This window comes from Moschus berezovskii, chromosome 17, assembly GCF_049115385.1.
Source record: "Moschus berezovskii isolate FMDL1 chromosome 17, NW_MosBer_1.0, whole genome shotgun sequence".
Lineage (NCBI taxonomy): Eukaryota > Metazoa > Chordata > Mammalia > Artiodactyla > Moschidae > Moschus > Moschus berezovskii.
This window is the reverse complement of record NC_142476.1, coordinates 5,033,525-5,176,542: the sequence shown is the minus strand read 5'-3', so window position 1 is coordinate 5,176,542 and position 143,018 is coordinate 5,033,525. Positions and strand designations below refer to the sequence as shown.

General features: G+C 51.0%; 1 protein-coding gene across 3 annotated transcripts; it reads left to right on the top strand.

Annotated features, from left to right (window-relative positions):
- The first annotated feature begins 62,103 nt into the window (after nucleotides 1-62,103).
- Nucleotides 62,104-125,191, top strand: LRRN2 (leucine rich repeat neuronal 2). Of its 3 annotated transcripts, XM_055420056.2 has the most exons (3): nucleotides 62,104-62,396; nucleotides 118,730-119,091; nucleotides 122,061-125,191. In XM_055420056.2, exon 3 carries the CDS (start codon nucleotides 122,297-122,299, stop codon nucleotides 124,433-124,435), a length of 2,139 nt encoding a protein of 712 aa, XP_055276031.2. In that variant the 5' UTR covers nucleotides 62,104-62,396; nucleotides 118,730-119,091; nucleotides 122,061-122,296; the 3' UTR covers nucleotides 124,436-125,191. The 3 variants fall into 3 exon arrangements, with proteins under 3 accessions (XP_055276031.2, XP_088701257.1, XP_088701256.1); XM_088845131.1 differs by lacking the exon at nucleotides 118,730-119,091; XM_088845130.1 differs by lacking the exon at nucleotides 62,104-62,396 and having other exon boundaries at nucleotides 94,208-119,091.
- Nucleotides 125,192-143,018: the final 17,827 nt, after the last annotated feature.

The following is a 143,018-nucleotide window of genomic DNA, read 5'->3' as shown; positions in this document are numbered from 1 at the left end:
CCAATATATTACTTTGACTTCACTGGAAAAGACTCTGAGGCTGGGAGGGATTGGGGGCAGGAGGAGACGGGGATGACAGAGAATGAAATGGCTGGATGGCATCACTGACTCAATGGACATGAGTTTGAGTGAATTCCGGGAGTTGGTGATGGACAGGGAGGCCTGGCGTGCTGTGATTCATGGGGTCGCGGAGAGTCGGACATGACTGAGTGACTGAACTGAACTGAACTGAAGCTTTGTGCTATTTAATCTTTATCCAAGCCACTGATTAAAATATTGAAGAATTCAAAACCTGTGAAAAAGCCCTGTTGTTTTTATCTATAACAATAACAATCAACACTTTTTGGCTATTAAACCAAAAAGATCTCTATCTAATATACTATCATCCAACTTATTCTTCTAGTTTGTTCACAAAGAATAGTTTGAGGAACTTTTGTCCAACTCGCTAAAATCAAGAAACTCCATGTTCGTCAGGCTCTGTCCACAGCCAGGACGTGGACAGTAAGGACTGGCCTCAGAAACAGGAGGTGTGGAAGGGTACAGGAAGCCTTATCTGGCTCTACGGAGATGCAACTTTTAATTGCCCCAGTGATTGCAGCAAGGGAGAGAATAAAGCATAGCTGTGAGGAGACCCCGGATCGTAAGCCTATTAAAGTAAGAGTAGTAATTAATGTGTTTATCAAATCTTTCCCCCTAATGGCAAGCCACTCCAGTACTCTTGCCTAGAAAATCCCATGGATGGAGGAGCCTGGTGGGCTGCAGTCCATGGGGTCACTCAGTCAGACACGACTGAGCGACTTCACTTTCACTTTTCACTTTCCTGCATTGGAGAAGGAAATGGCAACCCACTCCAGTGTTCTTGCCTGGAGAATCCCAGGGACGGAGGAGCCTGGTGGGCTGCCGTCTATGGGGTCGCACAGAGTCGGACACGACTGAAGCAACTTAGCGGCAGCAGCAGCAGGATTAGAAAAGAAAAACCCAGACAGCCTGAAAGACTTGGCATCTAACAAGAGAGACCACTGAAAGTGGCAAGGGGACAGAGAGCTGGGAGAGGGGCGCCCCTTACCCCTCCTCTCTCTGCATCGACCCGCTCGCCGGGCGCCTGGTGTCCTCACGTGTCATGTATTAGTTACTCTCAGGATTATTAATTACGTCCCGTCCAACAGCGGAGCACAATACTCAACCCACACAAGTAAATTCCTTTTTCGGGGCTCAGCCGGAAAAGGATTGGGGGGTTGCTTTCAAGCCAGATCACAAGGTGACACAACACTCCCGTGCAGTCTGTTCTCTGTATGCGCAGTCACTATGCTGATTGCTATGAGAGAGTTGCTGGCACGTCTGTCACATCTGCTAGACTGTCAGCAGCTTGGTTGTGTAGACACTGTGCTGCTCATCTCTGCATTCCCAGGGCCTGGCATGCGCCGGGCATGCTCCACCTACCTGCACAGTGAAGGCTGCCCCAGGCGTCCTGCTAAGGGCTAGGGTGGCACCATTCCACTTGCTCCTCTCTTTTCCCCCCAACCAGTCCGGAAGCTCTGTGTTTGGGTAGAGTAGCTGCCCAACAAATATTTGGTGAATAAATGAAAGCCAAATATTTGCCTGCCTACAAGGAAGGTCTCAGGACAATATTCACAGGGGATCTGCCTGCCCTGCTCTTACGTGTCCTCACCCGACCAAGGCCAGTGAAAGAGCCCCGTGGCCCACTGCTGTGGACTTCCCCTCGGGATGATGAGAGTCAACACGGGTCAGAAAGTTCCCTGCCGTCCAGGGAATGGAGAACTGCCTTCACAAGGCTCTTCGGCAGCCTGTAGGGTAGAAGGGCTCCTGTCTTCCTCACACTCAGGAGCAATTCTGACATTTAGCACATGCCGATTAAGCCCCTACTGGGAATCAAACCCTGGGAACAGAGCAGAACACACAGGTGCAGTTTCTGCCTTCATGAAATGCATATCCTCTCTCAGGGAGGCTGGCAGTGCAAAGAAATGCGTAAGGTGTCCCAATGGTGGGGGTAATAAAGACCACAAAGCAGGGGAAAGGGACAGCGCTGAGCCTGGGTGCTGCTTTGCACAGAGGTCAAGGAGGACCCGGAGGAAGGTATATTCGATCTGGGGCTTGAGTTCGTGGTCCTTCCGAGTAGAAGTCCGCGTGTCTCCCCCGCATCTCCCGCTTCCTGCAGCGGCCAGGCCCTCCCACCTCAGGGCCTTTGCCCCACCTCTTCCCACTGCCTGTGGTTCTCCTTCACCTTTTCAAGTCTTCGCCTCAGTGTCCTTCCCGGTGAGCTCTGGCTTGACTACCCCGTTTGAAAGGTCGGTACCTTCCCTCTCCCCAACCCCTCAAACTGGGCTCTGTGCTCCCCGTAACGCTCATCGCCTTCTAACGTAGGTTTTCTGCTGTCGCCCTTCTCCCCTCCCTAGCATGGAAGACTGACTGTCGTGGGGATTCTCTCCCTTCCACTCACGCACCCAACCCAAGTGCCTGGAGAAAGGCACAGAGCAAGTGCCTGTAAGTGTTTCAAATACCCGCTGTCCATTTGACGTGCCTGATCCGCACCAGGCGCTACCCTGGGGTGGCAAGAAGCCCCTTCGTGTTGGGAGAGGGAGCGTGGAATGCCACCCCTACCTCCCTGTGAGCTGTTCTGGGCCGACGCTGGGGGAAGGTGGTATACTTGGCTTGAGAGTCCCTGGGCTCCCCTTCCAGGCCCCCTCAGCTCCGAAGAGCACAGGGCCAGGACCTTTCTCAGATCAGGAAGCTGGAGGGGGCCCGCAGAGAGTGGGCATGGCCAGAGCCGCGGGGCAGAGTTGAGGAGGGCTGGGAGCTGGGGTGTGCCCGGTCTGCCAGTGTGGGTCGGGTTTGAGGCGAGAGGCACAGGGCCTCCTGGAGAAGCCGAGGGAGGGGGAACCCCTATCCTCCTGGACTCCCACAGGGACTCGGTAACGAGCCTCTAGACACCATCCCACTTCCACTGTGCAAGGCTTCTGGCTCTCTCAGCAGGGTATCTGGGAGAATTAAGTGCCTGAATGCCTGATGACAGACATGGGAGCAGAGCACAGGAGTGTGCATATGTGTGTGTGCGTGCATGATGAGTGATGGTGGGGCAGAAGCAGTGCCTTCTCTTTTCACAATTATTTGTGACTGAATTTCAGATTTCCATCTTCAGAGCCGATGTCTGCCATGAACTCAGCCACCCCTCCTCATCCCAGCCCTGCTACCACTGTTCCTGAGTTACTGGCCAGGGCACTGACCCCTCTGCCTTCCCAAGCAGGGATGTTCAGGTGCCTTTTCCTCAAATTTAGCACTGATGCCCACTGTGCCAGATGCCCTCCCTGCTGTGACCAATCCAGGCTGACAGGTTCCCCAGCCTCTCAGTCTCTTAATGGCCAACAAGCGTTCCCTGGGGCTGCTCAGAGTTCAGTCTAGAGCAGTGAATTTCTCCCTTGCTTCCTCTGCTTCTGAGCTATGAAATTATCTGTTGAGCAAATCAATAATTCATCAGATTATCCATATTTAGTCTAAATTAGATCTCATCGCCTCTGGCTAGACTTTGAAGTACCGCTTCACCTGACTCCACTACCCAGCCAGCCACCCCACAGAGTCCAGCCAGCTTGTGGTGCTGGATCCCTTCTCCCCACCACGTGGTCCCCACACCACAGTCCCCTGCTGTCCAAGAATAGCCCAGTCTGGTCCCCTGGCCAGAAGCCCACCCTTCCTCTTCATCGTAATCCAGCCTGCTCGTCAAGGTCTCGTCTTAAATTCTAGCCTTCACCGTGAGCCTTCCAGGGTTTCTGCTGCAGACTGAAATATTTTACGATCAGAAGCACACAACTTTGCATGGACTTGCACTCCATTTGTTCCACAGTTGCAAACTTAACACAAGGGCCGGACTCTAACAGCCCCCTGACATCCCTGCATCACGCCCAGCACAGAACACACAACGCATGCTGTTGAATAGCACCTCTTTGCTTCCACCCTGCTCTCCAGTGAGCCCCCCCTTTCTCCACTGAAACCACCCTTAACCCCGAGGCCTCAGTCCCCCTTTCCCTTCAGTCCTCGGGGACTAGGCAGCCCCAGCTATGCGGTCAGACTTTGAATTGTAGTGAATCAAGCGGCTGCAAGCCTACTGAAGAGACCAGAAATGGAGCTAGAACGCATTACAGGCCAGTCGGTAGGGCAACCACATAAGTCAGAGGAGAGATGGTGGGAGTCGGTCCAAGGAGCCACTGTCAGCCAGAGGATTCAAGAGATCATCTGAGGCACTTCTGCACCTACTCATCCTTTCAGATGCATCTCCCCCAACAAGCTATGACAGAGACCGCATAGTAGGCGGAATTTGGTTCTCAGTCTAGGTGATGAAACCGAGGTGAGGAGGGGTGGAGTGGGTTGTCCAGGTTCACAGAGCTGGCCAGGAAGGGCTTGGGACTCACATCCAGACCCTCAGACATCCAGTCCTTTTTGTGGTCTCATGTCCTGGAACTCACACTGGAGCTGCCACGGGAGAACCGGGTGTTAAGCTCAAGAACCCTGACTCGGCTACCTGCCTGTGGCTATTTACACAGTTCCAACTGATGTGTGGTAACCGGTGATTATTTTTGCTGAAGTTTTTCAAGCTCTATTCATTTTTTACTCTCCAGCAGACGAGGCACAGCAAAGAGCAGCTTCAGAGATAAGTGGGCGGGGAGAGCCTGTCTGGCCCTGGGATAGAAGGTTCAGGGAGCCCAGAGGCCAGTCTCCCCTGGCTCCCCTCGGCTCCCCTGGCTCCCTGCCCCTCCTCAAGCTCTCTCCCTACAGACAGGGGGTGGGCCTCCCAAACCAGCTCTCCCTCCTCAGTGTCTCTCAGGACAGTCTCTGCCAGGGGGCAAGAAAAGTCGCCAGTGTTCCTAACCCACTTTGTGCCATGCAGCCCTTTCCTGTTGGCACATCTCTCAAGGTACAGACTGTTGGGGAAAGAAAGAAGGAAGGAACACTGCAAGGGTGGACTGTTCATTCTCTGAATGAAGTATGACTCTGAGATGCTGCCTAGCTAGTTGGCGGGTCATTTCACTCTGCTTGGGGTAACCCCTCCCTCTTTCTAAGGCTGTCTGAGTGCTCAGCGTATTTGCTCAACCTGGAGACTAGGGTCTGGTCCTTCCGTGCCTGCCTGGCCGTAGTGCCCCAGGCTGTGTGTCCTGGGTTGCCGTGTGGGTGTGGAGGGCAGGCCTCCTCCACTCACTGAACCTGCTCCTGCCCCACTCCTCATTCTCCCCTGGGGCTCAGACCACTCCCCCCGCTCCACTGCAAGCAACAGCTGCCCTCTCCTCCCACGGAGCCAACTCTTTCCAGCCAAGCCTTTGGTAAGGTGGATTTTCTTTTGTTCTATCTTTTAGAGTGGAGACACAGGAAGCTGTCAGCTCCACCCAAAGTGATCAAAAGAGCCTAAATCTTAGTATTCAAAGCATGGATGATCTTCCTGGAGTAGAATTTGGGTGAAGTTGGAAATTACTCTCACTCTTTTGTGACATACCTATAGACAGGAAAATAAACACAATAATTTCTCAATCTGGCTGTCTTACCACACTACCGTTTACCAGGTAATTCATAAGCACAATTTATGGGCCTCACTATTATTACCTCAAGGTAGTTATTATTAACTACATTTTACACGTGAAGAGATTTGGAGAGATTAAAAAAAATTTTTTTTTTTCCGTACAAGAACACTCACCTATTGAGTGATGGAGTGGGGATTCAAACCCCAGGCTGGCCAAAGGCTGTTTCCAGTACCCCAGCCATGTTTGGGTAGAGCTGAGTTCTCTTCACCAAAGGCATTTGCATTATCAAAGCCCTGGAAAAGCCAAAACAAGAAATGCCCAAGTAAAGTCTTCAGGAGTAAATGTAGTGGGGAGCTAGTTTCTGGAGACTGTTTCCAGAGCCTGTCCAATGTATACCGGACCAAACACAAATAGATACATGAATAAATAAGCATTTAATAAGATGCTAAAATGTTTAGAATTTAAATGTGCTGATGTCTGCCGCTTACACTGAAACGTGTCAAGCATGAGAATGGACTGATGGACAGATAGATGGACAGATGTACGGTAAAACAAATACACCAAAATGCTAGCTATCCAGTCTAAGTGGTGGGCGTTCACTATGCAATTCTTTAAATTCTTATGGGTGTTTAAATGTTTATAATAATATATTTGAGGGAAAATAAATCATACAGGCGAGTCACACCCACCTTTTGTCACACACCTTGGCTTGAGGGAGCTTGGTCATTAGTCACCGAACTCTTCCTACAAGAAGAGTCCTAGACTATACACTTGAGACTACAGAATCATGAACGGATAGGTAGTCCCTGCTTTGTGAAAATTTAAGATACCTGGGAGAAAATAGGACAGTCATAAAGTCAGCAGCTGTAACAATAGTAGCTCTTTATTTTCCGCAAAGTTACAAATTGCTTGGAACTCCCCATTGTCCTAAAGCCCCTCTGATCGACTGTGATGCATAGGGCAGCCCACTACAGTTGAATGGGCAGCAAGGGAAGATGACTCACGTTCTCCAGGGGGTTACAGAGAGCTCCACAGTGGAAAATTCACCTGCAGTTCCTGAAGATGTATTCAAGAACACGAGTGGCTTCTTTGGGTAGCAGATTGGTTTAGTGGAAAGTTCAGCCAGTCCCAGCTCTGACCGTTTATATCAACTTGAATGAGTCATGTTCTCTTCATAGTTTAATTTCCTCTTCAGTTCAGTTCAGTTCAGTCGCTCAGTCATGTCCGACTCTTTGTGATCCCATGAATCACAGCTCACCAGGCCTCCCTGTGCATCACCAACTCCCGGAGTTCACTCAAACTCATGTCCATCAAGTCGGTGATGCCATCCAGCCATCTCATTCTCTGTCGTCCCCTTCTCCTCCCATCCCCAATCTTTCCCAGCATCAGAGTCTTTTCCAGTGAGTCAGCTCATCGCATGAGGAGGCCAAAGTATTGCAGTTTCAGTTTTAGCATCAGTCCTTCCAATGAACACCCAGGACTGATCTCCCTTAGAATGGACTGGTTGGATCTCCTTGCAGTCCAAGGGACTCTCAAGAGTCTTCTCCAACACCACAGTTCAAAAGCATCAATTCTTCGGTGCTCAGCTTTCTTCACAGTCCAACTCTCACATCCATACATGACCACGGGAAAAACCATAGCCTTGACTAGACGGACCTTTTTTGGCAAAGTAATGTCTCTGCTTTTTAATATGCTATCTAGGTTGGTCATAACTTTCCTTCCAAGGAGTAATCGTCTTTTAATTTCATGGCTGCAATCAGCATCCACAGTGATTTTGGAGCCCCAAAAAATAAAGTCTGACACTGTTTCCACTGTTTTTCCATCTATTTCCCATGAAGTGATGGGACCAGATGCCATGATCTTTGTTTTCTGAATGTTGAACTTCAAGTCAACCTTTTCACTCTCCTCTTTCTCTTTCATCAAGAGGCTTTTGAGTTCCTCTTCACTTTCTGCCATAAGGGTGGTGTCATCTGCATATCTGAGGTTATTGATATTTCTCCTGGCAATCTTGATTCCAGCTTGTGCTTCGGCTTACATTGCCTAAACTATTTACTCTCTAGCTCTCTGCAGAAAAGGTTTGCTGATCTAGTGTGAAATGGTCCATCCACTAACTTCACTTCTCCATCTGCCTTGCTTCACAGAATTGGTACTAGAACTAGCACAAGCTTTGGGTAAACCATAAGGTTCCATAAGATACAAGGTGTTACAACTGTTGGAACTCATTTTTCTCAATACCATCCTAACAGAGGAAGGAGAATCTGAGAGGAAGATTATTTATTTATTTAGTTTAATTGGAGGATAATTACTTTACAATATTGTGATGGTTTTTGCCATATATCAATCTGAATCGGTCATAAGCATCCATGTGTCACCTCCATCCTGCACCCCCGTCCCACCTCCCTACCCACCCTGTCCTTCCAGGTTGTTACAGAGCATTGGCTTTGGGTTCCCTGTGTCATACATCAAGCTCGCACTGCTCATCTATTTCACACATGGTAATGTATATGTTTCAATGCTATTCTCTCAAATCATCCCACCCTCTCCTTCTCCCACTGAGTCCAAAAGTCTGTTCTTTATGTCTGTGTCTCCTTTGCTGCCCTACACATAGGATCATCGCTACCATATTTCTAGATTCCATATATATGCATTAATATGATGCTGGGAAATGTTGGGGGCGGGAGGAGAAGGGGACGACAGAGAATGAGATGGCTGGATGGCATCACCGACTCTGTGGACATGAGTTTGAGTGAACTCCGGGAGTTGGTGATGGACAGGGAGGCCTGGCGTTCTGTGATTCATGGGGTCGCGGAGAGTCAGACACGACTGAGCGACTGAACTGAACTGAACTGAACTGATATGGTATTTGTCTGTCTCTTTCTGACTTACTTCACTCTGTATAATAGACTCTAGAGTCATATACCTCACTAGAACTGACTCAAATGTTTTCCTTTTTATAGCGGAGTAAAATTCCATTATGTATATATACCACAACTTCTTTTTATTTTAATTTTAATCGGAAGCTAATTACTTTACAATACTGTAGTGGTTTTTGCCAAACATCGACATGAATCACCCATGGGTGTACATGTGTCCCCATCCTGAACCCCCTCCCACCTCCCTCCCCATCCTATCCTTCTGGGTCACCCCAGTGCACCAGCCCTGAGCACCCTGTCTCATGCAACAAACCTGGACTGGCAATCCGCTTCACATATGACAATATACACATTTCAATGCTACCCTCTCAAATCATCCCGCCCTTGCCCTCTCCCACAGAATCCAAAAGACTGTTCTTTACATCTGTGTCTCTTTTGCTGTCTCGTATACAGGGTCATCGTTACCATCTTTCTAGATTCCATATATATGCATTAGTATACTGTATTGGTGTTTTTCTTTCTGACTTACTTCACTCAGTATAATAGGCTCCAGCTTCATCCACCTCATTAGAACTGACTCAAATGCATTCTTTTTAATGGCTGATTAATATTCCATTGTATATATGTACCACAGCTTTCTTATTATACCACAACTTCTTATCCATTCATCTGCCGACGGACATCTAGGTTGCTCCCATGTCCTAGCTCCTGTAAATAGTGCTGCAATAAACATTGGGGTACATGTGTCTTTTTCAATTTTTATTTCCTCAGGGTATATGCCCACTAGTAGGACTGCTGGGTCATATGATAATTTTATTGCTACTTGTTAAAGGAATCTCCATACTATTCTCCATAGTGGTTGTATCAGTTTACATTCCCACCAACAGTATAAGAGGGTTCCCTTTTCTCCACATTTTTTGTCTGTAGACTTTTTGATGGCCATTCTGACTCGTGTGAATGATGATACCTCACTGTGGTTTTGATTTGCATTTCTCTAATAATGAGCAATGTTGAGCATCTTTTCATATGTTTGTTAGCCTTCTGCATGTCTTCTTTGGAGAAATGTCTGTTTAGGTCTTTTGCACACTTTTTGATTGGGTTGTTTGTTTTTCTGGTATTGAGCTTCATGAGTTGCATGTATATTTTGGAGATTAATTCTTTGTCAGTTGTTTCATTTGCTATTATTTTCTCCCATTCTGAGCGCTGTCTTTTCACCTTGCTTACAGTTTCTTTCATTCTGCAAAAGCCTTTAAGTTTAATTAGGTTCCATTTGTTTTTGTTTCCATTTCCATTACTCTGGGAGGTGGGTCATAGAGGATCCTGCTGTGATTTATGTCAGATAGTGTTCTGCCTATGTTTTCCTCTAATAGTTTTATAGTTTCTGGTCTTACATTTAAATCTTTAATTCATTTTGAGTTTATTTTGTGTATGGTGTTAGAAAGTGTTCTAACTTCATTCCTTTACATGTAGCTGACCAGTTTTTCCAGCACCGTTTGTTGAAGAGACTGTCTTTTTTCCATTGTATATTTTTGCTTCCTTGGTCAAAAATAAGGTGTCCATAAGTGCGTGGATTTACCTCCAAGCTTTCTATTTTGTTCCATTGATCTATACTTCTGTTTTGACAGTACCATACTATCTTGATGCCTGTAGATTTGTAGTATAGTCTGAGGTTGGGAAGGTTGATTCGTCCAGCTCCATTCTTTTTTCTCAAGAATGCCTTGTTTAGCTGGGGTCTTTTGTATTTCCATATAAATGTGAAATTATTTGTTCTAGTTCTGTGAAAAATACTGTTGGTACTTTGATAGGAATTGCATTCAATCTATAGATTGCTTTGGGTAGTATAGTCATTTTTACTATATTGATTCTTCCAATTCAAGAATATGGTATAACTCTCCATCTATTTTTGTCATCTTTGATTTCTTTCATCAATGTTTTATAGTTTTCTGTACACAGGTGTTTTGTCTCTTTAGGCAAATTTGTTCCTAAAAGTATTTTTTTGTTGTTGTTGCAACCGTGAATGGATTGTTTCTTTAATGTCTCTTTTTGAATTTTCATCGTTAGTGTATAGGAATGCAAGGGATTCTGTGTATTAATTATATATCCTGCAACTTTACTACATTCATTGATTAGCTCTAGCAATTTTCTGGTGGAGTCTTTAGGGTTTTCTATGTGGAGAATCATGTCATCTGCAAACATGAGAGTTTTACTTCTTTTCCAATCTGGATTCCTTTTATTTCTGTTTCTTCTCTGATTGCTGTGGCTAGGACTTCCAAAACTATGTTGAATAGTAGTGGTGAGAGTGGGCACTCTTGTCTTTTTCCTGATTTTAGAGGAAATGCTTTCAGTTTTCTGCCATTGAGGATAATGTTTGCTGTGGGTTTGTCGTTGATGGCTTTTATTATGTTGTGGTACATTCCTTCTATGCCTACTTTCTGGAGAATTTTTATCATAAATGGGTATTGATTTTGTCAAAGGCTTTCTCTGTCTCTATTGAAATAATCATGCGGCTTTTGGTCTTTCAATTTGTTAATGTGGTGTATCACGTGGGAGAAAGATTTTACGGGGCAGATGGGGAAACTGAAGTTGAAGAAGGGAGACAAAATGGACATGCAGAAATCAATGCCCCTATTTCACTCACAAGCTTCCCACAGCAAGGACCTCAACTCTGAACTTCTGCAAATCTCTAAGTACTTCTGAGAAGGATAGAATGCAGAGGACTATGCATTTTTCAGAAATTTTATGAGAAAGTTGTTAAAGCACACCCATTAAAAGCAAATCACATAAAGTTACAATTAAATAAATTATGGGCCCACAGCAAGGACCTCAACTCTGAACATCTGCAAATCTCTAAGTACTTCTGAGAAGGATAGAATGCAGAGGACTATGCATTTTTCAGAAATTTTATGAGAAAGTTGTTAAAGCACACCCATTAAAAGCAAATCACATAAAGTTACAATTAAATAAATTATAAAAGAAAAGGTAATAAATACTCAAAATTCATCACTTCCCAATTATTTTCCTACATTTTATTACCATCTCTGCTTTTGAGGTTATTTTTGCCTATGAAAATACTCAATGTGTACTTCTGCACAGCTCTTCCTGATTTTGCATTCAACGATGTCACTTTTGATATCTTGAAACTAGATTTGGTGGGCGTGTTTACACCACGATAATTGGTAAACCCTATAAATTAGTCGTTCCCCTCACCCCAGAGCTGAGCTGAAACCTGCACAATGCTGGGACCAGAGCTTCCGGTTACAGGAGGTTTAAGAGAGAGAGTGGGTAAGAGAATGAAGAATGACAGAGGACAGAGGATGGATGTCATGGAAACAGAAGAAGAAGAGGGTCACAGCCACCTTTTTCTGGCCCAAGATGTCTTCAAACTAGAAGAGGAATATTTGGGGACTTTCCCCAGGGAACCCTAGAGCCTTATTGCCTTCAGCCATTACTGTGATTCGCATTCTTTGGCTACACCTCCAGAGTGGTGAGGTCTGAGAGAATCAGATTCCTTAATCTGATTATTACGTGTGCCAACAGGTGTCTGGGGCCTTTCCACACAGGAGAGTCTGACCAACCGCGTCTTCAGCTCATCTGTCCCTCTGCTGCTCTCTCTTTCACAGCCCTTCAAGTCATCTCTCTGGATCATTCTCCTAACACAGGCTCGTAAAGAGCACTGCGGGTGTTCAGCAAATGCAGTGCTGGGCTCACGGGCAAAGTGACTGACTGTGGCTTTGGAAAGCTCCTGGAAGCTGTCATGTAGGCAGACTGTCAAAGGGCATGTTTGATCTGGACTCCAGCAGGAGCCGACCAACCGAGAGGGTACACCAGACGGGTCAGGAGATGGTGTTCAGGAGGGATCTCTCTCCAAGCACATGAAATGAGCTTGATTGTCACTTGCACTCTGCATCGTGTGACACAAAAGGCCCTTGGAAAGTCATATTTGGAAAGAACCCAGGAGATCACCATATCTAGTACTTCATTTTACAAAGGAGGAACCTGAGGTCAGAGAGAGGAAATGATAAGAGCAAAGACATTCCTAGGAAGGGACGGAGTGTTGGAGTCAAAACCTAGGTCTCTCTGAAGTTTGTTCTTTTCTAAAATCAGCTAGAATTTGATCTCTTCACTCCAGAAACAATTTGAAATTCACAGATCATAACTTTTTAAAAAAGTAATCTAATATATATGTCTGGAAGTATGCTGAGCACTGTGAAATGAATTCAATAAACACCATTTCTGCCATTTTCGATTAGGCTTATAGTTTAAGACTGAGAAATGAACATAGACAGAAAGGGAGGCTTAGAGTTAGACAATGGAGGTATGAGCAGAATTTACATTCTACAGCTGGTGATTATAGATGTAAGCTTGGTGCAGATGGGAAGGCATGGGTTAGGGAAACAACCGAGTTCAAATCCTCTCTCTGCCATTTATTAGCTATGTGATCTTGGACAAGCTCCTCAGCTTCTCAAAACCTGATTCCTGACTATAAAATAGGGATAGTGATATTTATTTAACAAGGATGTTGTGAGGCTTAAATGAGATGTTTATAAGATAGTATAGTACCTGGAGCTTAGATGTTCAAATAACGGTGACAGATAGTGGCATCCTAAAGGAGATCAGTCCTGGGTGTTCATTAGAAGGTCTGATGTTGAAGCTGAAACTCCAATACTTTGGCCACCTCATGCGAAGAGCTGACTCATTGGAAAAGACCCCGATGCTGGGAAAGATTGAGGGCAGAAGGAGAAGGGGACGACAGAGGCTGAGATGGTTTGATGGCATCACCGACTCAATGGAAATGGGCTTGGGTGGACTCTGGGAGTTGGTGATGGACAGGGAGGCCTGGTGTGCTGCGGTTCACGGGGTCGCAGAGTCAGACAAGACTGAGCGACTGAACTGAATTGATAGTGGCAGGTGCAGGGAGTGGGTTGGAGCAGAAACAGGTGAAGTGGAGAAGAAAATGACTTACCTACCTGGTGCTGGTCAAGATAATGACAAAAATTTCCCATATTTGCATGTCTCTTTTTGACTTACAGACTGCCCTGAGAGACAAAGCAGTGTTGGTCCTATTTCCCAGGGTGACATACGTTCACATGTTTTTCAGTTGAAATGCATTGTCACGGGCATGTTCTGGGTTATGGGGCTTTTTGATGCAGAAGCAAAGGCTGATGGACAAGGCAGCATCCCAGACTCCCTTGCGTTCTCTAAGCTGCTATCTCTTTTAGCCCCACTCGTTCTTCTAGTTTGGGAAAGTCCTAGAATCCCCCAAACGTCCAGGATTCTGAGGAGGAGAAAAGGGGGCTGGGAAGAGCGGTGTGCTGACTCACACCGTGGCACTCCCGAGCACCGTGAGGGCGGGGTCACCTCGGGGGCTGCTTTCCTGATGGCACGCACCCCTCCCAGGCTCAGGGAGCCTCACTCTCACTGGACAGCTGCTTCTGGACTGCAGCTCTGGGCTCCGTGCCAGGCAGACTCTGGCATTCAACCCAGCCGAAGCCGGAGCAAGAGGACAGGAGCTGCATGTCAATGACAGGAGGGAGGTAGAGACCACCCCTGCTCTGCCGGTCTGTGTGAACGCCGGCCCGACTGCAAGAGTCTGCAGGGGCGAGGGGAGACATGCGTGTTCACACGTGGAGGCGTCGGAGTGGCTGGGTGTGGCGGGAGCTTTCCCGCACAGAGAAGATGGGAGAGGCGCACGTGTTTATAGGTATGTGAGTATGTTTGTGGCTTGGGTGTTCGAGTGCATGCTGTGTGTCGTGAGAATGGTGGGTGGGTGTTAACATGCTTGTGAGCGGTATGCTGCTGCTGCTGCTGCTGCTGCTAAGTCACTTCAGTCGTGTCCGACTCTGTGTGACCCCATAGACGGAAGCCCACTAGGCTCCCCTGTCCCTGGGATTCTCCAGGCAAGAACACTGGAGTGGGTTGCCATTTCCTTCTCCAATGTGTGAAAGTGAAAAGTGAAAGTGAAGTCGCTCAGTCGTCTCCGACCCTTAGCGACCCCATGGACTGCAGCCTGCCAGGCTCCTCCATCCATGGGATTCTCCAGGCAAGAGTACTGGAGTGGCTTGCCATTGCCTTCTCCGTGTGAGCGGTATACAAGGTGTAAATAGATGGCAAAAAGCCTGATGCCATAAGCCACAGACAAAAACTTTGCAGACGAATGTTTCAGGCATAAACCTGTATGTGTCGTGTGGCTTGGGCATGAATATCTGGTCTAGTGTGTTCAAAATTGAGTACAAGTAGATGAGCAAGTGTTGTGTGCATTTGTACAAGAGGCTCAATATGTGTGTGCTGGGTGTGTTATGTGTGTATCTAAGTCGGTGTGTGCTTCTGGCTGGGAGAAGGTGGGGATAGGATACTAGTGTGGGACAATGACAGATTCCTGTTTTCCTATAGTTCCAGGACTCTCTCTCCCATAGCCTGTCACAGTTTATCCACCCGGAGTGAAATCCTAAAGGTCTGGATAAATCAGTTGAGGTTTGGACCTCCAAAACTCTACCTACCTGCTACTCACACCTAGGCACCCAGAGGCATATCCCAGATAGGTTCTACCACCAGAAGGAGCCTCGGACCCAACGGCTGGACAACACAGCCTCTCTTAGCCTCCCCTCTTTGCATCCCACAGTGAGCAGGGCCTGCGGCGAAACCCAGAACAGTCCACCCTGGCACCCAGCAGCAGTGCCTCATCGAAAATGTCCCAGTGCCCTACCCAGGACCTGGAGGGGCCATTTGGAAGGCCCAGATAATTTCTTTACTACCTGTCACCTCTGAAAGCTGCTCACTCTAACAGGCCCCCTCTGCTCTGGGACTGACATTCCTTCTTTGCTCATTTCTCTCTTCTTTTGTCTAACGAGGTACAGGAGGCTGCTGAAACTGACATAGAATTACCTGGAACGCTAGATCCCGTCAATCTCCATTAGGAGCCCAGGGAGAGAGCAGTCAAAGCACCGAGACACACTGATGCTTTTATTGCAACAGGCTCGCTATGAGAACAAGCAAAACAACCTTTGCCCTAGGCCCAGGAGTCAGCCTGGCTCCAGCCAGGCTGCAGCATCCCCTCACCAGCCGTGCCAAGAGCCACCGCCTGGCAGAGAAACGTACCTCACTGCTGAAGGTACTAAGATGTCAGCTAGGTTTATTCTCCCCAGAAGATCTGCCTGAGGTTGACTCAGCAACCTTTCCCACTAATGACTTATGCAAAATATGAAGCCTTGGTATAATTTCCTGGGTGACTTATTTTCTTTTAATCACCTCTGGTTTTGAGCTGGTGATGGATTGTTTGATACAAGAACCATCTCTCTGATCCCTCCGCCATCCTCTCCTAGTCCTCATGTGTGATATTGTGACTTATAATAATAAATATATATATATAGATATACATGTGTATATCTGTATATATATTTGATCTTTATTTCTGGCACGGAGCTCCTAAAACCCTTGGAATTTTCTAAGCAATAAGAGCAATAATGTCTTGATAGTTACAACAAGTTCCTTTCGGTCACACCTGAGTTGATGTTAATGAGGTGACTTTTGGAAAGCTACTAAGGATGGAGGCTGGTTGCAGGGGAAACTAACCATGTGATTGGAGGGCTGGAACTTTCAGTCCTGCGCTCCTGACCTAGGGGGGAGTGAGACTGGAAACTGAATCAGCTGTCAATAGCAATGATCTAATCAATCATGCTTAAGTAATAAAGCCTCAATCGGAAACCCAAGAGAATGGGGTTCAGAGAACTTTGAGGTTGGTAAACACATGTAGGTACTGGGACAGTGTGAGCCATGGAGACTCCATGTCCATCCCACACGCTTGCCCTCTCATCTCTTCCCTCTGGATGCTCAGCTGTATCCTTTATCACATCCTTTTATGATAAACTGAATAACAGTGTGTAAACTGTTTCTCAGAGTTCTGTGAGCCTCTTTAGCAAAATTATTTGAACTGAGGAGCGGGTGGTGGTGATTTATAGTCAGTCTATCAGAAGCCTCTTGATGAAGGTGAAAGAGGAGAGTGAAAATGCTGGTTTAAAACTCAACATTCAAAAAGCTAAGATCATGGCATCCGGTTCCATCACTTCATGGCAAATAGATGGTGAAACAATGGAAACAGTGACAGACTTCATTTTCTTGGGCTCAAAAATCACTGCAGATGGTGACTGCAGCCATGAAATTAAAAGACGCTTATTCCTTGGAAGAAAACTATGACAAACCTAGACAGCATATTAAAAAGCAGAGACATCACTTTGCTGACAAAGGTCCCTCTAGTCAAAGCTACGGTTTTTCCAGCAGTCATGTTCAGATGTAAGAGTTGGACTCTAAAGAAGGCTCAGCACCAAAGAACTGATGTTTTTGAACTGTGGCATTGGAGAAAACTGTTGAGAGTCCCTTGGACAGCAGGGAGATCAAACCAGTCCATCCTAAAGGAAATCAACCCTGAATATTCATCAGAGGGACTGATGTGAAAGCTGAAGCTCCAATACTTTAGCCCCCTGATTAGAAAAGATCTTGATGCTGGGAAAGATTGAGGGCAGGAGGAGAAGGGGACAACAGAGGATGGGATGACTGGATGGCATCGACACTATGGACGTGAGTTTGAGCATGCTCCAGGAGATGGCGAAGGACAGGGAAGCCTGGTGTGCTGCAGTCCATGGGGTTGCAAAGAGTTGGACACAACCAAGCCACTGAACACAACAAATCAGAAACACAGGCAACTGGACTTCTGATTGGCATCTGGGGTGGTGAGGTGCACTCTTATGAGATTGAGCCCTGAAATTGTGGCACATGATACTGGTCCTAGGTAGATACGGTCAGAATTGAGTTAATTTCTTGGTAGCATTGGAAGATACCTCTCGTCCAAGGTAAGGTGCAGCGGCTGCGCTTTGCTAGAGCAGCTGTGAAGAGATATCCCACGACCAAGGTAAGAGAAATCCAAATAAGATGGTAGGTATTGCGAGGGGGCATCAGGGTTCAGACACACTGAAATCATAATCACAGAAAACTAGTCGATCTGATCACATGGACCACAGCCGAATGTGGTCCACTGGAGAAGGGAATGGCAAACCACTTCAGTATACTTGCCTTGAGAACCCCATGAACAGTATCAAAAGGCAAAATGATAGGGTACTGAATGAGGAATTCCCCAGGTCGGTAGGTGCCCAGGATGCTACTGGAGATCAGTGGAGAATTAACTCTAGAAGGAATGAAGGGATGGAGCCAAAGCAAAACCAATACCCAGTTGTGGATGTGACTGGTGATAGAAACAAGGTCCGATGCTGTAACGAGCAATATTGCATAGCAACCTGGAATGTTAGGTCCATGAATCAAGGCAAATTGGAAGTGGTCAAACAGGAGATGGCAAGAGTGAACATAGACATTCTAGGAATCAGTGAACTAAAATGGACTGGAATGGGTAAATTTAACTCAGATGACCATTATATCTACTACTGTGGGCAGGAATCCCTTAGAAGAAATGGAGTAGCCATCATGGTCAACAAAAGAGTCCTAAATACAGTACTTGGATGCAATCTTAAAAATGACAGAATGATTTCTGTTCGTTTCCAAGGCAAACCATTCAATATTACAGTAATCCAGGCTTATGCCCCAACCAGTAACGCTGAAGAAGCCAAAGTTGAACGGTTCTATGAAGACCTACAAGACTTTTAGAACTAACACCCAAAAAAGATGTCATTTTCATTAGGGGGACTGGAATGCAAAAGTAGGAAGTCAAGAAACACCAGGAGTAACAGGCAAATTTGTCCTTGGAGCACAGAATGAAGCAGGGCAAAGGCTAACAGAGTTTTGCCAAGAGTATGCACTGGTCATAGCCAACAACACAAGAGAAGACTCTACACATGGACATCACCAGATGGTCAACACCGAAATCAGATTGATTATATTCTTTGCAGCCAAAGATGGAGAAGCTCTATACAGTTAGCAGAAACAAGACCAGGAGCTGACTGTGACTCAGATCATGAACTCCTTATTGCCAAATTCAGACTTAAATTGAAGAAAGTAGGGAAAACCACTAGACCATTCAGATAAGACCTAAATCAAATCCCTTATGATTATACAGTGGAAGTGAGAAATAGATTTAAGGGACTAGATCTGATAGATAGAGTGCCTGATGAACTCTGGACAGAGGTTCATGACATTGTACAGGAGACAGGGACCAAGACCATCCCCATGGAAAAGAAATGCAAAAAAGCAAAATGGCTGTCTGAGGAGGCCTTACAAATAGCTGTGAAAAGAAGAGAAGTGAAAAGCAAAGGAGAAAAGGAAAGATATAAGCATCTGAATGCAGAGTTCCAAAGAATAGCAACGAGAGATAAGAAAGCCTTCCTCAGCGATCAATGCAAAGAAATAGAGGAAAACAACAGAATAGGAAAGACAAGAGATCTCTTCAAGAAAATTAGAGATACCAAGGGAAAATTTCATGCAAAGATGGGCTCGATAAAAGACAGAAATGGTATGGACCTAACAGAGGCAGAAGATATTAAGAAGAGGTGGCAAGAATACACAGAAGAACTGTACAAAAAAGATCTTCATGACCAAGATAATCACGATGGAGTGATCACTCACCTAGAGCCAGACATCCTGGAATGTGAAGTCAAGTGGGCCTAAGAAAGCATCACTACAAACAAAGCTAGTGGAGGTGATGGAATTCCAGTTGACCTATTTCAAATCTTGAAAGATGATGCTGTGAAAGTGCTGCACTCAATATGCCAGCAAATTTGGAAAACTCAGCAGTGGCCACAGGACTGGAAAAGGTCAGTCTTCATTCCAATCCCAAAGATAGGTAATGCCAAAGAATGCTCAAACTACTGCACAATTGCACTCATCTCACATGCTAGTAAGGTCATGCTCAAAATTCTCCAAGCCAGGCTTTAGCAATATGTGAACCATGAACTCCCAGATGTTCAAGCAGGTTTTAGAAAAGGCAGAGGCACCAGAGATCAAATTGCCAACATCCATTGGATCATGGAGAAAGCAAGAGAGTTCCAGAAAACCATCTATTTTTGCTTCACTGACTATGCCAAAGCCTTTGACTGTGTGGATCACAATAAACTGTGGAACATTCTGAAAGAGATGGGAATACCAGACCACCTGACCTGCCTCTTGAGAAACCTGTATGCAGGTCAGGAAGCAACAGTCAGAACTGGACATGGAACGACAGACTGGTTCCAAATAGGAAAAGGTGTACGTCAAGGTTGTATCTTGTCACCCTGCTTATTTAACTTCTATGCAGAGTACATCATGAGGAACGCTGGGCTGGAAGAAGCACAAGCTGGTATCAAGTTTGCTGGGAGAAATATCAATAACCTCAGATATGCAGATGACACCACCCTTATGGCAGAAAGTGAAGAGGAACTCAAAAGCCTCTTGATGAAAGTGAAAGAGGAGAGTGAAAAGATTGGCTTGAAGCTCAACATTCAGAAAACAAAGATCATGGTATGTGGTCCCATCACTTCATGGGAAATAGATGGGGAAACAGTGGAAACAGTGTCAGACTTTATTTTTTGGGGCTCCAAAATCACTGTGGATGCTGATTGCAGCCATGAAATTAAAAGACGATCACTCCTTGGAAGGAAAGTTATGAACAACCTAGATAGTATATTAAAAAACAGAGACATTACTTTGCCAACAAAGGTCCGTCTAGTCAAGGCTATGGTTTTTCCTGTGGTCATGTATGGATGTGAGAGTTGGACTGTGAAGAAAGCTGATCGCCGAAGAATTGATGCTTTTGAACTGTGGTGCTGGAGAAGACTCTTGAGAGTCCCTTGGACTGCAAGGAGATCCAACCAGTCCATTCTAAAGGAGATCAATCCTGGGTGTTCATTGGAAGAACTGATGCTAAAGCTGAAGCTCCAATACTTTGGCCACCTCATGTGATGAGTTGACTCACTGGAAAAGACTCTGATGCTGGGAAGGACTGGGGTGGGAGGAGAAGGGGACGACAGAGAATGAGATGGCTGGATGGCATCACCGACTCTGTGGACATGAGTTTGAGTGAAGTCCGGTTGTTGGTGATGGACAGGGAGGCCTGGCCTGGTGTGATTCATGGGGTCGCAAAGAGTTGGACACGACTGAGCGACTGAACTGAACTGAAGTGAGCGTTGGAAGAAAAAAAAAATTGAAATCAGTGTCAGAATTGGACTACCATCTCAATCCATTGTGAAACTCAGTTTTCCTCAATTGACTTAAAAAGACTACTCAAGTCTGAGTCTTTTTAACAATGCTGTTGAAACAACTGGATACACATATGCACAAAAATGAGTCTCAATCTATATCTCACACTTTATATAACTAACTCAAAATTAGTTAAAAATGGATCATATAGACCACTTTACGTACGGATCATATGTAGCACATAAAATGATAAAACTTCTAAAAGAAAGCATAAGAAAAAACTCTGTGACCTTAATTAGGCAAGGAGTTTTTCAGATATAATACCATAGCATGATTCATAAAAGAAAAAATGATAAATTAGATCTTACCAAAATTTAAAACTCTCTTCTGCAAATTACACTGTTAGTAGAAAAGAAGCCAGAGATTGGGGGAATATATTTGCAAATCACATTTTTTACAAAGGAATATATATCCAGAATATATAGAGAATCCTTAAAACAACAATAAGGCAACAAACACCAACTAAAAAATGGACATAAGATTACATTAGACATTTCTCCAAAGGAGATATAGGGATGGCAAATAAGCATAGGAAAATGTGTTCACTATCATCGCTCTTTAGGGAAATGTTAAAACCACAATGGAATACCACTACAAACTTGTTAGAATGGCTAGAAAAGTATTTTTATATATGACAATTTTATCAAGTGCTGATGAGCTTGTAGAACAACAGAAATATTGCCAGCGATAGAGCCACTTTGGAAAACAGTTGGGCAGTTGCATATAAAGTTAAACATATACCTACCATACAACCCAACAATTCCACTTTCCTTGGCTTAAGAGAAATGGAAACATATTCACGCTAAAATCTGTACACGAATGTTTACAGCAACTTTATTCAAAATCACCAAAAACTGGAACAACCCAAATGTTCTTTAACCGGTAAATGAATAAACAAACTCTGGTACCTCCATGAGGGACTCCCAGGTGGCTCAGTGGTAAAGAATCCACTTCCCAATACAGGAGATGCAGGAAACTCAGGTTCAGTCCCTCTGTTGGGAAGGTCCCCTGGAGGAGGAAATGGCAACTCACTCCAGTATTCTTACTGGGAAAAGTCCCTTGGAAAGAGAAGCCTGGATAGCTATAGTCTGTGGGGTCGCAGAGTCAGACACAACTGAGCATGCATGCACGCCTGGTACCTCTGTGGAGTGGAATACTAATTGACAATAAAAAGGAACAAATTACTAGTTGACATGCAATCTGAATCAGTCTTAACTGAATTTTGCTAAGTGCAAGGAGTCAGATTCAAAAGGTTACATACTATATGATTCCATTAAATGACATTCTGGAAAATGTTTATAACTTTAGGGACAAACTACAGGTCAGTTATTGCCAGGGATTGGTGCTGGGGAGGGGGACTGACTATGAAGGGGCAGGACAAAGGAGATTTTGGAGTAATGTAGTTATTCTATATTATGTCTGCAGTGGTAGATACACAACTCTGTGCATTTGTTGAGACCTATTGCAAGGAGATCCAACCAGTCCATTCTAAAGGAGATCGATCCTGGGTGTTCATTGGAAGGACTGATGCTAAAGCTGAAACTCCAATACTTTGGCCACCTCATGCGAAGAGTTGACTCACTGGAAAAGACTCTGATGCTGGGAGGGATTGGGCGTGGGAGGAGAAGGGGACGACCGAAAATGAGATGACTGGATGGCATCACCGACTCTGTGGACATGAGTTTGAGTGAACTCCGGCAGTTGGTGATGGACAGGGAGGCCTGGCGTGCTGTGATTCATGGGGTCGCAGAGTCGGACACGACTGAGTGACTGAACTGAACTGAACTGAATTGCAGTGCACACCAAGAAAAGTGAATGTTACTGTATGCAAATTAAAAAAAATAGCCAGAGTATTGGAGGAACTCAAACTGGAATACTCTAATATATAAAACTGTACGTAAATGTACCATACACCTATGCTGAAGGGGACGGGAAAGAAAAGAACCAAACCTAAGTAAGTTAGAAAGCAATTTTGACTGGATACAAAAAGAGAACGGACAAAATAGACCACGCAGGTGTTGTAGTCTAGTCAGGAGATCCGCTTCTCACAGGGCTCTGTCTTAGCGCTTCTGCAGCTGCCTCAGGGGCGGCTTGCACTGGAGTCTAGCACTCGTTATCCACGGCAGTTAGGATCTACAAACGACCGAGGACACTGACTTAGCAAACCCCGAGCCGCTGCTCCTCCAGAAATACAGCGCGAGCTTCCTGTGAGGACCTCGTCACCACATCTTCGTCAACCAGTCAACACATAACGTTGTTTGATTAGAGAAACCTTATTAAATTATATCATTGATTCATTGCCAATGAGCTCATGATCAACAACGCCACGACTCGTGCCTGAGGGAAGCTCATCTAACACCATGTTTTCCCCATAAGGTGCATCACAGCTTCCCCTGCTCATCAGCACCAGAAGGCACCTGAGCACTGTGCCTGGGGACCAAGGTAAACAGCAACATCACCAACGAAGAGCATAAAGACAAGGAAAATGTGGCACCAAATAGACCGTGAAAAGGGCACTTGTTTACAGAGGAGCAGACGTAACCAGGCGGAGGGCGCCTCATTTCACCTCAGAACACATGCCTCTGGCAACTCCACTTGTTCCCCACTCTGCGCACGACTGACAAACACCCTGAGCACTGATTTGTGGGTGATGAATAAACTCTAGTGAGAAAGAGAATTTGCAGTACAGAGTTCACAGTTGTTGCTGCTGTTGTTCAGTTGCTCTGTTGTGTCTGACTCTGTGACTCCATGGACTGCAGCACACCAGGATTCCCTGTCCTTCACCATATCCTGGAGTTTGTTCAAACTCATGTCCAAAAAAAAAAAAAAAACTCATGTCCACTGAGTCAATGAGGTCATCCAACCATCTCATCCACTGTTGTCCCCTTCTCCTCCCGCTTTCCCAGCATCAGGGTCTTTTCCAATGAGTCTGCTCGCCGCATGAGGTGGCCAAAGTAATGGAATTTCAGCTTTAGCATCAATCCTTCCAATGAACACCCAGGACTGATTTCCTTTAGGATGGACTGGTTGGATCTCCTTGCAGTCCAAGGGACTCTCAAGAGTCTTCTCCAACACCACAGTTCAAAAGTACCAATTCTTCGGGGCTCAGCTTTCTTTATGGTCCAACTCTCATATCCATACATGACCACTGGAAAAACCATAGCTTTAACTGGATAGACCTTTGTCCACCAAGTAATGTCTCTACTTTTTAATATGCTGTCTATGTTGGTCATGGCTTTTCTTCCAAGAAGCAAGTGTCTTTTAATTTCATGGCTACAGTCTGCAGTGACTTTGAAGCCCGAGAAAATAAAGTCTATCACTGTTTCCATTGTTTCCCCATCTATTTGCCATGAAGTGATGGGACCAGATGCCATGATATTCATTTTTCAAATGTTGAGTTTTAAGCCAGGTTTTTCACTCTCCTCTTTCACTTTCATCAAGAGACTCTTCAGTTCTTTATAACTGTCTGCCATAAGGGAGGTGTCAGCTGTGTACCTGAGGTTATTGATATTTTCCCCAGCAATCTTGATTCCAGCTTGAGCTTCATCCAGCCCAGCATTTCTCATGATGTACTCTGCATAGAAGTTAAATAAGCAAGGTGACAATATACAGCCTTGATGTACTCCTTTCTCAATTGGGAACGAGTCCATTGTTCCATGTCCAGTTCCAACTGTTGCCTCCTGACCTGCATACAGATTTCTCAGGAGACTGGTAAGGTGATCTGGTATTCCTATCTCTTGAAGAATTTTCCACGGTGTGTTGTGATCCACACAGTCCAAGGCTTTGGCATAGTCAGTGAAGTAGATGTTTTTCTGGAATTCTCTTGCTTTTTCGATGATCCAACAGATGTTGGCAATTTGATCTCTGGTTCCTCTGCCTTTTCCAAACCTAACTTGAACATCTGCCAGTTCTCGGTTCATGTACTGCTGAAGCCTGACTTGGAGAATTTTGAGAATTACTTTGCTAACATGTGAGATGAGTGCAATTGTGTGGTAGCTTGAACATTCTTTGGCATTGCCTTTCTTTGGGGATTGGAATGAAAACTGACCTTTTTCAGTCCTGTCGCCACTGCTGAGTTTCCCAAATTTGCTGGCATATTGAGTACAGCACTTTCACAGCATTATCTTTTAGGACTTGAAACAGCTCGACTGGACTTCCATCACCTCCATTAGCTTTGTTCGCAGTGATGCTTTCTAAGGCCCACTTGACTTCACATTCCAGGATGTCTGGCTCTAGGTGAGTGACACACCATCATGGTTATCTGGGTCGTGAAGATGTTCTTTGTATAGTTCTTCTGTGTATTCTTGCCACCTTTTCTTAATATCTTCTGCTTCTGTTAGGTTCACACCATTTCTGTCCTTTATTGAGCTCATCTTTGCATGAAATGTTCCCTTGGAATCTCTAATTTTCTTGAAGAGATCTCTAGTCTTTCCCATCCTATTGTTTTCCTCTATTTCTTTGCACTGATTGCTGAGGAAGGCTTTCTTATCTCTCCTTGCTATTCTTTGGAACTCTGCCTTCAGGTGGGTATATCTTTCCTTTTCTCCTTTGCCTTTTGCTTCTCTTCTTTTCTCAGCTATTTGCAAGGCCTCCTCAGACAGCCATTTTGCCTTATTCCATTTTTTTTCATGGGGATGGTTTCCATCACAGCCTTGTACAATGACACGAACCTCTGTCCATAGTTCTTCGGACACTCTGTCTATCAGATCTAATCTCTTGAGTCCATTTGTCACTTCCACTGTATAATTGTAGGGGATTTGATTTAGGTCATACCTGAATGGCCTAGTGGTTTTCCTTATCTTTAAGAAAATTTAAGTCTGAATTTGGCAATAAGGAGTTCATGATCTAAGCCACAGTCAGCTCCTGGTCTTGTTTTTGCTGCCTGTATAGAGCTTCTCCATCTTTGGCTGCAAAGAATATAATCAATTTGATTTTGGTATTAATCATCTGGTGATATGGTCCATATGTAGAATCGTCTCTTGTGTTGTTGAAAGAGGGTGCTTTTGCTGTGACTAGTGTGTTCTCTTGGCAAAACTCTGTTAGCCTTTGCCCTGCTTCATTTTGTACTCTAAGGCCAAACTTGCCTGTTATCTCTTGACTTCTTGCTTTTACATTCCAGTCCCCTATGATGAAAAGGACATCTCTTTTTGGTGTTAGTTCTAGAAAGTCTTGTAGGACTTCATAGAATTGTTCAACTTCAGCTTCTTTGGCATTTGTGTTTGGGGCATAGCCTTGGATTACTGTGGTATTGAATGGTTTGCCTTGGAAACGAACAGAGATCATTCTGTCATTTTAAAGATTGCACCCAGGTACTGCATTTCAGACTCTTTTGTTGACTATGAGGGCTACTCCATTTCTTCTAAGGGATTCTTGTCTACAGTAGTAGACATAATGGTCATCTGAATTAAATTCGCCCATTCCAGTCCAGTTTAGTTCGCTGATTCCTAGAATGTTGATGTTCACTTTTGCCATCTCCTGTTGCTTGAGAAAGTCGCTCAGTCATGTCCGACTCTTTGCAATCCCACGGACTATATAGTCAATGGAATCTCTAGGCCAGAATACTGGAGTGGGTAGCCATTCCCTTCTCCAGGGGATCATCCCAACCCAGGGATCAAACCCAGGTCTCCTGCGTTGCAGGCAGATTCTTTACCAGCTGAGATATCAGTTCAGTTCAGTTCAGTCGGTCAGTCATGTCTGACTCTCCACGACCCCATGAATCACAGCACGCCAGGCCTCCCTATCCATCACCAACTCCCAGAGTTCACTCAAACTCATGTCCACAGAGTCGGTGATACCATCCAGCCATCTCATTCTCGGTCGTCCCCTTCTCCTCCCGTCCCCAACCTTTCCCAGCATCAGAGTCTTTTCCAGTGAGTCAACTCGTCGCATGAGGTGGCCAAAGTATTGCAGTTTCAGCTTTAGCATCAGTCCTTCCAATGAACACCCAGGATCCATCTCCCTTAGAATGGACTGGTTGGATCTCCTTGCGGTACAAAGGACTCTGAAGAGTCTTCTCCAACACCACAGTTCAAAAGCATCAATTCTTCGGCGATCAGCTTTCTTCACAGTCCAACTCTCACATCCATACATGACCACGAGAAAGACCATAGCCTTGACTAGACGGACCTTTGTTGGCAAAGTAATGTCTCTGCTTTTTAATATATTATCAAGGAAGCCATTAAATAGATTTAAGGGATTAGATCTGATAGAGTACCTGATGAACTATGGATGGAGGTTCATGACATTGTACAGGAGACAGGGATCAAGACCATTCCCATGGAAAAGAAATGCAAAAAAGCAAAATGGCTGTCAGGGGAGGCCTTATAATAGCTGTGAAAAGAAGAGAAGTGAAAAGCAAAGGAGAAAAGGAAAGATATTCCCATTTGAATGCAGAGTTCCAAAGAATAGCAAGGAGAGATAAGAAAGCCTTCCTCAGAGATCAATGCAAAGAAATAGAGGAAAACAACAGAATGGGAAAGACTAGAGATCTCTTCAAGAAAATTAGAGACACCAAGGGAACATTTCATACAAAGATGAGCTCGATAAAGCACAGAAATTGTATGATCTTGCCTGGAGAATCCCAGGGACAGGGGAGCCTGGTGGGCTGCTGTCTATGGGGTCGCACAGAGTCGGACACAACTGAAGCAACTTAGCAGCAGCAGCAGCAGCAACAGAAACAGAAGATATTAAGAAGAGATGGAAAGAATACACAGAAGAACTGTACAAAAAAGATATTCACGACCCAGATAATCATGATGGAGTGATCACTCACCTAGAGCCAGACATCCTGGAATGTGAAGTCAAGTGGGCCTTAGAAAGCATCACTACAAACAAAACTAATGGAGGTGACAGAATTCCAGTTGAGCTATTTCAAATCTTGAAAGATGATGCTGTGAAAGTGCTGCACTCAATATGCCAGCAAATTTGGGAAACTCAGCAGTGGCGACAGGACTGGAAAAGGTCAGTTTTCATTCCAATCCCAAAAAAAGGCAATGCCAAAGAATGCTCAAACTACCGCACAATTGCACTCATCTCACATGCTAGTAAAGTCATGCTCAAAATCCTCCAAGCCAGGCTTCAGCAATACATGAACCTTGAACTTCCAGATGTTCAAGTTGGGTTTAGAAAAGGCAGAGGAACCAGAGATCAAATTGCCAACATCCGCTGGATCATGGAAAAAGCAAGAGAGTTCCAGAAAACCATCTATTTCTGCTTCATTGACTATGCCAAAGCCTTTGACTGTGTGGATCACAATAAACTGTGGAAAATTCTGAAAGAGATGGGAATACCAGACCATCTGAACTGCCTCTTGAGAAACCTGTATGCGGGTCAGGAAGCAACAGTTAGAACTGGACATGGAACAACAGACTGGTTCCAAATAGGAAAGGGAGTATGTAAATGTTGTATATTGTCACCCTGCTTATTTAACTTATATGCAGAGTACATCATGAGAAACACTGGGCTGGAAGAAGGACAAGCTGGTATCAAGATTGCCGGAAGAAATGTCAATAACCTTAGATGTGCAGATGACATCACCCTTATGGCTGAAAGTGAAGAGGAACTGAAAAGCCTCTTGATGAAAGTGAAAGAGGAGAGTGAAAAGGTCGGCTTAAAGCTCAAATTCAGAAAATGAAGATCATGGCATGTGGTCCCATCACTTCTTGGGAAATAGATGGGGAACCAGTGGAAACCGTGTCAGACTTTATTTTGGGGGGCTCTAAAATCACTGCGGATGCTGATTGCAGTCATGAAATTAAAAGACGCTTACTCCTTGGAAGGAAAGTTATAACCAACCTAGACAGCATATTAAAAAGCAGAGACATTACCTTGCCAACAAACGTCTATCTAGTCAAGGCTATGGTTTTTCCAGTGGTCGTGTATGGATGTGAGAATTGGACTGTGAAGAAAGCTGAGCGCCAAAAAATTGATGCTTTTGAACTGTGGTGTTGGAGAAGACTGTTGAGAGTCCTTTGGACTGCAAGGCGATCCAACCAGTCCATCCTCAAGGAGACCTGTCCTGGGTGTTCATTTGGCCACCTCATGTGAAGAGTTGACTCACTGGATAAGACCCTGATGCTGGGAGGGATTGGGGGCAGGAGGAGAAGGGGACGACAGAGGATGAGATGGCTGGATGGCATCACCGACTCGATGCATGTGAGTTTAGGTGAACTCCAGTGGTTGGTGACGGACAGGGAGGCCTGGCGTGCTGTGATTCATGGGGTCGCGGAGAGTCGGACACGACTGAGCGACTGAACTGAACTGAACTGTTGCTTGAGATCCTCAGTTTACTCAGACTGATATGACCAAAATGCCAGAAAGAACTCAACAGCTAGAGCCTTGGGTTCAGCATTGGACGTCCCTCCCTTCCTTCCTTACTCCCTAGGTGATCTCATCCACTCTTATTACCATCTATATGGTACCATCTCTCATCATCTATATGGTACCATCTATGTGCAAATTTATACCTCCAGCCCGGACCTCTTTTCCTGAACTCCAGACTCCAATTTCCAACTGCCTTCACCACATCTCCACCTGGATATTTAACAGGCATATCAAAAGTAATGTCTATGAAGCAGAACTTTTCAGTTCAGTTCAGTTCAGTCACTCAGTCGTGTCCGACTCTCCGCGACCCCATGAATCACAGCACGCCAGGCCTCCCTGTCCATCACCAACTCCCGGAGTACACCCAAACTCATGTCCACAGAGTCGGTGATGCCATCCAGCCATCTCATTCTCGGTCGTCCCCGTCTCCTCCCGCCCCCAATCCCTCCCAGCATCAGAGTCTTTTCCAGTGAGTCAACTCGTCGCATGAGGTCCCTCCAGTGAACACCCAGGATTGATCTCCTCTAGAATGGACTGGTCGGATCTCAAAGCAGAGCTTTTATTCCCTCCCTAATCTTTCCCAACCCAATAAACAGTAGCTGCAGTTGCTCAGGCTAAGATCTTGGGCATCATCCTTTCTCTCATATTCCACATTCCATCCAGGAGCCGATTCTGTGGGCTCCTAGCACTTCCTAGCCATGGACACGGCCCTCAGACCGCCACATTCACTTCCTGACCTGGTTCCCTTCTTCTAGCTTGGCGTATACAGTTTGTCAAACAGCAACTGGAATGGTCTTTATGGAAAATTTTGTCACGTCATTACTGTTCCCCTAGGCCCTCCAGTGGCCTCTCCTTTGCTCAGAGTAAAAGCCAGGGCCCACGGTGGGTGTCCAGGGTCTACTCAAGCTCCACTTCCTCTCTACCCTCTATGGGGCTCACCCTGGCTCCTGCCACTAGACCCCTGCTGTTCATGAATGCCCAGGCGTGTTTCAGCGGGCCTGTGCCCTTCATCAGGAAATTGCCCCAGGGCGCAGGTTTGCAGACCTTCAACACTGTCCTATTGGTTCTGAGTTGAAAACCTGTTTGCTGGCATGTCACCCTCCTTCTCTCCCACCACCCAGTAGCGATTCTCCGTTCCTTACAGCTTTTTCCACTTCAAGGCTGGGTTTTCATCTCCGCTTCCCAGGTTTGGAATGTGTCCCTAATCACTGGAGAATCTAATTACCACTCCTTCTAAGTGAGTTCTCTGTCTCTGTTATGCAAATGTGGTTGTAATTGTGTCAGGCAGGTTTTGTTGCCATTTTATCTTTCCTCCACTGTGTCTCCCCACTCCCAACCCCTACCCCTTTCAAAGTGGAGTTGCGGTTCCTTTTATTTTTTACTGTGAAGACCCCTGAGGTCCCCAGCTCCCCAACCACAGAAATCATCTTGATTACCCACTCTGGATCCCAGGAGCCGTAACAAGTCTGCCTCAGGGCAAACAGAAGGAAAAATAAACAGCGTTTAGTGGAATTTATTTTATTTCTTTGGAGATGCAAATCAGAAGGTTCCAGAGGAGCTCTGGAAGCCTCAGTGAGGGGTGGGAGGAAGTTGGCTGTGCAATGGGGAGCAGAGACTGGGAAAACCGGCCTCTCTGCAGCCGCTGGGGCTGTGCTGGTGCTAATGATGCTAAGCAGTGCGGGGAGGGTGGGTGTGTGTGTGGTGGGGTGTGTGTGTGTGTGTGTGTGCAGTGCGGGGAGGGTGTGTGTGTGTGTGTGTGCAGTGCGGGGAGGGTGTGTGTGTGTGCAGTGCGGGGAGGGTGTGTGTGTGTGTGGTGGGGTGTGTGTGTGTGTGTATGTGTGTGTGTGTGTGTGTGTGTGTGTAGGAGGGGGAAACAGCGCCAAAGTCCAAACTGCTACATTTGCTATTTTGTCTTATTAAAAGTTTCTGAGCCCTCTCTGAGCAGAGGCTCGTGGGAAGCTCTGGCCCATTTCAGCCTTGACTGTCCATTGGCAGCCCCGGCTGGGCTTCCGGGGCCCCTAGGAGGGGTGCGTTCTGTCCCCGGGCTGGTCTGGGGCCACTTCCTCAGCTGCCACGTTCTGTTGATCTTTGGCCCCCAAAGTGGGCAGAGCAGAAGGCAGGGAGATGGTCTGGGGTTCCGTTTATTCGTTCATTCACTCGTCCACGAACACAGTGAGTGCCCACTTCGTGCCAGGCAACATCCCGGGTGCAGGGAATATAGCAGTGAGCAGTTATACACAAGTTTCCAACCTAATGAAGGGAGACAGACAATACACAAATGGGTGAATATATATTATAGCAAAGAGCAGTGAGTATGAAGAAGAAAACCCAGGCTGGAGAGATGGACGGTAGCCCACCAGACTCCTTTGTCCATGGGATTCTCCAGGCAAGAATACTGGAGTGGATGCCATTTCCTTTTCCAGGGGATCTTCCTGACCCGGTGGTCTAACCCAGGTCTCCTACATTGCAGGCAGATTCTTTACCACTGTGCCACCTGGGAAGCCCCATATGAAGAACAACACAATTTGGAAAAGGTAGTCAGGGAAGAACTCTGACAAAGAGATATTTGAACAGAGCATTTTGCAAACCGTGAGGCTGGAAATCCAGGCCTGACTCCACTGGCCACTCAACTCTCTTGTCTGGACTCGGATGTGTTCAAGATCAGCAGACCTGCCTGGGGGAGCCTGACCTGGATCCCAACAGTTGTGCGACCTCGTACTTGACTGGCTCCCAGTAACCCACCTGTTAAATGGTACCTAAACGGCTGTCTGGTGATTAAATGATATACTGTGTAAGCGTGTGTAGACTTTAAACCTGTTGGCAGTGTGCTAATTTAAAAGCACCATCTCAGTGTGAGTCTTGCAGAAACTGTGTGGCTTCCAGTATGGCATAAGGTTGACCCCTTTCAGGAGGAGGTAGCTTTTGAGTTGAGAAGGCAGCTAACCCGGGGAGGGAGGGGGTTGGAGCCATGCAGCTGGGGCAGGTGACTGCAGAAGCAGAGCTGGAAGGGCTGAGGGTGTTAGCGAATGCGATCTCGCCCTTTCTCTCCCAAGTCCCAGCTCTCTTTCTCTCATCAAGGAAGCATAAGGACAGCAGGGTCACCTTGAATGCAGTATTCGTGCATATATGAAAATCATTAGCAAATGTGATCCTCTATTATTAGCAACAGATAATTTGTGTTATACCACATGCTGCCTGGACTGTGACGCTCCTGAGGACGGGGACCAGGTTTTATTTACTAATTGTATTATCACTTTTAATTTCTGGCATGTTGGTGCATTGTAAGTTATCAGGAAATGTTTAATAAATGACTAACCAGTCTGGACACTCCCTCCTTCTCCACTACTGAGGCGTCGGCCAAGGGAAGAGGACTCCTTGAAACCAGATGGCTTAGGTCTATAACCAGCATGACTCAGCAAAGGATTTAGGGACTTTGAGGATGCAATCTCCCATACGTGACTTCTGGGCAATGTTAGGATGTTGAAACCAGTGTCCCAAGTTCCCAAGAAGAGAGTAGATGGCAAGGGGCTTATCTAAGAGAGAATGGGCTCATCTCATCCTCACCTCTTATCTGGACTTGCACATTAGAGCCTAATTCCCGAGGTTAGAGAAGAATGAGTCAACTGCTGTTCTTTTACAGGTGTGTGAGTGTGTGTGTGCACACACGTGTGTGTGTGTGTTCATTTAAGTGGTCGTTGTGGAAGTATTTCTGCAAGTCATCTATTAGCTGAAGCTGAGTTTGTGCCGAGCTGGTTTCCGTGGTAACCCATCAGCTTCCTTTGCTTCCCTCTCTTCTCCTCCTCTATTATGAGGATATTCCTTTTCTAAACAGGAGGGCCAAATGAGTGAAAGAGAGAAGGGATCCTCATCCAGCGCCTCAACTGCCCACTGACACCGCAGCTAAGGAGGCGTTGCTGGAAATCTGAGGGGTCTGCCCCTACAGGGCTCAGAGCTGGTGGAGGGACAGACAGACTCCCTGCTCCAAGGTCGCCACCCCCCAGATTCCTGCTCAGGCCTCACCTCACCCTGACAGCTAGGCTGGGAGTGTAGGCACAGCTGTGCCCAGGGACTTAATTACATTCTTGGGATTCTGTTCTCTCCCAGGTGAGGTGTTAGTTTATAACATAGAAGGACAGCAAAGGGTTTGGAGGGAGACAGGCACTGAGACAGGAAAAATGACAGACAGACAGGGTCTGAAAAAAGAGCACAGTAACCTTTTGACCTTTTGCTATTCTGAATAAAAAGAGTCCCCAGAGATTACTGGTGAAGGAATAGTTAGCAGACGAGGTCCCAGGCTCAGAACAAACACAGCCTGAGCCCACACATTTTCCAACTTGCAGGCTACTTAGTTTATAATAGAAGGTGCGTGAACCCATGAAAACTTCCCCTCCCCCTGCCAAATGTATATAAAGAGGGGACCACCTTTTTTGATATTTTCTAATACAGTTAACTTCTTAGAGCAAGGAGACACATTCAAAGAATCTAGACTTGAGGTTTTAATTAGACTAGATGCCCATGTGTCAGGCACCACTCTCATGCCATCATAATATATTAATTAGCTCATTTCATCCCTGCAAAAAGCCTTTGATATGATGCTATTAAGAGCCCTCATTCTACAGAGAGGGCAGAGCGGCACAGAGATGTTAAGCAAATTGTCCAAGGTCGCACAGCCAAGTGACAGAGCCAAGTGACAGAATTCAGAACCCAGAATCTGTGTTTATGATCTCTCTGCTAAGTGGCTAGAAAAGAATGGAGAGAACACCCATCGTGTTTACCCTCTCACTTTACCTGGAGTAAGGAAGTGACTTAACCAAGGTCATACAGCCCCTGAGCAGCGGACACCAAGGGCACGTGCTCGGATGATTGAGCCATAACTGCTCTCTCCCCTCAGAAAAAGCTCAGCTGGGGTAAAGATCTCCCCCGGCCCCACCCCAGTCACCTGCCTTCCTGAGGTTCGTAGTCCTGGCTCCCTCCCCTCTGAAGTGCCTGCGTCTCATCCCCTGGGTGAAGGGCACCAGGCTCTGCCCGGCAGTGCTGCTGAGTGACAGCACCGCCCACCACCCTGTCATCCCTGCCTCATCCCCGTCAGCCGCCTCCCAGCTCCCAGCTGTCTGTCAGCAGCTGCTGGGATATAAATAGCCACTCGTTGGCAGAGGCACCCTGGCAGAGAGGGGCGGGAGGGGGAGGAGATGGAGTTGGGGTGGTGACAGGCAGGAAAGAAACCCGAGGGTCTTCTTTGGGCTCTCGCTTGATAGTGGGGCTGGTAGAGGCCTGGCAGAGGAGCAGGAACCGGGGTTTAGCAGGAAGCAACCAAGCAGATGCCTGGAGCAGGCCAGCTCGGTCACATATACCTGGGTGCCGAAGCAACCTGCATGTCCCCAACTCTTCCATCTACCACCTGATTCTTGAGGACGTGCAAGGGGAGCTCCTCTCCCCACCAAATCTGTGGGGTGTGAGGATGCTGGTTCTATAAAGATAAGACACTTCTAGAGAGGAGAGGGCTCCTGAGGCCTGATGAACGCCCAGAGTAAGGGCAGAAATAAGAAGTAAAGGGAGATTGTGGCAAACTTAGGAGAAGGAAGTAATTTAAAATTCAGCTAACATCTATCAAGCCTCTACCATATGCTGGGTGCTTCCGCACACATCACCTCATTTCATCCTCTCTGTAATCCCGGGGGTGGGCATTATCTCAATTTTACAGATAAGGACACTTGGGGGAGGTGATAAGGAGAAGCAAGAAAACTCGGGGCTGGGAGATCAGGGGTGCAGTCCTCACCTCTGCCAAGGAGACACGAGGAAGCTGGTGACGAGCCCAGAGTCACAGAGCCAGGCTCACTGGAAAGAGCCCCTCAGCCCCTCATCCTGCGCCGCCTCCCAGCCGCACAGGGCAGCTGCAGGGGCGTGGGAGCTCAGGGAAGGCGCGCCCCAAGAGGAGACGGTGGCCAGGCCTGCTTAATGACTTGACAAGGGCGGGCCCTCTCGGATCCCACGGTGTAGGACGGTCTCACACTTCAGCGTGCATCAACCTCACCTGCAGGGGTTGAAGCGGAGGGCTGAGCCCCGCCCCCTGAGTTTCTAGATCAGTCAGGGTATGTTTATACTTTTTATTGTTTGTATTGTAAGCACTTTGTAATCTTGAAAACCTTTCTGGTTGGGAAGAGGGACTGCCTCAAGGGCTAATCAGGTAGCAAAGGGTCCAGCGGGGAGCACATCTTCCTTTGATATGCAAACTAACCAATCCGGAGCCAAACCTCTTCTAATATTTGGCCGGGGCACCCCAGGAGGCAATGCTTCCGCCTTAATCATCCCAAGGCTGGGTACCTGGCAACTAGTGGCACCTTATCACTCAGAGCCCTCCAGAACTGTGCAAACCTGCCAGCCTTGTCTTGCTTGCTTTTCCCACACCTCAGTTCAGTTCAGGGACTCAGTCGTGTCCGACTCTTTGTGACCCCATGGACTGCAGCACACCAGGCCTCCCTGTCCGTCACCAACTCCCGGAGTCTACCCAAACTCATGGCCATTGCGTCAGTGATGCCATCCAGCCATCTCATCCTCTGTCATCCCTTTCTCTCGACTTCAATCTTTCCCAGCATCAGGGTCTTTTCCAAGGAGTCAGTTCTTCGCATCACGTGGCCACAGTATTGGAGCTTCAGCTTCAGCATCAGTCCTTCCAAAGAATGTTCAGGACTGATCTCCTTTAGAATGGACTGGTTGGGTCTCCTTCCAAGGGACTCTCAAGAGTCTTCTCCAACACCATAGTTCAAAAGCATCACTCCTTCGTCGCTCAGCCTTCTTTGTGGTCCAGCTCTCACACCCATACGTGAGCAGTGGAAGCACCATAGTTCAGCTTTTCCCACAGAAGCCCCCAGAAGGCTGTGCGGCTCCGTCCCTCCCGCACCTTCTACCTCCTAGTTGCGCTTCCTCGTGTGGCCCTCCCTATGTGGCAAGTTTCCGGTCTCTAGAAGCTGTGCGTGTAATAAACATGGTTCCCTGAGTGTCTCCGGGGTCTCTTCTATGGCTGCACCTGACTGACAACCACATAAAAGAACATAATACAATAGCTCTAGGGTGAGCCCTGAGAGTTTGAATTTCTAACAAGTTCCCAGCTGAGGCTGCTGATCCAGGGACCCCAAAGATAACTGAAGAAGGACTAGACAAACTTGCACAGGGCTCAAGGCGCTTCGTGAAAAGAACATGACCAAGTCACTGATCTTAAGTTCAGTAAGCAGTGGTGACCGTAGACACCAATGGGGAGAATGGATGCCAAGGTCTCCTAGGGAGAACTCATCCTGAGGGAAGAAGACTCTAGACCAGGCTCTGCAGAGGGCCTGGTACTGGCATCAGCATCGTGTAGGATGAGATGAAACGGTTACGCCCCACCCAGTCAGAATCTCTGAGGACTGTGTTTGAACAGGCTCTGCAGGAATTCTAATACAATACACAGTACTGGGTATTGGGGAATACCCAATTGGGGAAGCACTAGTCTAGACTGACTGTCTGGCCGTAGCACTGGAGCCCAGGTTATCTTGGTAGAAGAGTGGCTGGTTCTGGCACAGAGTATGGCCGGAGCCAGCAACGCTCCCCAGTCCAGCTGCGAAGGCGGCCTTTGGGGACCGCGGCTGAGCACCTAAGCACACATTCGTCCCCAGTGAGTCTGAGGCCCAGGAGTGGAGCATCCCTGTGCTGGTCTGTGTGCGAACCTAAGCAGCAAGGACATCAAGGCAGTCGTGGAAAAGCGCCGCTGGACCTGGGAGACTGCTGTCAGAGCCTCGTTTCAGGAGGAGTGATGCAGCGTGGACTGGTCAGGCCTTCCAATTGTCTGCTCACCCCGACTTCACAAGGCCTAGGACTTTCCTTACAATTACAAGGGCCAGGAGTTCTGGCAGAAGAGAGGGGCATCAAGAAAGAGGTATGGGACTTCCTGCTAAACTGGGCAGGTGGATGCTCAGAGGACTTAATGTCAATACTGAAAAACATCTGTGACCTGACTTGTCTCCTAAGCCAATGAAGCAGACCACACTGGTTATCTTTTGATACATCTCAGAATTTATCTGTGTCTCTAACAGAGGCAGGTTACTGGTACTTGCCACTGAGGGTTCTGCCTAATGGTAACCTGAAGGTGAGGTAAGGTGTGGCCCAGCGTCTTCACCCTGCCCTCAAAGACTGCAGAGTCCACACGACTGAAGATGATTCCATGAAGGTTTGCTGCAAGAGAGGGTCCCGGCCAGAAGAAGGAACGATGCCCCTGAGCACTAGGGTGCCCTGGTCTCACCCTCATTTCTCACGGTCACCTATGCCTTCTAAGCCCCGGGTGACTTTCCAACTCTGCTAAGGATGCTCCCTCCCACTGGAAGGTCATGCTCCACCCTACCCAGATGACAAGTGTCTGTGCCTCCTTCAGGACTTGGTTTGGGGAACTTCTCTCAGATTTTCCAGACCCGCTCTCTGATGGTATGGCCATTGCTTTGCCCTCACTGGACATTATCTGTCAGGGCACACACAAGGCTTTTTGCCGGACTGTAAATCCCCAAAGGGCAAAGATTACCTGCTTTTCTCTTTAGGCTCAACTTCTTGCAGGGCAAGCAAAACAGTCACTACCCAGGAGGAGTTTATAATCAGGTATGATTATTATAAAGTGATCCAGATAAAGAATTAAACCTTGGATGATGAGCCTTAAATGCCTGATATTTTACCAATTAAAGTACCAAGACCTAATCTGCTTAAGAAACAGGCCTACCTGGGGAGCTCCCATTTGATGGGGGAACCCAGCCCCTGACCCAGGAACACCAGTCTGGTAGGGGTGATACATCTTTGGTCCTCAAGAAGGTTCCAGCATGATGGGTAAATATATTCATCAAGACACTGTTACCTGCCATTGATGGGGAAGGTGGCCCCTAGAAGCCCAAAGCTAAATTGCCCTACAGCTCAGCATCCAGAGGAAGAGACCCAGGTCCTAATATCATGTCCTGATGTCAGAGAAGGCCCTGTGGGGCCTGGCAGGGGAGGCAGGGTGAAGCGGGTAGCGGGCTGCCCAGGCACACAGATGGGTCTGCCGTAGGAGAGGGTTCCGGTGCAGGGCTGAGAGACTGGACAGAAGAAAGGCTGCTCCGGCTGCAGGAGGCAGACCCCCCACACCCAGCCTGAGATGCAGACGTGCTCTCAGAGAGCAGACGCAAGTGCCAGGTTACTCCGAGGGCACTTAAGCGCTGAGGGGAGCCTGGTGGTCCGGGTCAGCGGGGTTAAACAGCAGATGCTGACGGGGAGGCAAATCTTGACTGAGAACTGGAAGAGAGAGGCCCACAGGTGTTTGGGTCAGAGGGGGCGCAGGGGGTCCTGTCAGATGCCGGGATGCTGGGAACGGGTCGGGGGTACTCTGAGGAAGGAGAAGACAGTTTATCAGAGGATGCTGGAGGCGTGAGGCCCAGCATTCCCACAAACGTCATTCGGGTCCTCTGCCCCCTGCTCCCGGCTCTAGCACAGGACACGTCCCCCTCAGGGCTTGGCACCGGCTCCTGGAAATCTACAGTTCTTAGGGGGACTGGAGAGGAAAGCGTGTAGCTCTGCTCCTTCCCGAGGGAGAGACGGGGCGGGCAGGGATTTAAGTCCCACGGAAGTTAGGAATGACGGTGGAGGAAGGAACGAGAGGGAGGGAGGTTTTTAGCTTGCGCGAGGAGCCGAGTGTGGGGTGGGAGCGAACGAGGCAAGCCTTGCTGTTGTCATAGCAACACAGGCAAACCCAACTGTGCCGTGAACACCGCCGTCTTCGAGCCTCTTCCTAAACCCGGAGCCCCGAAGCCCTCCAAGGACAGAGAGGAGTGAGGACAGCAGAGCCCGGCGTGTGCGAATCCCCACGAAGAGCCTGCCCCGCACGTCTGGACACTCCCCGGGGCCAGCCTCCTTTCGGAGGAGGTCGCCTCTCCTCTCCTCTTGGAGCAGTCAGAGGGCTACAGAGAGGAACTGAGGGGTGCAGCTTGGGCACCGGGAGTGGTGGAGCTGTGGGAGCAGAAGAGATGCCTCCCGCCAGTTGGGCACGGAGCGGGGCATGGCCTTGCCCACGCATAGTCCCAGGGAACCCAGGACTCATCACCAGCACCGGTGGTCTGGCGAGGCACGGCCCTGCTCCATCTCCCTGGGAGCGGGCAGGGGTTGGCAGGAGACAGATGCCTTGGCTGGCTGGAGTGGGGTGGCCGCAGGAATCCCTGCCTCCTCCTCTGCCTCCTCCTTTATTCTCCGCTCCCGTCCCCTGCCCCTCCCAGCTCTCATCCTTCCTGCTCCCCGCCCGCCGCCCCGCGGTGCTCCCCTTCCGCTTCCCCTGTCTGCTTTCCTCCGCCTCTTGTTCCCCTGGTCGCACTCTTCGCCCGCCCCACCTGCCTTCTCTCTATTTAAATCGATACTAAGCCAGAGGAGTGGGTGGAAAAATACGGCGCTGGGGACAGCAGGGAGGAAGACTTTATGTCAGGCCTTTTTCTTCCTGCCACAGCGGAAGCAGCAGAGAGCCCAGGGGGCACTATCCCGGGCACACGGGTCACCCACGCACCCCACCCCAACACCGCCCTTCGTGGGCTGGGCGGCGGGAGACCAAAACTCAGGGGAGGAGAGGGGGTCGCACCCAGCCCCCTCTTCCGTGTCTCAGGAAAACTGCGGTCTCAGACTCAGGAAAACTGGACCGATCTTGAGTGTTGCTCCCCTTGGGACCAGCCCCAGAGAAATCCTAGCTGTTCTGCACTGTGGCTGGCAGAAGCTGACAGAGAGCCCTATGCATAGAGTCGTGTGTGATGAACAAGGGAGCAGGGCTGGGGCTCTGCAGGAACCCCCGGCCAGTCCTCTGTGCTGGAAAACCCCCCAGCTGAGGCTGAGAGAGAGGGCTGGTCGGCCTGAACGTCTGATGTGGACAGGTTGGTGGGGAGGACTTTCTCCAGAACTGAAACTAAAAGTTCATTAATGAGAAAGGCCCTTTGATTCCCATTCTGCTAAAACAGTAATATTTCTTAAGTTGTAAACACACCAGTTGAGACTGCGGCTATTCCTAATGGCCTGTAAACACATTTCCTGAATCTTACAGATCCCTATTTTTTGGGGGTGAAACTACCCACCTCGGAGCCCACCCTCAACTCTGGAAGGCTACACTAGATATCGGATAGCCAAAGGGTGTCTCAGGATGTCACCCTGCCCCCCATAGAAACTGTTGACCCTAGAGCCGTCCCCCCGCCCCCACCCCCAGATGAATCCAGACTTATAGCACAGTCACCTTTAAGTTTCCAAGGTCCTAGAGTACAGCTAAGGGTGGGGAGGAGCAAGGTTGCACTCAAAGCGCCTTCACCCCTGGTCCACGGCCCCACCCTGTGCAGACATTTGGGATCCTGGGTACTGTGGGCAGCACAGTTGGTCAAGCATCAACCAACAGCATCTGGGGCGTGTGTGTGTGTGTGTGTGTGTGTAAAATGACTAGATCACAGGCAGCACATGGGAAAGAGAGAAGATCAGGTTAGCCAGCCCAAGAGGTAAGGTCTCACGGAGCACTCAGCGTCTTTCTGGTATTCCCCACAGGCTACGCCTGCTGATCATAACACTTGTGACTGCTCTAGAATCTAGACTTTCTAGAGCACTCTGACTTTTCAGAACTCTTTCTCATCCATTATCTCATTTGATCCTCAAAGCAGTTTCATGGGGATCACTTTCCCAAATTCCGAGACAAATGTTGAATTCAGAGAGGTTATCTTAATTGCCTAAGGTCACACAGCTTATTGGATTTGATAAAGTACTTCACAGATGTTTCCACTGGGTTAGAAATGTGTTATTTCTCAAAAAGATATGGCATATTATTTGGTAGCTCACTGGTCTAAAATGTGTCAAGTCTAACACTGATCTAATACAGCCCAGGAATTTGCCCCTCAGACCTCCTGGGCTTGGACTAGGGTGGAATGTGTGGGCAACTGCCCTAAAAGACCAGGAATAAGTAAAAAACCTAAAATGCCTGGGGAAAAGCAGCCCCCGTAAGACTGGTGAATGCCCATCAGTGCTAGTTGCTTTTTGTGTGAATGCACGCATGCACGCATGTCACCTGGGCGCCCCCTCCCTGGGTCTCCTGCGTGTCCTCTCCTTGCTATTGTCAGCCTGTGGCCAGGCCTGTTTGAGAGCAGAATCCTTGATCTAGGAAAGGGAGCGGCACTGTTCCTGCGCCCGAGGTTCTCCCCACGTGGGCTGCCTGTACACACAGCGATGCGACACTGGCAGAGAAAACAAACAAATGCGGAGGAACAGCCCGGCTGCAGCAGCTCTGCACAGCATGCCGCGGCGCGGGGCAGGGGCGGAGTGCGGACCCTGGGCTGCTGAGTCCAGGCGGCCGTGTCTGCGCTTCAGAAACTAACTTTGAGGGTGAGCTCTAATCGTGACCTCTGCAGACAGTCTGCCTTGAGCACAACTGGGCAGAAGCTTAGACAGCCCCTTGGGCTCTGACCCAGGCCTGAGGCTCCCGTTGGGGCTTGGGCAGGAAGATAAAGATGCAAGAGATAGATATTGTCTCTGCCAAGGGGTAGAGAGAAGGCATTTCCCTAGAAGGCTGGGCTAGTGACTTTCTGTGGCTAGAGAAACAGTCTGCTGTCTGAGGGCAGAAAGCCTGTCCTCAGTTCCATTGGGGGGCAGAAGGGGGTCCCTACCACTACAGTAACTGGCCTTGTGAACAGGCTGGGAGAGGGACCAGCTTGTGAAGGAGGACATGTCAGGGCGCGGCAGGGCACTCTGAACTCCTGGATGCCAGGCCTCCTGCCTTTTTCTTGCAGCTCTTCTTCACCATGGGCCTCATCCAAGATCTTCTGGAGGCTGATCTAAAGCAAGCTTGACCAAAAACTTCCTACCTTGTATCCCTTGGTTTACATTCCCTAAGCTCCAGTTTCCTGCTTGTAATTTGGACCTCAAGGAAAAGACATAAACATTTTTATGTTTGAAGGGCCTCTGAGGAGCCACAGCAGCTCCTGGGCCTCAGTGATCAGGGGATGATGGCCCCAGCCCTCCCCCAGAGCCTGGCCCGGGGCTGGGAGATGCAGAGTCCTGCCCTGCTGGGAAGCCAGGAGACAAGGGAAGGAGAGCTCCTCGCACCGTGGCTGTTCTGCAGTTTACAGCTGGGCACCTAATTTATAAGCTGTTTTTACTGCTGTTGTCAAACAGCCACAAACCAGAGAAATAAGCAGCCAGAGGAACAATGTCTGCCCTGGGCCTGGGCCCTCCCAGCCTGTCTGCTGTCTCAGGGCGTCTATCTGAAGGGCCGGGGAGTTGAGGTGCTCTGTGACAGCCCCTCCAAAGTGACTCCCCCAGGTGCCCGTGAGGAGGGAGAGACATTCAGGGGGCTGGTGGGAAACATTCAAGGCTGGTCCCTGCGCTAGACGCCCAAGGAGAAAGCTCCCAGCCCTCCAGACAAACGAGGACATGCCCAGACCTTCCCGCCTCCTGGCTGAGCATCCCTGGTCCGCCCTGTGGCCCTTTCTCCCCGGAGCTGCCAGGAAGGACGTGCAGCAGAAGGAAGGGGTGATGATATCGCCCCCTGGGGCGCACCCTGCCTGGGACGGGCCAGCTGTGGCTCTGCTCACCCACAGACCGCAGGGCCATGAGCAACGGCACTTGATGATGGGCACTGTGCCCTGGGGAAGGATGTCTTCTACAAAATGACACCTTACACAGCTTTGGGCCCCCTTCTCATCACAGGTGGGCCCACAGAGGGCAGCTGACCAGCACCTACAGGGATTAAATGTGATTCTGGGAGGGCAGGGCTGAGAGCATGTGAAGGAGGCAGCAGGCAGACAGGAGGGGCCAAGTGTGAGGGCCCGTCTGGGGAGGGGTGCGTGCCATCTGGGCACGCCTGCTGGACCTGGGGAGGAGGGCCAGGGCGCCGGCCACGGCTCACAGCTACTCTCCTGTGGGGGCAGACACAGGATGTGTTTGGTCAGATGCTGAGGCCCCGACCAGTCTCCCGTGCAGAGAGAAATGTCAAGGCCTGGCTCCCCTCCTTAATCACGCTGGAAGAGCAGAGAAGGACGGTGTCTCCCGGGACCCCCAGGAGGGTGTCACCCAGATAAGTATTGAAAACTGAGGTTCCCGGCTAAAGCAGGGGAGACAGCTATTTGAGCCACAGAAAGCTGGACAGGTCGTGGCTACTCCGTTGCTGAAGCCTCTTTGCCGTGGCTCAGAACAGACACCCAGGCCCAACCACAGCTCTGAGCTCTGCAGAGCTCAGACCACAAGCTCACCTCCACCACTCAGAAATCCCTGTCCTTAGAACTGCGAGCCTAGGTGACTCCCCTGTGCATCCTTTAATCCAGACCCTGGCTAACATCCGATGGGAGCCCCTCCGCTTCTGCCTCCTGCCCAGGCAGGCTCCCTCTGCTGATGGCGACTGGCCATCCTTTCCAATCCTTCACCCTACCAGCACCACTCACCTGTCCTCCCACCCACCCACCACAGCTCCAGTCAGTCTCATTTCCATTCAGCAGCCGGCGTGGGCCTCCCCTCAAAGAGGAGATGCGAGATGCTGGGGAAGGAACCTTGAAGGATACCTCGTCCTCGCCCTTGAGGGGCCCACAGTGGAGCAGAAAACCCTGGCATGATGGTGGTGGAATAACTGACAGTCCAAGTCATTTCCAAATAATTTCCAGGAGGGATCATAGTGGGTGATCCTCCTAATAATCATGGAAGGCTTCACAGAGGAGGCGGGGACTCCAGAAGGAGGGGAATCTTCAAGAAAAATGGAAAGGTAGGAACAGACATTTCAGAAGGTGGAAATGGAATGAGCAAAGGCCCAGAAGCAGGATTTGACTCAGTATGGAGAGGGGATATTGAGTCCTGAGTTTACATATTATCTTTTCATTCACTCATCCATCCCTTTACTCATTTATTTGTTCAATAAATATTTTTTATTGAAGTATAATTTATTTCCAAAGTTGTGTTAATTTCTTCTCTACAGCAAAGTGATTCAGTACATACACATACATTCTTTTTTATATTCTTTTCATTATGACTTATCACAGGATATTGAATATAGTTCAATATATACAGTGTGTGTGTGCTCACTCAGTTGTGTCCAACTCTTTGTGACCCTTTGGACTGTAGCCCGCTAGGCTCCCCTGTGCGTGGGATTTTCCAGGCAAGAATAATGGAGTGGGGTCGAACCCACATCTCCTCCTGTGTCTCCTGCATTGGCAGGAGGCTTCTTTACCACTGAGCCACCTGGGAAGCCTGTGCCATATACAGTAGGACCTTGTTTATCCATTCTATATATACCAGTTTGCATCTGCTAATCCCAGACTCCCAATTCTTCCCTCCCTCCCTTCTGCCTTCTCCACTGGTAACAAGTCTGTTTTCGATGTCTGTGAGTCTTTTTCTGTTTCACAGATAAGTTTACTCATGTGTTCATGTGTGAGATTCTGCATATGAGTGATACACGTGGCATTTGTCTTTCTCTCTCTGACTTGCTGTTTCTAGTTCCATCCATGTTGCTGCAAATGGCATTGTTTAATTTCTGTTTTTGGTTGCACTGTGAGGCATGCAGGATCTTGATTCCCTGACCAGGGATCAAACCAGTGAATGAGCTCCCCTGCAGTGACAGCACAGACTTCTTACCTCTGGGCAGCCAGGGCAGTCTCTGCTTCATTGTTTCAATGGCTGAGTAACATTCTGTTGAAACTCAACTTTCAAAAAACCAAGATCATGGCATCTTCACTTCATGGCAAACAGAAGGGGAAAAGTGGAAGTAGTGACAAATTTTCTTTTCTTGGGTTCCAAAATCACTGTGGATGGTGACTGCATCCATGAAATTAAAAGATGTTTGATCCTTGGAAGCAAAGTTATGACAAACCTAGATAGCATATTAAAAGCAGAGACGTCACATTGCAGATATAGGGCTGTATAACCAAAGCTATGGTTTCTCCAGTAGCCATGTCTGGATGTGAGAGTTGGACCATAAAGTTGAGCACCAAAGAATTCATGCTTTTGAACTGTGCTGCTGGAGAAGACTATTGAGAGTTCCTTGGACTGCAAGGAGATCCAACCAAAGTCCTAAAGGAAATCAACCCTGAATATTCACTAGAAGGACTGATACATTGGCCACCTGATGCAAAGAGCCAACTCATTGGAATAGACCCGGATACTGGGAAAGATTGAAGGCAAAAGCAGAAAGGAGACGCAAGGGATGAGGTGGTTAGATAGTATCACCAGCTCAATGGACATGAATTTGAGCCAATTCTGGGAGACAGTGGAGGACAGAGGAGCGTGGAGTGCTGCAGTCTCTGAGGTTGAAAGAGTCGGACACGACTTTGCGACTGAACAACAATATACGAACCGCGTCTTCCTCCGCCATTCATCTGTTGATGGACATCTCGGTGGTTTCCATGTCTTGGCTACTGTAAATAGTGCCGTTATGACATGTATGTTTTGAATTACAGTTTTGTCCAGATATATGCCCAGGGGTGGGATTGCTGGATCATATGGCAACTCTATTTCTAGTTTTTTGAGGACATTCCATACTGTTTTGCATAGTGACTGCACCAGCTTCCATTCCCACTAACAGCATAGAAGTGTTCCCTTTTCTCCACACCATCTCCACCACAACAAATATTTCTTAAGCACCTATATTTCTTTGTCAGGCATTGTGCTAAACCTTGGGGACAGAGAAATGAACTATAGATGCTGTTCTCAAATAACTCAATCTAGTTGGCAAGACCAACGATACATGTGAAGATAGTGAGGCACACAAGTTTCCGTGCTAGGGGACCCAGAGGAGGGCCCCTCCATCCCTGCTTGTAGACTTGGGCAAGATTTCTCCAGGAAGTAGTTTCTAAGCTGAAACATGAGGGACACAAATATAGAACGATTTTAAAAACATTCATAGTCACTATTATCATAATCAGCGTTGTCAAAACAACTGACATTTATTGAGCCTTCACTGAGTGCCAGAGACTAATCTGAGCACTTTACATATCTCCTCTTCCCATACTCATGATATCCCTGTAAGACAGACGCTATTCATTACCCCTATCTAGGGATGAAGAAACACAGGCTAACAGTGTTCACAAGACTTGTGCAGAGTGACATGGCCAGGAAGGGACAGAGTCAAGATTCAAAATAGGTCAGATGGAGCTTAACCTTTATGTCCCTATGTACCGTACTAGAGGTAAGGAAGAAGTATGCTTAAATCCCATGACATGCATGTTTGCATACATGTGCGTGTGTGTGTGGGTTCGGGAGGACATTTGTTTAGCCCACTGGAGGATGTTTTCCAGTCTTCCCACAGTACTCCCCAGCATCACTGCAACTGCCCACACCCTCAAGCTCGGCCCTCCTGGCCCTGGACTGGGCTGATCCTTCAGTGTAAACCTGGTCTTCCAAAGAGCCAGAGCACCAAAAAGCAAAGGAACCTCCAGAAGAACCAGAGGCATTGTCTCCCTTTTCCTGAGCTTTCCCCGTCCCTCCAGCCCCTTCTGAGATACCTGCCCCAGAAAAAGTAGGGGGTGGGGCACAGAACCACACAGCTGACTCTGAGTTGTTTGCCAGGGTAGTTCAGGTGAAGTCCCACATCTGTCATCACCAAGTCTCCCAGTTACCAAACCAGAACAGTTAGCCAGAAATAAATGTACGTAACTCATCCTCCAAAAGAGGCAGCATGGAGTCCCATGGTGGGCTGTAGACCAGCTCTGCCATTAACTGCTGCAAGGTCTCAGGGTCTTCATCCACAAAATGAGGCGTCTTGTCCAGGCGAGCCTAGACACAAGACAAGGAAAGGGGGTCACGCCCTCCTGGATGATTGCCTCCCTTCCAGGGAGCCCCACGAGATCAGGATGGAAAAGATGAGGGTGGGCCTAGAGGAGCAGTAAGGAGGTGGCACGTGATTGAAGCAGGGCAGGCCCGGGTCTTTCCCTCCCAGGGACTTAAGGCAGGGAGAGAGAGCAGAGCTCCTGGGGCTGTTCACAAGGGGAGGGGGTGAGTGTGGTTAAAGCAAGTCTTAGGATGACTCTTTCAGGCCCCTACCCTGGACTCCCCTAGGGCAAGCTGCTCTCTGTAACCCATGCCAATAGCAGGGTGGGGCCTTGGATCTCCAGGTACACACCACGGGTTTAGAGAATGCAGACGTGGCCCCAAAATAAAGCAGCAACAGAAGCAAGCCTTCTGGTAATTGAATTCAGGCTCTTCCTTAAACTTGAAGGTGAAGCTAATTAGACTTAGAATAATCAAATAAACAAAACATGTTTATACTCCTACTTCACAGGGTAGATAATCCACTTAGAAAACAATACCCCAAGAGGAGGCACAGGATGGAAATGTGCAGAGCTCCCAAACCAGATTACAATGATTCTGGGGGAAATGGATTCATGGTAGGTTAGAAGAACTAAAGTATTTTGGCTATTGTCCTAATATTTAAGAATGCCAGCAGAATCTGGTCCTTCCAAACCTATCTTGAACATCAACCCAGAGATCAAAGGCAGCCCAGGGACTGACAAACAGCAGTAACAAAGGTTAGAGAGGTCTTCTTTTAAAAACAAAATAGGGTATGGCAGAGCCAACCAATGTGATATTGTGAAATAATTAGCCTCCAAGAAAAAAAATAAAAAAACAAATAGGAATTGAATACTGGTGCAGGATACGAGCCTTACTGAGAGTTCACCAATTTTCCATGCACTCACGTGTGTGCTGTGCAAACTGCTGTGCAGTTTTATCACATGCGTGTGTGCAGGCTAAGTCGCTTCAGTCGTGTCTGACTCTTTGCGACCCTATGGACTGTAGCCCACCAGGCTCCTCTGTCCATGGGATTCTCCAGACAAGAACACTGGAGTGGGTTGCCATGTCCTCCCCCAGGGGATCTTCCCGACCAGGGATCGAACCCGCGTCTCTTATGCCTCCTGCGTTGGCAGGCAGGTTCTTTATCACTAGCCACCTGGGAAGCCCAGTATCACATGTGTAGATTCAGGCATCTTGTGCCACAGTCAAGATGAAGAATTGCTCCCATCACACCTCATACTACCTTTTTATGATCACATCACGTCCCTCTTCTCCTCTTAAACCACCCCTCCTCCTCATACGCTGGTAACCTCTAACCAGTTCTCTGTACAATCTGTACAATTTTGTCACTTTGAGAATGTCGTATAAACAAAATTGTGCAGAAGTGACTTTTGAAATTGGCTTTTTTCACTCAACACAATGCTCTGAGAGCCATCCAAGTTGTTGCCTGTATCACTAGTTCATTCCTTTTTGTTGCTGAATTGTGTTCTGTGGTGTGGGGGGATCAGGTTATCTAACCATCCACCCTCTGAATGACGTTTTGGTTGTTTCCACTCTGGGGTTATTACAAAGAAAATTGGTCATTCATGTACAGGATTTTATGTGAACCTAAGTTCTCATTTCTTCGGGGTACATGTCTAGAAAGATGACTGCGGATCATATGGTAAGTATACATTCATTTTTTAAGAAACAGCAACTGGGACAAATAAAGAGGCACATCTGGGAAGTGCAGGCACCTCCAGCACATGATCAGAGGCGGCCACTAAGTCTGGCTGGGTCCAACTGGGAAAGCAACTGATACTTATCACCCTACAGAGACTGAGATGTCAGCTGACACAGCAGGAAATGGGCAAAAACAACTGGACGGAAGAACTATCTGAACTGCAGAGCTATTTCAAGTCATCTAGAGAGAACTTAGAAACAAATTTTAAACAGCAAAGTAATACTGGCCTCCAATAAACCCCTAAACATGTTAGGAAGATGGGTTGCCCAGATGATTTTCAAGACTTAACCATGTTCTGGTAAATCAGAGCCCTGCACATAAAGAATGTAATCAGATAGAACCGGTTGACTAAGGAGCTGCATCATGATCCAGCCCCAACCTGTCCTGGCTCTGCCTCCCTGGACCGGAGGGGCAGCCGAGTGGAAGGCACCAGACCACTCAGCCACTCTCTCAGCAGGCATCAGTGGAGGCTCACGTGCACAGCAATGTGCTAGGCATCTGATTCAACCAAAAGGAACCAGTAGATGGTCAACATCCAGAGGGGGAAACAAGAGAATGTTGAGGGCTGTCCAAGGTACCTTAAGAAAGCTAGCATCTTCACCAGACACCATTTCTTAAGAGAGGGCAGACAACAGGATGTTTGCAAAGGCAAGGTGTTGGGGGCCTTGGGGACAGTGGCTACCTCTTATTGAGCACTTTGTCACCACGGACACCAGCAGCATGCCGAGCATTTGATGAGACAAATGGTCCCTGACTTCATGATGGCTTAACAATGATTTTTGACTTTATGATGGTACAAAAGACACCCTTCAGTAGAAACCCTTCTTCAGGTTTAGATTTTGATCTTTTCCCTGGCTGGTGACATGCAGCCTGATGCCCTCTCACTTCTTAACATGCAAACATTTTATGTTTTGCTTTCAGTACAGTTACAATCAACTACGTGAGATATTCAACACTTTATTATAAAACGGGCTCTGTGTTATATGATTTTTCCCAACAAAGGCAAATGTTAAGTGTTCTGAGCACATTTAAGATAGGCTAGGCTAAGAGATGTTATTCAGTAGGTTATGTTAAATGCGTTTTTGACTTCAGATATTTTCAGCTTATGATGGGTTTATTGGGATGTGACCCCATTGTAAATTGAGGAAGACTTAAAATTTAATAATGTAAGTTTCATGCAGTATATACTTAATGAGTTTCCTACTATGTGCCTGGATGACTGAAAAAGACACTGATTTCTCAAGATGAGGGGAGCGACTTGGACAAGACACTCTAGTGTCCTTGGATAGTCCCAACCTGGCATGGCTGGTGCTTTTCTGCTTATCCTGTACTGGATATTATGGCAGTGATTCAGTGATTCTCCACGGAGAAGGGTGGGGAAATTTGATCTCCAATGTGGGACTTACATAGAGACTGAAAGAGCAAATTCTATGTTTGGAAAATTTAAATTATTTTATTTTTATAATAAAAATTACATTAAGTTGGGCTTGATGAAATGTTCTCAGCTAGTGCAGATACACAGAACAACAATCATTCTTAAAGAGGGCAAAGTTCTGGGGTGAGATGTTGCAGAATCTCTGAAGGGGTGTGTAATATTTTTATGGTCATCACAAAGAAAATTTGAGGGAAAAGAAAATAAACAAAACATTGTATTATTGGATTACTATATTCACCCTGCCCCTGCCCACTTTCTCAAATAGACTCTTTCAACCACAGTTAGAAAGCACAAGCTCCGGACCACCAGTCAGGGGCCCTTCGAGGCCGCCCATCCCATCTTTCTCTCTGACACTGTCCCCTCCTCCAATAAGCCGTTTGTGGATGTCCACGTATTTCCCTTTCCTCTGAAGGTTCTGCAAGAAAAATGCACCACGTATTGGGGAAACTGACTGGAGACGAATGGATAAGAAAGCTTTGGTACATATACACAATGGAGTATTTCTCAGCCATCAAAAAGAATGCATTTGAATCAGTTTTAATGAGGTGGATGAAATTGGAGCCAATTATACAGAGTGAAGTAAGCCAGAAAGAAGAACATCAATACCGTATATTAACGCATATATATGGAATTTAGAAAAATGGTAACCTGAACCCTGTATAAGAGACTGCAAAAGAGACATAGGCATTTAGAACAGTCTTTGGGACTCTGTGGGAGAGGGTGAAGGTGGAATGATTGGAGAGAATGGAATTGTAGCATGTATATTATCATAAGTGACCAGTCCAGGTTCGACGCATAAATTTTCCTCTGTTCAAAAAAAAAAAAAAAAAAGAAAAATGCACCACGTACTGGGGAAACTGACTGGAGCTGGCCCTGGCTGAAAACTCCCTTCTTTCGGTGAACTTGTCAGAAGGTCTGTCTGGTAGTGAGCGTCCTGCCACATCAAGCAATTCCTTGGGCAAATCTGGCAGTAGTAGGACAGGAAGGCTGGGCAGTGGAAGACCGTAGGGCCTCCATCCTGTCGCACCCACTAAACGCATCTGGCAGCCCCTAGAATGTTCTAAATCTCAATCAGAGGAAAAGGAGCGAGATCAGCTTCTCTTTGTCCTTAAGAAAAAAAGATACATTCCAGATAATTTCACTGTGATGAAAGAGGAAGAACTGCTGAAATAGCAAAGGAAATAAATTAACGCCATCTCAGCTAAAATCACACACAATTAAAACCTGGATCTGAGTGTACTTTGCTTTGCGGAGAGAGCATCTTGAAAATGACATGCATTAGTCATCTCCTCCAGCCACCCTCCTAAGTGTGGGGAGGTCATCTCTGACACTGTTGGGGGGGGGCATGGGGGCAGGGAAGGAGAGGGGCTGAGTGCTGGACCTGGGGCCTCCCATCTGGAGTTTGAAAGCCCCACTCCTCTGGGATGGGAGTGTCTTAGTGAGCAATGGGCAACTTGTTCCAGAGGCTGTTTCACCCATCTTCCCTTCCAGGGTGAGACCCATCTAGCAGAAACAGGGGCCTGGGGTCTGTGAATGGATGTGCACCACTAGCCATTCGTGAAGAAGCAGACAGAAGTAACCCAAGATGCCAGGCTCTCTGCCGGGGTCCTGGTCTACAAGGAGCACAGCACTCATAGGGGGATCACCCGCTCGCAGACCAGCCTCCCTCAGCTCGGAAAGAGAGGGACTAATTTACAGCTGCAGCTCTCTTCTTTCTCCTGCTTTTTTCCTCCCTCCTCTCAAAATTTTTCTTCTTCCAGAAAAGAAAAGGAAGCCCCCCCCACTCCGACCCCCAGCAAAGGAGATGAGTTTACAGTGCCTGGAGATAAGACAGAAAAGACTTCACAAAGCCAAAGGCTAAGGGGTTCCCACATACAGAAGCTGGTGACTGGTGACAGGCTGTTCTTCATCTTTCCCGAGGTTAAAACAGGAAGAAATGTGGTTTGTGGCAGGAGAAGCAATGAGGATAAAACATAAGGATGTGCTTTCTGACAGTGAAGATTTTAATCCCTTTAAGTGGCTCTCAGGAATGGTGGGATGCGGAGGCAGGGGAACTGCAGTGGGGGAAGCAAAGAACAACAAAAAGACACCGCGGACTTTGACCAGAGGACACGAGCCCGAGTTGGTGGAACCCATAAGGACCAAGGGAGACCACACGCTGACCACTCCCTGCACAGAACCAGGAGCTTAGAGTCAATTTTATCCAAGTTGCTTATCATGCAAGACAATGCCTTGGGACAGGAGAATGGACCAAACTGACCTCTGCCTGAAGAAGCATTTAATCCAGGAACAGGACAGTGTCCATGCCTTCCTCTGTCTCTCCATTTTAAGACTTTAAGTGTCAAAATTTAGGGCCCAGGATGCTTGCTTTAGGCTGCTCAGCAGCTGGGAGTAGGGTGAGGAAAGCTGCCTAGAGTCAGAAGTTAAGGAGGTGCCCACTCTCAAGCACCTGCAAGTGCAAGGTCAGCATCTGAAAGTGGCGGTGGTGGTGGTTTAGTCACTAAGCCGTGTCTACCTCCCACGACCCCGCGGACTGTAGCCCATAGGATTCTCCAGGCAAGAATACTGCAGTGAGTCGCCGTTTCCTTCTCCAGGGGATCTTCCCAGCCCAGGGATCAAACCCAGGCCTCCTGCTGCACTGAAGGCAGATTCTTTGCCGACTGAGCCACCAGGGAAGGCATGTAAGAGTGGGCACTAAACTTTGCTTCGTAGGCAGCTAGCTTGCCGCACTCGAGAACTAGCCCTGCTGCTCAGACCACTGCCTTTGCTCTTCAACGCGTTTCTGGATGGGGAGCACATAATAGCCTCTGATGAAGTGACAGTCCCAGCAGAGTCATCCAGACTCATCAGTTTTTACTGATTCACTACTCCTAATGCTATGGAGCTGAGACGGAAAGGACAAAGTCAGACACAGCTGAAATCACCCAATCAATGAGGATGCTTGATCCAGGGAACAACTCAAACACTCACCCCTGCCCTGAGCACTCAGGGTGCAGACTACCACCCAAGCAGACAGGGGCTTCAAGGGGCAGGGGGGTATACGGGAGGATTCTGTATTATGCACAGACAGCATGTGAGAAGTCTGCCATGAGCAAGGTCCTCTGCTGGGCACTCTGGGGAAACAGTGATGACTGATACACTTCCTTGAGGGAGCTAATAATTTAAGTAGGAAGGCGGGATACCCAGATAAAATAAGTTTTCAAAGTGCAAATGATTGCAAATAAACATACAGTGGCAAAAATAAGACTATTCCTGCAGAAGAGAAACAGAGCAGTGATCAGAATCAGAAGTGAATCAGAAAGCTTCCTGGAAGGAGGTGAATTTTCTCCACGGTTTATAAATACATAGTGTTTCTCAAAGTGTGGTCCTCAGAATCACTTAAAGAACTGGTCAGAATTGCAGTTCAGGAGCCCCACTTCACATATGTGGGATCCAGGAAAGTGCATTTTAATCAGTTGCCCAGGGGGTTCTTTTGTATGCACAGTTTCAGAAGCATGAGTTTAGAAAGCAAAATTAGACCCAGGCACTGACTGCTGGGACAGACCTTAGGAGTGATCGCTGGAGAGCCCTGTGAGCTCTAAGATCTATGTTGGAATTAATTCAAATATTGGAAGTAAGACCATAAAGACTTCCTTCTCTGAGAGAAAATAAGAAAGAAAATATAGGTGGTATGAATAGCCAAAGCAGTCTTGAGAAAGAAGAATGGAGCTGGAGGAATCAACCTTCCTGACTTCAGCTTATACTACAAAGCTACAGTCATCAAGACAGTATGGTACTGGCACAAAAACAGAAATATAGACCAATGGGACAAGATAGAAAGCCCAGAAATAAACCCATGCACCTATGGGCATCTTATTTTTGACAAAGGAGGCAAGAATATACAATGGAGCAAAGACAGCCTCTTCAATAAATGGTGCTGGGAAAACTGGACAGCTACATGTAAAAGGTTGAAATTAGGACACTTCCTAACAGCATACACAAAGATAGACTCAGAATGGACTGGAGACCTAAATGTAAGACCAGAAACTATAAAACTCTTAGAGGAAAACATTGGCAGAACACTCGATGACATAAATCAAAGCAAGATCCTCTATGACACACCTCCTAGAGTAAGGGAAATAAAAACAAAAGGAAACAAGTGGGACCTGATTAAACTTAAAAGCTTTCACACGGCAAAGGAAACTATAAGCAAGGTGAAAAGACAGCCCTCAGAATGGGAGAAGATAATAGCAACTGAAACAACTGACAAAGGATTAATTTCCAAAATATACAAGCAGCTCATACAGCTCAATACCAGAAAAACAAACAACCCAATCAAAAAGTGGGAAAAAGACCTAAACAGACATTTCTCCAAAGAAGACATACAGGTGGCTAGCAAACACATGAAAAGATGCTAAACATCGCTCATTATTCAGTTCAGTTCAGTTCAGTTCAGTTCAGTCGCTCAGTCGTGCCTGACTCTCTGCGACCCCATGAATCACAGCACGCCAGGCCTCCCTGTCCATCACCAACTCCCGGAGTTCACTCAAACTCATGTCCACAGAGTCGGTGATGCCATCCAGCCATCTCATTCTCTGTCGTCCCCTTCTCCTCCCACCCCCAACCTTTCCCAGCATCAGTCTTTTCCAGTGAGTCAACTCGTCACATGAGGTGGCCAAAGTATTGCAGTTTCAGCTTTAGCATCAGTCCTTCCGATGAACACCCAGGATTGATCTCCTTTAGAATAGACTGGTTGGATCTCCTTGCAGTACAAGGGACTCTCAAGAGTCTTCTCCAACACCACAGTTCAAAAGCATCAATTCTTTGGCGATTAGCTTTCTTCACAGTCCAACTCTCACATCCATACATGACCACGGGAAAAACCATAGCCTTGACTAGACGGACCTTTGTTGGCAAAGTAATGTCTCTGCTTTTTAATATACTATGTAGGTTGGTCATAACTTTCCTTCCAAGGAGTAAGCGTCTTTTAATTTCCTGGCTGCAATCAGCATCCGCAGTGATTTTGGAGCCCAAAAAAATAAAGTCTGACACTGTTTCCACTGTTTTTCCATCGCTCATTATTAGAGAAATGCAAATCAAAACTACAAGGAGATATCACCTCACACCAGTCAGAATGGCCATCATAAAAAAGTCTACAAACAATAAATGCTGGAGAGGGTGTGGAGAAAAGGGAACACTCTCGCACTGTTGGTGGGAATGTAAATTGATACAGTCACTATAGAAGATTCCTTAAAAAATTAGGAATAAAACCACCATATGACCCAGCAAACTCACTCCTAGGCATATACCCTGAGGAAACCAAAATTGAAAAAGACACATGTATCCCATTGTTCATTGCAGCACTATTTACAATAGCTAGAACATGGAAGCAACCTAGATGTCCATGAATGGAGTAGATGAATGGATAAAGAAGTTGTGGTACATATACACAATGAAAAATTGCTGCTAAGTCACTTCAGTCGTGTCCGACCCTGTGTGACCCCATAGATGGAAGCCCACCAGGCTCCCCCGTCCCTGGTGGAGCGCATATGAGTCAGTTCTGATGAAGTGGATGTACCTAGAGCCTATTATACAGAGTGAAGTGAGTCAGAAAGGGAAAGATAAATATCGTATTCTAACACATATGTATGGAGTCTAGAAAAATGGTTCTGAAGAATTCATTTTCAGGGCAGCAGTGCAGAAACAGACACGGAGAACAGACTCATGGACGTGGGGAGGGGGGAGGAGAGGGTGCGATGTGCAGAGAGTAACACGGAGACTTACGTCACCGCGTGTGAAACAGACAGCCAGCGGGGATTTGCTGCATGGCCCAGGAAACACAAACAGGGGCTCAGTATCAACGCAGAGGGGAGGGGTGGGGAGGGAGATGGGAGGGAGGTACAAGAGGGAGGGGATATATGTATACCTACGGCTGATTCATGTTGAGGTTTGACAGAAAACAGCAAAATTCTATAAAGCAAGTATCCTTCAGTAAAAAAATTTAATTAATTTTAAAAAAAAGAAAATACAGGGGTTAGAGACAGTGCCAAGAGAAAAGGATAGGATTAGGGTACAGAGAGTCCTGGTTTCTTTGCCCGGCCAACCACTTCTGAAATAAAATGTTCAGAAATTAAGAGTCTGATTGGAAAACAACAACAAAAAAAATCAGAGAAGTCATGCCATGGAAAAAAGCTGGATTGGAGTAAACACTTTATTTTTAACATGTGAGATTGAGTCAACTCCTAGGCAGGCTGATAAGAAGTTCGGGGTCGCCAAGGAGGAGATAGGGGTCTGGAATTCTCAAGGAGGAGGAAAGGACAAACGTCTTTTTTTCTCTACATTCCTTAGTCTTAGTTACATAAAACTAATTAATTTTTCTTAATAATTTTTTTATTAATACTTTTGCTCCAGTTTCATGAAATCTTATGTGTGTACTATCTCATGGTGTTAAATGTATATCTTACCATGGGTCTCTATCAAACCATGGCTATTTATTCCAAACAGTCTGCAAACAAGATACTTATGAGGACCTTGATAGCTTAAGATGAAAGGTGTTAAGCCCAGAACTGATGATTACACAGCAAACAACTCAGTTTAAACTCTGTACTAAGGATTATATATGAGTTTGAGTGAACTCCGGGAGATTGTGATGGACAGGGAGGCCTGGCGTGCTGTGATTCATGGGGTCGCAAAGAGTCGGACACGACTGAGCAACTGAACTGAGCTGAACTGAAGGATTATGTAACAACAATGTACCCTGCTTGAGGACAGTTTTGCCTTCCTGAAAACCTTCCGACTAATCCTGATATCTTAGACTGTATATTATGGGAATGGGTCTGGTAAAATCTTTCTATTGTTAAGTTCTAATCTTGTTAGAACTTATTTGCTTATTTAACTTATATGCAGAGCATATCATGAGAAACATCCAGCTGGGCTGGAGGAAGCACTAGCTGGAATCAAGATTGCCGGGAGAAATATCAATAACCTCAGATATGCACATGACACCACCCTATGGCAGAAAGCAAAGAAGAACTAAAAAGCCTCTTGATGAAGGTGAAAGAGGAGAGTGAAAAAGCTGGCTTAAAACTCAACATTCAAAAAATGAAGATGGCATCTGGCCCCATCACTTCACGGCAAATAGATGGGGAAACAGTGGAAACAGTGACAGACTTTATTTTGGAGGGCTCCAAAATCACTGCAGATGGTGACTGTAGCCATGAAATTAAAAGATGCTTGCTCCTTGGAAGAAAAGTTACGACCAACCTAAACAGCATATTAAAAAGCAGAGACATTGTGTTGCCAACAAAGGTCCGTCTAGTCAAAGCTATGGTTTTTCCAGTAGTCACGTATGAATGTGAGAGTTGGACCATAAAGAGAGCTGAGCCACGAAGAATTGATGCTTTTGAACTGTGGTGTTGGAGAAGACTCTTGAGAGTCCCTTGGACTGCAAGGAGATCCAACCAGTCCATCCTAAAGGAGATCAGTCCTGGGTGTTCATTGGAAGGACTGATGCTGAAGCTGAAACTCCAATACTTTGGCCGACTCATTGGAAAAGACCCTGATGCTGGGAAAGATGGAAGGCAGGAGGAGAAGGGGACGACAGAGAATGAGACGGCTGGATGGCATCACCGACTCGATGGACATGAGTCTGAGTGAACCCCGGGAGTTGGTGACAGACGGGGAGGCTGGTGGCTGCGGTTCACGGGGTCGCAGATGGTCGGACACGGGTAAGCGGCTGAACAACAACGATGGAGGGAAGGGGGGGCTCTGCAGCCTCCTCTGTGCTCCCTCCTCTCCCCCAAACGAGCACTTCTCCCAGGAAACTTCTGAATACGTTAAATTAAACTGAATGGGCTTTGGCTATCACACTGCCCAGTTTAGCTGTTTTATGTTATATTATATACTCAAGGTCAGTTTAACGAACACAGAGTGCGGGTGTATCACTCAGAGTTCATGAAATATGCTGCTTATGCGTTTATACTTATTTCTTTAAAAAAGCCGGCACCAGGACTTTGGTGAGGACGGTAATATCCATCATCAAATTGTTTCTGGGCAAAAACAGATTCAACCTACATCATTTTACCTGCAATATCTTTTCCAGGAATATAACCCAAGGTAAATTTGCGGACTCCCTGCAGCTCCACTCAGGTCCGCCATCTGCAGTGTCCTCTTGCCTTTCTCGTGCTCTGTGCTCCAAGGGTGTCTATGGATCCTGGGAGCTCCCTGAAGGCAAGGGCCAGGGGAAGATCCAGTTTTTGTGGGGCCCTCTTAAGAAAAAGAACAAATACAAAATTAGGCCCAGTGGTTTTATTTCTTTAGAACTAGAAAGATCGCAACAATCCATATGAACCTTGGAAATTCAGCTCCCTTTCTTCTGATACCTCTTCATTCGTTTCACCAGAGATGCTTGCATAAAAACGCTTGCTGTCTGTAAACCGACCTCCGCTCCCCTCACCCCCTCAAGGGAACAACCATAAAGCTTAAACTTCATCAGATTCATTGTGAATCTGCTTCTGCAAGGGACCCTGTGTTCTCCTTTCACTGTTGTTCCCCAACAGCCAGAATATAGGGCTCTGTACTTGCTGTATACAGGCAGAGAGAGATCAGAGAGTGATGGACACCCTAGGCCAGTGTCTCAAAGGAGAGTTCATCCAGCCATTTGAATCAGAACCACCTAGAGAGTTTGCCAAACCGTGGATTCCAAGAACTAGAGGATCTAACTCTGGGGTAGGACCTGTGAGTCTGCATTTGTACACATGCTGTAGCTGATGCTTAAGCCTGAGGACCACCACTCTGGGGCCACAGTCTCTACCGAGTTGAGTCATTGGTAGGACAACAGTCCTCAACGACTCCAAGGGCCTCATTCAGGGCTTCCTGAGGTGGGGGCTGAGCAGAGGCTACAGCCAACAGTGGGGGTTCCATTGAAAGAGGTGGCACTACCCCCCAGCCTCCCTTCTCTAACTTGGCTCACCGCCAGGCCCCAGGAGGACCCCTCCTCTCCTCACTGACCCCCACCACACAAATGGCATGCTTCCAGCTCAGTCTCTGACCCCTACATTAAAGAGCCAAGTGGAGCTGAGCTGAGGGTCATTTGCAGTGGTGTGTAATCCCGGCATCCTTCTCCCAAGACACTCTGGGGTCACAGAGTCCTAGGCTTCTGGAAGTAGTGGTGCACAGCTAAGCCTAGAGATTAAATTTGGAGGGCAAAATGTCACTAACCGGGCCATTAAATCTCCTGCGTAATTACCTAAGAGCTTCCAAAGGCAGGAGTTGAGTGCCCATCTTTCCCCAGGAAAGCGTCTGGTTCGGAACGGAAGCCATGGAAGACGAGTTGAGGGAGAGAGACAACCGTTTACTGAGATGTGCTATACGCCAGAAAACACGCTCACTGCCAGACACACGTGTCCCCGTGACATCTCACAGCAATCCTGAGTCCGAGTGAATGCCCTTATCGCTACCTTCATCTTGAAGAGGTGGTGCAGGCTAGTGGTTCAGTGTTGGGACTCTATCATCAGACACCCTGAGTTCAGATCTCAGCTCTATTATGTACTGGTTACATAACTTTAAACCTCTTTTGTCTTCGTATCTCCAGAGTCCTAGGGTTGATGGAATTTTCAATGAGCTGAGGCATAAACATGCCTTACCTGTAGTAGGTGTTCAAGAAGTGTTAACTGCTATTACTTGAATTTTTTTACATAGAAAAGAACTGGAACTCAGAGAAGTTAAAGCACTTTTCCCGAAGAAAGAGTAAGTGATGAGGAGAGTTTCAAACCTCAGGCTCTGAAACCAATGCTCAATTCCATTGGATTGCAAGAAATCTGGAGTCAGCTCAAGAGGTTTCCCCCATTCTCTGCCCAGAGACAATACAATTCCCTTATCCCTTACCCAGCACATGTCTTACAGGGTCTGCCACTTAGAAACAGCCAATTGGCAATGTTACTTGCTTTCACCCCACTTATTCTTTAATTTATCAGTTATTGAGCATCTACTATAAGGCACTGCTTCCCTGGTAGCTCAGAGCTAAAGAATCTGCCTGCTAATGCAGGCGACTCAGGTTCAAACCCCAATGAAACAGCAACCCACTCTACTACTCTTGCCTAGGAAATCCCATGGACAGAGGAGCCTGGCAGGCAGATAGTCCATGGGGTCGCAAAAGAGTCGGATGTGGCTAACCAACTATAAGGCGCTAGTCTTGACTCAGTGCTGCGTGGGAAGTCTTAGCCCTCCGGAAGTCTCCCACCTGGGTTGGGAGCTAAGACACACTAGGCAGCATGGATAGGTGTTGAGGGGCTGGGGCACCAGAGTGTTGCCGAGCTGGTAAAGGACTGGTGACATTTCCTCCTTTTCAAGATTAGCCTGAATACACTGACACTGTCCCTCAGGATGGTGAACCGACAAGGGACTCCAACACTCCTGCTCAAAAGCTTAGAGTCACGTTTTGACCCCTTTCACTCAATCAGTCAGTGTCAAATTTCTTCCATATGTTCTTACAGAGGCCTGTTGTATTTACGCTCCAGTCTCACTGCTCCCCTCCCTTTTGTTCCACTAACAGCCTTCTCTCCATCCTCCCATCTTCCAGCTTCTTTTATCCCAAATCACTTGTGTACTGGGCCAAGGTTAAACTGCTCAGCCTGGAAATTCATGCTCTTTGCTCTGCAGACCCAGCAAGGGCACTGTGGTTCCAAGAAGAGGTTCAAATTCTGCCTATAGAACTTAAACTCTCTGAGCCTCTATTCTACTGCCTGTTAAAGGGAGGTGTAAGAGTCAACTCAGAGGGTAAAATGAGAGGGGTGTGTGAAGATGCCTGGTATCCAATAGTAGCTACATAAACTCCCTCCCTTGCCCCCTGCCCTCCAAGCAACCCACTCTGCTCTGAGGTCTCCACTTGTCTGCATGTGCTGGTCCCTGTTTTCTGTCAGTTCCTCCATCTGGGCTCAACCTGAAGCTCACCTTCTCCATAAAAGCTGTCCTGAATAAACTTAACCTATAACAGCCTTTTCTTTCTGTATTTCTATGGCACTTCCTTTGCCTTGAAATGTTTAAAATTGTTTCTTGTAGTTCCAACTTGTCCTGCTAAGCTCCGAGAGGCCATCACGCCCCACAGCAGGGGTGGAGAGCGAGGCCTGGGAGTGGTTTAGGAGGTACAATGGGAACTTAATACGCCCTTACTGAATACAAGAAGGTGAGAACCCCCTGTATGCAAACAGGACACACAGACCTTCAGGCTGATTTGATAAAAGCCTCCAGGCATGGAGTTAGCACTGGCTGTGCCCTTGGAGAAGATAGAGTCGAAAAAGCTCTCCGAAACTCACAGGAGGCACTGAGCTCAAGCCCTGGAAGGAGGAAGAAGACCGGATGCCACTCCTGGCAGGCCTCCCCATCCCTTGGGCTCCAGCCCACCTGCTTCTCTACGGTTGATTCTGCAGGCTCTGGTCATGGGCCTGAGCTTGTTTTGAGTGGTCCAGGTCGAAGGCCCCACTGAGGCATGGGACTCAAGCAGTTGGCCCCAGCAGGAGACACGCTCCTAAGCTCTGACAGGGTAGTGACTGTAAGTAGACTCTGTAAGCCACCACGTAGCAGCCGAGCGCCACCTTCAGCGCCCTGCTCTCCTTTCCTAGTGTTCACAACGCTCGGCCCGCTGGGGTGGGGGGGCATCCGCCCAAACCATGCCCCTGAGTGGGCTTGCCAGTTCCTGTCCAACACTTATGGACATGGACACCTTTGCTAAAGGCCCGGATGGAACCTTCCAGAAGGTCAGAGCTACCGAGCTCAGGGGGCCATGCTAGAAGGGTATGGAACTGGCGGGGGTGGGGTGTATATTCCACACTATTCTTCAGGATAAGAGACGCCTGTGCCCGTGGACAAATTCTAACCCACTCTTTGCGTTCCTTAGTCTGCTGTTAACTTGGGGGGAAAGGGGGGAACAGCACCGCGCAAGGCAAACATGCTGTGCCTGTGAGTTGCACCAGTCCTCTAAAAGCTGCTGAATTTCCCCTCCGTCTTCCTTGGCAAGGGAGCAAGAGGCGATATGAGAACGGCCCCTTTCCCCTCTCGGATCTCCCTTCTTCTTTCGGACCAGCGTTGCGTCTGAAGGCGCAAGGGCGCCGCGGCCCCGGGGGCCCAGCCGAAGCAGCCGGCCCCGGCCCCGCCTCCCGCGGGCTGTGTCGGGAGCGGGCCGCCGGCCACTCAGGAGTTAAAACGGCAGCGGGCCGGGAGGGAGGGGGCGGCGCGGCAGGCAGGCGGCGGGGAGGCGCCCGGCGCGGGCTGGGGAGGCCGGGGCGCGGCGCGGCGCGGCGGCGAGGCGCGGCCGGGCGGAGGGCGCGCGGAGGGGCGCTGGCGCCGCGGGGGCCTGCCGGCCGCACCCGCGAACGCGCGGCGGGCGGAGCAAGCGCCGCTCTCGGCCGCCGCCCTCCAGCCCGGCGCGCGGGCCCGGCGCGGGCGGGGAGCGGGTGCTTCTGCCGGCGCCGTCACCCCGCTCTGCCCCGGGACCACTCCCAGGAAAACTCCGCGGCGGGGAGGCGCCCGCGACCGCGCCCCGGCTGGCGCGCGGCCTCCCCGAGCCCGGCCCGGGCGGGAGCCGAGCGGTGCGCGGGCAGCAGACGGCGCCCGGGGTGAGTGTGCGGCTCGCGGGCGGACCCGGGGGCCGGGGGCCGGCAGGGCCGGGGGGAGCCGGGAAGGAGGGCCGGAGCCCGGAAAGGTTGCCGGCCGCGCGGGCTGGACCCGAGGAGGGGCGTCCGGGCCTGAATGCACCCGGAGGGGTCCGGGCCGCCCCAAACTGTGGCCGGGCAGAGCGGGGGCCCCGAGATGTCGGGGGGGCGTGACGGGGGCGGACTCGCCAGGGAGGGCTCCGGAGCCTGCGGGCTTGCCCTGCCCTGGAGCTTGGGCGTCCAAGGTGGCTTTCGTGTCGGTCCGAAGTCTCTGGAGCCCGGAGCCCGGCTCCTCCCGGGCGGCCGGAGTCTGAGCGCGGCCTCCGCGGGGACCTGCGGCGTGGAGGAGGGGCCGCGGCCGCCCGAGGGTGGGCCAGCCACAGGTGGTGCGGCCGTCCTGCGGGCGGAGGGCGGCGCGGGCTCCGGCTGCCCCGCCGGCGGGGAGCCGCCGGGGGTGGGGGGGGCTGAGCCCCGAGAAGCCCCGGAGGTGCGGGAGACTGGGACCTGGAGGGGGGCCGGGGGTGTTTCTGTGCTCCCCTTCTGGCCCTGCCCTTCCTCCCACACCAAAGGAGCAGGAAGGAAAATGTCAGCTGGGCTTTGTGCTCTGTTCTTCAGCCTGCCGCAGCTCCCATCTGTTGGAGCCAACGCAGCCTCTAATTGGGCATCCGGCAGGGTCGGGAGGGGGTGGGCTGGGCGCAGCGTTCGGTTGCTAGAGATGGGCCGATTGGGCCCTCTTCTTGAAGACCCCAGAAGGTGGGTGGTAGAGAAAACAGACCGCCCTCCCCCAGGTCAGGGGGGTAGACGTGGCTCCCTGCCAGCTTGGCCATCGTCATGGGGAGATCTGGGTCTTTCCATGCGCCCTGGTAGCCGCAGACTCCCCCTTCCCTCACAGCTTGGGATGGGCTCTGGCCCATGTCCTCATCCTGAATGAGAAGGCACAGATCCCCTCCCACTGCCCACTGCTACTTAAAAGTTCCCTCCAACAAGAGCACTGGGCATGGGGTGGGCAGGGCCGTGTACAGGGCACCAAAGCCCCCTTGCCTGTTGTTGTTAGAAGAAAGTCACATGTGAGCGGCCTGACCCACTTTCCTGGCTGGCCAGGTGCCCTTGTGGGGAGAAGATGGAAAGAGAGACCAGCGAGGGGTCTGAGCCTTCTGGATACCTTTCCTTCTCCTGGGCTGGCTCACACTGAGTCTCCTTTCCTTGGTGGCTGGGGAGGGGCCACCCTCTAGACCTAGGGTGAAACCTCATTGTTTGGAAAGGATGGAGTGAAACGCCTCAGGCTTCAGGATTGAGACCTGCCCAGGGTCTGGCAGACACCTGGCATCTAGGGGCACCCCCAAATCTACAGCCTCCCCCTGCACAGCCCAACCCAGAGGAGGTGCTGAGTGGCAGGGGACTCAGAAGTCTGGCCGAGACAATTCCCCCCGGGCTGAGACGGCAGATTCCTCTGCAACTCAACACGGTTCCTACCCACTCCCCATCCTTATTCCCGGCGCCTCTCCCCCTCCGTGCTCCTCCTGTCTCCTTCAGGAGTCTCTTCCTCCCCCCCAACAATGTTCCCCTTCCTCTCTCACCCTCCTCCTCTCCCCAGACTGCTCCCTCCCTCCCTCACTCCTAGGCCTGTCTGCACCTCTTCCCCTTCTCTTCTGTAACCTGCAGCTTCAGCCACAAGCTGGGCCGTGCGTGGACTCCTGGCTTCTGAGCCTCCTCATAGTGGGAACACCTGCACTGGTAGCTTTGTTGCGTCCCCTTTGCAGGGGCGGAGCCTGGGTGGCCGGCCTGGCAGCTGCATTCCCCTGGCATCACTCCTGTACCAGGGCATTTGCCCCTCCTACCCTCTCTCTCTCTTTTTAATTTGAAATGGGAAAGAAAATCCATTGTTTAAAAGAAAAGCATTCATTCAGCAATTCATTGAGCACCTGCTCTGCTCAGCGCTATCGTAGGAGCTGAGGACACAGCCATTAAACCTTTGTATCTCAGGGCTGAGTTTGTATCTGGGCCTCCCGGATGATCAGGTCTCTGCCCACCAGGCTCTTGACCCATTACTGTGGTGTTGCTGGGGAAGGGGTGTGAACAGTCCTAGTAAACTGTCATCTTTGTCATACTGAGTAACCTCTAATGTGACAGGTGCATCTCCTTACAATACACCAGGTACTGCAAAGCTTACAAACCTGAGGTCATCCCATCCTTAAGACATTTTTGGCCTCCAAGGATGTATCAGTTGATGTCTCATTGTTTATCTGGTGCAGCTGAGTAGAAGGCTGGTGCCTTAGATGGAGAAGGGAGAAAGAAGCATTTATTATTGAGTACCTACTAAGCATCAATCTGTCAGGAACTTTACAAAAATTATCTGATTCGATCCTCCTAATAACCTTCTAAATTTTGGATTATCATCTGCTTTATAACTGAGGACATTGAGGACCGTAGAGGATAAGCCACTTGTCCCAGGTCACAGAGGTCTCCGTTTCGAAATCGCTGCTTCTTTGCAGTTCATTTGGCACCTGTGTCTGTGACATCTGGTAACTTACGCACTTCTCTGAAGGTCACATTTTAACCGAACTTTTCAGAAGCACACCTTGTCTCCTCAGGATACTAAGATATATAAAGATTTGCTGAATGGTTGCATGAATAAGCTTTCTCAAGGGATCAGGGAAGGCTTCCTAGGGGAGCTGGGACCCTGGGAGAAGAGACAGGGAGGGCAGTGGATCTTCCTGATCCAACACAGGTTTGTGACAAGCTACAAGCAGGCACACACACACACACAGCACGCACGCAGAGATCACTGTTTTCATTCAGGGTCTGTGTGTAGGAGCTTGGTCTGTGGCCAGTCTAATGAATCAGTGTCACTGGTGTTCTCAGCTTCCTTGGGGAAGTCTGGATTCTAGAAAAGCTCTAAGGCAGAGAATGGGGGTGGAACGCTTTCAAGCCTATAGGGAAGGACAGGGACGATGGATGGAGGCTGAACGGGACAGGAAAGGGGGAGAGTGCCCAGGGAACAGACAAAGGCAGGAGACATGCAGGAAAAGCCACAGCGGGCGGGACAGACTGCAGTATGCGGTGCGCTTACTAAGAGAGGGTGAATAGGAAGCATGCCTTTATCTGATACTTTCCAGAGGGCCTTGGTCCCTCTGTCCTACAGCTCCGAGACTGGAACGCTCGCCACGTTAGCCGTCTGCAGGCACTTGCTTAGCCCGTCTTTTCTAAGCACCTGCCATGCGTTCAGCCCAGTGCTAGGTGCGAGGATGGAAACACATCAGGTGTTGCCCCTGCCTTCTAGGAGTTCTAAAGCCACATCTCTGGAGCTTGAGTCCACCATCACGTCTAGCTGAGTGACATTGGGCAGGTTATCTAACATCTCTGTGCCTCGGTTTCCTCATGTATGAATGGCATAATAACAGTATTCATAGAATCGTGATGATTGAATGAGTTAATACATGTCCTGAGTTTAGAACAGTGCCTGGCATAGTAAGCGCCAGATAAATATTATTCTTAGTATTATTAAGTGGAGTAGTGATGTACTTACAGTAACGAAACAAGTGCTGTAATACACACCTTTCCTGGTGGTCCAGATGATAGAAGTGAAAGGCCCTCAAGTAGTGTCCGACTCTTTGTGACCCCATGGACATTCTCCAGGCCAGAATACTGGAGTAGGTAGCCATTCCCTTTTCCAGGGGATCTTCCCAACCCAGGGTAAAAAATCCACCTAAAATGTAGGAGATCTGGGTCCGACCCCTGGGTGGGGAAGATGCCCTGGAGAAGGGAATGGCTACGCACACCAGTATTCTGGCCTGGGGAATCTCATGGGCAGAGGAGCCTGGTGGGTACAGTCCATGGGGTCACAAAGAGTCGGATATGACTGAGCAAGTAAGCACATCCAACAGTTAGTCTTACAGCAACGAAACAAGTGCTGTAATACAGGGATCGCAGATAAAGAGGTGACTGTGTCTGTCTCCAGTTTGCGAGATGGACCTTGGAGGCCATGGTACTGGGGCACGGTATGGAAAGGAGTCAGCCAGGTGGAGGCGGTGGGCCTGAAGGCCCCGGCACCCAGGACTGCGTGTGGAGGGGCTGCGTTGCGTGTGTGCTGCCCTCCGTGGAGGGCAGGAGACCCTTGGACACATCCCACTGCAGCCTCTGCTTCCAGTGCTCAGAGCTGGGCTTCCAGTGGGGCTGGCAGGTCACCCAGAGCATCCCAACACACGCCAGCCTCAAACAGTCGGCCTTTGGGCAGGGGACTTGGTGCTCCCCTGGGATTGCTAGGCTTGGTCTCATGGCCGTGGCATCTTGACTGTTCTAAGCCCTCGTCAAGCGATCTCTGCTCCAAACCCCTAGTGGCCACGGTCCTTGCTCTCTGGCTTCGTGCTCTTCCTGGGGACCCAGGAGACGCCTTGGCCTCAGGTGCCTCTTAGAAGGTGAGTTGAACCAGGCTTGGTTTAGAATTCAGTTTCTCTCTGTACATTTCTTCCACCCACACCTTCCCTGCTGCTCAGCGTTTGATGGACTTGAAGTTCCCAGATGAAGAGCAGGCAGAGGGTTCGTGGGGCACTGACTGTTATTCAGCCTCCACCTCACACATTGTAATGGCATTAATTATAGCAGCTGGCATTTATTGAGCACTAACTATGTGCCAGGTACTGTGCCATGTGCTTTACCTACATTTTTCCTTTAAGCCCTCGAAAAGTACCCCATTAGGTCTCTTATTATCCCTAATTTAAACACCAGGAAACTGAGACTCAGGTTCAGTAACTTGCTTAAGGACATGTTGCTAGAAAAAAACTGAGGGAGGCCTCAACATTCTCTCTGACTGCAGGGCTCCTGCTCCTTACGCCCCCAGAACCCAGTGTTCCTGGGCCTAGAGGTGCCCTGGTGGCATCCTGCCCGTTCTCCCCCCTCTTTCCTACAGTAAGCTGCTCCCCAGAGGAGGGAGATGGGAGGGAGGGGATCTGGGTGTACCTATGGCTGATTCTTATTGATGTATGACAGAAAACCACAAAATTAGGCAAAGAAATTATCCTTCAATTAAAAAAAAAGATGTCCCCCAAGTCCTGTCCAGGCCAGGGGCTGCCTGCCCCTTTCGGGGACCTTCAAGGGGGGTCTCCCTTGTTTTCCTCCCTCAGATGACAGCTCCTGGAGAGCCAACGTTTTTTCCTTCTGCTTTAGCTACGTGCCTCAGGGGCCACATGGAGTCAATGACCTCCATGGAGGTGCACGCTGAGAACCAGTCCCTGGGGACCAGCTCAGTAGTGGGGACAATGCAGAGGTGACTTGTGGGAGAGGTCTGTTCCCAGTGGCTCTGGGGAACCAGAGTGCAGAGTCCAGACATGGCGGTGGGAGGGGGAAAGCTTGCGATAAGTGTTGCCAGTGGGGTGTCTCTACAAGGGAGACTCCTGTGTGTTGGGAAGAACAAGAACAAGTGTTCCTTTTTGCAAACATCTTGCAAGGCAGAGCCTCCAGGAACAAACATGTGGAAGAAGGGGCAGCGATTGTTAGGCAGCCAGCGAGGGTCCCGCAGGAAAAGCAGGTCTGTCTTCCCTCATCCCTACCAGAGTGGGAAGAAAAGGGGCGAGAAGAGCGGAAAGGGAGGGAAGGCCATGTTGTACACAGTATTCTCAGAATGAGCATCAGAGGCAGGTGACGAGAGGGGTGGTGATAGCCAGGAGATGGAGTGGCCACAGGGGCAGCTGATGGGCAGGCTACAAGTGTAAACGCTGTACGTGTGGAGGGGCAGGGCTTGACACTTGCCTCTGCCTGGTCCCCACCCTCACCCTTTGCCTTCTCCTTGGACAGCCCTCCCAGTGAGATGAAGGTCACTGGGGCTCACACAGCTCCAGGCCTCCAAACAGAAGGTGCTTGCCCAGAGTTGGCCCAGGGTTGGAATTGTGGAACCCTTGGGCTTCCCTGATAGTTGGTAAAGAATCCGCCTGCAATGCAGGAGACCCCCGTTTGATTCCTGGGACGGGAAGATCTGCTGGAGAAGGGATAGGCCCACTGCAGTGTTCTTGGGCTTCCCTTGTGGCTCAGCTGGTAACAAATCCGCCTACAATGCGGGAGACCTGGGTTCGATCCCTGGGTTGGGAAGATCCCCTGGAGAAGGGAAAGATTACCCACTTCAGTATTCTGGCCTGGAGAATTCCGTGGACTGTACAGTCCATGGAATTGCAGAGTCAGACATGACTGAGCGCCTTTCACTTCACTTTCATCTAGGGAGAACCTACAGGATTTCCTGTCCGTTGTCCTGCTCTGAGCACAGCTGTGCCTTGGCCATCTCAGACCAGGGTGGCGCTGGGTATCTTCATTCAGCAAGTTTTTATGAAGTACCTGTGTTAGACACTGGGTATAAATAACTGAGCAACCAGAGATCATCACCCTTACAGAGTTTATACTTTATTGTCTGAGGATACAGTAAATAAATAGTACAGTTGACCCTGAACCACACAGGTTTTAACTGCATTTATTTTTTTCTATAGTAAATGCTGAAGCACTACATTACCCCTAACGTGCTTGGCTGAATCTGTGGATACAGAACTGCAAAATAGAGGGTTGATTATAAATTAAACTCAGATTTTCAACTGTGCAAAGAGAGGGTCAGTGCCCCAAACCCCATGTCGTTCAGCAGTCAGCTATGTATTATTAGGTTGGTGCAAAAGTAATTGCAGTTTTGCATTGTCAAACTTTGCCTATTGATACTGGAATATATTCTTAAATAAACATGGTTATGTTGTACATCATTTTAACGTGCATTTCTCGCTTTATGTTATTTTGCTAATGACTTATTACTTGCTGTTTGTTTTATATTTATTTTAGACTAGGGAAATGATGTTAGACAAAAAGCAAATTTGAGCGATTTTCTTGAGTTCAAAATGGGTTATGAAGCAGCGGACACAACTCACAGTATTAACAGTGCATTTGGCCCAGGAACTGTGAACGGCCTTACAGTGCAGTGGTGGTTCAGAAAGATTCACAAAGGAGATGGGGGCCGTGAAGATGAGGAGCACAGTGGCCGGCCACTGGGAGCTGACAGGAACCAGACGAGAGGATCATCAAAGCTGATCCTCTTAAAACTGCACGAGAAGTTGCCGAAGAATTCAGTGTCAACCTTTCTATGGTCATTCAATGTCTGAATCAAATTGGAAAGGTGAAAAAACTCGATAAGTGGGTGCCTCATGCGCTGACCTCGAATCAAAAAAATTGTCATTTTGAAGTGTCATCTTCTCTTATTCTACACAGTAACAACAAACGAGTTCTCCATTGTACTGTGACATATGATGAAAAGTGAATTTTATACGACAGCCAGCAACAACCAGCTCAGTGGTTGGAATAAGAAGCTCCAAAGCACTTCCCGAAGCCAAACTTGCCCCCCAGAAAGGTTATGGTCATTGTTTGGTGGTCGGCTGCCAGTCCAATGCAGCTTTCTGAATCCCGGTGAACCATTACATCTGAGAAGTATGGTCAGCTAATCCATGAGGTTCTCCATAAACTGCAACTCCTGCAGCCGGCACTGGTCAGCAGAAAGGGCCCAGTTCTTCTCCACAGCAACTCCCGACCCCACGTCGCACAGTCAGTGCTTCAAAGGTTGAACGAATTGGGCCCCAAGGTTTGGCCTCATCCACCGTATTTACCTGACCTCTCCCCAACCCACGTCTTCAAGTACCTTGACAACTTTTTGCAGGGAAAACCCTTCCACAACCAGCAGGAGGCAGAAAAAGCTTTCCAAGAGTTGGCTGATTCACAAAGCATGAATTTTTATGCCATAGGAATAAGCAGACATTTCTCACTGGCAAACCTGTGTTGATGATAACGGTTCCTACTTTGATTAATAAAGATGTGTTGGACCCTGTTGTTGTTCAGTCACTAAGTCGTGTCCGACTCTGTGCAACCCCATGGACTGCAGCACACCAGGCTTCCCTGTCCTTCACTCTCCCGGAGCTTGCTCAAACTCAGGTCCATTGAGTCGGTGATGCCAGCCAACCATCTCATCCTCTGTTACCCGCTTCTCCTCCTGCCTTCAGTCTTTCCCAGCATCAGGGTCTTTTCAGTGAGTCAGCGCTTCACATCAGGTGGCCAAAGTATTGGAGCTTCAGCTTTAGCATCTGTCCTTCCAATGAATATTCAGGTTTGATTTCCTTTAAAATTGACTGGTTTGATCTCCCTGCAGTTCAAGGGACTCTCAAGAGTCTTCTCCAGCACCACAATTTGAAAGCATCGATTCTTTGCTCTCAGCCTTCTTTATGGTCCAACTCTCACATCCATACATGACTACTGGAAAAACCATAGCTTTGACTAGATGGACATTTGTCAGCGAAGTGATGTTCTGCTTTTTAATACACTGTTTAGGTTTGTCATAGCTTTTCTTCCAAGGAGCAAGCATCTTTTAATTCCATGGCTCCAGTCACTGGTCACAGTGATTTTGGAGCCCAAGAAAATAAAATCTGTCACTGTTCCCGCTTATTCCCCATCCATTTGTCATGAAGTAATGGGACCAAATGACATGATCGTAGTTTTCTGAATGTTGAGTTTTAAACCAGCTTTTTTACTCTCTTCTCTCAACTTCATCAAGAGGTTCTTTAGTTCCTCTTTACTTTCTGCCATTAGAGTGGCATCATCTGCGTATCTGAGGTTGTTGATATTTCTCCCAGCAATCTTTATTCCAGCTTGTGATTCATCCAGCCCAGCATTTCACATGATATACTCTGCATATAAGTTAAATAAGCAGAGTAACAATATACAGCCTTGACACACTCCTTTCCTAACTTGGAACCAGTCTGTTGTTCCATGTCCAGTTCTAACTGTTGTTTCTTGACCTACATACAAGTTTTGCAGGAAGCAGTCTGGTATTCCCATCTCTAAGAATTTTCCACAGTTATGTTGTGATCTACACAGTCCAAGGCTTTAGGACAGTGAGTGAAGCAGAAGTAGAAGTTTTTCTGGAATTCCCTTGCTTTTTCTCTGAGCCAGCGACAAGACCTGGAGCTGACTGTGGCTCAGACCATGAACTCAATTCAGACTTAAATTGACGAAAGTAGAGAAAACCACCAGACCATTCAGGTATGACCTAAATCAAATCCCTTTATGATTTTGCAGTGGAGGTGAAGAATATAGTCAAGGGATTAGATCTAGTAGGCAGAGTGCCTGAAGAATTATGGACAGAGGTTCGTAACATTGTACAAGAGGCGGTGGCCAAAACCATCCCCAAGAAAAAGAAATGCAAGGAGGCAAAGTGGCTGTCTGAGGAGGCCTTACAAACAGCTGAGGAAAGAAGAGAAGTGAAAGGCAAATGAGAAAAGGAAAGATGTACCCAACTGAAGGCAGAGTACCCGAGAATAGCAAGGAGAGAGAAGAGAGCCTGAAGTGAACAATGCAAAGAAATAGAGGAAAACAACAGAATGGGAAAGACTAGAGATCTCTTCAAGAAGATTGGAGATACCAAGGGAACATTTCATGCAAAGATGGGCTCAATAAAGGACAGAAACAGCAAGGACCTAACAGAAGCAGAAGAGATTAAGAAGAGGTGGCGAGAATACACAGAAGAACTGTACAAAAAAGATCTTCACGACCCAGATAATCACGATGGTGTGATCACCACCTAGAACCAGACATCCTGGAATGTGAAGTCAAGTGGGCCTTAGGAAGCATCACTACGAATAAAGCTAGTGGAGGTAATGGATTTCCAGTTGAACTATTTAAAATCCTAAACGATGATTGACTTCCCTGTAGCTCAAATGGTAAAGAATCTGCCTGCGATGCAGGAGACCAGGATTTGATCCCTGGGTCAGGAAGATCCTCTGGGGAAGGGAATGGCAATCCACTCCAGTATTCTTTCCTGGAGAATTTCATGGACAGAGAAACCTGGCAGGCCACAGTTTGTGGGGTTGCAAACAGTCGGACACGACTGAGTGACTAACACACAAACAATGATGCTGTTAAAGTGCTGCACTCAATATGCCAGCAAACTTGGAAAACTCAGCAGTGGCCACAGGACTGGAAAAGGTCAGTTTTCATTCCAATCCCAAAGAGAGTATTTGAGCTTAGTTATAATGATTTAAAAGTCACAGTCCAAAATTGCAGTTATGTTTGCACCAAACTAATAGAAAGTTGGCAAGTGCTAAAAAGAAAAATAAAGCCAGGAACGGGGATAGGAGTCTTAGAGGAGGAGACTAGCTTTGTACAGGCTGACCTTGCTGAGAAAGTGACAGGAGGAAAGAGGAAGGCACAGGTACAAGGACTTGGAGACAGGGCTGTGCCTAGCGGTACTGAGGAGGCCAGATCTTGGTGAGCCGTGGAGCTGGGCTGGGAAGTTTGTTTTTCTCTCAGAGCAGGGGGAGCTTTTGCAGCGTTTAGGGCAGGGGGTGGTATGGTCTGATCCTTTGAAACCCCAAGGTTGGGGCCGTCCATTTCCGTGTTTTACTAGGTGGGAAGGAAGTTCTCCAGGCCTTGAAGCTGGTTTAGTCAATCTGCACTGTCCCAAAAAGTCGTCTCATGAAGAGCACGGCCTCCCAGGCAATAGCAGATGGAGGGGAGAGAAGATAAAGAAACAGTAGATATGGTCTTTACTGGTAAGGAAACCTCCTGGTCATTGAAACGGCAAAACTTACAGTCACAAAAAATAAGGAGGGAATAATACCAGACAGTATTTAAAACCAAGTGCTAAACTGTGTGATTTAGACTATAAATGTTATCAGAACTGTGAGCTCTGTGTGGGAGTATATACTTCCCTGAGGAGTTACAGCTGATTTGGGCCTGGAAAACAGGGTGGGGTTTGGATCTGCAGAGAGGAGGACTCTCTGGAGGGGCGCTTTTGGGGTGGGAAGGGGGACAGGTGGCCAGGCCAGGGGAGGGTGTGTGGCTGGGGGTAAGGCGTTGGGTGTAGAAGCTGCAAGGACAGGCGTTTGTCTCTGGAGTGGCCCTTCCCCATCACCTGGGTTTCTGGGTCCCCTTTATGCTCTCGGGGAAAAGGAGGGCAGCCCTTTAGTGTTCCTGGCCTCTGCTTTGCAGAGCCAGCTGCTCTCTGTCCCTTGGAACCTCTTGCTCTTCTCAGCCCCAACCCCAGCTCTGGTCGTTTTCATAGACCCTCCGTCTCGCAGTCTGGGGCCATCCATGAGCCCCCAGCCTCCTCACGTTCGGGGCTCAGTTCTCTGCAATTCCCCTGAGCTCCATTTTTCTGCCCCGTCTGCAGCCAACTTCTCTTCTTCATTTCTCACTGCCTAGGCTCCTCTTTGGTGGGTTACTCCTAAAACATTACAGTAGTTTCATATGTAGTGAAATGGGGTCTTCCCTGTTGTCTCAGACAGTAAAGAATCCGCCTGCAGTGCAGGAAACCTGGGCTTGATCCCTGGGTCGGGAAAATCCCCTGGAGAAGAGCGTGACTACCCACTCCAGTGTTCTTGCCTGGAGGATCCCATGGACAGAGGATCCTGGTGGTCTACAGCCCATGGGGTCACAAAGAATGGGACATGACTGAGCGACTAGAGGGAGATCTCAAAATGGAAATGAAATTCTGCCCAGATGTGCCCCCATCCTTCTCTTTGTCCTGGAGAGAGGCTGCCTGGGTCCTGGGGGTCGGGCTTCCTTCTGGAGTATGAAGAGAGTCAGCCCTGGGGTGGGGTGGGATCATTGGTGATGCCCTCCGCTGCCCAAGATGCTGGCCGATCCAGAGCCAAGCATCACTTGGGCGAAGCCTTCTGCCCAGTGGTCCGCTTTCCCTCCTTGGGGCCCCCGGCAGCCTGAGGAAGGAGGGCCTAACACCGTCACCTCCAGGATGCAGGCCTGAGCCTGGGGCTCACCTGCCGTCCAGAGGAGCTGTAACCAGAGCCACTTAACATCCCTTCCCTGACCGTATGCCCTTGGGCGTTTTACCTCTGTGAGCCTCAGTCTCCTCATCTCTACATATGGATTAATAACACCCACTTCATAGGCTTGTTAATGATCACAGCTGAGTTGTTGAGTGCTTGTGATGTGCCAGAAGCTTTGCTGCATTCATCTCACTTAATCCACATAACGCTGTGAAATAGATGTTATTTTCTCCCATTTTGCTGTTGAGGAAACTAAAGCTGGGAAACATGAAGTAACTTGCCTGAGGCCACACACAGCCAGCAAATGGCAGCACCAGAATTCAGCCCCCAGTGTGTCTGACTCCAGAGCCCTGGTCCTCAACCACGTGAGCTAATGAGCTCATCTGTGTAGAGTGCCTGCTCCAGAGTAGAAGCTCCATAAATGCTAGTTCCTCTTCTCCTCAGCTCTCCAGGGCCGCACCTCCAAAGAACAACTTTCCCCTCCTGTATCATGTTTCTTCTCCAGGGCTCCCTGGGGCACATGATAAAAGTAGGAATGGGCATGAGCCATCGGTTGATACCAAGGGGGAAGAAAGGCTGAGACAGGGTGAATAATTTTCATAAAATCAAAAAACACCAGGGCTGTGATTAATACCCAGGGTACCTTTCTCATAAGAATTTGACTCAGCTCCACTGGGTCCCAGGCAGTTTGGCAGAGACTATCTTGCAGAGGTGATAACAGAGGTTATGCTGTATGGGAGGGCCACCGTCTCCCCCAGGGCAAGTGTTGATCCCAAGGGGCCTAGAGATGTGCTAGCCGGGAGATTCTGAGACCTTTGCTTTCTGAACTTGGGTGCTGTTTCTTGAGTTTATTACAAATCATCTGGGGGCTCCTCTGGATGGATTTAGGAGGGGAACAGTGTTGAGGTCACAGTGAGGGAAGAAGTTGCTCTCCTTTTTGACTCTCAGATCAGGACACCTGCACCAGATGCAGTGCCGAGCGATGGGAATGGGTAATGTGGTGCAAAGGAGGCAAGGACATGGCCTCTGGGATCACCCGGTCTGATGGGGGAGGTCATTCACTTGCATGCCTGGATACACTGCACACACAACTCCATCCGACCTGACCAGAAGTAAAAACAAGAACAGATGACTGCAGGGTAGTGTAAATGTGTGGATACAGAGGGATGGCAGAGGAAAGAGCTGAGACTGGCATACCCCCAAACAGGGCTCTTCTGGTGGACAGGGAGACCCACCCTCTGCATACCCTGCTGGGACAGCCTAAGCTGCCAGCATTCACTCTCAGTGGGCAGGCCCTGGAGTTCCTCTGAATTTCCTTGCAAGGGTCCCTCAGGGAGAAAAGGAGGTGTTCAGGTCATAGCATTTAAAACTGATGGCAACTGAGAATCTTCTGGTCATGTGGCTTTCAAACATTGCTAGTAATTGATCTATTTTTCAAAACAAAGCTATATGTGTGGTAGGCAGAATAATGGCCTCCCAAAGATGCTCACCTCCTGATCCGCAGAACTTGTAAATTTGTTATGTTCCGGGGCAAAGGGAATGAAGGCTGTGAATCAGCTGACCTTAAAATGAAAAGATTATCCTGGATTATCCAGGTGGGCCCAAGTCCTTTGAATGTGGAGGAGGGGGCAGAAGTCAGTGTCAGAGTGACGAGATGTGAGGAAGACTGGCCATTGCTGGCTTGGAAGGTGGAAGGGGCCGTCAGCCACGGGATGCTGCAGCCTCAAGAAGCTGGAAAAGGTGTGGAAACAGGCTATCCCCGAGACTCCAGGAAGGAACACGTACCTGCTGACATCTTGATTTTTGCCTAGTGAGACCCATTTTGGACTTTCCAGGTGGTGCTAGTTGGGTAGAGAGCTTGCCTGCCAATGCAGGAGAAGTAAGAGATGCGGGTTCGATCCCTGGATAGGAAAGACCCCCTGGAGAAGGGATGGCAACCCACTCCAGGATTCTTGCCTGGAGAATCCCATGGACAGAGGAGCCTGATGGGTCCGTGGGGTTGCAGAGTCAGACATGACTGAAGCGCTTAGCACACACACATGAGACCCATTTTGGACTTCTGGCATTTCAAATTGTAGACAATTATGTTACCTTAAACCACTAAATATGTGGTAGTATGTTACTGCAGCAACCGGAAATTAATACCGGCTGCTGTAGTTGGAGCATTGCTGAACCACAGCCCCACTGTTCAGCCTCCTCCTGATCCGTGACTGGAGGAATTGCTTCAGAACTCAGAGGCTTAGCAGAGCCTTTTTGAGGTACACTGTGTCTGGAACACAGTCTGGTAATTTTCCCAATGATAAACTTGAGGCCCAGAGAGAAGTGGCTTTGTCAGAGGTCCCCCTAGACTGGTGTTCGGTCTGGGGCCTGTTCCTGTCCTGTCAGAGATCTCGGGTACTGACCACGTTCGTTCCCATGGGTGTGTGTGCTAAGCCCTGGGCCAAAGCGCACGTGAGTTCCTCCTTCAGGAAGCTGGGAGAGGGTGGTTGAGCGTAGTCCTGCCCCTGGCCCTCAAGGGCTTCATCGTCCAGACTCCGGCCAGCTGCTCAGGTTACTCAGGTGTCAGCCTTCCTCCCCGGGGGCTGGTCCCCGAATGTGCTTCGTCACCTCCTCCGGGCAGAGCGGCAGCTCTCCCAAGGGAGGGGCAGCCTGCTGGCCCGGCTGCTCCTGCCCTCTGGCAGCGCGCAGGGCCCAGGAAAGGGCAGGGGGGCTTGGCCCACTGCCCCACTGCAGCCCGCGCCCGCTGGGGCCGCCTCTTCCCTCTGCCGGGCGTTTCGGCCTTGCCAGCCCTGCGCGCAGCACACCAGGGCCATGGGCCAGCCCCTGGGGCTGCCAGCTCCCAGTGCCAGTCTCCATGGCAACCCCACATTTGCTGTTCTGGTTCCTAATGACTTATTGGCATGTGTGGTAATTTGCAGAGCTTGGCAGGCAGAGCTAGGGGAGTTTGTGGGGGAGCGGAGCAGGGCTTGGCAGTGGGGAGGGGGCTCAGGTTTGGGATGGTAATCAAGGCACACTTTCCATCCCAGCCCACCCTTCCTGTTCTCTGCTAATTAACACCTGCAGCAAAGGAGGTCCTTCAGGTCCAGGGCCCCCCTCTCCGAGAAGCATCAGCTCTCTTCAGGCCCCTGAGATGCAGATGGACAGACAGATGTGGAGCACAGCTGCTCACCTGTCAGACAGTGGCTGGCAGGCATGGGCTGACAGCCACGTTCATCCGTGCAGGTCAGACCACTTCTGTTTTCTGACATCTCCTGCGTGCTCCCTGGGCCCTGAGACCAAGGGTCCCTCTTAGAGAGTCTGTCCACCTTGTGGGGAGGGGACAGGGCTGGTTTATCCACAGGACAGGTCTTTGCTGCATCTTGGCCTCTCACACTCACAGAACCAAGCCAGGCCGTGCTAAGTGGAATGCCAGCTCGCATAGGCAATGGGCGATCCAGCCAAGCAATCAAAGAGGGAGGGATGAGCAAGGGCCTGACCCTCTGCACTTCTCTTCAGCAAAGCTTCAGTTCAGTTCAGTCACTCAGTCGTGTCCGACTCTTTGCGACCCCATGAATCACAGCACACCAGGCGTTCCTGTCCATCACCAACTCCCAGAGTTCACTCAACCTCATGTCCATCAAGTCGGTGATGCCATCCACCATCTCACTCTCTGTCGTCCCCTTCTCCTCCCGCCCCCAATCTTTCCCAGCATCAGAGTCTTTTCCAGTGAGTCAACTCTTCGCATGAGGTGGCCAAAGTATTGGAGTTTCAGCTGTAGCATCAGTCCCTCCAATGAACACCCAGGATTGATCTCCTTTAGAATGAACTTACCCAGCCTCAAAACCACTTCCCCGGGCAAGGCAGAGGGGAGCCTCGCCTGTGTGCCGCACGGTCTTCGCCCTTCTCTGCCACCATCTTTGCTTCTGTCTTCATTCTGGTCTCCTTAGGTGAGAGGTAGCTTGGTGTGTTGAAAAGAACACCGTCTTTAAAGTTGGATGCATCTGGGTTAGTGTCCCAGAGCCACTGTCTATGACTTTGGACATATCTCATAACTTCTTTTTGAGCCTCAGCTTGCTTATCTGTAAAATGGGATTAACAGACCCATTTCACAGGGTTCTGGAAATGAAGCCAGCTCACACTTCAACAATTGGCATATAGTAGTGTGCTGTGCTTAGTCGCTCAGTTGTGTCCGACTATTTGTGACCCCATGGACTGTAGCCTGCTAGGCTCTGTCCATTGGGATTCTCCGGGCAAGAATACTGGAGTGGGGTGCCATGCCCTCCCCCAGAGGATCTTCCCAACCCAGAGATCAAACCCAGCTTTCCCGCATTGCAGGCAGATTCTTTACTGTCTGAGCCACCAGGGAAGCCCAAGAATACGGGTAGCCTCTCCCTTCTCCAGGAGGATCTTCCCGACCCAGGAATCGAACCAGGGTCTCCTGCATTGCAGGCAGATTCTTTACCAGCTGAGCTACCAGGGAAGCCCCTGGCACCAATAAATATCAAAGAATTTAAGAAATAATCTATGCCAATAAATAGCAATGTGATCAATAATTTAAACAATTCTGGTGGGCTTGGTAAAGTTTTCTTTTTTAAGTATTTGAAAAGAGTCTTCATTTATTCAGTAAATATTTTCTGAGTACCTACTGTGTAAAAAGTCCTGGGCCAGATGCCAGTCTTTCCTAATATTATGATTAGGGTGTAGCTATGGATGTGCAGAGACATTACTTTGCCAACCAAGGTCCGTCTAGTCAAGGCAATGGTTTTTCCCATGGTCATGTATGGATGTGAGAGTTGGACTGTGAAGAAGGCTGACCGCCGAAGAATCGATGCTTTTGAACTGTGGTGTTGGAGAAGACTCTTGAGAGTCCCTTATACTGCAAGGAGATCCAACCAGTCCATTCTAGAGGAGATCAATCCTGGATGTTCATTGGAAAGACTGATGCTAAAGCTGAAACTGCAATACTTTGGCCACCTCATGCGACGAGTTGACTCACTGGAAAAGACTCTGATGCTGGGAAAGGTTCGGGGTGGGCGGAGAAGGGGACGACGGAGAATGAGATGGCTGGATGGCATCACCGACTCTGTGGACATGAGTTTGAGTGTACTCCGGGAGTTGGTGATGGACAGGGAGGCCTGGCGTGCTGTGATTCATGGGGTCGCGGAGAGTCGGACACGACTGAGCGACTGAACTGAACTGAACTGATGGATGTGAGAGTTGGACTGTGAAGAAAGCTGATCGCCGAAGAATTGATGCTTTTGAATTGTGGTGCTGGAGAAGACTCTTGAGAGTACCTTGTACTACAAGGAGATCTAACCAGTCCATTCTAGAGGAGATCAGTCCTGGGTGTTCATTGGAAGGACTGATGCTAAAGCTGAAACTGCAGTACTTTGGCCACCTCATGCGACGAGTTGACTCACTGGAAAAGATTCTGATGCTGGGAAAGGTTGGGGGCTGGAGGAGAAGGGGACGACCGAGAATGAGATGGCTGGATGGCATCACCGACTCTGTGGACATGAGTTTGAGTGAACTCCGGGAGTTGGTGATGGACAGGGAGGCCTGGCGTGCTGTGGTTCATGGGGTCGTGGAGAGTCGTACATGACTGAGCGACTGAACTGAACTGAAGTGAAGTTGCCTGTGCAGTCCCTAAGCATTAGTGTCAGGATGTGGAGGACGGCTGAGGAGGGCTGGTGCAGGAAGCCCAGGGTCAGCCAAGCAGTGCTCTTGTGCGGGTGTCCGAGGAGTGGCTGGCCCCGGGAGAACGGTCTGCACTGTGAAGGCTCTTTCTGGGTCAGGTGCCCTGAGACATTCTGCCTGACTCCTTGGAAATGGGAAGCCTGTTTTTAGAACTGGGAAGTCTATGCAGGAGCCAGGAGGAGGTCGCGCCTCCACGGAGCTCCATGAGCTGCTGCGGAGGTTTGAGGGGGCCACCCGCGACTCCCAGGCCCAGGACGGAAGAGGAGCAGACACAGCTGCGGCTCACCTGGGCAGCTGGGTGGATCCCAGCCCTTCAGCTGTTGCTGGGAGGGAGGCGAGGCGGGCAGGAGGGAGCTGGGGACTTGGCTGCCGTTTCTGCCAGCAGATGGGCTTCTGCCTGCAGCCGGAGTCTGTCTGTTCTCCCGTGGGCCTCCCCCAGCCCCTTCCAAGCCGGGGTGCTGAGCCGCTGGGCCTGGAGAGTCTGGCCCGCGCTTCCCCACCCTCTTGTGCGTGGCGCAGCACGCAGACGCAATGACGGCGGCTCAGGAGCTCTGACTCGGGGCTGAGCACACCCGAACCCGTCTGGGGCTCCCTGATGTGGACTGGGGAGCTCTAGCTTAGCCAGTTCCCCGTTCCGTTCCTTCGCGTCCAACTCTTTGGGACCCCGTTGTAGCCTACCAGGCTTCTCCGTCCATGGGATTCTCCAGGCAGGAAGACTGGAGTGGGTTACCGTTTCCTTCTCCAGGGGATCTTCCCGACCCAGGGATTGAACCCGGGTCTCCTGCATTAGAGGCAGACGCTTTAACCTCTGAGCCACCAGGGAAGACCAGCCAGTTCCCCAGCCTGTTTTTATTGCTGTGAAATCTGAGGCTGGGGGAGGGGGACAGACCTGGCCAAGGTCACATAGCGTGTAAGTGGCATCAGGACTGGTGTTCCTTTCCTGACTTCTGAGCCTGTGCTGTTATCTGTTACCTCTTCTCAAGACTTGCTGCTTTCTTTTCTGACCTTCCGCTCTGGAGAATGTACTTAAGGTGCAAGGGAATGCAATTCCCCTAAGAGGCCATTCTTTCCCAAATCCCATAAAATGAGGCTTCCTCTCCACCTCCCCCTCGTCATCACCAAGCGCCCTTTTGTTCATAGAAGCCTTTGGCATCTGCCCCTAGGCGTCCTCCCCTGGAGCAGGTCTGTCCTTCACTTGGAGTGAGCTCAGTGACCGATGGGCACTAAGTTCTACCCCCAGGCCCATCAGCCCCTTTGCGGGCCTCCCCCTCAGCAGTCCACTCTCAAGGTCACACGCTGGATCTTGCCCTTGCCTGGAGGTCACCTGGTGGAGTCCCCCACTTTCTGACTACCACCTCCTAGCCCCCCAGCTTGTTATTTCAGACTTCCCACGCAGCCATTTTTAACCTCATTGAGACCTTTGGTTCATATGGACGTAGGTCCTTTGGGACCTGTGTTCTAGAGTCTTTGGTCCACTGGCACCTCTACTTTCTTGCCATCTGTGACCTTCCTCTGCCTACTGTTCTTTGAATCCAGAGAGATTCCATGTTCCATCACTTTAAGAACTCTCCTGCCAATATCCTAAGCTCTCCTGACTCTGTCTTATTGTCCCAGTTCTGGATCAGCCACTCTGTCTGCTGCCTTCTACCTGCATCCAGTCAACAAACCTGCTAGAAAAAGACTCAAAATGAGGCAGATTGGGACCTGTAAAAATTCACCATCGCCAACCCAACTTACTCTGCAGAACTGCCTAATGTTCCTACCACATTCCTATGGTTGTCTCCCTCTCAACTCTCCACGATGACTAGTTCACACCTTCCTTCCCCAGACTCTACCTACGCCCTCACTCTCAGCTCAAGACCTCGCTTCCTACTTCACAGAGACACAGGAGCATCAGGAGAACACCCTCAACTCTTTCATCAAACCCGGGAGCCCACCTGCCTCTGCCCAGCCCTGCTCCTCCCGCCTGTCTGAGCCAAGGGGGGCAGCGGTGTCCCCCCGCGGCCCAGCTCCTGCTCTGACTGTGCGGCGCACCCCGTCCTCTGGTCTCGGGAACGTCCTCCCAGCCATACTCACGCCTCTCCCATCTCCAACCACAACAGAAAGTGTTCTCGGTGCCGCCGTGGGCCAGCACAAGCCCCCTTGCTCCTTAGGGGCCGTGCGGCTTGAAAGGACTGGCTGCACTGGCGCTCTGCTTCTGCCCTCCCACCCGTCCCTCGGCCCCGCTCAGCCTGGCCGCCGCCTCTGTGGAACAGCTTTCCATGGCACTAAGTGCAGGCGACAGTTTTGAGTTCTGAGAACCGTTTTTCACTCCTTTCCAACACTTCTTTTCCCTCCACTTCCCGGACCCCCTGTTCCTGGCTTTCCTGGTTATTCCAGGCCTTCTTTGCTGACTCATCCTTCACTTCTCTGCCTCTCAACGTTGGCATTGCCTATAGTCTGGCTCCAGGTATTCTTTTCTGGCTGGCACAGGCTTCTGCTGTCAGCCCTGTGCAGGTGGGTGTCGCCTGCGCGTTTTCGCCTGACTTCCATACCTCTGTGTCCACCTGCCTTGCTGACTAAGCGGGATGTCTCGAGAAACCTCAGACGTGGCATATCTGAAGACAGGGTCACGGCCCTCCTAAATCTCCACTGCCTTTCCACCCCCCTGCCTGGTCCCCTGCAGCTTTGCCTGGTTTTTGAATGGCACCACCTCAAGCCAGTTCTGTACTGGGAGTCGTTGCCAACTCTTCCTTTACCCCTTTATGGGTGGACTTGCTAAGTCCACCCTCAGGTCCTGTTCAGTCTCTGGAACAGTGCCCATGTCCCCCCACTCCCCATCTTCACACTCCCCTTCATACTGCCTTCACCTCTCGGACATTGGAATCCCCTTCTGATTCTAGTGTCTACATCTGCCCTTGCCAACCTGGTCTCCAAATAGCTGCTAGAATGGTCTTTTAAGGATGCAGATCTGACCTGGTCCCAGGCTTTCTGTACTCTCAAAACTCCTCAGTGATTCCCAGTGCCCCTACCACCCTCATGCTCTACACTCTACAGACTGGCTTCTTTCCATTCTTTGCTCATTCTTTGCCCTCATGGTTTTCACACATGCTGTACCCTGGCCTTTTGTCACTCTTCCCATTCCATACTTCTCCCTCAATTCTAGTTAGCTTTCAGATCTCAACTCAAATAACCCTTCTTTAAAAAATCTTCCCAGGGTACCTCCAGAATTTTATCAGGTCCCTGTTGAACACACGCATAATGCCCTGTATGCTTGGGTGCTTGTTGGACAAATGTCTGTCTCTGTCAGTAGACTGTGACCCCATGAGAGACACTGGCTGTTAAGTTCACTTTTGTAACACAGATTAGGTGTACAAAAAATATTTGAGGAGTGAATTAGTTAGTGAAAGATCTTTTAATACAGAAAGGATCTCAAGAGAAAAGGTGAAGGGAAAAGCCAACCGCAAATGTAGCATTGGTAGACCAGATGACCACTGCCTTACCTGTGTTCTACTGTAAAAGGAAGCAGGGCTGATGTTCTTGTCTCCTTTCCCTTCACTGTCCTACCCCAGCTAAAGACCTTGCCTAGCTTCAGAGAAGATTTACTCTGATTTTCCAGCCAGAGGGGTAGACTCCTCTTCACCAGTAGTTCTTTCAGGAACAATAGCAATAATCTTCCACATCTGGACAGTTGTTTGCAACCTACAAAGCTCTTTCGCATATGTATTCATGGTGTTTTTTAAAGGCCTTTGAGCCACCCCTGTGAGGAAGCTGGAGTATGTATTATGATCACTTGCTTCATAGCAGAGGAAACTACTGCTCAGAAAGGTTTAGTGGCTTACTTGCAGCCATGGGGCTGGTCAGCGAAGAGTTAAGCTCAAACCTAGTGCTTGTGGCCCCACTTCTGTGCTCTCTGCACTGCTCCATTCATGCTTGTATTCTAAAAAGAGACAAGTTCTGGGTTATCGATAGTAGTGGAAGGAGTGGTACCAAAGAAAAGCAGACCTACATGGGTAGGGGAGGAGGAGGTGGGTTGGAATGTGACCTGCAACCTGGTTTGTGTATACTTACCTGCTGTGCGGCTCAGGGCTATCCCAGTGGGCTCTGCGGAGCCTGCATGGGCCTCTCACCTTTCCCAGGCACTGAAGAGTCCCTTGTTCAGCGCAGGACAGTGGGACTGGTCAGGCTCTGGGCACCCCAGGAGCAGAGTTCCCCGGGGAATCCAGCGGAAGGAACAAGGTGGCTGAGGCGGGCGCAGGACAGCGGCCCCCACGTCCACCTCCGGAGGGAGGGTTCTGGGCTCCCAGGGCATCCACGGCTCCCTGCTTGGCTCCTCCCTGCTTTGCAGCCTCTTTCCCTACCACTCTCTGCCCCCTCAATGCCTGAGTAAGGCCAGCCGCCTCTCAGCTGCTCCACACCTTAAGTTTTGCTCTGCTCTTCCCCCTGCCTGGGTGCCTTGCATGCACACTCACCTGGTCGGTTCTCCCTGGGCTTCAGCACTCAGCTCTGCTGACATCTTTCACAGGAAAGCTTCCCTGACACCTGGAGACCTCTTCCCTTGTACTGAGTACACTCAGCATGTCACATGAAAAGTCTCTTTCGCGTGTCTTCCTATCTCATTGGATTGGAAGCTCCTTGAGAATAGAGATCTCTGTGGCTTATTGATGTGGTTCTCCCAGCAACTGGCAGGAAGAAGTAACAACAGGTAGTGAAGGCTTGCCATGTTCTAGATGCTATGTGAAGTGCTTTGTATGAATTCATTGAACTTTAAAATAACCTTATCCTGTAGGTGCTATATACCCTATTTTTAGAAGAACGTTTTGTCTTGAAATAAGTACGGATTCACTGGAAGTGCCAAGATGTGTCCCAGGAATTCCTGACTGTGCTTCGTCCAGCCTCCCCCAGCATTAACATCTTATAGTTATAGTTATTGTAGTTATAGTTCCATATCAAAACCAGGAGACCGACACTGATGAAATTCAGAGTTTATCCAAATTTCTTTTGTGCATGGAGCTTAGTGTAACCAGCACCACAATCAAGACCCTTAACTGGACGGTCACAGGGCTCCCTTCAGGCCACACCCCCCCACACGCCCGGCGCCCTCTCACATGTCCCCTGTGGCAGCGGTATTTCACGACGCTACGGCAGTGGGTCACTCAGTCTGTCTCTGCCACTGGCTTCTTTCCCGTCAGCCCAGTTTCCTCGAGCTTCAGTCAGGTTGCTCCCAGTGTCAGCAACTGGCTCCTCTTTGTTGCTGAGTGGCGTCCCTGATAGGGACGTGCTACAGTTTAGCTGCTGTGCTACTCACCCCCATTTTCAGGTGAGAAAACTCACTTGCCTAGGGTCACATAACTAGTAGTCGGCACTTAATAAGGGTTTAGTAATAGGCACCAAATAGATGTCTCTTGTTGGAGAAGGCGATGGCACCCCACTCTAGTACTCTCGCCTGGAAAATCCCATGGATGGAGGAGCCTGGTAGGCTGCAGTCCATGGGGTCGCCAAGAGTCGGAGACGACTGAGCGACTTCACTTTCACTTTTCACTTTCAGGCATTGGAGAAGGAAATGGCAACCCACTCCAGTGTTCTTGCCTGGAGAATCCCAGGGACGGGGGAGCCTGGTGGGCTGCCGTCTCTGGGGTCGCAAAGAGTCAGACACGACTGAAGCGACTTAGCAGCAGCAGCAGATGTCTCTTGTACTAAGCTCAGCTGAGGGTACTTAATGCTCTTCTGTTAGTTCCCAGCTTGGTGTGTTACACACAGTAGATGTTCAGTGATGTTTGCCGTGAGGATGTGGATGCAATTGCATCTGTGTTTACATAGGTAGCAGTAATGTCTAACTTATCCCTGTGCCTAGACATTTGCAAGAGAGACATTTGATAGCTTACATAACTGCACTTTCAGTTTCACTTGGAATATCAGAAAAGGAAAATTGAGGCAGTAAATATGATCACATACAGGGCTGGCATTTTATTGCCTAAAATGCCCAAAGCTCTTGGTTCCAAATTAATATATGCCATATTTGCGTGGTATTTTGCATCTAATTTGCAGGTGGCTCATTTTAGCACAATAGGGAGAGGCCCTTCCAACTCCTGCTTGTCACCCCCACCCTCTCAGCTGCTCCAGGCAGGCTGGCTGGTACAGGCTGCACAGACCATGGTTGAGTCCTGAAAGTACCCACCCTGAGCCAAGAAGGCCACCAGCGCGTTCTTGCCCATCAAAGAGGACCGGAATTATTGTCCCTCAGCAGGGGCGTCTGGAGGTTTAATTAAGGAGGATTTGTGGAGCAGTTGGAAGCCTCAACCTCAGGTGTGGAGCCAAATGCGATTAAGTGACTGGCAGGGCCCCGCAAGGTGGACTTGTCTCCACCTGGGCACGGCACCCAAGGGACGGGCTTGCTCAAGCCTCTGTGCTATCCCTCTGTTGGGAGAGAAGAGGTGGCAGGGGAGAGCCAGTCCCAGCCACCTGGAGTCCAGTCAGGGCCTCACCAAGGGTGCGTGTTGGAGGGTCAAGCAAAAAAGGTGAGCCCTGCCCTCAAGGAACCCAGCCTCAAAGCAATGACTTAAACACCAAACTAAATGGTACAGGCCTGCACGCCAGTGACAGTTGGTGGAAATGAGAGACTGTTAACTGGAGACAGTGTCCCAGAGGAGGTGCGACCGGTGGGTGTGCCTCTCGGGGGTGGCTCCTCCTTGACTCAGAGGCTCAGGGAGGAAACGCTAGAGAAAAGCAAGTGTGGGTCCGGCCTGAAGCTCACAGAGAGTCAGACCAAGACTGCAGAGTCACTGGGAGCCTTCTGCAGGCCCCTTGGGACTGTGTCCTCAGACCCCTGGGAAAGCGTGACCACTCTCTGTGGTCAGGGCCGCTTCAAAGGAGCAGTTGGCTTGCCTCCCTCAAGGGCGTGGAGTGGTGGGTGGAGGGGCAGCACGGGTGTCAGGAGGATGGCTCGCTGGGGGCTCGGCCAACGCCGGAGAGAGGGTGTGGCGTGTCTGATTTGGGGCCAGTGTTCGAAGGACTCGGGTTGGAGTTTGGTAGCTTACGGATGAGTGGAGAGAAAAGATCACAGCACCTGGTGGTCAGCGGGGTGGTGCTGCCAGTGTGATGGGACGGGAACCAGAGGGGCCAAGGAGGGCAGGGAAGAGCCTGCAGGAGGCTGGTCCTAGACGGGGTGAGGGCGGGCAGAGCGCTCCCCAGAGAAGGGGCTCCACGCCGTGTGGCTGATCCATCAAGGGGTCCCGGAGCTAAAAGCGAAGGAAATGCTGCCAGGTTGAGAAGAATGGTGAGACTGGAAGGCAGCCCACAGGGCACTTTTCTAAGCCTCTAGTTAGGAGGAGGAGCAGACCAAAACGGCATTTTTATTGTTGGTTTTAAAGGTGGAGAGAGGGTTAGGGAAGGACTGAGTTTCCTGGAGGTGGGAAGGGATGAGGTTGGTGTTTCAAGAGAGAAAACCTCTCTCCTTGAGACGGAGCGAAGGAAGAGAAGACGGGCCGCTGGGCGAGGTGGGGACGGAGGCCCAGCGCTGGGGGCACAGGAGCCCGTCAGAGGACAGGGAGCGGACAGGGAGAAGGAGGTCCAGGAAAGGGTGCCCAGAGTGTGCCAGCGCGGCAGCAAGAGAGCGCTGAGAGGGCGGCAGCGAGCGGGCTGGGGCGGCCGCCACTGCAGGTCTGTTACGCGGCTGGTCTGCTGGCTTCTCTTCTCCCTGCAGTGCTTTGGGAGGAAAGGAGTGAGGCGGGGTAGGGAAAATTGCTGATCTTTTCATTAAGACGGGGTAGCGTTGACACCAGTAATCTTTGCCTTACTTCCTGGGGCCTGGGCTCCTAGACTTCTCCAGAGACTTTCCCAGCCTGGCCTCCTCCTGCAGACAGCCCAGCCAGGTGGTCCATCCATCTGGCCTTGCCATCTGAGGAGTCTTACACCTCTCAAAGGCTGAGGTCATTTCTTCTTGTCCTGACTTATAGTGGATCCGGTTCTGAAAGAGTCCCACTTGCCCTCACTGCTCTCTGGGCCCTGTTTTCATTTTTCTCCCCTCCTTGGTCTCGCAACAACAGCTAAATAGCCTGCGAGAGGGTCAGGCGGGGAAGATGAATCCTGTGGGGGCTGCATCCTGCCTCTCCACTAGGGAGTCGATGGAAGGCGGGAAGCAGAGTGGATAATCCAAGGAAACACCAACAGACACGACGTGCCCCTTGTAGGATTTCCATTCGTGCTCGGAGAGCGCAGCGATGACACGAGTGCACCGATGTGCTGGTCTAATTAGGGCTGACTTGGAGAGCACTGGTTGCATTGCCTAGAGGAGAGGCAGCAACAAGCAGAGCATTGCTGGGGAGAAGCCGTCCAGTGAATTATCCCCAAGTGCACGCAGAAGCAGGATGGAGGGTCCGGAAGGCCGCCTCCCAGCCGGCCATCAGAGCAGTCCAGATCCTGCAGGGCACCCCGGGACACAGTACTCCATACGTGTTGTGTGTTGACCCCCAAAGGCCAGGCTAACCAGGGAGAATGCCTGCACTTTACTCTGTGCCTCGAGATAGGAACAAAGGAAAAAGGGGGAAAAAAGCACCAGATTTTTTCCGAGCTTAACCCTAACCCCCCCCCATTGCACTTTCCTCCCTGTCCCCCACCCCAGGCCTTGGAGGTGTCATGTTTGGTCACCATCCTTCAAGCTCTAGTGTTTCTGGAGGCCCAGGACCCAGTGCTTTGCTGCCAGAGGACCCAGGCCTGTTCCCCTGCCCGTCTCTCTGTCATAGCTCCTAGGGACACGCATTTGCTGTGTGCAGATTGCCAGAGTCCAGGCACACTCCAGATGAAATTGGCCAATTTTAGCTACAAATGAAAGACAAATGAGATGGAAATTGCACAGAACAAGCCTGGTCCTCATCAGTAGGTATCAGTCCTGACACATGGACTGTGTGCAGCCTGTTCAGGCCCTTCCCTCCCGCTGAGGTCCGCAGGGCTCTCCCGTGCAGAGAAGACTGGTTCCTTCACTCCCAGCCCAGCAGAGGGGTGGTCTGAGAGGCTTCGAGAGGAAGCCAGCCAGGGTGTGTGCGTGTGTGAGATGGTGGTGGGGCGGGGGTACAGGGAGGGGACACAGAGCAGATACCGAATAGCACCATGCAAAATCAAGAGTGCATTATTCCAAAAAGGGGAAAAAAAATTTTTTTTTGAACATCTGTGTGCCCAGCCCCGTGCTAAGTGTTCACACTGTAAAGGTAGAGAGCCCTGTGGGGCTCCCAGCCCACGGGACATGAAGAGAGAAAGCGAGATGATGGCTCAGAGACAGCACGTGCAGGAGCACATGTCTGGCAGAGGCAGGGGACACCAGGAGGAAGAAGCAGGGACGGGCAGGGGAGCGGGGGCCAGCTCACACAGCGGGCACAGAGCTCCACAGCCGGCCCAGGCGGTTTCAAGACCCGGGCTGTCCTGCAGCCTTGGGTACAAAGCAGGGCGAGGACTGGGAGGGGCGGCCCAGCCACGAGGAGAGCTTCCCCGTGCTTTACAGACAGCAGCTGTGACGCGTCAAGGTGAAGCGCCAAGGAGTAGGGGTGCGAGGGAGTCAGCGCGCCAATCTAGTGAATGAGGAGGGCGAGCAAGCAAAATGTCTGAAGGATAGTTTACCTGCTCTTTGTGAAGAGGAGTCAAAGACCCAGGAGTTCTCAATCCCTGGGTTGAGGGACCTTACACATGTTGCAGAGAGGTGGGGAATGCAAATTTGTTTTCCTATGGATGTAGGCTAATACAGCTTTTGTAATAATAATAACAGTAGCAGACATTTGTAAAGCGCTTACCAGGAGCCAGGCTGCTGTAAGCACTTAACCCTGTTAGTTCATTCTCACAGTAAGTATGCTGGGGTCTGGGTTCAAAGCCAAACAAACACAAGTAACTTAAAGCCATCCATCTCCTCTCCTCCTCCCTGCTCTGAAAGCTTATGACGAACTGGTGGCCACAGAAAGAGCTCTGAACCAACTCTCCCTAGCTTGGGTTGGCATGAATCAGAATTGCTGGGGGGCCGGATTTGGGAGCAGTTCCAGGAGGCCTTGGATGATCAGACAAGACTCCCCCTCTGCCTCTGCATTCTCTGAGCTGAAGTGCTTCAAGCCAGGCCCCTTGCTAGGGTGGGGCTAGGTGCTCATGGAGAGAGGAGATCCAGGAGACACTCTGAAGAGTGAAACCGGCTGTGAGGATGAGTATGGCCAGTTCTCCAGGGACTGCTCCCTGCCCGTTACCAGAGCCAGAATCGATGTGCATCCCACCACTGTGAATGTCTTTAAGCTTGATTGTCAGCAGGGAACAAGTTTCTATAGTGACAGAGTTACACTCGACCTTTGACATTCTCAAAGGAGACATCATAGCCCGTCATGAATCAATGTATTAAAAACTACCCTATAATTTTCCCCATAAAACATAGCAACGTATGGCTGAGAAATGTAATGAGGATAGCTAGTGAGGGCAAAGTTACCTAACTCTCAGCTTGCCAGGTTTCCCTGAATCAGACTCAACAGCCTGCAAGTCAACGCCATGCAGTATTTCATGTCAGATGTGGGCTGCTGGTTGCAGTGTAAGCCACTTTATGATAAACTTGAGAATGCCAAGTGTCTGAGGGACTGTGATGGAACGGGGTAGATTGAACTCATCCGTGTTTCCCTCTGCTGCCGCATGTCAACAAGTGTAGAGAAATGGTGCAGGCCCACAGGGCAAGGGACGGGAGGCCACGGCGAATCAGTGATGTCGGTGCCGCTTTGGAAGTTGAGAAGCTAACCGACTTGGCTTGATGGAGAAAGTGGAACCTGGAGATCCCCGATGGAGAGGCCAGTGAGAAACGGAGAGATTCCTGCCGCTGAACCACGGACAGGCTCAGAAATCAGTGACATCTGACAATAGGGTAAGGAGTAGGGCCGGAAGCAGAAGAGTGATTCCTCGCCCTTTTCACCACCAAGTAGCATCCTGGAGAGGACTATTCTCCAGAGAGCCTGAACCCAAGAAGCGCTGGTTGGGAACACGAATACAAGCACGCGTGGAGAGGAAGCAGTTTATTGAAAAATGGGCATCTGCTGAATGCTCGCAAGCCAAATGGGGAGACCCCCTTGCCCTGCTCTTCCTGTTGGCTCTAGGCATGCCGGTGACTGGGCAAACAGTGACAACTGGGGGCTCCACTGACACCTCCCTTGGTGAGATCCACACATGCACCAGAGCTTCCAGTCAGCTTCCAGATGCCTCACTCGTAAATACGAGCCATCGGCCAAGCACCACTAGATTTTTAAGGAAGGCATCCAAAATAAAAAAGCATTAGCCAAAATAAACATAAAACAAATTGAAGACAGTAAACATATGCAGGGAGCAAAAGAAAATGTAAACACCACCACCATCACAATTGAAATCCTCAGAGAAATAAGGGAGGATTTTTTGTGCCCAAAGAACAAGCATCCTTTTAAAAAATTGAGAGATAATTCACATACCATAAAAGTGGTCCTTTAAAAATGAACAGTTTCATGGGTCTTAGTGGTATCCACAAGGTCAGATCACCACTATGTAATTACGGAATGTTTCATCATCCCCAAGAAGCCCCACATCCGTAAGCAATCACTCCTCATTCTTTCTTCCCCCTGCCCCTGGCAACCACTAATCTGCTCTCTGTCTCTGTCCATTTACCTATTCCGGACATTTCATAAGTGGAATCATTCAGTATGCAGGTTTTGTGTCGGGCTTCTTTCACTTAGCATAATATTTTCAGGATTCATCCAAACTGTGGCATTATCAGTACGTCACTCCTTTTTATGGCTGGATACTATTGCATGCATGGATATTTCACATTTTTTTTATCCATGTATCGGTTGATGGACATTTGGGTGATTTGCAGACAGTGAAAATGTAAAGAACAAGAATGAACTCTTGTAAACTTAAAATATATTTCATATTTCTTAAAGGAAAATTATTACTTTCCAGATCACAAGAATCCATTAGGTGGCCAGCATAATTAGTGACAAAAGGCTCTCACAAAGACACATTTTAAAATTTCAAACTATTGGTGATAAAGTGAAGATTCTACAGGCATTAGGATCACAACAGACTTCTCAACAGAGCCATGGCAGTCAGCAGATAATGGAAAGATTCCTCCAAACACAGGAGGGAAGGTTTTTAAAATCTGAAATTACATTTTCAGTCAACCCATCAATTAATTATGGAGATTAAGACATTTTCAAGCATGCCAATTGTCAAGAAACTCACCTCTTGTTCAAAAAAGTACCTTGTCGGTATGCCCCACCAAAATAAGAAGGACGATGTAAAACCCAGGCAGGGGAACAAGCAGTGAGAATGTTTGCTACCGTAGGAAAACGCCTGAAAGGACCTGCACCAAAATATTAGTATCAGTTAGCTGGAATTGGGAGGTAGAAAAGGAGATTATCTTAACTGTCTCCATGTGTTTTTCTCACTTTTCAACAGCAATGCTAGGCCGCACCTACACGACTACACGTGCCGTCTCACGCTGAGAGATGAAGGCAGAAGCGAGGCGCAGAGGGCAGAGAGGGTCCCTCTGGTGGTCTCCCCTCCTTTACTCCCACTGCTGCGCCCTGTGACACGTTGCAGCCTCTGGGGCTGTATCAGACCTGCGTCTGTCTGTCTGTCTGCTCCGCCAGGCCTAGAACTTCCCCAGGGAAGAGCTGGCTCTTGTCCATCGTGTAGACCCCTAGTGCCCACAGAGAGCAGGCACAGCATCAGAGCTTGAATGAATCTATGGAACGAGAAAGGGAGGAGGAAAACAGAGAAATAGGAAAGAACAGAATTCCTACCAAACGTAGACCGTAAAGTGAATGAGACCTGGGAGGAGGGACGCCATCAGAGTTTTACAGATCTGCTGGCCTGGAAATGAGAGGTTGACTAGAGGTCAAGGAAGGTAGTCAGCCCTGGGCTTCCTCCACCCAGGGCCAGTGGAGTCAACTCCTGGAGCAATAATCCCCCAAACACAGAACTGCACCACTGAGAGGGAGCAGCGGTCAGGTAGCTTTTATCTTGCAGATCAGATGGAAGGCAGGATGCGGTGAGTGCCCTGTTCAGTCTCCTCCTGCTCTGGGCCTCGGCTGCTTCCACTGAAAAGCCAGGAAGCAAGATGAGGTGACTGAGGTGAGCTCTGACCACCCGAGGCTCTTAGAACACGCATCGCAGGAGGCCGAGGACCAACTCGCCTTACTTAGGTGTGGAGGCTGCCCAGGCAGACGCCTCCACGTGAGGGTAGAGGGTGGCTAAAGGCTCCGCCGCCCAGCCAGGTCCTTCCCTCTGTGGAGGCAACTTCTGAGAGGTGCGCGGTGCTGGACCACGTGGGCCAGCTCTTTCCCCTCAGGAGGCAGACGCTGGCCTGGGACAACATGTCGGATCCAGCCGCCTGCTTCAGAATCACCTGCTTAGAAGTGAGTTCAATTTGCAGGTTCCTGGGCTCCACCCCCGGGCTTGCACGATCAGGGGCTTATAGTTGCATGTTAACAAGCACTCCAACTGATTCTTGGGTGCACTCTGATTTGAGAAATGGATGCAGGGGGTTGGGATTAGGGTTGGGAGGTTCAGTGCTCATAATCGAAATAGCTCCCACTTATCCCCTACCTACTCCACGTGGGGCACTTTCTGACATCTCTCATCTTTACAACCACCAGCCCAAAAGCAGGTATTACTCTTAATTGTACAGAAGAGAAAACTGAGACCCAGAACAATTAGCTTGCCAGACGTCACACAGCGAATGCGACAAAGAACCGGAATTCTAGCTGAGGTCCTTCTCTGCCGTCCCCCTACGCAGCGCCGGCTCTCCGCGTGCCCCCAGCGTGTGGAGCGGCCCCGCGGCGCCGGCGAGGATGGGGTCGCGGGAAGGCGGGGCTGCCGGCCCCGGAGCCCTCCTCCCGCTCTGCTCGGGCTTCCTTCAGGCCCCCAGGCGCCCTTCCACCGGGCGCGAAGCCATCAGCGACCTCTGCCTTCCCTTGTCCCCGCCTCTCGCTGTCTCGCTAATTGGAGACTCCTCAGAGGCGCCCCGCCGGGAGCCGCGGGCCGCGCCCTCTGGGGACGCGGCGGCAGACCCCTGGGCCGCGCGGGGCGGGGGCGGGCGCAGCCGGGCCGGAGGGGCAGGCGGCGGGAGGAGGACGGTGCTGGGGGAGCCGCGGGCCGCACCCTCTGGGGACGCGGCGGCGCGGGGGCGGGCGCAGCCGGCCGGAGCGGGCCGCCGCCGGGGCACGGTGCTGGGGGAGCCGCGGGCCGCACCCTCTGGGGACGCGGCGGCGCGGGGGTTGGGCACAGCCGGCCGGAGCGGGCCGCCGCCGGCGCACGGTGCTGGGGGGAGCCGCCGGCCGCTCCGGGCGGGCCCGCCGAGCTGGAGGCCCCCAGTTCCGTCACCTGCTCTGACTGCCCCCGCGGCGCCTTCGGTGCCGAGTGCCCGGAAAGCCCCACCTCACAGCTTCACCTGCTGTCCCCTCTGCCTCCAGTGACCAACCGTTTGGTCTGCTCGGGACTGGGGGCTTTGGGGATTCTGGACCTCAAAGCTGGGAAGCGGGGACAGATTGCTCATCGTCCTCTGCTTCCCCCTCCTCATTCGGGTCGGGTCCACTAGTCCCTCCTCAAAGAGGCCTTCCCAGACCCCAGCATACAGAACCACCAAGTCACGATCCCGTCACTCTTGTTCCTGGATTGGTTTTCTATTGCTCCTGGAACAAACCACCCCAAATGTCCTGGCTTAAAGCAACATGCATTTGTTGTCTCTCAGGGTGTAGGTCAGCAGTCCATCTGGGTTGGTTCTCGTGGTTTCTCTGCTTCAGGTTTCAAAAGGCCGAGATCAAGCTGTCAACCAAGCTGGACGCCTCATCTGGAGGCTCTTGGGAGAACCCACCTGTGAACTTAGGTGGGTGGCAAGTGGAACCCAGCTCCTTGCGGGCGTGGGGCTGACGTCCCTTCTGTGCTGGCTGTCAGTGTCCAGAGGCCTTTCTTCAGCCCTGGGCGTAGCCCCTGTGCCTCAGAACTCACAACGGGACCCCAAGTCCCTGCGTGCCTGGACTCCCCCTCCGCTTCAGCTGGAGACAGCTCCTGCATTTAGGGGCTCACGTGACCAGGTGAGCCTCACATAATAATCCAGGTCACTGCCCCTTAGAGTCCACAACCGTAGTCACATCTGCACTGTCCCTTTTGCTGTGTGAAAGATAACAGATTCAACAGATTTCAGGATTGTTAGAGGGTCATCCTGATTACCACATTCCTTCAGAGCGCTTGTCACTAGCAGGTTGGTGTCTTATTTGCGTAGGTATTTATTCTCCGTTTATTGTCTGTCCCTCTCCTCCCCATGCAAGTGCCACACGAGCAGGACGGCACCTGCTGCATTCCCTGGCCCTTTCCAGTGCTCTGCACGTGGTAGGCGTGGCACACAGTTTGTTCGATGAGCGTTATAGTGATTGCTGGCCGCCCGGTGGAAAGGGCAAGTTCTGCAAATCGCACCAGGCTTCTCAGAGCCTACCCTCCGCAAGGAGCAGATGGCAGGAGGTCTGGCAGGGAGACGCCTGTGGCTCCAGTGCCCTTGGCACTGACTTCTGACCAGCCCAGCCTCTCTGCCAGTGTCCCCCTTCTCCTCCCGGAGTCCCCAGATGCTCAGTGTCTCCCTGCCTGAGGACCCCGGAGGGCAGAAGCCTCGGGCTAGCTGGTGGCCCGAGGGGTGGTGAAGACTGCAGGCTGGCCTGGGAGGAGGCAGGGACTGCTGCAGCGGCTGGGTTCAAAACCAATCCACCTGGGACTTCCAACAATTAATTTCCCCCATCTGCACAACGATCAGCTTCTGAGGGAAAACAATTAGCCCACTGCAAATTGTAATTGTCATCTCACTCCTGACTTTAATTTGGACTAATGAGGCTAAGTGATTCCCACTCCCTCTGCCTCCCCGCTGTCCTCCCCGCTGTCTGGGCCCTGGGCCCTCACCTGGGCGGGCAGTTAACCCTTGGCTGTCTGCCTTGCGCCAGAGACTTAGGGCCGGGCTGTTTGGTGGCTGGCCCAGGCTGGGGCTGGGCCGAGCAGAGGCTGGCAGGAAGGAGAAAGGAGGAGAGTGCCTTGGGCCCGCAGGGAAGCTGCCTGTTTACGCGGCTCCTAGATGATCAGAGTTTATTGAACAGAATTGACTGCTGGCTCGCTCCTCTGTCACAGCCAGTTTCCTCTGGTGCATGGTCTCTGGGGACCCAGCGTCCGGGAACCTCTCCCTCCTGCAGGCCGGGTGCCCCTGCCCACCCTCTCCACTCTCCTGTGCTGAAGCTCCGCTTCTCCGCAGCTGGGAGATTCACGGGGTTGGTGTGAGCAACTTGGCATCATTCAGTTCAACCCTGCTGCTACTGTACAAACCAAGGCTGAAGCAGACAAGGACTTGCTCAGTGTCACACAGGGTCTGGCCTCAGGAGGAGCACGCATCACCGTGCTGCTTATTGCTTACCTGTCTCTCGGCTCTCTTGCCCTTGGCTTGCCCCCGGCACAATGCCTGGCATCCTCACAAATGCGGGAAATGAAGCACGTGCAAAGTCCAGAGTCCACCAAGCCCCTCACCCCACTTGGCTGGCTTGATTCGTTCACTCACATTCATTCATCTGTCAGTGTCAATGTGTGCTGGGAACCACGCTAGATGCTCAAGCACAAAGCCCAACAAGCCCCTTCCCTGCCCTTGAGGACCTCCCAGCCTAGTGGTTCTCATGTGTGGAGCCATTCGGCCCTGGGTTCCCAGCCTCTGATGGGTCAGTCTTCAGTGAGAACCGACTCTGACCCTGACCGGCAGCAGGTGAGGGAGCGGACCCTGGTTCCCGGCCCCACCTCTGCCGCGGAGCCTCCCTGAGCTCACCGGTCACTGCTGCCTGAGGAGTTAGGTGTGGAATCAGGAATTTGGATTCCTCATCCTGGCTTTGCCACTGGCTCTCTGTGGCCTTCCGCAAACCCTCTCCTCCTTCCTAAAGCCAGGGCGCTGGGCTCTAATGTCTGCACGGCGGCCTCTGTAGACTCGGCAGGGGCCCCCCACCACAGGCTCCTCAGGAGCAGCCTGACTCCAGGCTGCCGCCACCCCCGTGACCTGAGCCCACGAGCCCCAGTTCCTGGCAGGTAAAATGGGGCGGGCGGTACGAGGCCTGCAGGTGAAGGTCTGCGCTGCAGCGGGTAGGCGTGCAGCCCCTTAGGTGACTGCTGGCGCCACAGAAGAGGAAGTGGGCATTACTGGTGTGCCCTGGTGGGAGCCCCACATCTGAGTGCCATCCTTCAGTTTGGTGGGAGCACTGACTCGTGGGGAGGTGAAAACTGGGAGTCGGGAGAGAGAGGGATCTCTCAGAGCGTCCTCTCCCAGGCTTACATGGTGCCAGGCATGTTGGCAGCTGAGCTTTATCCCCCGTGATATCCCCGTGAGGGCAGCCTTGAGGGAGGCCACGGCTTCATCTGGGCCCTGTGCTAGCCCCTCCGTCACCTCCTCCTGAGGGAGACGCAGACGACTGCCCCTCTGCTGCCTTCTCTTTGCATGCTCCCCGTGGTCTGCCCACACCGGGACCAGCCAGCCCCAGCCCTGGGTCGTTTCCTGCTCCTGCCCCTCTTGACTTGGCTGGGCCACCGGCCTGGGTCTCTCCTCTCCCTTCCGCCCCCACCTGTGCCTGTGAGGGAAAGGCATGGGAAGGTCAGGACCCCTTCTGCTTTGAGGGCGCTTAGAGCTCCTCACCATCAGCCTGTTTGTTGTCCCTGAGGACGGGAGGCCAGATGCCCCAGCGTGGATGGTTCCGCACCGGGACATCCCCACTGCAGCCCCGCTGCCACGGCATGGCCTGCTCCCCAGGTGCCTGGGAACCGGCTCTGACATGCCCAGCTGTGACAAGAGGGTGCGGCAACCCTCCCCTTGTGAGGCACACCTGGTCCTTCACTTATGCTTGAACCTCCCCTGCTCACCTGCTGATGGGACCGATGCAGCCTCGTCCAGGCTTGGGGTAGAGAGGGCGCTCCCCAACCCAGAAGTCTTTGGCTGACCCTAACTGGGGATCTCCATCAGTTCAGGTCAGTCGCTCAGTCATGTCTGACTCTCCGCGACCCCATGAATCACAGCACGCCAGGCCTCCCTGTCCATCACCAACTCCCGGAGTTCACTCAAACTCATGTCCATCGAGCTGGTGATGCCATCCAGCCATCTCATTCTCTGTGGTCCCCGTCTCCTCCCGCCCCCAATCCCTCCCAGCATCAGACTCTTTTCCAGTGAGTCAACTCGTCACATGAGGTGGCCAAAGTATTGGAGTTTCAGTTTTAGCATCAGTCCTTCCAATGAACACCCAGGACTGATCTCCTTTAGGATGGACTGGTTGGATCTCCTTGCAGTCCAAGGGACTCTCAAGAGTCTTCTCCAACACCACAGTTCAAAAGCATCGATTCTTCGGCGATCAGCTTTCTTCACAGTCCAACTCTCACATCCATACATGACCACGGGAAAAACCATAGCCTTGACTAGATGGACCTTGGTTGGCAAAGTAATGTCTCTGCTTTTTTAATATGCTATCTAGGTTGGTCATAACTTTCCTTCCAAGGAGTAAGCGTCTTTTAATTTCCTGGCTGCAGTCAGCATCTCCAGTGATTTTGGAGCCCCCAAAAATAAAGTCTGACACTGTTTCCACTGTTTCCCCATCTATTTCCCATGTAGTGATGGGACCAGATGCCATGATCTTTGTTTTCTGAATGTTGAGCTTCAAGCCAACCTTTTCACTCTCCTCTTTCACTTTCATCAAGAGGCTTTTGAGTTCCTCTTCACTTTCTGCCATAAGGGTGGTGTCATCTGCATATCTGAGGTTATCTTGATTCCAGCTTGTGCTTCTTCCAGCCCAGCGTTCCTCATGATGTACTCTGCATATACGTTAAATAAGCAGAATGACAATCAGTGCTTGTCAAAGACCACCTCCAGAGTGGGTTCAGCACGCAGGTTCCTGGGTCTCACCTCCAGAGAATGTCATTCCAGAAGTCTGGGTGTGTATAGGAATCTGCAGGATTAGTAACTACCCTGAACCTGATTCTGGTGTAAGGGACCGTGGACCAACCTCCGTGAAAGGTTGCTTGATCTCGATGTGGTGAGAAGAGCTCTCCCCTGCTCTTTAAGGCCTTGGAGTTGAGGGTCAGAGAGAAAGCATCGGCCCCCAGCCAGACTTGGTCAGGGCTCTGAACTATTGGCTCACCTGAGGTCTTCAGATTGCCGTCAGCACCCTCTTCCTGCCTTGGTGCCCCTGCTCATCCTGGTCTTCATCCTTATTCCTGCACTGGCCTGGGAGGTGGGCGCCTCAGCAGAGCAGAGAGGCTGGCCCAGCTCTGTAGGAAGGGTATTTCCTTCCCCAGGGGCTAGGCAATGCTCTGATGCTCCCCCACCTTCTTTAGAAGCACTTTGAATTCCCCACTTGGGCTCACGAGGCTGGTCACAGCCCAGGCTTCACACACTGGTGATGTGCCCCTGGCCTGGACCCCAGCCCTGAGCGGGGGCTGCCACAAGGCGCAAGCACATCAGGTCACCCTAGGAGGTCAGGAGCATCACCACTGCCCCTCCCTCCTGCTGCTGCTGCTGCTTGCCCCTCTCAAAGAGGGGACAGGCGCCCCGAAGTTAGGTGGTTCATATTATGGGTCACAGAGCTTTGGGGCACACTCAGAAGTCATCTGCCTGCCCTTCATTTTACACTGAAGAAACCAAGGTGCCAAGGGGTAAGTTTCCCAGACTCTCACAGAGGGCCAATGGAAAAGTTAAGCCTGCAGCTAGCTAGTGATGAGACTTGGGGAGTGTTCAGTCCTGGCTCCTAGGAGTAGGCATGGGAAGCCTTGAGTGAGTGGTGGTAGGGTTTGGACCTACATCTTTCTAAACCGCAGTCTATGCTATTGCTACTCAATAGAAATCTAATACAAACCACACTTCATATATGGAGTAGCCACATGAAGGGCTTTCCTGGTGGGTCAGTGGTAAAGGACCTGCCTGCCAATGCAGGAGACACAGGTTCGATCCCTGGGTCAGGAAGATCCCCGGGAGAAGCAAATGGCAACCCACTCCAGTATCTTGCCTGGGAAATCCCATGAACAGAGGAGTCTGGGGGCCAGTCCATGGGGTTGCAAAAGAGTTGGACACGACTTAGTGATTGAATAGCAACAGCCACATTAAAAATGTAAAAAGAAACAGGTGATGCTAATAACATGTTATGTAACCCAGGTTCAACATGTAATGGGCATACCCGATTTACTAGTACTTTTCATTCTTTCTGCACATTAAACCTGTGTAAGCTGGCGTAGACGGCAGCGTATTGCACTTCTCAGTCTGGACTGGCCACGTTTCACGTGTTGAGTGGCCACGGGGGCTGCCATGGTGGGCAGTGCAGGCCGAGGTTTTTGCAGCTGCTCGTTTCTGCTGCATTGCCCAGTGCTGCTCCCGGGGGTGGCCCTCCTTCCTTTGGGCTCTTACAGGATTGTGGTCTCCCTTCCTGCTCACCTGCCCACCTTCCCATCCACCTCTCTCATCCCCCACTCTCCTGAGCTCTCCCCTGGAGGACTTGTTGTCAGACAAGAAACCTTTAAGTAGGTGAGACAAAGGTGACAAATGTCCCTCATTTACATTCAGGTTCTATCTGGCTTTTTTGGCCCTGTTGAATGGCACTTCTATCAAAACGTCTCATTTGGAAATGTCAGTGTGGTTTTTGATAAGTCATCAGTCACCGTGGTGGCGGCCGACAGACGGGAAACAGTGTGGTGGCATCTAATACACTGCGGAACCGCTCTTCTGCAACTGCGTAGCATTTTATTTATTCAACGTGGCATGAAATCTCTCTTGAAGGAAAGAAGCGATTAACCCTGCCACACCAGGCCCCTCAAGGTCTTCTTTTCTCCTTAACTTGCCAGCCTCGCTTTTGCCTCCTTGCACCTTTTCCACCTGGAGTCAGGATCTTGCCGTCACCACAGGCTCCATGGCACCTCCACTCAAGTGGGAAGCAAGCCAGCCGCCCTCCTGGCACCCGAACAGGAGCTGTGAAAACTGCCCAGCTGCTGCAGGGCCCTGGCTCTGAATCCCGGCGCCGGGGCTGCCCATGAAGCTCACCTGGGCCTGGAACAGTGCGTGTGCAAGGAAAGTGGCGTCCTCCACAGTCACTGTTCACTCTGGTGTGGCTGCTGGGCCCCCTCCGGCTCCCCCTCTGTACGTCCCAGCCTTCCTCAACCCCTGCAGAGTCCCCGCAGGACTGCGCCCCCAGCCATGCGCTAACTAGGTGCTTACAGTCCTCATTTCCTCTCAGTTCAACAGAAACGAGTAGATTTTTGAAAAGGAGCATTAAACATTTAAGAAAAATGATACTGCACATGCCAAAAAAAAAGCACAGGAGTCTCAAGAGTTTCCAGATCACATGTTTCTGATAGAAAATAGAGGTACTGAAATCTGAGATGGGCTGGTTCCGTCCAAGCAGCTGGACCCCGGCTCCTGCCTTCATCTCACTGCTGGGTCTGGATTCCCACTCTCCTCTCACCCTGAAGGGCTTCATCCTCATCCCCACACTTCCTCCCCAGCCTTTTGAGTCTGAGACTTTGGCCAAGTACTGCAAGTAACCAAACGTGGGACAGAAACAAGTGTGGGCTGAAGCCCCTGGGTGGGTCGTCGCTGAGCTGAGAGCCATTCCCCAGTACTTCGAGATGGTGACAGCTGCTCAGAGGCTCTCCTTGTGACCCTGAACCCCGTGTGAAATCCCCTGACCCACATCTGGACATGTGGAAGGAGAGGTTGTCCAGACCTTCCTCCATCCGTTCTCTCTTCATTGGTGATGAAGGGGAAATATCCCACAGGCACACACGTGCGTGCACACAGCCTTTCAGTCTGAGCCTTTCCCCATTCCCCTTCCCTCTGGGTGCTGTGTTGTGATTTCTGCAGAAGACAGCATCTTGGGAAGGAAAGAGCTCTGGCTCTAGAGCGGGACCGTCTTGGCTCCGGTTTCAGCTCTGTGCAGCTTCTTGCCTGGCTCTGGGCCCGTGAGTCGCCTCGGCCTCAGTGTCCTGGCCTGTGAAGTGAGTGGAGAATGCCAGCCTCTCAGAGCTTGCCCCAACGCGCCAGGGTTCCTGACGGTCGGTTCCCCTCCTCTCCCCCTCACATCCGCTTCCTCCTGACGCAGGTGCAAGGTAGAGAAGCGTCTGCAGTGACTGGCAGAAACCCTGTGCCCTGGCCCCGTGGCTTGAAATAGGCGCGTGCAGATCCATCTTCTGTCACCTGCTGCTTGTGTGGTCAAGACAGGGCCCATCAGGGCCCCAGCTGGCCACCTTTTAATGGGGGGCTGTCCCTTTTCAGGAAGCCTCCTGTTAAGGGCAGCCCCACTGGGCAGTCACACCACTTGTTCTTTTACCACCAACCCACATTTATTGAGCACCAATCGTGCCAACCCCTGTGTGAGGTGAAGGGGAAGCTGGGGCGGAGCAGGCCCAGCCCCTGCCTTGGAGAAACTCAGGCCCTGGAGGCAGCCACCCCATGGCTGCTGCTCAGCTGGGGTTGGTGCTGGGGGAGGGACAAGACCGAGGGCAGAGATGTCACAAAGCAGGTGAAGATTGAGCTGACGCTGGACAACGATAACTAAGAGTTTCCCCAGCAGCGAATGGAAGAACATTCCAGAGCAAGTTAAAAGGCCTGCAGGCACAGAAGGGAACATCCAGTTCCTATTCAGCTCTAGAAATGAGAGGAGGGAGGCCCTGCAGAGGCGGGTGGGGGCTCGAGCAGCCGGGTGGCGGGGGGCTGCATTCGGTCGAGGAGAGCTGGTGGCCTCCCTCATCACAGGGAGAGAGGTGAGGCGGAGGGACTGAATGACAGACGGAGCACCCGGAGGAGAAGGGGACCCCAGGGACGCACGAGGGATCGGGAGATTGGCAGTGTGGGCAGCGGTAGCTTCTGGCCCGTTCACGTTACCGTTACCAGAAAGCCGCTCTCCCCTGGGGCCCCTTTTCTCTGATGTTGCACTAGTGAAGCAGGAGGGTGTAGGTGTGCATGTCATACCCATGTCTGCTGGGAAGTAGAACTCATTTGTTGAACTCCTGCTGTGCGCCAGCACTGTGCCTGATTTTTTGTCAGTATTACTTCCTTCAGTTCAGTTCAATTGCTCAGTAGTGTCCGACTCTGTACAAACTCATGGACTGCAGCACGCCAGGCTTCCCTGTCCATCACCAACTCCTGGAGCTTACTCCAATGCATGTCCATCCAACCATCTCATCCTCTGTCATCCCCTGCTCCTCTTGCCTTCAATCTTGCCCAGCATCAGGGTCATTTCCAATGAGTCAGCTCTTCACACCAGGTGGCCAAAGTATTGGAGCTTCAGCTTCAGCATCAGTCCTTCCAATGGATATTCAGGATGCATTTGATTTCCTTTAGGATGGACTGGCTTGATCTCCTTGCAGTCCAAGGGAGTCTCGAGTCTTCTCAAACACCACAGTTCAAAAACATCAATTCTTTGGCACTCAGCCTTCTTACGGTCCAACTCTCACATCTATACATGACTACTGGAGAAACCATAACTTTGACGAGCTGGTTGGATGGCAACATTGGCTCAATGGACATGAGTTTGAGCAAGTTCTAGGAGATGGTGAAGGGCAGGAAAGCCTGGCGTGCTGCCGTCCATGGGGTCACAGAGAGACATGACTACTACTGAACAACCACCACCTCACTGAATCCTTAGTAACCCTGTGAGAGGTTACTCCCGTTTTACAGACACAGGAATTGACACTCAGAGAGGACAAGTAATTTGTTCAAGGCCACACAGCTAGGAAGAAGCAGAGTAGGATTTGAACTGAAGTCTCCTATTCTGAAGGCTGTGTTCTCTCCACATACAGTTCTTCAGCTGTATTCTGAAGGCTGCTTGTAAAGCGTTTGGCCCCCAGCTTCCTGAGCCTGGTCTTCATCTAGCCCCTGGGGTTCTGGAGGGATTTATATGACTTTGATTCTGCCTTCGTCATTAGAAGGCTGTCACTGGGGTGACAGAGAACAGCAGATACGGAGCTGTCACAGCGGGAAAAGGTGACGAAAAGGGACTTCATCCCCGCCGCTCGATTGGAGGTGGCCACAGCGCTGCCTGGGGGAGGCCTCCCTGTCATGGTGGCTCTCCTGCTGTGTCCCCAGAGTTGGCCTAGGCCCCTTCTTCAAGATGGTGGAATCCGGGCCTCAGAATCCACTGCTGGTTTCTGAAGGATGAAGAGAATTCTTTGGAAGGGGCCAGCCCATCCTCTTCAGAACTGGCCAAGGAATAGAGCAGTGGTCCTTACCATTTGGGGCCATAGACCCCACTCAGGGATTTCTGGACCTTCTCTCCAGAGAAACACCCATATGCTCACACTCACGCACACAGAGACACATGATCTCTGGTGTTTTCCAGGCTCTTCAGTCCAGCTGTGGACTCGAGATTAAGCAGGCTTTCTCTCTGGAGATGCGGGGACATGTTTATGATAAACACATTCGCTGTGTTTACCCTTCTGACCCTTTCCTCGTCCTATGGCTCCTGGAGGAAGCAAAGGAAATGTCGCTCAAATCCAGTAATTGCTTTTCAAGAGTGTCTTTGGGGAGGTGAAGCCACAGGCCACTTGAGAGTTCTGGCTTCTCTGTATTTAAATTGCCGAGGCCCTTCACATCTGTGAGGTCTGGGTGGGCTGCCTGGGCAGTTGGGAGTGGGCGCTCTGTCTGAAAGTGTGTCAGGATGCCGGCTCTCGGAACCTCGGGAACTCTCCTTGCCCTGAATTCCCTGAAGACTGCTCTGGAGGAGACAGCCGTTGCCGCAAGGCTCCGAGAACCTGCTCCTCACCCTCAGCCACCCCTGGAAGTTCCTGTCCCTCCCTGGCGGGCGGCACGTGCGCTTGTAATAGAGCTGCCTAATCACTTGTTTAAACTAGACATTTGGTGTGTAATGACTCCTGGCTGGGATCAGAAAGAACCATCAGCCTTTCTCTGCAGGGACCAGACCTGCTGGCTGTGGCTCCATTGGCTGGAGGAGCGGGGGCCGTCCTCCCGAAGGCAGCGCCCATGTGTTAGGAGCCTGGAGAGGGGGTCACCTTTCAAGGTTGGGCAAAGACGGCTGACACCCCACTTCCTTCCTCGCCTGCTCGCCTCCTGGGCACAGGGTGAGCCCAGAATGGGAAGGAGTGAGAAGGCAGGGCGCCAGGGGTCATTTCCCAGCTCCGCTAGTGACCTGAGGGGGCAGCTTCTGGAACAGACAGTCTCCTGTGCGCCTGCCTTGCTGCCTGGCTAGAGGAGACAGGAAATCTGGCAGGGACTGAGGCTTCCCAGGCTCGTGGGTATGCCTGGAAAGCCAGCAGATTTGCTATTTGCCCAGAGCTTTGAGATCTGGGGAGAGAGACACTGGAGAAATATAAGCCACAGCTGTGTTAATTATTATTATTTTTATCATTATTACAGAGGAGAATGTTCCCTTGTTAATTCCCTGGGAAAACGAGCTGGCACCACTCAGGCCTTGAGCCCAGGAGAGCAAGCAGTGGCAAAAAAAAAAAAAAAAAAAGCCTCCGTATCTGCTCCCCTCCGAGCTGGTTCACCTGACTGGCTCTGCGCCTTGCCCCCACACATAGGCACACACACGCATGTCCTCACATGTGTGCAACCCAAGCTGCTGCAGCAGAAGGGACGGGGCATAGCCCCTGGAGCGCTTGTTCTTACGCCAGTGGGAGAAAGCTGGCCAGGCCAGAGCAGAGCCATGTGAGACTTAGGGAGAAGACCCCTGCTTCTGTTATTCTGGAGGTTTTGGTCGGTGAGCACTTTGAACACACCCACCATCCACAAATGGGCTCCCTTGTGGCCTGGCATGTGGTGTGGTAGTCAAGGCCCAGTGTCATGGGCTGGACATGTGTCGTGGCTTCGGCACATGCCAGCTGTGGGGCCTGGGTGGTGGCTTCACTTCTCTGAGCCCCCATGTCCCCTGCAGTGCATGTACCTGCCACTCTGAGGGGGCTGTTTTCATGTGTTAAGAGAGAAACTTTGGGAAAGGCCCAGGACAGGGTAAGTGTTCAATAAACTGTACCTGCTAAAACTCAGAGCAGATGTTCTTACCCCATTTTACAAGGGATCTGAGGTCCCCTAGTTGGTAAGTGGTGGAGCTGCTGTTTCTTCAGGAGATGTCCGTGGGGGTGTGTGGGCCTGGGCCTCCCACTGCAGCCAGCTCCGTCATCCCTGGATGCGCACACACAGCCGCCCCTCTGGGGACTTCTCCAAGGGCTGACCTGGACTGCAGCTGCACCTAGTCTCTGCCTGGGGGGAGGGGCAAGGGCGTGGCGACAGAGGAGACGCCCAGCCAGATGGCAGCATCAGAAGCTGGCGGGGCAGGGTGGGAGAGGAGCAAGGAGAGAGGGCAGCGGCGAGGAGAGAGGCGGAGGCTGGGAGAAGGTGGGCCCCACTGCTCCTGGGGAGCCCATGGCTGGGCTGTGGCTCCGTTTGCTCAGACAACTGGATGCCCTTTCCAAGAGGAGCTTCCTGTTGGTAATAATAAAGCATCCTTGAGCTTGGTGGCAAATCCAGCCACTAAATTTACGTCTCAAATATAATGTGATTGTGGATTTGTGGCACATGAATTATATCTGAAAGCCATTATTTATATGTAACTATGTAATAATTATATATACTGCATATACCTGTGCACACACATGCATATACTAGCATATATGTGTATCTGTAATCACACAGTCGTGTCCAACTCTTTGCAACCCTTAGGACTGTAGCCCTCCAGGCTCCTTTGTACATGGGATTCTCCAGGCAAGAATACTGGGGTGGGTTGCCATGCCCTTCTCCAGAGGATCTTCCCAACCCAGGGATTGAACCCATATCTCCGGTGTCTCCTGCATTGCAGGTGGATTCTTCACCCACTGAGCCATTGGGGAAGCCCTACATGCATATATATATAAGTTTATAAATATATAAAATGGGGTTGTTAAGACCACTGGTTCTTGCCCCTTCCTAGTTGTATGATCTTGGGCAGGAATCTTAAGTTTGGTTAGCCTCAGTTCTCTCATCTGCACAATGGGGATAATATAATGGTGGTTCTGAGGATTTAAAGAGGTAATGAGGGGCAAGACCCTGGCAGAGAAAAAGACCTTAGTGAAATTGTTTTGCATCTGCTTTAGTTGGACAAGGGGTACGCTGCTACCCCTGGTTTAGGATTGAGGAAAGTGAGCCCAAGAGGACTGTCTACAGGCCTGGAGGGCAGGCGCCGGTGGAGTGCTGATTGTTTGCAGAGTGAAAGGTGTTTTGCCCCTTCCTGGGAGGCTGAGGAGGGCAACCCTGTGGGCCCAGAGCCGACTGGACCCCCCAGTCTGGGGACTGAGGGCCCTCCCAGAGCTGCTGGGGCCCGACTTCTCACACCAGAGGGGCCCTCACAAGTGAGGAGCTGAGGGAGCTGCTGGGGGGGAGGGGTGGCCACAAGGTGGGGTCCTTGGTGGGCATGCGAGCCCCAGACACCCTCCTCCAGCTGGGGCCAGGGGCCTGGGTGGGCTCCCACTTGGGGCAGATGAGCTGAGGTGCAGTTTCTTAGCAAGTCATGCCTTTTTAACCCCAACCGCTCTCTCACCAGGAAGTTCTTCCCCACATCCAGCCTCAGCATCCTGTGGCCTTTCACCTGCTTTCCTGGCCTTTGGTTCTTAACAGAGATGGGCTTGGCTTTGGGTGCCATCAGCCAGCTTTCCAGAGGCAGCTGGGAAAGCGGGTTGAACCCCCGAATGTGTCCGCCTGCGTGTGACCTTGCGTGAGGTGCATTCACATATTCCTGGCGTGGTGGGTCAGAAGGCCAGGGTCCTGGAGAATCCCCATACCCACGCCGGCTTCACCCTGGAATTACTTTCCTAGCTGGGCACCTGAGTGGAACCTGTTCTGAAGGCTGAAACAGGAACACACCACCAGCCTCAGGAACTAACTGGGAGCCTCTGCCAGCAGCCTGTCTGGGCTCGCTTCTCTGCTGCATACTACTTACAAGATCCTGGGCAAGCTCTGTAACCTTTTTTAAAGCCCCAGTTTCCTTATCTGTAGCATGGGAATACCAGCAGTTCCTACTCGGGGGGTTTGGGGTGATTCCGTGAGATCCTGCGTGGGAAGCCATGCTCTGGGTGCCATGTAGGTGCCGAGGCTGAGGTTGGAGGCCTGGCCCTGCGGTACCAGTGCCCAGACTGCGGCCGGCAGGCTCTCTGCTGGGGCCTGGTGCTCGGGCCTGGGGGAACAGGGAGTCACGGCCGAGGGGCCCTACGCTCAGTGAATGCATTCATGAAGCAGAAGGGGGGCCAGAAAATAGCAAAGAAGAGGAAAGAAACGCCAGCAAATTCTCCTCTGTCCTCCCCCAGCTCTGCAGCTCCTGGGGGAACTGAGCTGCATAATACAATGGGATTTAATAAAATGCCTTTAACTCACAAAGTTTGTCTGCCGCCAGCTCCTTAATTAAATTGCCTAATGCTGCTTTGCGATGGCAGCACAGACTCCTGTGTTTAAAGAGCGTGGTGTTGCCATGGCGCTCTCCCGGCAGGGCCAGCAGGCCTGGAGGAGCATACAGATGAGGCGGGGGCCTGGCCCTGCCCGCAGTGTCTGCCGCACCACACACACATGCACACACCAGATACACACACACATCAGCCCCACACACACACACCACACACACATACACCAGATACGCACACACCAGACACACACCACACGCACACCACACACACACACACACACCACAGGCCTGGCCCCTGCCCACAGTGTCTGCCCTAACACACTCACACACACACTACGGTATACCTGGGAAAGGATTTAATCCCTGCCAAGAACGCTAGCCGAGGCTTTAGAAAGGGGAGACCTGGGGACACTGAGCAGAACAGAGCAGGCCTGCCAGCGTGGCAGTGGTCCTGAGCCCCGCCCTGGCACTCGGGGCAGCCCCTCGAGGCCTGGGCAGCTGATATCTCCCCAGCCACCCGCTTCTACAGGCAGCTGCTCCATCTCCCCCAGTGCCACCCAAATACCCTGTCTGTGTGTGCCGAGACCCAGGGAGGGCCGGGAAATGCCAGTTGAGAGTCCATGAGTTTGATGAGAAAAGGGGTAGGTCCTTTTTTCACACATGGAGGGTGGAGGAAAGAGATGCTCACTTGCTGATGGAATTTTCCTTTAGATGCAGTGCTTCTCAGTAAAACCAGTGGGGTATTTTCCCCCTCTACTTTATTATGAAAAATCTTAAATATTGTATCACAGCAAAGTTGATGGAATTTAACAGTGAGAAGTCATACCCACTACCTAGATTCTACCATTAACCTTGGATGAGACTTGCTTTATCACATCGCCTCCCATCCATCAATCCATCTTATTTTTCCTGCATTTTAAAGTAAATTGCAGGTATTAGTACATTTTCCCTAAATACTTCAACAACCATAGAGTTCAACTTTATTTTACAGATTTGTTTTTTATGTAAAATTTACATGCAAATAAATTCTGCCGAGTTTTCATTCCATGCCTGCGTTGTACCCCCAGAGATTGGTTTAATTGGTCTGGAGTGAGATGCAGACATGAGTATATTTTTAAAGATCCTCGTATGAGTCTCTGGTGCAGCCAGAGTTGAAAAACAGAGATAACAGGAGGCAAAGAGCTATCATTTTTATTTCCCCGAAGGAGAATGCGAAGCTCTGGCTGCCTGTCCCGTTTACACTTCCAGCCCCCACTTCCTGCCCCAGGACCCTGTGTGTATGCGCCCCACGGCCACATTCATGCTTCTTTTACTGTGTACGTGTGAATCCACTCATGCTCATCTTAGCCTTATAGCGTCTCTTCATCTATATTTCCCAATATTTCCCAATGGCAAAGCCCGTATCTGTTTCAGACGGTGCAAGTCACAGAGATGAGCCTGAACACATCTTAGGATGATGAGGGCGAGGCAGCAGAGGCAGGGATGATGATGCTAGTGAAAGGTGTTCACAGCGGTGCGCGGTGACGACAGTGACGAGGGCTCCCGGAACCACCACTGAGGACAGGGGTGGGGTGGTGCAGATGGAGACGGTGTGCTGCAGGTGGGGTGGCCGCCAGCGTGGCGTCAGTCCCGGTGACTGCCTTGTGGTGGATTATCACACGGTGCTGCTGATGTTTCCCTTCCTGTGAGCGCGTGCAAACAGGTGTTCACTCACCACACTGATGCCCCTTGGGAAGAACATTGACGTTGGATGGCAGGAAGGTTGGTCCCGCCATTTGAGAACCCCGCTGCTGCAAAGTGCAGCTCCTTCCCAAATGCTGAGACCCGCGCCCTGGAGCCCTGGGCGAGGCCCTGGCAGAGCGGCAGCCCCGCGGTCGGCAGCGCTGCCTCATCGCGCTTTGACAAGACACAGCTCCAGCGTTAAGTACGAGTGGATCATTAGGAACATGTATTTAAGTTGAACAGCTCTGAGCCCGCTGGACTTGGGATGCCAGCCATCTCATGATCGATAGAGATTTTATTTGCTGCCTGCGTGGTTTCCTGTTCCTTTCATGCCTGGTACGCTTGAGTGAGGACAGCGGAAAAGGTCTTGGGTTCCTCCCTGAGGCAATAGGGGGCAAAAGGATGCAAAGCCCAGCCCTGCTGTCTCTCAGCACAGCACTTGGCTGGCCCGCCTCTGCATTGTCCTGGGCTGCTGGGATGAGAGTGAAGTTAGGGTGCTAAGGTGTACTACTTTAAATATAGACATGTGTATCAAATATATATCAACATATATATGTATAAGGAATAGATTTAGAAAAATATCTTAATGTTGTCTGACCCTTTCATTTTACAGATAAGAAAACTAGGGCCAAGTGGGCAACAAATAAAATCTCTGTTGAGAACAACAATAAAAATCCCTTTCATGTATGTAATATTTCTAATGAGGCAAAGACACCTCACACCTGTGATCTGATTGGATTTTTAAACCAGCCCTGTGAGCTGGCAAGGACCTTCCTGCCCATTTGATAGATGGCTCCTGAGTCATTCCCAGATTTTTTCCACTAGCAGTTAAGCCTAGGTGGTATATCACAGCCCATAGCATATTTCACACTTATGTTTTCATTAGATCTAAACCAGATCTCTGGACAAAAGACAGAAGGCACTAGTCTTATCCCCATTTTTCGGAAGTGAAAACTGAGGCTCATGGAGATTAAGCATTTTGCCAAGCTTGTACAGTTAGTAAGAATCTAGGATCCCAGCATAAGTTTGCTGGGGCTGCCATATCAAAGTACTACAAAGTAGACTGGATGGCTTAAACGACAGTAACTTAACCGCCTCAGGTTCTGGAGGCTGGAAATCTGAAGTCGGTGTGTTGGCAGGCGGCAGGGCGCACTCTTCCTGCAGCCTGGAGGGGAGGTTGCTTGGTGCTGTCTCCGCGGCTCAGAGCCGCAGCACTTCAGTTGCGTTCTTCATCACCTCATTGAATTCTTCCTGTGTCTCCGTGTCTGTGTTCAAGTTTACCTCTTCTTACAAGGACACCAGTATTGGATTAGGGCCCACCCTAACCTAACCTCATCTTTACTTGATTACCTCTGCAAAGACCCTGTTTCCAAATTAAGGTCATATTCTCAGGATCTAGGAGCAAGTCTTCGTTGTGTCTTTCGTGGGGTATGCAGTTCAGTCCACAAGGGTCCAGTGGTCTTCTGCAATGCTGTTTGCATCCCGTGCTGCATCCCACCCATTTTCTCCTTCATGGCTTCCTCTACCAAGGACGAGGCGCTCCCCTCTCCTGCAATGCAGAAAGTGGGGCTGGCTCGGAGCGCTTTTCACCTTCCTCTCTTCCCGAACGATTACAGGCTACTAAGGTGGAATCATGAAATAGAGGCAGGCTTTCTGTCTTTTTTATTCCCAGACAGTAAAAATCATTAAGGCTTGCTCTTAATTAGTTTCATTTCGAAGCTTCTAAATATTGATTTAACCTACACTCCTTTGTACTTGCTGCAGTCACTGAATTATGCCTGATATTGATCATGGGTTGGAAGCGTTTCCCTCCACCAGGCCCTGGGCCCTAGAAGGCCGTGGTCCCCCAGCGGATCTGTGGGGCTCAGAAAGCATTGATGGCCTTGGAGGCAAGAAGCCCCTGCCAGGTTGGATAGGGCCTTCCTCTCCCAGAAGGGCTATTCAGCTTAGGCCAGGGGCCAGTTTCTTTCTCTTAGGCTGGCCCACGCTTGGGGGAATTTGATCAGCTGGAAACCTCCCATTCCTTTCTGGGCCTGAAGAGAGCTGGGCAAGGGCAGCTGGAGGTGCTATGGGGCAGGGTTTAGAGCAAGGGCATTGGAAGCCGCCAGACCTTGCTTGACTCCTAGCTTTACCAGCTGGATGTTCTTGGGCAAGGGGCCTATCCTGTCACATCTGTGAAATGGGACTGGTAACCCCCTTATCTTGCTGTGGTTCTGAGCATTGAGTGTGAGCACTCATGTCAGAGCCCAGCCCAAGGCCTGGCTCATAGAGTTCTCGGGCAATGGCTACCATTATTAACACTGCTGTCCCTCTGGGATAATAAATCTGGATTTGGAAGCACACAGTGTCTTTTAGCTAAAAGCTGTGGCTTTTACTTGCTTGCTATATGATCTTGGGCAAGTCACTTAATATCCTTCCCATTAAAATGGGAGTGATGACATCTATGACCTTGCCAGCCTATTGTGAGACTCATACAGGATCATGGAGGTGGAAGAATTTAAACTGCGAGGTGCGAACGGTCATAAGGGGTATTGTTATTGATGGCTTCCACGCCCTCTGGGCTGCCCTCTGTCTGCGAACCTGTCCCTTCTGGCTCCAGCCTGCTGTTGCTGTCTCTTCACTCCACCGGCACTCTTGGAAACTGACGGGGACCGCTCAGCTCTTGAAGTCCTCGTCATCATTGTGTCCTGGGACCTTTGCCCCAGGTGTCCCCAGTGTATAAAGAATATCTCTCATCATCTCTGCGTCTGTTGACCTGTTGATTTAGACAACACTTCCCTGGGAGGTTTGTTTTTTAAATAAACAAAAACAACTTCATTGAAGTACATTTCATACCTTCAGATCTACCCATTTGTTGTGCATAATTGAATGACTTTTGGAAATTTCCTCTGAATTTTTGCGCTGTGTCCCTCATGAGGCAGAATTGTGTTTTCTCCTCTGGACCGTGTCCCTGTTGCCCTTGGTAGGTACTTCTGTGACAACTCTTATCATGCTTTAGTAGAGTGGGTTGTTTTTTAATCTGTGATCACACCTGCCCTCCCCATGACCTTGTACCCCTAGCCGCCCATAGTGCCAGCATACAGTTGCGACTCTATTAATGCCCATTGTGTAGAGAGTTTCCTTGTGGCCAGAACAGAGGTGTGAGGGGTCTGGAATACTCAACTCTTACCTATCAGCATAAAGATAAGAAGCTCATCATACGTGGAGTTATAATTAAGCATCCCTAGCTGGCACTGTTGCTTACAGAATTCTAGGTTCAGCTGGGGGGGGGCCTTAGAGATTATCCGACCCAGCAGTTCTCCAACATGGAGCCCATCGGAGGCACCTGGAGGGTTTGCTCAAACACAGGTAACTAGGCCCCACCCTCCGATCCTGGAGGCCTGCGGTGGGCTTGAGAAACTGCACGGCTAACAACTTTCCAGGTGATGCCAATGGTGCCAGTCCAGGGATCCCAGCTTTAGAAGCGCTCTGTAGCCCAGCCCCCCGTTCACAGATGAGGGGCCCGAGGCCTGGAGCTGTAAGAGGACGCGTCCCAGGGCCAGTCAGGCCAGGCCGGAACCAGTTCTGCCCCGCCCTGCGGCCTCCACCAGGTCCCCGCACTCTGACCTCTGCTCCCGCCCTGACTGCAAAGAGGCTGGAGCTGACACAGGCCACACAGGGCCTCTGACAAAGGCTCTCTGTGGGCCTGACTCCAGCCGGGGAGGGACGACGGGGAGGGCCCCGGAAGGGGGCAGGCCCAGGCTGGGCAGGGCGGGCCTGCAGGAGGCACAAGGACTGGCCGTGCTCACTGCGGTCGGTTGCAGGGGACCCACCGCGGGGCCTCGGCTGCAGCCGTTTGTCTCGCAGGCCTGCCCGAGACAGCTGCCAGAGAGGGGAGGCAGTGAGCCCCACCGGGACCGAGGCTCCTTCCGACGCGTGATTTATCTCGGAGCTTCATCTGGCAAACCTGCTGATGAAACGAGTCTCCTTTTCTCTCCGCCTCATCAGTTTTCATTCTGATTTCATTTTCTTTTTCCGTTAGAGGAGCTTTGGCCTTTCTCCTTGTTTAACTGGTCTGTTCCCCATTTGCTCTGCGTCTTGCTGCTCGGCCCTCCCCTCCCCGCAGGCTTCCCTCCCACCGCACCCACACTGTGCACACCTTGGTGCTTCTCTCCCCCTTACTTCTGGGCACCCGAGTCACAGAGTTGCCCTCGAGGGGCTCACAGTCTGACAGAGGAGCTGAGTGCAGTATTGGATGTGGGTTCCTCGATGAGAAAAAGAGCAAGGGATTAATTAGCAGGGGGTGGGGGTGGTAATGGAAGACTTCAGAGAAGGACAGTGTGAACTGAGATCTCAGAGAATTCCCAGGGTACACGAGCGGTGACAGGGACTTCTGGCAAGGCCCCGGCATGTGCAAAAGCAGGAGGGCAGGAAAGAGCATTGCTTGCCCCTCCTTCAGCCTGCACCTAGCTCCCAGGGACCCCCTGTGTCTTAAGGGCTGTGGAAATGCTGCCCAGAACCCCAGCCAATTCTAGGAAGGGCAGGGGGAATTACGTGGAGGGAGTGGAGAGGCTGAAGGTCAGCGCTTGGGCTTGGCTGCCCCTTTGGCTGGCGGCCAGCGTGGAATGTCTGCAGGCTGCAGTCTCACTGGGACATTTAGAGTGCTGCCAGGAAGGGCCCTCTCGACCCTTCCAAGGAGCAGCTGGGCAAATGGGGGCGCTGCTCACCTAAGCCAAGGAGAGTGAGCTGTTTGTTGGCTGAGAGTGTCAGACATTGGTGGTCTATAAGTGGACTGAGATCCAGAGCCTTCTAGAGTCCTGAAGACTAGAAACAGAACCCTGATTGGAAGCCGCAGGGAGTGCTTAGAGTTGACCCAGGAGAGGGCAGCTCCACCAAGAAGGAGAGTCAGCCTGAGATGGAAGAGCTCCTGGGAAGGGCTGCCTGCGCTAGGGAGCACACAACCACAGGCAAGCCATCTGGGGCAGGCCTGGTGCGTGGGGGGCCTGGACGCTAGAGACTGTGCCCCAGACCAACCCAGGGAGATGGAGGTGGGAGAGGGCTCCACTGAACGCCAGGCGCTTGGCAGGCACCACCTCTTCCAGATCTCCCCCATGAGGGAGGCCTCTCCCCAGTCACCGAGAAGGAGCCTGAGGGTCACCAGGATTCAGATACAGACTGACTCCAAAGCCCTCTTTTGAACGGTTGACCTAATCTAAGGTCCCCAAGAGTCCAAGGCCAGTCCAGAGACCTGGAAATGCAGATATTTCTTTCTGGAAACAAATCCCTTCCCTCCCAAGTCAGGAAAAGATTTTCACTGGAACAGTGACTCCTCTCACTGCAAAGTGGAAGAGAGGGCAAACGTGGACAGGAGGACCTCGTCCTTTCCCCAAGAGATGCCCCCCATTTTTATCCCTGCTCTCCTCCAGTCTCCCCAGCATCTTCCACTCTTGGAACAGCTTCTGGCACCAGAATTATGGAAGCAGAGAGGGCTGGTGTGTGAGGCACAGCCGGGTTCCCACTTGGGCCCGTCCACATTCAAGCTGTGGGACCTGGGTCTGATCCCTGGGCTCCACTGAGCGGAGGTTTCTCTTCTAAAAAGTACCCACTTACAAGGATGTTGGAAGGATGGGATGAGGTATCTAAAGGGCCAACAAATAGAAATCCAGCATGTACAAAGCACTCAGGAATGTTGTATCTTCCCTCTGACACTGATTTATATCATCCTTCCTGTGGCATCAACGAGAGTTGAAGGGACTCACCTCAGTCAGAGAGGCTTTGCAGACTCATCATTCATTTCCAAGCTTTTACAGCTGTGACTCAAGGGCAAAAATGCATGATTTTGCATCATATCTGACTGTGTGCAACTGTGTGTGTGTGTGTGTATAAAACAGAAAGAAAAACTTCTCTTAAAACATTGCTTACTCTAGCTACATACCACGCACTCTATTGTCTATTTCATTTTTTAATGCACATTGTTATCCACTTTAAACTGTTTTCATGACCCACTAATGGGTCGCAGTTCATAGTTCATGGTTGTAAACGCCTCCCACCCTCTACACTGCCCTAGGTTCTGAGAAGACAAAAATCAGTACCAAACCATCCCTTCCTCCAGGAACTTGCATCCTGGTTGAGAAAACAGGCTCACTGAATGGCAGTAAGACAGATGCTGTTACAGTGGAGGTTTGTCCAGGGTTCCAGGGGCTGCAGTGGGCATGACCACCTTTCTCAGAGGGACTCTGGAAACATGTCACAAGGAGGTGGCCTTTGAGATGGGTTTTTATGACTGGAGAGGAGTTTGACAGTTGAAGTTGGGGAGAGGCTTTGCCGGTTGAGTGGGAGGCCAGAGGAAGGGAAGGAAATAGCAGGTCTAGTTTGGGGGGGAGCATGAGGTGTTTGGGAACAAGAGGGTCACTCAGGTCTGAGAAGGAGACAGCAAAAGAGGCTCTTGTAAGAGTCAAGACCAGCGATGAGAAGGGAACGTAAGCATGAGCGCGGCGGCGGGCACGTGTGAGGCGGGAGAGGGGTGGGTCACAGTGGCGGAGATTTCCAGTCTTGGAGACCGGTGGGTGCTGGTCCTCTGGAGCAGGTTTGGTGGGAGGTGTTGGGCTTGGGGCCCGTTGAGTGTGAGGGGCCTCCGAAATGGGTAGGTGGAGGCGTCCGGGGCAGTTAGAGGGAGTCTGGTCTGGGTCTCTCCTTTCTGGCCACTCCCCGCTTGTCCTCTTGCCCGATGCCGCAGACTCTGTCATCAGAATGTCTGTAGGTCTGGCAGCAGGAAGGGGCCAGCAGTGCTGCCCCAGGAGGAGGTCAAGACCCAGTAGGGCTTTGGGGAAGTGCTGCCAGGGGTGTGTGGGGCCAGGAGGTCATCCTGCCTTTGCCTCGAGGCAACATAGTTCTCATGGGTTCAGGTCATAGGGTTCCAACCCGAGAGGGGACCCTAAGATGTAGATGAAGAAAGAGAAATAGAGGAATCTGCCTTCTTGGAGATGACTAAGAGTGAGACCCTGAGAAGCTATAGCCACTGTGAAGCAGGAGGCTGAATTAAGTGCGTTTCAAGTCTGAGGTTCTGGAGTTCACTAGAGCCAGAGTCAACTATTTCCAGAGCCGTGGTTTCGAGTTGTGATGGGGCAGGAAGGGGAATTCTGTGCTTAAAAGATGAACCTGACTGATGGTGACGAAGTCAGGCGGGACAATGGCTGCACCAGATGGGCGCTGGACATGGACCGGGATGTCACACAGGAACCTCAGGAGGGCTGGAAGTATTTGTTTCTTGTCCAGGGGGTGGTTATATTGGTATCTACTAACGTAGAAATTCATCAAGCTGCACACTTGGGATGTGTGCCATTTATGTACTCTCTTATTATACCTGAGCAAGAGAGAGGAAAAGTTTACTACAAAGGTGAGAGTTGGGAAGTAGGAGCTAAGATGGGAGGAGGGGCCATGGGGAAGGGGCCATGAGGGCCACAAACAGGCACGTCCTAGACCTTGACCCGGGCTCCTCACAGCAGGCGAAGGACCCTCTGTGACAGGGTCTCATCCTCACTTTCGTGCCCGGGTCGCTGACCTTGCCCAAGGTCGCACAGTGAGCTGCAGAGCCAAACTCAAAACTGATCGCAGAGGCCAGCTTCCTTCTGCTTCACCACTCCTCCTTTGCATAAGTTATTTATGGAATTCAGACTCTGGAAGACTAGATAAACGCTGAGGTCTCCTGCAGCCCTGAGGTCCTGGTTGTCTGTGATTAAATGGGAGGTGGGAGCGAGGGCCATGCTCCCCTCCCAGCAGGAGCTCTCAGGGGCCAGGTGTACAGATGGAGTGCTGCCCCCCCGCACCCCTCGCATCCCCCCACCCAGAGCTTATCTGCTGGTGAGGAGGCCGGAGTTTATCAACGCTACACTCAATTATGCTGCCCATCTGTCTCCGCAGCTCAGGGGGCCCTGGCACTGAAGCTGCAGTGAAGGCCAGGCCATCGATCACTGCCTGCTGCTCCTCCCTCCTGAGGGCTCCCAGCCCAGGGGGGCTGGGTTGCGAGGACGGGGCGGGGGGTGGGGGCGAACAGAGCCGCTCTGCACCCACGGCCATCTGGAGGAGCGACGCTGTCTGCTGGCAGGAGCCCCCGGCTGTGCGGGGCCAGAGAAGCGGGAGAAGGGCCGCTCTGCCCCTGATGCTTCTCTAGAATTCTTCATTCGGTGCTTCGCCAAGGAGTGGGGTTCAGTGGGAAGTGTGTGGAGACCATTCCATACTTTCTGCTAGGTCTAGAGCAGCTGCCTGGAAAAGGGGGTCTGTCAGGGCTCGCAGAGCCAGCTTTTCCAAAAGAAGCTTTGCTCCTCTCTTCTCTTGGGCTAGAACCCCCGCGTCCCACTCACTGAAGGCCAAGGCCGCAGCGGTCTGCACACGCCAGCCCCAGCCCCCAGTCCAGAGGCAGACTGCGGTCTGTGCCGCCACACAGAAGAGCAGGGTCTTCTCTGTGTCCCCAGGGGAGTCCCTGTGGCTAGGAATCAAGGCGTGGTGCCCGAGGGCCCCCTCAGGTCGCCATCGGGGAGGGGGGCAGGGGGTCAGGTTGTCTCTGAGGGGCTGCCGCTGAGGCAGGCTTGCTGGGCCGCCAGGCCTGCATTCTGTTCCTGTCTGGCTGGCATCGGTCTGCCGGGCAGCGAGCCGTGGGCGGGGAAGCAGGGTATGGAGTCAGTGGCCTGGGTCTGGATTCTGACCCCACCACGTCAGAAGCCGTGTAACCTCCGACGTGTCACTTAACCTCTAGGTGCCTCATTTGCTTCTGCTGCAGAGACTAGATGATCTCTCCCTTCTCTGCCTGCACAAGGGACTGGGAGGAGAATTGCATCCTTCACTCTTGGCGTCCGTCCACTCACCAGAACCCTCTGCGCACTCGGTCCTGCACTTGACACCATGGGGACACAAAGACACGTACGACATGGCCCCTGCCACCAAGAGCTTGAAACCCAGCTCTTGAGGAAAGCACACACGTGATAATCTGAACTCTTGCTCACCCGGGGAGATTACAGATAAAAGACAATTAGTTTTCTCTGCAGCTCCCGGCAGAAACTGCTAATCAAGCCTGCATGAGTGGGCCATGTGCAAGACAGCCTTAAGCGGTGATGGCAGGTGAGTGGGCAGCTCTGAGTTCTATCCTGGAAGCAGCTGTGAGCTCAGCAGCAATGGGGAGGACTTGTCTAGGCCTTTACCAAGCATCGGGGCCAGAGGTGCGTGTGAACGTGAGGCGTCCAGCCGCTGCCCCTCTCTAGATGCTGGCTCACCCCCAGTCCAGCCACAGGGGCAAGGGGGCGGGTGAGCCTGGGGTAGAGGGAAAGGTGTGTCTCTGGACATTTTAAATGGACTTTGAAGTGGCTTCTCGATGCTCTTCACACAGCTGTGCGTCAGCAGCAAGAGGCGCCGGGACACAGGCGCTGGAGGCGGAGCCTGGGTTCCGGTCAGGGCGGCAGGGCCCTCTCCACCCACTGCAGCCTTCTCTTCCCTCTCGAGCTGTCTTGGGCTCTGCTAATCATTTTGCATTTTTGGTCCTGCCAGAGTGGCACTCTTAAAGGTGTGGCATTTAGTTCTGCCCCCAGCTCCCCACCCCACCTGGGGATGACACCGGGCCCACAGTGGGCAAGCTTCATAGGGACTGGTTAAGTCCTAGGATCCAACTTCTATCCCCTCTAAGAGGTCCTGGAGCTGGGGTCCCTCCCCATCCTGGGGGATGCAGAGAACTCAGACTTACTGAGCTCTGTGTGCACTGCACCCAGCTCCTTCAATCCTAATGACGAGCTCATTCTACACTGAGGAACAGATGCTCAGAAAAGTCAACAGCTTTTCCCAAAGTGCTCTGGTAGGAAGTGGTAAGTAACAGTAAGATCTGTTTGCTGGTAGGTAGTGCTCTCTCAAGTCAGGCCTGGGCAAGAAGCAGAGGCCTCTGGTGTGCCCGCGCGGCAAGACCACAGTCCTAGCACCACGGCAGGGACAGCCCTGTCTCCTCTGCCCCTGTACAGCACCCTGCAGAGTCCTCACCTGACCTCCACTCACTGGGTGGCTGAGTTCCCCTGGCACCCCTCTGCACATGGATGGAGGTGTGCATGCTTTTGTACACGTGTTTGTTTGCCCTGAGTTTTATGTGTCAGTGTACACACACCCCCCACGCAAAACCTCTGTGCATTTTAAGTCATGTTGTTTTTCCCACCTTCAGAAATAGCTGCAGAGGAAGGTGGGAAGTAGTCAAATGTAAACAGGCATGCCACTCCCCTGCTCGGAGGAGGCCTCCAACTGCTCCCCTCCCAGCCCCAGCATCCTGGCAGTGGGAGGAGGAAGGCAAAGAGCCCCTCTGGCCAACTGAGAGGCACCGGCCTGGAAGGTGATGGGAGACACAGCTCCCGGCTTCCCATAGCTCCCTGGCAAGTAGTCATCTCCTCAGGGGACACAAATGGGCACCCAGCCTGCTGCTGCAGCGGCCAGGACAGCTCAGGGTGCCCAGGATTGGGTTGGGCCAGATGTGGGGCAGAGAAGGACAGTGTAAAAAGCACACCCTCTGGATTCCTGGCTCTTGCCACTTGCCAGCTGTGTGGCTTGAGACAAACTCTTCAACTATCTCTGAACCTCAGTTTCTTCATCTGGAAACTGGAAGTATTAATGCATATCTTATAGACTCTTTATGATTTTTAAGTGAAATAATACACACACAGTCTTGGGTTCTGGCAAATTGCAGGTGTTTAGTAACCGTGTGCTCCCCTGATGCCTGCAGCTGGAAAACTTCCCAGCTTCACTGGTACTACTTCACTCGGGAGTCAGGTGAGGCTTTGGAGGCACCCTCTAGTTCCCCATCTTGGTTCTAGGCCAAGGCTGGACTTGCATCAAGGATGATGCAGCCGGGTCCTGGGTTCCAGAGAATCTAGACTGGATTGTCCGTGCCTGTGAAGGAGGAACAGCAGTGGCTGGGATTCTAGATGGGCGTAGGGGTAAGGACCCAGCCTCCTGGGGACAGGAGCCCTGGGACCGCAGAGACTGATTTATATGATAAACCCTTCCTGGGTCCCTGCCCTGGGCTGTAAGCATGATCATAAGTGAGACAGGTCCCCAACTGGAGAGACATTTCCGCATGGTGTGAGCAGGGCTGTGACGGAAGAAAGCAGAAGGCACTGTGAGAGCAGGAGCCAGGCCCTTCGCCTTCCAGGGGTGGAGAGGGTGAGAGGCAGTGTTCTGGAGGAGGGGACTGGCCTTAGGTTGAGTTTTCAAGAACAAGTGGAAGTTGCCTGGGAGACCATGAGGAGGGGACAAGGGTGAATGTCGAGGGTAATTTTGGCAGAATATTGGCTGCAATGAGTCAGTACGGTGGCCACAGCTAGGAGAATGGACAGAGGCCAGAGCACCTAAGGTCTTCCCTGCAGGACTGAAGAGCTCAGACCCAGGCTTAAACCCACCTCCTCCTCCTAGCAGCTTGGCCAGGCTGATGGGGAAGGGAAAGCCTCTACCTCCAGCTAGCGAAGTTGGCAAAAAACAAAGCCGACCTCCATCCAGGAAAGCCTAAGCAGACCCCCAACGCCACCCCACTGCCCCAGCCAGTCTGGGCATGGGGTCGGGGCCCACTGCCTTTCAACTTTCAAAGTCTTAGGACTTAACCCTGGAGTTGAGAAGCCACATTTGGTTCTGCCACCCTCTGTCCACACTGTTCAGAGAGATGTCTGAAAACTATCACTTTATTTCCCGTTTACTCAGTGAGCCGAGGAGGGAGTGAGGAGAGAAGTGAGGCAGGCTGGAGAATCTACTTCACATCTCTCTGGGCTCAGAAGGACTCTGAAGATGACAGCAATTCCAGCCACCCCCTCTCCTCCACACACACACCTTCCCTGAGTTATCCTGGAAGCTTCCAAGGCTCAATCTCTTGCTCCTTTCCTGAAGACTCCCAGCCACTCCCCCAGCAGATGGGAGACAAGGACAGCGAAGCCTAAGGACTGTAGGATGGAACTCAGGAGCCCTGGCTCATTTTGTCCTTTGGCCCCTTGAGTCTAACGGGGGAGATGTGAGAGGAGCGGGTAGATTTGGATCCTTTGAACCCTCCTTAACTCTGCGTCCTCTCCTTCCAGGCTGCCCTGACGGGGCATGGTGAGGAGTGAGCAGACCCGGCGCCTGTAGACCAGGATGGAGTGCTGTTCCCAGGAGGGCAGGACGTGGTGCCCTCCCATCCCCGCATAGAATGACTGCCCTTGGGGGGTGGTTCCCTGGGTCCTGGCCGGGCTGCTGACCCTCAGCCTGCAAACCGCTAAGAGCACCGGGACTCCAGACTCTTCTTGTGGATGGTCCCCTGCCCTGCAGCTCCACCATGAGGCTCCTCGTGGCCCCCCTCTTGCTGGCGTGGGTGGCTGGTGCCACTGCCACTGTGCCCGTGGTACCTTGGCACGTGCCCTGCCCCCCTGGGTGTGCCTGCCAGATCCGGCCCTGGTATACCCCCCGATCGTCCTACCGCGAGGCCACCACCGTGGACTGCAATGACCTATTCCTGACGGCCGTGCCCCCCATGCTGCCCGCAGGCACGCAGACCCTGCTTCTGCAGAGCAACAGCATCGTCCGTGTGGACCAGAGTGAACTGGGCTACCTGGCCAATCTCACGGAGCTGGACCTGTCCCAGAACAGCTTTTCAGACCCCCGAGACTGTGACCTCCGTGCCCTGCCCCAGCTGCTGAGCCTGCACCTGGAAGAGAACCAGCTGACCCGGCTGGAGGACCACAGCTTCACGGGGCTGGCCAGCCTGCAGGAGCTCTATCTCAACCACAACCAGCTCTACCGCATCGCCCCCAGGGCCTTCGCGGGGCTCAGCAACCTCCTACGGCTACACCTCAACTCCAACCTGCTGCGGGCTGTTGACAACCGCTGGTTCGAGATGCTGCCCAGCCTGGAGATCCTCATGATTGGCGGCAACAAGGTGGATGCCATCTTGGACATGAACTTCCGGCCCCTGGCCAACCTGCGCAGCCTGGTGCTCGCGGGCATGAACCTGCGGGAGATCTCTGACTATGCCCTGGAGGGCCTGCAAAGCCTCGAGAGCCTCTCCTTCTACGACAACCGGCTGGCCCGTGTGCCCCGGCGGGCACTGGAGCAGGTGCCAGGGCTCAAGTTCCTAGACCTGAACAAGAACCCACTCCAGCGGGTGGGGCCCGGGGACTTTGCCAACATGTTGCACCTTAAGGAGCTGGGGCTGAACAACATGGAGGAGCTGGTCTCCATTGACAAATTTGCCCTGGTCAACCTCCCTGAGCTGACCAAGCTGGACATCACCAACAACCCTCGACTCTCATTCATCCACCCCCAAGCCTTCCACCACCTGCCCCAGATGGAGACCCTCATGCTCAACAACAATGCTCTCAGTGCCTTGCACCAGCAGACCGTGGAGTCCCTGCCCAACCTGCAGGAGGTGGGTCTCCATGGCAACCCCATCCGCTGCGACTGTGTCATCCGCTGGGCTAACGCCACCAGCACCCGCATCCGCTTCATCGAGCCCCAGTCCACGCTGTGTGCCGAGCCCCCGGACCTTCGGCGCCTCCCGGTGCGGGAGGTGGCCTTCCGGGAGATGACAGACCACTGCCTGCCCCTCATATCCCCCCGCAGCTTCCCCGCCCGCCTCCAGGTGACCAGCGGAGACAGCCTGGTGCTGCACTGCCGGGCGCTGGCGGAGCCCGAGCCAGAGATCTACTGGGTGACTCCCACTGGGGTTAGGCTGACAGCCACCTGGGTGGGCCGCAAGTACCGGGTGTACCCCGAGGGGACGCTGGAGCTGCGGAGGGTGACAGCGCAAGAAGCAGGGCTGTACACCTGTGTGGCCCAGAACCTGGTCGGGGCCGACACAAAGACGGTTAGTGTGGTTGTCGGCCGGGCCCCCCTGCAACATGGCAGAGACAAGGGGTGGGGGCTGGAGCTCCGGGTTCAGGAGACCCACCCCTACCACATCCTGCTGGCGTGGGTCTCCCCACCCAACACAGTCTCCACCAACCTCACCTGGGCCAGCGCCTCCACCCTCCGGGGCCACAGGGCCACCGCGCTGGCCCGCCTGCCACGGGGCACCCACAGCTACAACATCACGCGCCTCCTTCAGGCCACGGAGTATTGGGCCTGCCTGCAGGTGGCCTTCGCGGATGCCCACACCCAGTTGGCCTGTGTGTGGGCCAGGACTACAGAAGCCGCCTCTTGCCGCAGAGGCTTAGGGGACCGGCCCGGGCTCATAGCCATCCTGGCTCTCGCCGTCCTCCTGCTGGCAGCCGGGCTGGCAGCCCACCTTGGCGCCGGCCAGCCCAGGCAGGGCGTGGGTGGGCGGCCTCTGCTCCCAGTTTGGGCTTTCTGGGGTTGGAGCACCCCTTCCGCCCGGGTGGTGTCGGCACCCCTCGTCCTGCGCTGGAATCCAGGAAGGAAGTGGTCCGGGTCCTCTGAAGGGGAGCCTCTGTCCCTGCCACCATCACAGAATTCCTGAAGTTCAGCCTGTTCTCGCCAGTAGGGAAATAACGTGGACTACTTTTTACCAAAAGGGAAGCAATCTGGGCCAGACGCCCTGCCAGGAAATTGACCGGGACCCGCGTGCTTGAGGCCTGGCAGCTGGACCAAGACGACCAGCTTCGAGCCCTAGGGGGTGCCCCTGCAGCCGCCAGGAACCGCCCTCACTTCTGGGGGCGCCTCTGCCGCCATTCTGAGGAGCAGCTCCCAGGAGCAGGAAGGACTCTGGCCAGAGCCGCCTGCCTCCCCAGTTGTCTTTGTGTCCGGAGAGTCCTGGGCCTCTGCCTGGATGTCCCCTGCCTGCGTCCCCAGGCCCCCGGCCCACAGGAGGCACCGCGTCCTCTTCTCTGGCTCTGTACAGTCTCAGTTGCTTGCTCTTTCCCCCCCTGGGCAAGGACTGAAGGCCTCTCCTCCCCACCTGGGGGGAGCTGCTCCCCATGTGGGCCCTGCCCCGGCCCTCGCTGGGTTGGAAGGACGCGTGGAAGAGGGATGCCCAGGAACGGCTCTGCCCGGCAGCCGGCTCGCACTGATGGTGACTTTCTGTAGGCACTTTTGTACTTTCGTGGAGAAACGTGTCACTTCCCCCCAACTCAGTTTTTCTCCTGTTTTGTAAAAAATAAAAATAAATAAGAATAACAATCATAAGGGGAGGGGAAGGGAACAAAAGAGAAGCGATCATTTGAATACTGAGTGTAAGTAACTACAGAACTCTGTTCTGGATCCCTTTGGAGCCTGAGAGTGACGGGGGCCGGGGGGGGGGTGGTGATGAGGGAGTCCGGGGAGCTTGGAGCTAGAGGCACGGTTTACCCCGCGGGTTTGGAGTCTGACCTGCAGGTGCCTCCGGACTGCTCCCCAGAGAGCCGTGTAACTGAGCAGATCTGGGGATGGTGCGCAGGAAAGGCTGACAGGAGAGGAAAGAAGAGAGACGGGGAGCCAGAGGGAGGGAAACGCGGAGGAGAGTCTGGAGATGGCGCAGTGGGAGTTTCCACCAGCACACACTGTCACCCCTTCCTTTTCTGTGATAAGCAATCAACATGCCAGTATGTAGGATGCACCTCCCAGCCTATTTCTAATTAAGCAAACCCAAGAGGCAGAGTCACGCAGAGAATTTCAAATCTTCAGGACAGCAAGGACTTTGGCTCAGTGGGGCAGGAGGGGTTTGTGGGGGTGATGGAGGGTCTGGGAGGGGAGGGCTGTGGGAGACTTCAGCATCTGTCTTTCCAGTCCCTTTCAGTATAATTTGCAATGAGCCGGGTTTGCTTTTGCAGTATTTTTTTTTTAATGGATTGACTTCTTAGGACTAAATGTGAAGAGAAACATCTGTTGGAAAAGCAGAAGAGCCAAGGGGAGGGGGCTGCCATTGGCCAGCCAGTGGGGGTTCCAGAGCAAGAGGCTGCCGGACAACAGCTCTTTTTTCTGAGACAGGTCTCCTGAGACGGAAAAGAAGCCACATGTGAACCTGAGGACTCCAATATTACACAGTTAGCAGACATGCAGGAAGTGGGCTTTAAGTCACCCTCAAGGTTGCAAATGTAGACGCAAGTGGAAGCCAGACCAGTAGCCGGAGCTTCTGACACCACAGACCCAAGAAAGAGAGCCCTCACCCAAGTCAGAGGATGATGCCCCTCTCCCAATGAACACACAAACAGTAGGGTTCTCTGAACACCTTCAGCAAAAAGCCAGCTTAGAAGACTTCTTCCTCTTGGACAGAAGGAATCTCACACACCAGCCTGCATCAGAGTCACCTGAGGGCTGGGTCAGCACGGAGGCTGGTCCCACCCCCAGAGTTTCTGATCCAGGTCTGGGCAGGGCCTAAGAGTGTGCATGTTGAACAAGCTTTCAGGTGTTACTGATACTGCTGGTCTGGGGACCACACCTGGAGAACCCCCAGCTCCAACCTGGGGTGGCTGCAATGTTTTGCTTCCTCTAGGTCCCAGTTGTTTTTTTTTTTTTTTCTAGACAGTGGTATAGGTTATGGCCCTGTGAGAGGGTTGTGGGAGGGGCTGGAGGCTGGTCCATTGTCTCCTCTCCCCTCTACTGAGGGGCTACTCAGCCCCGTTTCAAAAGGACAGCCCATTGCCGAGTCAGCAGGCTCCACCCACACGTGCTCTTTCCCACACACAACTTACATGTTCTTAGGGGAAGGTGAAAAGGAAAGTCGCTCAGTCATGTCTGACTCTTTGCGACCCCATGGACTATACAGTCCATGGAATTCTCCAGGCCAGAATACTGGAGTGGGTAGCCTTTCCCTTCTCCAGCGGATCTTCCCAACCCAGGGATCGAACGCGGGTCTTCTGCATTGCAAATGGATTCTTTACCAACTGAGCCACAGTAGAAGCCCTCTTTGGGGGAGGGAGCTGGGAAAGCTTTAGGACCATCATAGCCAAGTTCAGGGCAGCCTATTCACTGCTGGTGAGGGTTCATCCACCATGATCCAGAAGCTCTGTGGGGAAGAGGCAGGGCAGGGCCTGCACTGATCTCGGAAAACTGAAGTCAGAAGTCAACGCCTCCTCTGTCTAGGATGAAGGGCAGGGGCTGCCTTCCAGACGGGCCACATGGCAGGGAGAATCCAGGCGCTGGTCACTTCTATAAGCAGCCGGAGCCCTGCGAGCCCTGCAACCCTCTCCCACCAGCTCCTCCTTTGCCACCTCGGAACTCCCACCCAGAACGCCTCTAAGACTCAGGCTCAGTCATAGCAACCCCAAAAGTGGCCCCTGGACACCTCAGATCCTGCAAGTGCAAATGCTTGTAAGGGTGTCTGGGGTTGGAGGGTAGAAAGGCTGGAAGATGAAAAACATTTTTGCTACCTTCCTTTCCCAAAGACTCCTGAGTTACAGGCAGGGAGCCCTGAGGGAAAGGGGTGCAGCTCTGGCTCCATGTCCTCGGGAGTGCCCTGCACTGAGTCCTTGAAAGTGAACCCCTTCTTCTGGGGGGAGAGGCATTATGGTGATTTAACCCGAGTCTCAACTGAATTCCCTGGTCCTGAGAATGTGGCTGCCCTCAGAGAAGTAAGGTGAGCTGGGGAAGGATGGGGGTGAGTGGCCTCTTTTCTCCTGGAAAGAGAGCTGATGCTGCCAGGCTGAAGCCAGCTGGGAAGGGGAGGGATAGACACTTTGGGGTTGCCATGTCCCAGAATAGCTAGAAACTGAGCAAATGAGAGCCTCTACCCTGGTGCAGAGCCGGGCACGTGGCTCAGGTGTGTTGCGGCCAGGTGGGAGGACAGTAGAACTCATGCCCTGTACGTCTATTAATGCAACCTAAGTGCCATTCAAAGTCTTAGCCTTCCAACTAGACTGGGTGTGTGAGCAACTAAACATGCTGGGGTTAAGACAAACAAAGTGGCTATTCAAACTGGTCTCTTCTGGATATTTAAGATTGCTTTTTAAAAAATGCTAAATAGAAAACAGTATTTGTCACTCTTTGAATTTCAGGTTGCTACATTGGGCCTATCATTTCCATCTATTGAGATGATCTCCAAACCCAGCTCAGACTTGCTGACGGTGTGGGTTGTCCCCGGCTAGGACATGCCTCTGCAGGATCCGACCCTGTTTCTCTGTCCTCATCCGCCGCCCAGATGGTGCAGAAGATGCAGGCCAGGATGTGGTTCTGTGGCTCACCACAGCGGCCTTCCCACGGCTGACACGGACCCATCCATCAACACGTCTGAGATGCTCAGCCAACTACAAACCACTTAAACACACCCTCTTGCAGCCCACGTCCCTACATTCTCCCACGAGACAGACTTCATGGGAGGCTCTGCCAACACGAGGAGAGAGTGAGCGTAAGACTGTGCTGAGAGCTCTCAGACTAGTCCCCATGTTCAGGAGTCAGTGAGCCAGGCTGCTCTAGCATAGCATGACCAACTGGGTCTTTCCTGGCCTCAGCACTGAAAGTCCATTGTTTCAGAAACTCTCTGTCCTGGGAAAACTGGGATGGTTGGTCATGCTGGTCTAGTGACCTTTTCTCAGCGTGCCAGCCACCTTCTTTCCTGCTGTTCTCCTTTCTGCCTTCCCATCAGCAAACATTTAATGAACGTGTCTATGCAGTTGACACAGTTCGAGCAACGGGGGATGCAGATAAGCTCTCGGAGCCCATAAACCTTGCATTTTAGTGAGTGAAGGAAGTTGATGAACAGAACAGATAAGTAAGAATATGTAGCCTTTTGGGTAGTAGCAAATACCATGGAGAAAAACTTGAGTCAGGGAAGAGGATAAGTTGGGGTGGGGAGGTTACATTGGAGGGCTCAGGAAAGGTCTTGCTGAGAAGCTGACATTTGAGCAATGCCTTGGCGGAGGGAACCAACCAGTTATCTTGGAGGAAGAGTGGTCCCAAAGGAGAAAGCAGGCAGGAAACCCAAAGCAAGGAGGAGGGCGGAGGGAGAGGAACCGTGAGCCCTGAGGGAAGGGAATAGCCTGGCGGTGGGGCTGGGCATCGTAAGCTCCTGTGAGGACTCAAAGTTTTCCTTCCAGTGAGAGGGGAGGCACTGGATGGTCCTGAGCAGACATGGCTGGATTTGACTCATGCGGATCCTCAGATCACGGGCATATGGGGAGGCCGAGGGCAGCACGTAGAGGCCACTCAGGAAGCCTCAGCTTAACCATCGCTTCTAGAACTTTGGCAGAGAAGCAAACTAATGTGCCCCTGTTTCCTAAGTCTACCCTCCCCCCCTTTATTGAAAATCAAAGCCTCATTTACTCTTTTGCAGGCTCCTGACCCCTCTCTTCTCCCTGTGACTCTTCAAGGCAGCGCACGTAGGTCAAGACTCCACCATCAAGTCTGCTAGTTCTGCCAGTGCCTGTCTCATAACAGAGACTGCAATTTACACAAGGTAGTGAGGGATGATCTTCACTGGCCTCTAATTCCATCTTAATTGCGTTTGCCATTCAAGCACGTTAGTCATTCCAAGGGAGAAACAGCAGAGGCGGGAGTCCTTATCCTGCCCGTTCCCTGACAACGCATTGCTGTGGAGTGTTGCAAAAACACTGCAGAAGCAATGTGATCACAACCCACTGGCTGTTCCAGGCCTGAAGTCCACCTTCCTTCTTGATGGTTTTACCAAAAGAACCCTTGTGTGTTGCTTATAGGTTTCAGACACATCCTTAGCCTCCTAGTACAATTGTTACCCATTTGAGCTATCCTTTTACAGATGTCCGTTGATTTAAAGTGCTTTGTATTTTTTTATAGAGTGGTAATAATGGCTATGGAGAAGGCCGTGGCAACCCACTCCAGTACTCTTGCCTGGAAAATCCCATGGAAGGAGGAGCCTGGTAGGCTGCAGTCCATGGGTCGCTAAGAGTTGGACATGACTGAGCGAGTTCACTTCCACTTTTCACTTTCACACATTGGAGAAGGAAATGGCAACCCACTCCAGTGTTCTTGCCTGGAGAATCCCAGGGACGGGGGAGCCTGGTGGGCTGCTGTCTATGGGGTCGCACAGAGTTGGACACGACTGAAGCGACTTAGCAGCAGCAGCAGCAATAATGGCTAACTTTGAGCATTTACCATATGCTAGCCACTCTAGTAGGGATTTCGGCGGACCACTTCATTTCAGTCACAGCTCCCTTATCAATCGGGTACAGGACTTCCCTGGTAGTCCAGTGGTTAGGAATCCACCTGCCAATGCAGGGGACACAGGTTTAATCTCTGGTCCAAGGATATTCCACATGCTTCGGGGCAACTAAGCCCTGTACCACAGCTACTGAAGTCCAGGCTGTGGAGCCTGTGAGCTGTAACACGTGAGCCTGCACGCCCGAGAGCCCAGGCCCCACAACGAGAGATGCCGCCGCAGCGAGGAGTCTGCGCGCCACATCTAGAGAAGGCCCTCGTCCAGCAGCGAAGACCTACCGCCGCCAAAGATAAACAGATAAACATTTAAATAAATAAAGTGGGTGCAATTATCCCCATTTTACAAATTTAGATATCAGAGCTCAGAAAAACTAAAGGACTTACCCAAGGTCACACAGCTAGTAGGTGGCAAAGTCAGGATTCAAATGCTGTCTAATTCCAAAAAATTCTTTCTTAACTATTGCTCTGCTATATTCAAATGTATGTACTTTTAAAGTATGTCAGTAGATTTCCAGAACACGGGAACTTCTAAAATCTGTGTGCAGATTTTAGAGAATTCTCTGTGCAGCCACATCTATTTTTATTAGATGCTGCCCTCTTTTTTTTTTTTTTTTTTAACTCAGGATAATTTGTGGCTTTATTGTCAGGCCTTCAGTTTTAAAACCTCTTGAACTATATTCTCTTGAGAATCAACCTCAGCTTCTAATTCTTTTCTCTGAATTTTTGGAACATGCCTTTTAGAAGCCCGGGTGTCTGATTTTGCCCCCCACCCTCTGCGTCCTTAGATACTGTGAACGCTAAGATTCCACAGTGGCTTCCCCTGGAGGTTCTGATGTCCCTCCTCATCAGTCAGTTCTCTGTTATCAGAATCACATCCAGAGCAGCCTTTGCCCACGAGCTTCCTTTTCGTCCAAGCTCAGACATCGGCTGGCCAAGTCAGGAACGCATCACAGGCTCCATTTTGAACCAAGCAATGCACCAAGCAAATACCTAGGTGGCAAGAGTCCTATTACTGCTTCCCCTGGCCTCTGTGCCTGTTTTATAGCATCCGTTAGAAAACATGTCCCCCTTCTGACCAGTGACCCACGTCATTCTCATACCACAGTGTCCTCGTGAGCCATTCTCCTTTCACCTTCATCCAAAAGCCGGTTCAGCTCCTTGTGACCTTGCGTTGCCCGCTACAGCCATCAATCAGTGTCCCCACCGTCCGTCTCCACCACAGGCTCCAAACCTCTGTGCCCCTCCAAGTTTCCTTGCCTACAGTCCCCAGCCCGGGAACCGAGTTCCCCTCTGCCACAGTCCCACCACCACTGTGCACAAAGAGACCCGCTTGTCTTACTTGTGAATGTCTTAGAGCAGAAGAGCCAGTGTTGGAAACGGCAGCTCCCTTGGCAATAAGAAAACACAAGTTGGTTGAGGAAGCGCTAAGGAGCTATCCCTCATTCCTCAAGAACAAGGTGCGGTATGTTGTGGCATATTACTGAGCTCACTGACGTGTGCGTTCTCTCTTGCTCTTAGTCACAATGAGTTGTACTGTACAGATGTGATTATTAGTCCCATTTTACAGCTAAGGAGACTGAGACTTGGACAATTTAAGCTGAGAGCTGGACTGTGAAGAAAGCTGATCCCCGAAGAATTGATGCTTTTGAACTGTGGTGCTGGAGAAGACTCTCGAGAGTCCCTTGGACTGCAAGGAGATCCAACCAGTCCATTCTAGAGGAGATCAGTCCTGGGTGTTCATTGGAAGGACTGATGCTGAAGCTGAAGCTCCAATACTTTGGCCACCTCATGCGACGTGTTGACTCACTGGAAAAGAGTCTGATGCTGGGAGGGATTGGGGGCGGGAAGAGAAGGGGACGACAGAGAATGAGATGGCTGGATGGCATCACCGACTCTGTGGACATGAGTTTGAGTGAACTCCGGGAGTTGGTGATGGACAGGGAGGCCTGGCGTGCTGTGATTCATGGGGTCGCAAAGAGTCGGACACGACTGAGCGACTGAACTGAACTGAAGGTCACACAGCCAGTAAAGATAGAATGGGAATTTGAACCCGGTCTGATAATTCTGAATTCCCAGGTTCGGGACTCGGAGGCCAGGGCATGGCGAAGTCCACCTCCTTCAGCTGAAGCCAGCCTCCCAGAGCCCGCTGGCCTAGGCCCCTACCTTCAGATGGCCTCAATATCATTCTCTCCGTGCATTTCACTGTGAGAGGAGGAGGGGACCTCCACTCAGGGCTGGGCTCAGTCACTGGGAGGCGGATGGGCACTCTCCTCAGAGCCCTCCGTTAGACTCAGTCATTCACAGATGGGCTGGGAGATGCCATGGGCCACTGTGAAAGGCTGGCAAATTTTTCTGTGCACACGCATACGTGGCATTTTCTGGAGAAAGGGCACCTTGGATTTAGTCAGACTGAAATGGGCCCCCATCCAGAAAGACCAAGGATTACTGCATTAGAGGGCCCAGGAGTCCCACTCGCAGCTGTAGGCCTTTTGCTGGGAGTTACCACAGGAAACGGCCACCCACAACGTGTGGGTCTGCCCGGGAGGGTTAGATTGATGAACATCGCCCATGCTCCAGTGCGCGGGCTTCCCTCTAATTGTAGCAAGCGACCTCAGTTGCTGAGTGGCACGTGGGATCTGAGTTCCTTGACTGGAGATCGAACCTGCATCCCCTGCACTGGAAGGTGGATTCTTGACCTGAATGGATTCAGATTTCCTCATACAGACATTTCCTTTACAATGAGGAAGATGAAGTGAATTCTTAGCATTTTCATTTGCAAACATTGTCTGCCCCTAACCAATCAAAGTGTCAAGCTTTCAACTCATCGAAACCTATAAGCTCCCTGGAACTCCACAGCACGCCCCACTTCAGCTCCGTGGGTCCCCCAGCCCTGAAAGCCCCAGGAAAGCTCACTTAGCCGCTGAGCAACACCCACCTGACAAGCATGTGCCCAGGGAAGGCACAGGATTCACCCAAGTGCCCTGGGAAACCCAGGCTCAAGCCCTTCTCTTTAATCCTGACTAGACTAGAATCATCCATCCTGTTCTTTCTCCTTTAGCCCCCTTCCCCAATTCCTCAACTTCTCTGACCCCCTATGCACACACACACACAAGCCGTGTGCACACGTGCATGTCCATGTGTTTGCACAAACACACACAACTTTGTAAATGTCATTTGCAGCTCTATACCAGTCCCCATTCTACATGCCATCTGCCAGAAGCTATTTTAAGCACCTAATAAAACTGTTTTAGAATGAATCCTGGGATGTTCTGCCCTTTGCTTCCCCAGGACAAGCGCAGTTGGGCTCCAGATGGAGCTATGTGTTGGCATCAAGCAAAAAGAAGGAGAAAGAATCATCAACCCAGGGCCAGCAAGAGAACCCAGTCACCGCCCACAGCAGCGTGGTGTCTACACAGCCGTACACCTGGATTTAAACCTCTGCCGTGAGGACTTCCCTGGTGGTCCAGTGGTCAAGAATTCACCTTAGAGTTCAGGGGATGCAGGTTGTACCTCTAGTCAAGGAACTCAGATCCCACGTGCCACGTGGTAACTGAGCTTGTTTGCTACAACTAGAGAGGAGCCCGCGCACCGAAGAACAGCCCACGTGTGTCATCTAAGATCCGGTGCAGCCAAATAAATAAAAACAAACCCTCCTGGTGGTCCTCACCATCCCTGAGACCTTGGCTGCTAACTATACCTGTCTGGCTCATCTGTGAAGGAGGGCTGCTCACATCTCCACGGCTCTCAGCCTGGAGCACACGTCAGAGTCACCTGGAGGGCGGCTGACACACAGACTGCGGGGCGCACCCTCAAATCTGGAGTGAAGCTTGAGAATTTGCATTTCTAACACAGCTCTCAAGAGGGTGCCGCTGGTCCAGGACCGCTCTCTGAGAAGCAGTGACCTAACTTGCGAGTGCTTGTGAGGATTATATGAGAAAATAGATGTAAATCCCCCGGCACTTAGTATGGTAGTGGCTCTCCACCTTGACTGTGCATTAGAACCACCTGGGGAGCTTCGAAAAGTGGTGCCAGCATCACAGAGCAATCAAATCAGAGTCTCTAGATGTGAGATACAGACATTACTACTCTTTTGAATAAGTTCCTGGGTGACTGAAACGTTCAGTCAAGGTTGAGAGCCAGTGTAGCAGGAGCTCAGCACATTTAAAACACCCTGGGCAAGCCACCCAGCCGCCGCTGTTTCATGACCTCCATTCTTTCCTCAGGGCCCCACCACCCACTCTGGTTCCCCTGAGAAGGACTATGGGGAAATGTAACCTTGAATTGACTGCTGGAAGGGCAGGTGCTGAGGCCCATTTGGAAGACGAGAGCTGGTTCATTCATTCAACGCACCCAGTCAGACAGTCATTCGTTTACTAACCATCAACCAAGTTGCTGGGCTCCCCTCATAGCTCAGTTAGTAAAGAATCTACCTGCAATGCAGGAGACTCCAGTTCGGTTCCTGGCTCGGGAAGATCCCCTGGAAAATGAAATGGCAACCCACTCCAGTGTTCTTGCCTGGAGAATCCCATGGACAGAGGAGCCTAGCGGGCTGCAGTCCATGGGGTCACAAGAGTCGGACACGAGTGAGCACAGCACAGCACAACCAAGTTGCTATGACTATTTATGAGGTGCTCTGGAGGGGGGATACGAGAATGAATAGAACCCAATCCTGTCCACAGGAGTTCGTGCCATAGCACAGAGGAGGTAGAATAATCGTCTCTCAGCTTTGGAAGTTCTCAGCCTCTCCTTCTATCTGCCTTAGGAGCTCTCTCCACAACCACCCCATCATTTCATCCTAGCTTCGATACTAAGAGAGCTCCTTACCTCACAAGGCGGCCCATGGGGTTTAACATTTCTACCTTTTAAAAAGTTTCCCTCAGACCGAACAGAAGCAGAGCCCTTTGACTCCCACTCATTAGCTCTCAGCCCAAGCCAGGCCTCCCCGCCCACATGTGGGCTCAGCTGTGCAGAGCTGCCTTCCTGGTGGGGTGGGGGTTGGCAATGACAGCTGCATGTTGAGAGTGCTTCCTGATCACCATCGAAGTGTCGGAAGGGCAATGCAGAGGTTCTTGGTAACTGAGTATTAATTCACCTGCTTTCACAGGTTGTGCCAGGACACAAAAGTCAACATAAAACAAAAACGCTTATTAACAAACTGACCACACTCTAATAACCTTCGCCATCACTCAGTTTTGTCCTGTAGTCTCAGGCTGACCGCATCCCTGTGGCAAAAGTCTCTGTCCACGCTCTGCTAACTGTGGGAGGTTAGCAGGAAACAAACAAGATACAAGCCCATTGCAAAGTAAAATTGCATATCTTGCCCCCCAAAATGCAGATTTTAATGCTGTTGACAAAATCAGTGTTAGAGAAATATTTAAATCACCCACAAAGCCATTGAAGAATTAACACCGGGGTGGGGACACCAGTTAACAACGAAGAAGAGAAAATCAACAAGGATCATACACAGTAGTCACCTCAAAAGTAAATGATGTGGACACCCAAAATTGAGGCACCCATGGGAAATGGAGGGAGCACTGTAATAGTTGTACAAAATGAAGACCCTCTTTAAGATCCTGTTCCTGTTCCTTCCCTGGTGGCTCAGAGGGTAAAGCGTCTGCCTGCAATGTGGGAGACACGAGTTCGATCCCTGGGTCGGAAAGATACCCTGGCGAAGGCAATGACAACCCACTCCAGTATTCTTGCCTGGAGAATCCCATGGATGGAGGAGCCTGGTGGGCTACAGTCCACGGGGCTGCAAAGAGTCGGACACGACTGAGCAACTTCACTTTCACTTTAAGATCCTGTTGCAAAAGTAAAGAAAGAAAAGACTGTTTCTCTCTAAGAATCTATCAGTTGGTTAAGGAGTTCAGTTTTAGCTAACAAAAGAATTTCTACATTATTCCAGTAACACACAGCAGTGATGATCAAGAGTTGGATTGAGGGGAACATAAATTCTGAGTTCAGAAGAGGAGAACCGGTGAAGTCTGGAGAGGCCAGGGAAGGTTTTGCCAGGAAAAGGCTTGTTTTTCAAGAAAAATGTACACACACCACCAGTCTTCCTTCCTGACTCCTCTGTGGATACTCACCACAGCCTAGTCAAGAGGCCCCAAAATTTAGCAAAGCCAAGCGCACCTGGCCTATCCAGCACACCCCGGTGTTTCTGGTCAAGAACCCAGGAACTTAAGTAAGCAGTGGACCACACCAAATGGCAAAGGAAGGCCAAAGGCTGGAGAACGCCTGAGGTGGCCAAGGAAACACTCAAGGCCCTGGTTACGTTGGCTCAGCCCGTCTGGGGGCACCGCCAACAGCACAATCCTGGGACGCCAGTGGGTCTGGCTGCCTCAGCCTGAGGAGGGGAGAGGCAGGCACAGGGGAGTCAACAGCCGCCTTCCCCGCCATGTGGGTGAAAAGAGACCCCCACCCACCAAGCCACCAAGCCTGGTCTTCAGCGGGACCTCAGCTCAGTTTTCTGGAGAAACAGAAATTGCTTCTCAGCCTTGTGGCTAAGATCGCGTGGAGAGACAGAGCAGGAAGGAGAAAGAGGGAGCCAGAGGCACCTCCAGATGAGTGTGGAACCAAGGCGACTTCATGCCTCCATCTCTCAGCCTCCCCACTGTATTCACAGAGAAGAAACAAGCTGGGACTAGTATCGAGCGGAAAGTCAGTTGAAAGTATGTGCTCAGAGCAGATACAGTGTGTGTGTGTGTGTGTGTGTGTAGGAGGTGCAATGGGGAAGCCACAGCTGTGACCTTGGCCATTTGGGTCCCAGCTCAACACAAATACTTCTTCTCCTGCTGCCCCGACAGCCACTTCACGTCCTCACTGATCACGTAAGGGCAAGGGGACCCTTGGGAATCAGACATCCTTACCTAGGGCAGCTCAGGGGAGGAGAGTCAGAATACAGGCCGACCTCTTCCTTCCTACGCCCTCAGAAATGGGGAGCTATTTATACCCCCACTCCCTGGCCCCTGCTTTGCTTCTTTTTAAATTTAAATCCTCTGATTTTTAAAATTTTCATTTTAAATTGTGGTTTAAAACACACAATATAAAATGTAGTATTGTGGTAAAGAATGTGCCTGTCAGTGCAGAAAACCTGGGTTTGATCCCTGTGCTGGGAAGATACCCTGGAGGAGGGCATGGCAACCCACTCCAGTATTCTTGCCTGGAGAATCCCACGGACAGAGGAGCCTGGCGGGCTAAACTCCATGGGGTCAGAAAGAGTCAGACACCACTGAAGTGACTTAGCACGCACGCGAACCCAGTTCTAAGTCTAAGCTCAGAAGTGTTCAACATATTCACACTGTTGTACTACCACCGCCACAACTTTCTCATCTTGCAAAACAGAATCTCAGCTCCCTTTAAGCAATAACTCCGTGGTCTTTCCTGGTGGTCCAGTGGTTAAAAGTCGCCTTGCAACGCAAGGGACACTGGTTGAATCCCTGCAGAGCAACTAAGTCCAGGGCCACAACTACTGAGCCAGCTCCCTGGAGCCCATGAGCCACGACTACTGAGCCCGTGTGCCTGGAGCCCGTGTTCTGCCACAAAAGAAGCCACCGCCACGAGAAGCCCGCACATCGCAACGAAGAGGAGCCCCACGTACCGCAACGAGGGAAAGCCTGCATGCAGTGCCGAAGACCCACTGCAGTCAGAAGTAAAAGAAAGAAGACAAGCAGTGACTCCTCATTTCGCCCTCCCCACAAGCCCTGGAAACCACCATTTCTGTTTCTGTGGATTTGACTGTTCTAGGTACTGCAATAGCAGTCTTTTGGGACTGGCTCCTCTCATTTACATCATATCTCCAAAGTTCATCCATGCATTGCGTGTGTCAGGAGGCCTTTCCTTCTGAGGCTGGCTGACACTCCATGTGTGTCTGCACTGCATTTTGTTCATCCTTCATCCGTTGGTGGACACCTGTGTTGCTTCCACCTTTTGGTTATTGTGAATAATGCTGCTGTGAACATGGGTGTGCAAATATCTCTTTGAGGTCCTGCTTTCAGTTCTCTTCCTATACTCAGAAGTGAGCTTCCTGGATCATATGGCAATTCTATTTTTGGTGTTTCTGAGGTATTGCTGTGCTGTTTCCCACAGCAGCTGCACCGTTTCACATTCCCACCAGTGGTGAACTAGGGTCCCGATCGCTCCATCCTGCTTTGCTCTTAAGGAGTCGCCGAGAAGGAGGGGCTCCCAGCATCTCTGGGCTTGATGAGGAGCTCGGACCTCAGAATGCTTGTTGTCCTGTCCTTTCTGGCCTTATCCTCAGAGGTCTCATGTCATCCCTCAGCCCGTGAGGAGTCCTGCTCTCCAGCAGGCCAGGGGGGAACAAAGGCAGCAAAGCCTTCCCAGGTAGCCCGCAAAACAAATTCCCAAGAGCAACGGTGCTCAGGTAAAAGGAGCGCCCAGCAATGGGACAGGTCCAGGCAAGGACAGGAGTGGCCCACTGCCCCCACCCTGAGCTGCCTGCGCAGCAAGGGGCGATGGGGGAGAGGCTGGGTGGGGAGCCCCTCCTTCTCAATGAATGTGGAAGTCCACACTGCTGCCAGCTCCCCCCTGAGCCCCCCAACAGCTGGCAATCTGCCCCCTGCTCCCTCATTTTGTGCGGGCTCAGCAGCAGGCAGAGGGCGCCTTTGAATATTCAAACCCAGTCCTCTCACTTTCCTACTGAAAATGGTTCACTGCTCCTACTGCCCTCAGACTCAGCTCCTTGACACACAGTCCCAGCCCTTCACTCCCCAGCCCTGCCCAGCTCTCAGCGCATCTGCTATGTCCCTCCCTCCTACTCCGAGATCCAGCCACACAAATGTGCTCCAATTGCTAGAATGCCACACTAGGCCTCTGTTGGGCTTTTGTACACAATGTTCTCTCAGCTTGGATCAGTCTCCCCCACAACACCCTCTCTCCTCTCTTCATCTAACTAGTTCTTGGCATCCTTTGGGTCTCAGCTTAGATGTCACTTCCTCCAGGAAGCCTCCCATGGCCTCCAGGATTCTAAGCATTACCATGGGGGTCATCTCGGGACTCTGTTGCAGGTATGTTCCCTGGTGACTCGTGTTCCTAGGACACTGGGTCCTGTGAGCAGCGTCTTGTCCATGTTTATCCCAGCTCCTAGAACACTGCCTGGCTCAGGGTAGGTACTCATGACAAGTTTTTGTTGAGTGAATGAGCGTGTGAATAAAAGCACTGGAGGCTTCAGTCAGGAGGCTGATGAGACCTGGGAGGTAAAGGGGACTGGCTGCTTTCCACCCCGCTTTTAACCTCATTCTTATCTTTTGGACTTTAGAGTTCCCCAGAGTTACGGGGAAATAAGGATACGCCAAAAGGGGGTTAGGGCTCATACAAGTGAAGCACAAACCCTGGAGTTCCTTGGGGAGCTGTTTCAAAGCTCTGGATTATCAGGATATTTAAATTTATCTGGCCATCCCTGACCTTGTGACCCTGAGTAATGAAGAGTTTATGGCTTCTTCCACCTTCTTTGGCTTCCCAGATTCTGCACAGTGATCATGTTCTGTCCCCTCTGGCCCTATCCCCATTGCTAGGAGACAGCTCTGACCTATGGCCAATTGCCTAGGGGGTCCCCTTGGCCAAGAGGCCCAAGGCCCCAGGTACAAAAGTGATGCACCTCTCAGAGCTAGGCTCTAACGGGCCATTCTCCATGGTGTGTGGAGATTTGGCAAGACAAAAGTCTCCCCTGCAGCATCCTGAATCTTTCCCCCACGGCGGAGAAACAGCAAGCCCTGGACCTGGGAACATTCAGAAGGAAAGGGCAGCAGTTCGGGGAGAGGAAGGCAGACAGGGGTCCATCCCAGAGCCTGGGCTCTCCCCAGGCCCCCGGTTTGTGTACATTGCAGCATTGCCGTGTTACAGACCCGGGCTGTTTCTGCTCCCCAGCCTCTGCTGTGGCAGGCGGGCGAAACGCGGCCCTTTGTCACGTGGCTAACTGAGGGCACCTGGTGAGGGCCCGCAGAGCCCACCACGCCCTTCCTCGGGCCCGGGCGCCATGGCTCCCCGTCTGTTACCTGCTTCAGGACTTGGGAGGGTCGGACAGCACGTCCAAGGCCTCGCGCCTCCTTTTCTGGGCATCAGGAGCCACACTGCAGGTTTTTTTGGCTGCACTGGGCCTTTGTCTCTGCACTTGGGCTTCCTCTCGTTGCGGCAAGCATGGGCCACTGCCCCTGGTGTGTGGGCTTCTCACCGCAGTGACTCCTCTTGCTGTGGAGCCAGGCTCCAGGAGCACGCTCAGTGGCCGTGGGCACAGGCGCAGTTGCCCCACGGCATGTGGATCTTCCCCAGCCAGGAAATTCCCTGCACTGGCAGGTGGATTCTTAACCTTTGGATGGCCAGAGGAGTCCACATTACATCTTAATTAGGAGGAAACCTGAGGCGATTAGTATGGGGCTCCTGAGAGTGACAACCACCTCCACACACACAGGGGTCTCAGAGCACTCCCCCGGGGCTCGTGTGACACTATTGTCAACTGAGGCCTGCGGTCTTGACCCAGGTTACCAGAAGTGGGTTTGGGGGACCTCCTGGGTTGCACACAAATGCAGTCTCCTTGGTTATCAGGGGCCTGGAAGGGATGGAGGGGGCAGTCCAGAGGTCATCTCACGTGTAGAGCTAAGCTCAGCCTGCAAGAAGGTTTTTCCAATAAAATGAGATTCAGTTACAGCCAAGGTAAGAAAGGAAAGGTCCAGACAGGTGAGGTGAAGACAGGCACTCAACAGTTGTTCTAGAAGATTACTCTGCCACATCACACACAAACACATGCGTGTACACACACACACACCCCGCCACAGCTCCACCCCAGAAGAGACAGTTGCTAAGCATCACAGACAAACCAGCAATAGCCAGCTCAAAGGCAAGCTCCCCTGCCTCCTTTCTGCCCAGCACTTAGACCCAGAAACCAGACTCACAGATGACTCAGGCCAGACCCAAGGGGCTTGCAGTTCTTGCCCTCTCATAATAGTTCCTGCTTTGAGCTAAGCACCGCAGTAATTCACCCACACAGGCCAGAGCAGTGGAAGAATTTCTCTTGCCAAAAAAGCTAATGGGAGGCGAAATGGCATTAATAACAGTATAGTGTCTAGACAGGAGGCAATGGTCCGGAAACGCAGCCCTGGTCAGGCCTCTCCTTGCTCAGCCTAATAGCCACACGCAGTGGCCACTGGTAAACCTGGGTTCCCTTCAGCAAGGCCTCCAGAAAGCGGGGTGGGGGTCTAGAGGGTATCCTTCCCCACTTGCAGCCTGTGAGGGCCATCTTCAGATGGCTGAAGGCGGAGGAGAAAGGTTCTCAGCAGGGTCAGGATGGACACTCAGAACGAGGCCTGTGCATTACAGGGAGGTGGGTTTCCACTCAAAGGAAGAAAACCTTCTGGCAATCAAAGCTGCTAACGATAGCACTGTCATCTTGTGAGGTGCTGAGACCTCTGTCACAGCATGTATTCAAACAGTACAGCGCAGTGTTTAGGAGCTTAAGCTATAGACTCAGATATATCTGGCTTCAAGTCCTTACTGCCACTTACTAACTGTGTGACTCAGAGGAAGTTAATTGAAGTTGTTTGCTCATTGGTACATAAGCATAATAATTACCTCCTCAAATTTTGAGGCCTCTATGAGATTAGCTCATGTAGAGTAGAGAGCCTCATAACCTGGAATACTCATTGGAGGCACTGATAGTGAAGCTGATGCTCCAACACCTTGCCCACTGGATGCAAACAGCCGACTCTTTGGAAAAGACCCTGATGCTGATGCTGAACAAGACTGAAAGCAGAAGGAGAAAAAGGCAGCAGAGGATGAGATGGCTGGACGGCATCACCGATTCAATGGACGTGAACTTGGCCAAACTCTGGGAGATGGCGATGGACAGGGAGGCCTGGCGTGCTTCAGTCCACGAGGCTGAAAAGAACTGGACGTGACTTGGCGGCTGAACAACAAGTACCACCTCACAGCAATAAGCACTTGATAAATTTTAGCTACAACTGTTCTTACCTATAACAACAAGCAGAAACTAGGTGCTTACCAGTCGGGGGAGGCTAACAAAGAGATGCTCAGAACAATTAGAAACGGGGATAGATAATCAGATCCTTTCCAACTCAAAGGACACACAGAGCCACTTATTGTTTTTTCTCTTTTTTCTCATTCAACAGATGAAACCACTCGGTGGCAGAAACTATGCTAGACTCTGAACAGACAAAGGGTCAGAGGCTGCCTCACACTCCTCCTTCCCTCTGAGAGCTCTTTAATCATTTCTTGCCTTAAAGCCCTCCCCAGCTGATCAGAAGGATGAGATGTTGGCATGCAACACACACATACACACACACACACACCACCACAGTGCTTTGCCCTCACCAACACGACAAACGCTGAGCCCTGCACAAAGCTTAAATGCTTCTACACTTGGCTTTTTGCTCCTATAGCCAGCTCTGGCTCATACACCATGTCACAGGCTGTCTCTGGACTCTGTTGATGACCCAGCCCTAGCAGTAAGATCTCTCTGCCACAACCTGGCTCACCAGATACCTATTCCTTGGGTAAACAAACTAAGGGCTACAGATTCCACCATTACAAAAATGACCCTGGTTAGCAGGGACCCTCTTTCCTCCAGGAACAAGTGTCTGTTCCAGAAGAACAAACCGTAGCCCCTCCATGGATCAGGAGCCATATTACATCTCAATTAGAAGGAAATTTGAGGCAATTATCTGAATTAACCAACCTAGCCTAAAGCAGCTGACACATCCCTCTAGATTATGGTGCAAGTCAGGAGCTCAGGGTTGGTTCCTGCTTTTGGAATGCTGGGCATTTAACAATGGTAATAATCGGTTTAGTTTTGGTGAGAAGACGTAGCTGAGCTATGCCAGGCTCTCAACCTGGTCACCGTGGCCACTCTGTTCACAAGCCACTGAACAAACACTGGGGGAAGCTGAGCGAGAATCCAAACACGTACAAAGTGGACCATCTTGTCTACCTGACTACCAGTGGGAGCTTGGTAAAATCCACGTGGAATG

Bases quoted from the DNA above. Each gene is read 5' to 3' on its own strand.
- LRRN2 (XM_088845131.1), top strand. From the start codon at position 122,297: ATGAGGCTCCTCGTGGCCCCCCTCTTGCTGGCGTGGGTGGCTGGTGCC.